The following is a 103,473-nucleotide window of genomic DNA, read 5'->3' as shown; positions in this document are numbered from 1 at the left end:
GCTCTAATAAATGCTGAATCAAATCTTCATTGTAGTAGGACAGAGATAAGCAACCTACAACAACGCCTAAGAAGAAACCCAGGCCCTTACATTCACTTACTTATTCCACAGAGATCTGTTGAGCTCCTTGTTTGTTTTTAACATGCATTATTAGTTCACTTATAGAACAACTTTGAGACACAGTTATTATAATTTTCTTGACGATGTGAGAAACAGTTATACAATAACTTGCCAAGCCATACACTTAGAAAGTGACAAAAGTAGGCTTTAAACCGGGTCTCAAAGCCAAGTCCTGGGTCTGCCAGGTCTTTAATTCCTGAGCAGAAAGGGTTGGGGAATAGGATGAATGTCCGCTAAGGAAACCCAACAGTTATGTTGAAAAGACCGATCCTTTATCTGTTTAGTCCTGTCATTTTAGATTGCACTAGAATTGGCGTGTTCGTTTTCCTTTGGGCTATCGCCTTAGATTTCTCCTCACCGACACACAACGAATGTGTTTCTGGCTACTGACACAGTGTTTCTGTACTTTGACCCCTTCTCTCCGTAAATTCTTCAGAAGCTAGGACAGTTCAGTACAATCAAAATATTGTCTTCACCAGTACAGCTCTGAAATTTAAAAATTTGTTTTAAACACACACTCACAAAACCCGGCCCCGCCACTGGCCTGTAGCACCTGACCTCTCTCCACGGCCTTCAGTTCATTTGTGTCCCTGGAAAAGGTATTCAAGTATTATTATGGTCTGGAAAAAAAATCATTATATATATATACACACACACACACACACACACACAGACACACACACACATATATACATATGTACATACATATATATGTGTGTGTAATAAACTTGTTCTTTTTCTTGCATTGAGCACTTCCAAACAATGTGATTTTCCTTTTTAAGTCTTTCACGCTTGAGGAAAATGAAAATGTTACGGTCACCCATGCTGTGATTAGTATTGGAAAGGGTCTGACTCATAGATTTACACAGACTGCCTCAGTTCAAAGTCGTGGTTTTGTCACTCGCCGCAGCAAGTCACTTCAACTCTCTGCTTTCATTTCATCCCCTGCCAGCTCAGGTTGCTACAGCACTTACCTCAGGGGGCAGTTATGAGGATGGAGTGAGTGAGGGCACACGCAGACTGAGATAACTATCGCCCTTACAGGCATGAGGTAAAGGGGCTGGCTGGCCCTAGAAATAAAACGGCGTCTGGTCAGAGATCACTGGAGCAACTTAACACGTCTTGAAAAATGCTGTCTCTCCATTACCGGTTAGTTCCACGCACATGACCTGAGCGACACACTGGAACTTGGTCCGTTATTTCCGAGCGGGGCGGGTACAATGCAGCTCCAGGCCTTCCTCTGTTGGCCCCAAGGTCGGCCATGATGGGCGTCTCCAGCTCTGCTCTTGCCGATGCCCCACCCCAGGATCTGCTCTCTGTACTGGAGAAGCCGGAGCAGTTACTTAAAGCGGACGTGCCAGGCGATGGGCAATAGCGTTTGGCCCTGTTAGCCCTTGCTGGAGCAGCCGTGGAGAAGTACGGGGGTGACAGACGCCAGTACATGTTCGTTCAACCCAAACATCTGAGGAATAGTCTCAGATTGCCCCCATACTGTTTACAAGACACGACTCCTTATACACCTTCTGTTTAATATACGAAGAAAAAGAAACATAAAAAATGGAGACAAAGACTGCAAGGTCTGAATGATTAAGAAGGCTATGTTATGAATACTGGAATCTTCGATGCTAAATACATATACATATTTTAACGATGTATAAAATATATACAAATCCTGTAAATAGCCTGTTTATTTTTTTATAGAAAGCCACAACAGAAGATGATTAGTATGTAACTATGTAAGAACATTTACATCCGATAATCAACAAGTTCTTCAAATTTGTATTTTAAAAATAGTTTGAGTGTTAATTGTAGGAGGGCCTTGATGGCAGCATTCTGTGAACAGTTCACGTTTAAAACAAGCTCAAGACACGGCTAGCGGGCAGTGCTCTTTTTAGACGTAAGCGTTTTTATCAAACTGTTTTGAAGGGTTCGTGGTTTTAAAATCTTCTCCACCGTGATACTTTGTCCGAGAAGACATGATAGATGTGGCCCCATTGTAGGTGTATCCCATTCTGCAAGGCAAAACACAGTTTGGTAGATTGTCTTTTACACGTAGGTCAAACAAAAATGGGAAGAAACCATTTTGCCCCTACTTCCATCAGCTAAGTTTGTCTCCCTGATGACTTTTAGCTTTCTTCCCTTCTCTCTCTCCCCAAGAAATATTTCAATGTCATTTCTGAACAGCTGGTGTGACCAAGAGAATCTGCAGAAGAAACTCACGGCTTCTTAATTTGTTCAGTGACTCTCCTTCAAAACTTATTTAAGGACTTCCCTGGTGGCGCTAGTGGTTAAGAATCCGCCTGCCAATGCAGGGGACGCGGGTTGAAGCCCTGGTCTGGGAAGATCCCACATGCCGCGGAGCAACTGAGCCCGTGCGCCACAGCTACTGAGCCTGCGCTCTAGAGCCCGCGAGCCACAACTACTGAGCCCATGTGCCACAACTACTGAAGCCCACGTGCCTACAGCCCATGCTCCACAACAAGAGAAGCCGCCGCAAAGAGAAGCCCGCGCACCGCAACGAAGAGTAGCCCCCGCTCGCCGCAACTAGAGAAAGCCCACGCGCAGCAACGAAAACCCAACGCAGCCAAATAATAAATAAATTTATAAAAAAAGAAAAATACTTATTTAAAACTCATCTTCCTGGAAACTAGGAGACTGTGGTGACCTTAATCAGCAATTTCTGCCTATGTGAAAATTCTGATGAGGCCAAAGTGAAGAATATACCCCCAGAGTTAGACCCAGATTTCTACTTACATCAATAGCTTTGGAATGTAAGAATGTCAAGCTCTGGGTTTTTTTTAATGAACTATAATTATATTTATTCTATTCAATATAATATTTACTATATTAAATGTCATATTTAGTATATATTCCTAACCTTTCCCAATTCTGGGGGGTTTTGTTTTTGTTGTTGTTGTCGTTGTTTTGCGGTACGCGGGCCTCTCACTGTTGTGGCCTTTCCCGTTGCGGAGCACAGGCTCTGGACACGCAGGCTCAGCAGCCATGGCTCATGGGCCCAGCCGCTCCGCGGCACGTGGGATCTTCCCAGACCGGGGCACGAACCCGTGTCCCCTGCATCGGCAGGCGGACTCTCAACCACTGCGCCACCAGGGAAGCCCCAATTCTGGGTTCTTGAAGTTTCTAAGAATCATATGAACTATCTATAATTTGTCCCACGTGTAACAATTTAGAATAGTACTGTACTTTTTAACAGGTCATTTTTGTCTCTTTTTCATACCTGGGTGCTTTGTTGTTGTCAGATATTGAAAAGCAAAATATGACACCACCAATTATGCAGAGTGAGGCTCCTGCCCATCCAATAAACAGAGCAGCTCCTAATTCATACCTGTGAAGAAGTATCACACAAGTATAAAAGCTTACTTATTTGGGGAGTAAACAGCGTTTAACACTACTAGCCAACACTTATTAAATGCTCATAATACATTTTTGCTATTGGAGCTTGTACAGGAAGTAATGACATCTGTATAATGCTTTAAACTTTTCGCAAAGCGTTTTTATAGCCATCACTTGACTATATCTTCCCAACATCCCGAAAGGAAGATGAAAGCATCGCTGTGGGCAAAGCAGGAGCAGTCAACTCAAGCTGGGGCCTCCTGGCCAATCAGCATCTTTCCTCGGGGCTCTGCCTGAAGCTCACAGAGGTTTCCATCTCTTTATTCTGTCACGCGGGCTAAACCATTAAGGCAGACTCCAGTTAGAAAAGGGAAAGTTGCCTGCCTTTGCTTTCATTTTAGTACAACTCAGTGTTTATCAAGCACCCGCTGTGTGCAGTCATGTGCAAGGTACTGAAGGGTGGCCGAACATGCCACCCCAAATGTGCCACTTTGGCAACAAGGATTATTTTGAGCTGAAAGCAACTGAGAAGAAACAGATACGGGGAAAGCTCTCTGCCTTCCCCCCATTTGCCTAAAAGCAGGACATAAATTTGTAAAGCTCTTCCCTATCCCCTCTCTGCCAGGAAGGACAGAAGTTAATTCCCAGAGACACTGTACATGTTGCTCAGCCCACAAATGGCACCAGAGCGATCTATGTGACAAACTTCACTCGCTCTCATCTTCCATTAGTTCCCTCATCACGTGCCTTCCCATCATTCGTGCCTCTAGAAGCTCAAAGTCCTTTTCCTCTGTCTTGTCGCTTCTCTACAAATGTATTGTTCTTTTGTTAAGATGCTACATAAGCTCAAGTTCTAGCCACCCCTTTGAGTTACGCATCGCTGGGTACTCCCATGTGTATGTGTGACGCACATGTTAATGAACTCTGGTTTTCTCTTATTAATCTACCTTTTTTTCAGTCTAATTTACAGCGTCCCAGCAGAGAATCTAGGAGAGTAGAGGAAAAAATAGTTTTTCTTCTTCTACAGTGTCAGTGAAAGGTCAGTGCTAGGTACAGCCTCATCTTGCCTATCACTACAATCTAGTGAGAGATGAATAAAAAATAACTATAAGTTAGTGACAGATGGCTGTGAAGCATCTCCTAGACGGCAGGCCATGTACTCTGCTCATGACTAGAACAGATGGGAAGATAAGCAAGACAGCCCCTGACTTGGAAAGGTCACCACACAAATGTACAAATATCGCTACTGAGAACAACAAAGGAAATCACAGCTGAGTGCTGGAGGAAATCCTTTTAGGGGAGGAGTATATATACATTTTATATATATATATATATATATATATATATATATATGTTTCAGAGAAACAAATAAGGAATGAGGAAAGTATACCAAATCTCGGGCTTTTTTACTTTTTTTCTTTTTTTTAAATAAAGAAGTGATTCTCAAACTCTTTGAGCCCACAGACCGCCATCACAAGGCAAAAACTGATGGACGACATTCCCTACCTAATGGTGCTTTTCAGTGTCAAATGAAGTCAGAGTGGGAAGGGTCTGTTTGGATCATACAGAATCCACAGAGGGGCTGAGAACGGAAAGGAAGAGGTGAGAGTAAGAGGGAAAAGTCAGGGCCAAGGTCAGCTTGTCCCCCTGAACCAAGTGCAGGGCCAGGGCCAGGCTTAGGTGGCCAGCAGCTGGCGTGAGTGACCTGTGCCCGTCCTGAGCTTTGCCTCATCCTTTTCTACATGCTGTGGTGCTACGTCTGAACTCCCATCTGGGCAGGCGCAGGCAGCAGTGGTGGTGTGACAGTGTGGCCCTGGCCCCCAGCCAGCAGGAGCAGGAAGCAACATTTACACAAGATGAGGGCCGTGTGGTCCACGTGCCCATTTCCAGATCCGGCTTCTGAGGTACTTCACAGCCTCCATTTGCAACTGGGAATGGGTGACGTACACAGTACACGCTGCCTTGTGGTCCCTTCTTTTCTCACTCTTGTGGTGCCTTCCCTGGGAAATCAAATTGAGAGCTAAAGGAAGGAACAGCTGTAAGCACCTCACCCTGCCCTGGAGAACTGATTAAGCTCTGGCAACCGAGAAACTTCTTGAACTGTTCCAATCAGACACAGTAGCAGAAACAGAAGGTTGACGTAAGTGGGGAAAAACCCCTTCGGTCTGCACAAAAACCAGCTCAAAAGAGGACTGAAGAGTGAAGGGCACAGGTGAAAGCAAAAGAGCTGGCCAGATCAAGTGTTAAACTGGTAGTTTTATAAAAGATACCTTCATTAAATATCATGTTACACATCTAAAAAGGATATCCTGGATGTCCACAACCAGCCCTTCTTGTGTGATGTTTGGATGAGATTACACAAATAAAACGAGCAGAGGGGCTGCCAAGGTGTAGGTGCCTGTCACCGGACCTCTTTAAACATCTGCAATTCCCTCAGCAAGCTGGCATCAAGTCCGTCTGCTGTCATCCTTTTACTGCAGAGACAACTAAAGGATGAGCGTAGTGAAAATTTCTACTTGGAGGACATGAATATAGGATTACAATTTAATGATACTTTCTATTTTTCTTTATTTTTCCCCCTAGAGCTTAGGCTGTTTTCTCTCCTGAAACTATGCATTAGTATTTAACTCTCAGTATAAATACTCCTGGAAGAAACAGTCTGAGACTTTTTCCAAAATATTTAGCTTTCTAAAATAGGATGCCAGTGCCAGGCATCATGGTTAAAAGTCAGTCTCTAATTATTAATAATAGTCCATTACGGGTTAGGGTGGTAGAAATCAAACCACAGCTCGGCACTATCAATTCATTTAAAAAGAGCAGGGACTTCCCTGGTGGTCCAGTGGTTGAGAATCCAGGCTCCCAATGCAGGGGGCCCGGGTTTGATCCCTGGTTAGGGAACTAGATCCCGCATGCCACAGCCAAGGTCCTGCACACGGCAACAAAGATCCAGCAGGCCACAACTACGACCCGGAGCAGCCAAATAATAAATAAATATTAAAAAAATAAAAATAAAATAAAAAGAGCAGAGGCTTCCCTGGTGGCGCAGCGGTTGGAAGTCCGCCTGCCGATGCAGGGGACGCGGGTTCGAGCCCCGGTCCAGGAGGATCCCACATGCCACGGAGCGGCTGGGCCCGTGAGCCATGGCCGCTGAGCCTGCGCGTCCGGAGCCTGTGCTCCGCCCGCAGCGGGAGAGGCCGCAGCAGTGAGAGGCCCGCGCACCGCAAAAAAAATAAATAAAATTAAAAAATAAAAAAAATAAAAAGAACATACAAATGTGTAGAAATCAGAGAATAAATTACCCAAGCAGTTCAAATGTTGGAAACTCTGTCTTTATATTCATTTAAGCATCTTGAAACTTTCTGAGGGGACTTAAGAATCATGAGTTTGGCTTGTATCAAAAACTGGTTCACTTATTCCTGTTTTTAAATATATTTTTAGATTTTCTTGAGGTCACTAAACATAGACTCTATTCCAAGGAGAATATCATTTCCTTTTGAACTTCTTATGAGTTCTGTCAGAGACAAACATCTAATAAACAGAACCATTTCAGAGCTGAAGTCTTTAAGAGATTCCACGTCTATACCAATAATTTTTAACAATTTGGATGTGAGGGCTTTTGTGACTTGGTTCTTTCTCTTACAGAGACTTTTTCTTCTTCATTCTGTTGAAAGACACGTATAGCAGACTTATTCAACAGTGACTTGAATTCACACCCATCAGTGTACGTGATCTGGCAAAAATGGCCTTGTATTATTGAAAGACAGGATTGTAGGTAACATCCACTCGTTTGTTCTGGGCAACGTCTCCTTTAACATTTATCAGGAAACTCTCGTCTCTGCCTGGAAATCTTTCTTCACTTTTGGTAACAGGAAGAAGCAGACTTCAACACGTCAGATGATTAGCCAAATTTCAGATGATCTGTTGCAGGTCTGTCTTTTGTTAACAATATCCTCCTGGCCCTAGACCAGCTTTCCCACTAGGAGAGCGGCCTCTTTATTGAGCTGTTAAAATCACCAAAGTTTCTTCATTATTCTGAAAGGCTATCAATTTGCTTAGCACCAGACAGATCCAGGACCGTCAGGCTAGGGACATAACTTCGTTTTACAGATCAGAACACTGCTTTTGGAATATCTCTCAGACATTCTGCTCAATGGATAGGACTCATCAAAGCTGCCTTATTACCTTAATTCATGTATATAATTGAATGTGAATCTAGTAAACAATAGGGAAAACTTTCTCTTCTATACAGAGAAAGTAAAACACAGATTGATCACTTATTATTTTCCCAAAAAAGAACCATAAAGTTCTAAGGCATTAAAATGTACCCTGAATTACTAGATGAAGTTAATTCTTATTCACCTGGCTGTACCTGGGGCTCCCAGCTACTGGTCACATCTTCATTTCCTGTTGAGAGAGCCTGAGCTAGAACCACACCTGGCCTACATTCTGATGCATTTCATACTTCGCCTCCTATTTCAGCCTTGTAACCTGCACAGTAGTCCTGAGTGAACGGATTGAGGGACACCTCTTATTTTCAGCTACTCCCTCTGTCTTTCTTGCACCCAATCCCCTGTTGTGACTTGATTTGCCATCCACGGGGAGCTGGTGTAGCCTACCCTGGTCACCAGCACAGAAATGACAGGCCAGGCATTGTGCAAACCATGTGTTTCAGGACGGATGAGAGAACACAGCTATGGTCTCAAGGATCTTACAGTCTAGTGGGGATGGTCAGACATTAAGCAAATAATTATAGTAAGCTGTGATGAAACTTAACAAGAGAAGCAGAAGAGCATGTTTTTGTAAAGTGAACATCACCTGTTCTCCCAAATCTGTATAGATGTGATTCAAGTAACAGTCCACCACAACAATAGCTACTATTTCTATCAGCTCACTGTACTAGGATTTTGTTTTGTGTGCTAAGTTGTTTTGGCATGCATTATCATATTTGATCTTCATTACAATCCTGAGAGAGAGGTCTTCCTACGGTCATTCTACAAATGAAAAAACTGGAAGCTGAGGGAGATCAAATTACTTTCCTCCCCATACCTCAGCTAAGCGAATAGTAGAACCAGGATTTAAAACCCATAACTATGATCCCAGGCCCTGAGCTCTTAACCAACACTCTTTCTCCCTTTTGTGTACACCTTAGCTAAGTAAAAGACGGGATCAATGTGAAAAAACACCATCAGTACAATGTGTTTTCAGTTGTCATTTCAGAAAGATGTGTTTTCGCTCTCTCCGGCTCACTGCGTTCTCAGTGGCTCTAGGGTATGGAATTTTTTCAGAATTCCCTCAGGCTGTCTTTTCACCCAGCACAAAAAGAGGCGAGCGTAATAATTAAAATCAGGGCTTGTTGGACTTGAAAAAAGAAAATGCAGCTCCTCCAAACACAAAACAAAAACTGTTTCACAGATGAAAAACTCCTCATCCTTTTAAGATCCCCAGAGAAAAGTCAGCTTGCTGAAGGTCACAGAGTTAGGTGCCAAGTCTTTTGACATCAAGGATAGTCTTTTTTCAAACACACTGTCTTACTCCTCATTTTAATCAAGGGTGGTAGCAGCCAGAACATTCCAGTTACCTTAAAACAACTAAATATGTTAAAAAAAAAAAAAGTTTAAAGTTTAGGAAGCACACCCATATATTATCAATGTTAACATTTTAAAATTGAATTCCATTGGGATACCAATCTTTTAAAGATTACCAGCAAAAAGAAACTTTCCTCAACTCATAGGCTTATATAATCCAAGGTCTATATAACCGCATGGATGGGTTTTACGTAAACAAGCGTTCTACAGGCATTATCTACAAACATACATTTCCCCCAAATACTCCACATTCTTTTGGGGTCCCAGGCACCGGAAGCAGGCTGTTCAGTGCCCACCGACCCGTGTATCTCCCCAGGCTGCTGCAGTCTCTCCTCTCCTTATGCAATTCACATCAGTTAACAGTTCGCTCAACGGTCTGGAAGATGCCACAAGATTTCCTACCCAAAGCTTCCTACAGGACTATGAACTAACGGCAGGTGCCTCGCAAATGGTGGCTAGAGTAGAATGGGATCATTTAAATAATAAGCACCTACTTGTATATGGAACCTTCACAGAGAATTCTCAAATTTAGGAAATGCAAAATAAAGACTGATTTGTGTGTGTGTGTCAATTCTAAATTGCTTTTCAATGTTCGTAACAGGCACGCATTCTTTTCTCTGGTTTATAGGTTACAACAGACATGCGTGCATTACCTTTCCGAGTGTTATGAGTTATCATTAGGGTAGTTCAGAATTCTATAGACTGTATGTTAAGAACAGGTAATCACCTACCATATGCCACTGTCGGGGGTGCTGTCTATATGTTACTTTCTTTAATCCCCCTAACATTCAGAAGCAGCAGGTGCTATCCCCATTACCTAGAGGAAGCAACTGCATCTTCCCTAAGATCACAGAGGAGCCAGGGCCAGGGCCAGGAGCTGAGCAGAGAGTGAACTCGAAACCCCGCCTCTTAACCCCTCTGCCTCCTTCCCTCTCTAACCGTGTGTAAAGTGCACAGTGAGTGTCCTTACAGGAGTTCTGATTCTTGCCGATTACTCATGGAAATTTTATAAACCATCCACAGTATAACTTAATATAATATTAGTCAAAGTAAATTATAATTTAAAAGGACCACCTCCTGTTCCCAAAATTACACAGTTCAGTTCAAAAACAAATCTGTTACTGAGCAACGTCCATGCCATTGATCTCCATTCGTGTGGATAACTGGGGGTTTACTGGGCCTTGATTTTAAGTGGGAAACGATGTGCTGAGTCACAACACTCAAAGTAGGCACAGTAACATGTTCTCACGCAAACTTTGAAGTCTGAATAAACTGACACTGCAGAGGGGGGCTGTGCTCCAAGATGGGAAATTCCTAAAACAACCAGGGCTGTCCTGTGACACCTGGGGCCATGACCAGCAAGAGTCTGTGGGTGTGAAGGTGGGTTTGCACAACGGTTTGTGTTGAAGGAAGTAAATACAGATGGATTTGCAGCAAAAAAGCGTGGGTCAATTAAAAGCATACCCTAGGGCTTCCCTGGTGGCGCAGTGGTTGAGAGTCTGCCTGCCGATGCAGGGGACACGGGTTCGTGCCCCGGTCCGGGAAGATCCCACATGCCACGGAGTGGCTGGGCCCGTGGGCCATGGCCGCTGAGCCTGTGCGTCCGGAGCCTGTGCTCCACAACGGGAGAGGCCACAACAGTGAGAGGCCCGCATACAGCAAAAAAAAAAAAAAAGCCTACCCTACATGATCTTCTGAATCCTCAGCAGACTGCCTGAAAACAGTTTAGAATCGAACCTGGAGTTGGGAAATGAACATAGGATGAGTTCTCATGAGAAGGGTCTCGGGAGTGTCTATCCATTTGACAGTTTCAAATTGCTGTGTATCTCTAACTCAAAGCTGTGACGGAGATGATCAGAAATAAAGAGAAGGAATTACACAAGCCTTGTTTTTTTAAATGGGTTCATGCTAGGTCCCTTACCTGCCTTCCACTTGAGAGTCAAGTGTCTTACAACAATTTTCCTTTCCACTAGGCCTCCAACATTTCAATATACATTTCTCTGTGGCCACCCTTAATACAGCATATAAGATAATGACCTGCTACCTTAATATCCTCTGCTTAAGGGTAAGTACCATTAAAATTAATTTACTAGCATTTACTGAGTGCTTACTATATGCTAGGCACATTCTAAATAGCTGAAATGTACCATCTCCTTTCATCCTCACAATAACCTCATAGTTATTGAGGACACAGGACACAAAAAGGAAAGTAATTTCTTCAAGGTTACACTACTAATAAATGGCGGAGCTGGGGTTCCCTCCCAGGCAGTCCTGATCCAAAGTCCTCATTTTTTTTTTTTTTTTTTTTTTGCGGTACGCGGGCCTCTCACTGTTGCGGCCTCTCCCGCTGCAGAGCACAGGCTCCGGACGCGCAGGCTCAGCGGCCATGGCTCATGGGCCCAGCCGCTCCACGGCACGTGGGATCCTCCCGGACCGGGGCACGAACCCGTGTCCCCTGCATCGGCAGGTGGACTCTCAACCACTGCGCCACCAGGAAAGCCCCAAGGTCCTCATTTTTAACCAGTGTGTAGGCTGCCTTCCTTCCCCATTCCTTTAACCAAATCTCCCCAAGCATACAGTCTTTCCACTCTAGAAGAGGTGCAGACAGACAGTTGTACACCACTGCTGACTGACCATCCCTGCTGGAAATGTCACGGAGCAGGGACTAGCTACAAGAGATGCCCAAATCAGCAAGACGTGGTCTTCACTTCGAGCTGCTCCTGACCTGGTTTGGAAGATGGACCGATAAGCAAGTGTCACTGCCCAGTAGGATTATAACCGGAGGACAAAAGGCAAAGGGAGCACGGAGGTGGGCACGTTACGCAGAATGCAAGTCCTGCAGGATATGCAGTGGTTAGCTGGGATGTGAACAAAGGGAAGGAACGGGGTGGTGGTGCTAAAAGCTGAGTCACCAGAAAGGCTGGCAAACTGGAAGGAGTCGTGACTTCATATACTGGTCAGTGAAAACAAAACACAGTTGCCAAACACTTGATTTCCAAGTATATTTTTAAGTCCTGCCAGCGTTAACAAAAGCATCAGAGCAATTCTGATGATCTGAAGTGGCCAGTGCTACCACAGAACAAAGTGAAATCACAGAGTAACACCTTCTTAATATTTAACAGTCAAATTCTGTTTTGCTCCTAACACTTGGCACTTCTATGGAATCCCTTATCTGAGAATCTATGAGCCTTTTACCCACAATAATTCATTCTCCAAATAACCTCATGATTGCAATAAGCTTAAGTACACAGACATCTATAATTCATTAAATTATAATAAGGACAGAAGAGAGAAGTTAAATATCTAGGCAAGGTCACCTAGTGAGATCGATATTCCTTTCAGTTTCACCCAGGAAAATGTGTGTAACCTAGAAACGTCCTTCTTGAATTGTCTCTTGTGCATTGAACTTGACAGATAACAAGAATGAGGGAATCTATCGGGAAGTAGACAGCTGTTTACTTCTCTAACTACTAAGTAACCACAATGATGAAAAGATTTTACCAAAGTAAAACTTAGATTCTAAAGTAGAAACTAACTGAATGCAGAGTGCTAGAGACAAATAACTCCATGGTTTTAAAAGCTCTCAAAATACAAAGGCTGGAGTATGCTAAGACCCAAATATGAATATCTGAGCCAAAACGTTCATGATCAATCTCATTGACTAAAAGCGAATAAATCTAAGATCACGACGTCCTGTTTCCTCAATTAAGGAAATTGGTTCAGTGCCCCAACTTTGCATGACTTGAAAAGAAGTTTCTTTATGCAGAACAACTCTTTAAGCCAATCAACTCTTCAGAACAGTCTATTTAAGAAAAAACAAAGCAAGACACTCAGAAGTTAGTGGTTTGGACAACAAAGCCATGGGGGGAATATGTAATTATATGTCAACACAATGATATGGTGAATCACGCTAAGGAGTGCTTGTGACCGTAAGCTTGCAAGAGGATAGATTTTTTTATGTAGTAGGTTTTGCTTTAATAAAAAGGAGGAAGTTGGTTGAAACAGCCCAAAGGGAAGAGTTGAGAAATAGTTTTAAAGGCTTTGCAGGAGCCCATCCTGGAGCCATAAAACATAATCACAACTTGAATGGACGCAAGGAAGTAAAACAAAAGGAAAAAATGGAGAAATGGCAGAAACAACCACAGTCAGGTGAAGCTCTTTAAAGATTGCAGTTCTGTCAAATGATTGTAGGCAGGAAGAAAAATCTTCCCATATGAGCTGTGGGAAAGGAAGGGTTTCAGAAATAATTAGCCACTGAACACAAAGCCTACTACTGTTTGCAGCGCTACTGCCACAATCTTTATGCCAACGATACACCAGAAGCCACTCATTCTGTTCCCTCGTCAATAAAGCACCTACAGAGTTCCCTGCACATAGTAGGAATGTGGTGGGAGCTCTGTGGATGAGCTTAGTTGTGTGTTTGTAACTTAGGCAACCGAGGTGAGTCTTATATAGGGATGTCCTTGAAATCCACAAAGAAGATTCAATTTACATGTTAGAGAATGCTTAAGAAAAACAGCTACAAAACTAGGTTCTGAGGCCTGAACTGTTTTGCAGTGCATTTTGGGACAAGTATCTGCTCACCAGAAATTTAAACTAGACCCTGTGGCAAGCAGGTGTGCCTCATCGCCCTTCCTAAGGGCCAAACACACACATGCGTATGCCACAGCCAGGCCATCGAGGACCGGAGGGAGCCACGCTGCTGGAGAAAGATGAATGCATGATAAGGGTGCGAAGAGGAGGGTAAGCCTGCCTCCTAGCTCCATCCTCTCTGAGGCTTCCTCAGTCTGCTGAGATAACAGAAGGCTTTTCTGCTAATCCTGAAAGGACTAGTTCTACAGATCAGGATTTCACATACCGGGCACCATGCTAGGCAAGTAAGAGATGAAATAGATGTTTTCTGACCTCAAGGAACTTACCCTCATGCAGATCCATGAAGACACCAAAGAAATAGTCAGAACCCCCTAGTGCGGTGCCCTTATCCCAACTCTTCCAGGGCTGGCCCTGCCTTTGGCAGTGATTCTCCAACATATTCCTCTGTGTGTTCACGCACAAACTACATCAGAGGTACCACTTACTAAGTTCTAGCAAATGCCAGCTAGGAAGCCCTATCCCCTAGCATATGCCAAAATCAAAATCTCACTTTAAAAATTATGATATTTTGTAATACCTAAGGAGGGACTTCCCTGGTGGTGCAGTGGGTAAGACTCTGTGCTGCCAATGTAGGGAACACGGGTTCGATCCCTGGTCAGGGAACTAGATTCCACATGCTGCAACTAAGAGTTCGCATGCCACAGCTAAGGAGCCCTGGAGCCACAGCTAAGGAGCCTGCCTGCCATAACTAAGACCCGGTGCAACCAAATAAATAAATAAATATTTTAAAAAAACCAAAAACCTATGGAATCAGTCTACTTTGTGTTGATACCCAATTTGCAGCTTATTAATCTTCCTAATTTCCATCTCCTTCTCCTCCACTAGAGGTGCTGATAAAAGGAAAACAGATGACAGCAAGTTAGTCAACTGGTTGGTTTTTATAGAAGTTTTATTTAAATAAAGTTTGTGAATTCCTGTAGGTGTCACATGTCATCTTCATGCCTCTTTTCTACCATTGTGGGTAATTAGCATCTGATCATATTTAACAATTCTCAACAGGTGTTGATAATTCCTTGTACATAAGTCATGGCCTTTCTTTGTGCCAGGCATTGCTGGGATAGAAATGTGAGTGAGCTCTGATCTCAAGGAGCTAAACATGTTCTCAATATGCAGGTTTTCTTTTTTTTTTTTTAATAAAGTCTGTATTTTTTGGTGTGAAGGACCTGTTATTTGCACATATTACCAATTTGTAAGCCATGGTGTTTTTCATAATCCCTCACTCTTGTGTTTTTAATGACCTAAGGTAAATTGGCAAATTGTAGGTGTTATATTTTTAAGTCATTGCAGAAAAGAGCTAATAAAGACATCCATAAAGACAAGGTACATCTTAACTACTACACACAATTAAAAAGCAACCTTAATAATAGCTGACACAATACAGCTATTAATACAAGGCTTTTGCTCTTTTCTAATCAGTTCTGAGGGTACATATACACACTCTCTTAACTCTCACAGCAACTCTATGATTATCCTGATTTTCCACATGAGAAAACAGAGAGAGAGAGAGTAGGCATAGACAGAAAGAGGGATGCTGGGAAGCTCACAGTGGGAATGGAATAGTTCAAAGTAGCACCAAGAATGTAGAAAAGAGGAAAACCTCTCACAGTCCATAATTACCGAACTGAGTTTAACGAAAATCTGAAAGAATAAGAAATTCCAGTGGTACTAAACTGAGTGAGGTGACTGAGCATATAGCAAGCACAGAACACAAAGGAAAGGTTTAAGTTACTGTGCATACAGATACAGATATTAGCCTCGGCCTTGTGAGAAAAGATGAAAATGATTTTTAAGAGTCTGACAAAGACATCATTAATGATTGTCAGGAAGACAGAACAGTGATGTACGAAAGGTAATCCAGAAAAGTCAGCAATGTCTTTAATAAAATAAACTGTGAGAAATATGATTTTGTGGTATATTTATGATATCAAACCCTGAAATAAAAATATCATTTAAGTATAATATTTAAATGAAAACTGATATTTCATTTAAATATCATTAAAATGGTTCTAATCTTCAGGAGAACCGTCTTAGTTTTCACCCCAATGTTTGGTGCCATGCACATCGGTGCAAATCTCATTATCAAAAATCAGGAGAAAGTTTACAAATCAGAACACATTTTCTAACATAGGTAGGGGAGTGAACATCATACTGGGGTCTGAAGCAGTCATTTTTGTTTTCCATTTAATAAAATTTCACAATAAACACTACTGCACAAAAGAAACTTCTTTGATGAAAAATATATGTGGCATACTGTCACAAAAATTACAAAATAGTAGAATATTATATATCATGCATTTTAGAGTTAAGTGTGCTGGAGTTTGGTTGCCTGGTTTGAATCATAGTTCAATCAGCCTATTAGCTTAGTCCAAGTTCCCCTGCACATATTCCTTGAATTCTTTCCCCAATTTTAAAAAAGGGGGTACAGAGAGAACCTACTTCATAAGGATGTTGTAAGACCAAAATAATAAAATAATATTTGCAATGCTCTGCTTGGTACATGGTAGGGGCTCAACATGTGTTAGCTATTATTTTCATTAGACATACATTTACTATTTATGCATAAACTAAAGACAGTACTAGAAAAATCATTTCCTAAAGATTCCTAAATCCACCAGAAAAAAGTAATGGACCCTGATCAGCCATTTTAGTAATTACTCTTTTAAAATTCCATAACATTTGATCTATTATTATTTCTAATTTGGTATTCCTTGGGTTTTCCCAATGCAAAGAAATAAGCCTAGAGAAACTATAAAAAGCAACAGCCCATAATTAAAAACCAACAAACAAACTGGTCTGTAAGTGCCAAACCATTCATCCGCAGCTGAGACCGGTCGCATCTGGGTGTCTGTGCCACTCTTACACCATTTTTTAAAGACCCTGAGTCATGTGCGATTCCTTTACAAAGGTTTATTAGGTGGCACGTGTTAAGGCCGTGGTCAACAGAACAAATGTAAAAGGCTAACTAAAAACGAAAAATAGTATTTCATTCAATATCACTTAAACGTTTCTCATCTTCAGGATCACAGTCTCCGTTTTCATCTCAATGCCTGAGATTGAAGCTGGCCCAGAACATCTGGCAAATATCATCTTGGATGGACAACAATCGAGGCGAGCTCTTAGTTTTCTGCCGTCATGCTTTATCCTTCTTTCCTCCCCACCTTCCACCTCCCTTGCACTTTTCCTCTACGTGACTTCGTACAGTAGATGACATTTAGCATTCTAAGTCCTATGCCTTGAGCTATTTAGAGACAAGACACTACGTAACCCTAATGCAGTGGTTCGATGCATCTTCTGCCAATGTAGCGTATAAAACGTTTGCTCCTGCATGATGTCATCAAACATCATTTATCAGTATGTCTCACTTTCATGAGCCATGGAGGAAATTTATGTAGCTTAATTTAGAAGATGATTTTATAGCCATTTCCTGTGGGCCACAAGCATACAGACTTAAGAAGAGTACTTACTTTTGCTCCACGAAGAGGGGATCAAAGAACTCTGTTGTGATTTTGTTTGCATACAGGGAACACCCGGTCATGGAGCACAGCCCTGAAGAGCATCAGAAGGAAAGGGCTGTGATTACTGGTGTTTCAATAACATCCTGAAGCACCTTGTTTGGAAGAAAGTTACTATTTACCTGACAGTATGAATACAATCCCGGCCAAACAAGCAATTTTAGCTTTGGCTTTATCTGAGCCTCCGACTTTGGTACATTTCATTCCAAACAGGGCAAATATGGAACCAAAAAAGCCCAGGCTGACGGCGGCAATCATAAGTCCTCTACATGCCTGGATATAACCTGCAATTAGAGTAGGTCATTTACATTAACATAAAACACGTGGTTGCCCAGGAAGAAACTCATTTTACACTGTCCTCGTGAATGAGTGTTCTGCTTTCCAAAAAAATAACCATAATGGTTAAAACATACGTTAAGCAAGAAAGAAAAGCAAGTGAATCTGTATGGAGTGCCTGTTCTACGTCACACACTTTTCAGTTTGGCACATGCATGATCCTCAGGATATATCTCTGAGTGTTATTATTCCCATATTCACAGATGAAGAAACTGAGGCGCACAACAGTTACATAATGTGCCAGAGACGAGTTAGTAAGGGGCTGAAATGAATTCCATCCAGCTCTGACTACAAAACCCATGCAATACTGCCTTTCACCCTGAGAAACCTCATCTGCCACTATCTCAACCCTGTTACTCCTCTGCACGTCAGACCTTTAAAACAGATGTTTTAATGGTTTTGACGTTGTAATCTTTATAATCGAGCAGAGCTCCCACAGAGTCACATCTTCTAATATTAGTGAAAGATTATAAATGAGACTGACTGGAATGTCATCATGAACCATGAGAAGTCTAAATCAAGATGTATTTTCATGACCTTTTGAAAATTTTCAGGGCACACATAATAACATTGGGTTTAAATAAGCACTGGTTGGTTCCTAGAAGAATATTTTATAATTATGAAATTAACTGTTTGCATATAAATGGATGCTTTCAAAGTATCCTGAAAGCTTGTTCTGTTGGTTTGTTTGATCATTCCTCCTACACCATTCATTTTCTTAGTCACGTATTTTTATTTGCACAGCCAGGGTGATGGTAAACTTCAGCCTGGCTTTTGTCCAGACACTAACAAGTTTTAAGTTAACAGGATTTAAACTAATACATTTTTACCACATGCCGTCATTTTCATTTCAGACTGAAACAGTGCCGTATTTCAATCTGAAATAATGACGGCACATACTGGTGTGTTCATTTGTTAAGTCAATGAACGTACATATCTCTCAGGTTTACATTTGGCATTAAACTTTTTAATATGAAAAAACTCATAAGTGCCAAGATACACCAAGTCATTTATAATCGTGTTCAGGCAAAGTCAATGATAAATAATAATTCTAAGGTGACGATAATCATATATTCAGGGAATAATGGGGGAAGGTGGCCTCCAGTCTATGTTTCTCAGGGAAAGAATAAAATTTTAAGTTTCAGTCCTACCCCTAGGATCCGTTGTGAAGAGTACCCAGAAGATGCTCTAATTAACTGAACAGATTTAGGTCCCTACAAATGCAGAATGCAGTGACAGTGATCTTCTATTTTATAGGGTGAACTACTTCCAGACAGAAAATAATTTCCCTGATGGTAAGGCTGTCAAAAACAGCAAAAGAAACTTATTTTTAGCAAAACAGGATAATGGAGGCTTATTTTGGTAGCTACAGTAGTGCTGCAGGGCTATCTGTGTCTCTGCTGCTGAACAGTGACCCAGCTCTATTTTAAACTTCAACCCTCAAGTCCCCCAACCAGAACCCAGGGAGCAATAGAAGCATAAGGGGAGGAAGCCTGTTAGTTCCTTGCAAGATTAAAGACAGTCCTCCAGGACAACCACAACTGACTCATCATTTACCACCAGAGCTACTGGGACAGTGTGGTTTCATTATTTTTTGAGATTTGTTTTAACCTGTGGTTTTGAGGTGTTTTAGCTAACTCTTACTGCAATCCTAAACAGACAACAAAGTGTGTGTGTGATATAACTTCTATCCTATATTTAAAAAACTATTCTAGAAAACCTTATCATGCACCATAATTTGCATTATTTTAGGAATCTTACAGGCTTTATGTACAGAAAACACACGAGTCTTGCAAAAGGTTAAGTCTATGGTCTGATCACTAAGAACATAAAACACATTTTCCCAAATGGTACACAGTGGTCAGAATCCCAGGCTGATGAATTCAATCCTTAATGTGACTGGAAAAATAACAGTAGGCTTTAAACTTTAACCACTACTCATACCATTTTTTCCCCCGAGTGTCTCACTCAGTTCTCCGGTCTCAGCCCTGGTACCTACAGCAGGATCAACTCTGCCCTCTCAGCACAAGAGGAGAGATAGAGAGCAGGTTCTGATGAGGTCAGGTCTTTCCTCAGAACCAACCAGAACCCTGATTTGGTGGGGAAGGTAACTCTCTCTGATGTGGGAACAGTAGCGATAAATTGCTAACTCATCGCATGCATAAAAGAAGGGTTTGGAGTTCCTGGGGATAAACTCCACTGTCAGCCATAGATGGAATCGAGTTGTTGGTAAGCCTGAGGTCTGTAAATTAGGGGCTACCAGTCCTTAAAACACCCACAGACTCAAGCCTTGGGTGACTTCCCACAAACTCTCTCAGAGTTTATCTTTTGCAAGGCAGACCTCTACAACCTTGCTTTTTTAACAGTTCCGGAGGTCAAACCTTATAAGTAACACCCTCAAGTGAAGTGGTGGTAAAAACCTAGTCAAGAAGGCCATTATTTTTGGCAGGTCTAATTTACTGACACCGTTAATAGCTAATTACCACATTAAAGTGCTGGGGCATGAACATATTTGCTCAGAAGTTCTCTGAAGTATAATTTATAGTTAACTCCTTTGGAAGAAATGGCAAACATTCCCACTAACAAAAATAGATGGCATATACTAAAAAAAAAAAAAAACCTGGCTCAAAATGTTCAGCTGCAGTTCAAGGGGTGCTTTGAAAGGAATATGGGTTAGCAATAAACAGAAATCACCAGCTCATTCAACGGTGAGTTTTTCAATTAGTAAATTACTGTGACTTTAAATTAATGAATTCTGTTGGAGGAAAACTTCAAGGTGTCCCTTAAAAGTTAAAATGGTTTTCCAAATGTACCTTATTTTCCATTTCCAACTAGCAAAAATGAAAATATCCACTTGGTGGAGACAATTCCCTAGCAGTACGCCTGGTAGCTTCTGATTGAAGGAAGAAAAAAAGGACGTGCTTTCTCATGCTAGTACCTTTGCGTACTTTTTGCAAATCCTTGGAGAGAAGGGTGGTATGAGGGGCAGACACGAACTCTGAATTTCACCTCTGGTTCTTCTATTTACCTGCTGTGTATCCTCGACTGTATTACCTAATCTCTCCAAGCCTGTTTTCTCATCTGTAAGACCCAAGGATAACAGCACTTCCTTCACAGGAGGAATATGAACCAAGCGTCCAGTGAATGGTAAGAAACACATCAAAGCTTCCCTTCCATAACACTAAGATTGATTCTAAGCAGAAATTAGTTGGAATCTTAACATGGCCTAACATTAAACTGCACATTTAGCTTTTTCCTTGTAGGGAGAACTGGGGTAACAATGATACCCCCGGATGATGAGCAATCAGAGCTTTGACCTCACATAGGATTTTCAGAATAATGACTCCATCATCTGTGTCCAAGAGGCATGTTCTTCCACTTAAGACTAGACGGGAGAGCTGTGAGCCTTCTCTCTCCCTTCTTGGATTTTTCTGCTTGGTTTAAGGAGAGGACTGGCCTACTCAAGCCTGTGGTCACCACAGCCCCTGGCAACGTGGCTTTCTCCCTCCACTTCTAGTGCAATAACCGGGAAATCCACATGCAGCGTGCTGTAGGCAGGGCCTGCCTTAGGCCCAGCAACCAGCAGATGCGGCTGCCCAGAAAATACACGGCAGAGCGCGAACAAGCAGAGGGGCCTCCTCTTTGGGGGAACTGACTTACCTCCACGTGAAAATGTAGCTGTGTGGTTGAACTCCCCCCAAATATTATTCTGAGAGATGATGAAAAGTAAGTTTATAACTTTGTGATAGGCAATGCTTTCTTAAGCCACAAAAGGCCAAGCCAGCAGGAAGAGACTGATAAATGCGATTATAATACACATTTCAATGTTCTGTATGAGAAAAGACATCACACGTTTAAAAGACAAGCCATGGGCCGAGACTGCAACATATATAATAAATCAAGGACTGATTTCCAGAATTTAAAAAAACAAATCATTTAAACCAAGAGGAAGCAAAAGAACCATGGGCATAAGATATGGACAGGCAAGTCACACACACACAAAAAGGGTCAATAAATACATGCTAAGGTGGTCAAAATCACAGTGATCAGGGAATAAAATAATAACATGATAGGATGTCACCCATTAAACTGGATGAAAAACTTGGTGGTGAGAATGTGGAGAAACAGGTATTCTCATACACTGTTGGTGGAATGTAATTGGACGATTTAAACTGAATAATAAAATGAATATTCTACTGCTCTGACAATACTACTCCTCAGTATCTACACTACAGATACACACATACGCACAAAGAGGCAAATAGAAAGGTTTTCAGTAAAGTGCTAAGAACAGTGAAAATCTAGGAAGGGTCCAATGTCCAACAATGGGTAAGTCGTTAAATAAACCAGTTTGTCCAGAGTAATGAATACCATGCAGTTGTTAAAAAACAGTTACTTCTATATGTACTGACTCGTAAAGCTATGTTATTAATTTTAAAACAATGCAGAACAAGAGGTGAAGTCATTTACGTCTCTTAAAGTCATTTTCTAGACACACGAGCACACGCGGAAGGCCATTTTGCAAGCTGGGTTGTATACAAACGTCACGCCTCCTCTCTAGGGCTGGATGGTTGAAGGCTACGCTCTCCTTCCTCCTCATTACCCCACCTGTCCCCAAATATTGAGACCATGACGTCCATTCTCAGCTCAGACACATAAGGTGCACACTATTCTGCACCCAATAACCTTCATGGAGTATTCATCTCTCCATCCCCTCCCTTGTCCCCCAGCTGTCCTGTAGAAGGAAGCGTACCTATCTGGCAGGCTATCTCGGTGACAGTACAGTTACAACAGAAGAATGTGTTTAGGACAGTAACTGTCAATCCCATATTCCTGAATGTAAATCACAGAAACAAGAGCCTGCCTGTTCAAACATCTACCTGGATGTGTGCTCTGCAGCGCACAGGAAATTCAACCGTAATTCTAGGGAATCAAGAGCGTACCAGCTACTTATCGTACACACACCAGGACACAGACCCAGGTGTCACTCATCTAAAACCAGACACGTATTCCCTTATACGGAGTTTCCACCAAATACCTCCATCGAGCAGCAGTTTGCTTTTCGTGGCAAGCACCATCTTAGGGGGATTAAATCTTGTCCTTTATTTACTCAGTTATGCAAATAAAACCTTGCAGAGCAGTAATAAAAGAAAAAGAAAACACCTCAAATCGAGAACTAACGTAAATGACTCTCAAGTTTCTGTCGGGATCCACCTAGTCACGTGCTGTAAAATCCTGGAAGAAAGGAGCCTAGGACTTGAGCAATCAGTGTGACCGGGTTGACATCCACTGTCAACTAAAAAGAGCCCGTCTGAAACTAAAAAGAGCCAGTTTTCTTCGTGAACACCTGTTGAGACTAAAAAGAGCCAGTTTTCTTTGTGAACACCTGTTGTTCTAATACAATACAGTATAGAGCGTTGCTAACAAGAACTACGTAGAAAACAATTTACTAAAGAACAACGCTGAGGGAGACGCTGAGAATGGGCTTGGGAGGCGCGACACAGAACTTGTCAGTCTCCCGCACAAGATTCCTGCTGGCCAGAGTTCTCTACTTTCTGCGGCACAGGCTAGGGCTACTTACGTTCCTAACGTTTAGAGGCAGAGTTAAAGCCCAGCAGACTCATTTGTAGATGCGGGCCGGGGGGGTTTGGAGCGGGTGCTCCTGCAACGTTTCCTTTCCCCCCACACACACTTTTAAAAGAACTAACGAAATGGCTAAAGGGAGTTCAGAGCAAGCAGATTTCGCTCTGACAAGTCCATTTTAATCAGAATCCAGCCCTTCTGGGTAGTGCTGGCTGGAGAAGACAAGCCCCCTCTCGTGACTCCGTGTCCTAACAGTCCCCAAGAGAGGGGGGTGCCACTGCCCTGTCCTCAACTCTCGAGACAACATAGTTGCTTCCCTCCATCCCCGTCGCCTGAGAGTCACCTACCCCACCCAGGCCTGTCTGCGTGCCCCTCTCTCCCGCCCCGGGGTTCCGGGCTCGGTCAGGCGCCCCCCGCGGGACAGACGTCCGGGGAAGGCGGGCCACGGGCACCGGGGACTCTCCCCGGCTCCTTCAGGCACTGAGGGGGACAGCGGGGCCGGGTTTTGGAGGAGTCCGGCCCGGGGGTCCCGCCGGGGGTCGTTGGGTCAGCGGGAGCCCCGCCGGCAGGCCGTGGAGGAGCGAGGGGCAGGGGCGGGGGGCGACGGGATGCAGACCGTCTAGAGCCAGCATGGAGGGGAAGTCCTTGCAGTTGGAGACGCCCGTGGAGTCGGTAACGCACATCTTCCAAAGGTTGGCCCAATAGGTGGCGGTGGTGATGACCGTGCCGTCGATGGTGGACACCTTCCAGTAGTCGGTGGGCAGCGTGGAGGACACCAGCACCCAGCCGGAGATGGAAACCATGAAGGCAATGATCTCCGACGCCGTGCTCGCCATGCCGCCCGCTGTAGCAGCGCTCGCTCTCGCGCACCTGCTCGGCGCCGCGACCCCCGCAAGCCCAGCCGCGCGGCTCCGCCCCCTCCGCCCCCGCCCACCCCGTCCCGCCCCGCCCCCTGCAGGCCCGGCGCTAGGGGGCGCGCGCGCGGACCCCAGGACGCGCCCTCTGGGGCAGAGAAGGCTCGCGGGGAGCTTTTACGGTCGCCACCTGGGTTCTCTCGAGCCAGCTGGCCCGGCGCCCGCGGTCTGGAGGAACGCACGCCTGCGCGTCCCTGTGGCCCCCCTCCCCCCCGCGCCCCCATCCCCGGGGCCGAGGCACAGCCGAGATCGGCTCTCCTGTTGGACAGACTGGCAGCCGGACGTGGACAACTTGCTGGGTTCGGGCCCTCTCCCCTCCCCTCCCCTCCCCTCCCCTCCCCTCCCCAGCCCTACCCATTGGCAATAGCTTGGCTTCTAGGATACCTTGTAAAAGCAGAGCAGAAAAAGCCTTTTGTGTGCCCGGAAAGGACGCCAACTGCTAACGCAGCCCTTGGCCCGCTGAACTCTAACGGTGTAGTGCCACGCTCTTTTGAGTGACCCAGTTCGGCTTGTCAAGGAGGGATCACTACGGTCCTGGGCTCGAAGTCGGCCTTGAGCTAAAATTCTGCAGTTCCTTTTGACCCGGCGGTATGCGGAAGGTCACTGTCAAGAGGTGCGTGGCACAAAGCTACATTCAGAACAGCAGCCCATGGAGAGCACAGGCTGCGTCGGGGCCTTCTTTACAGTCCTGGTCGTGACTGTTCCAGCCACAGTGCTGGCCTGCTGATACCAACGTACTACACGTAGGACGTGCATTTAAGACGTTTCTCCTGTGGGTCCCTTCCAGCTGCCAGTTCTGAGTCTCTTCTATGAGCCGATGGGCTGTCACAGCTGCTCTGTATCTTGTTTAACTTTTTTTTTAACCACCTCCACGTTTTGCACCTAATTGAGGGATAAGCTCATTCCTTCATTGCTGTTTCAAAGCAAACTTAAAGATCAGGGTGTACTTTTGGCTCCAGAGTTCACACAGTTGAGCATAAATGAGAGAAAAAAGACTCTGACTTTATTATGGGTTTATTATTTGTCCGTTTAAAGGTCTTGCAGTTCGTGGTATGAACTTTCAGGATTTACTTCTTCCCCAAAGTAACCAAGGTCTAAAACCTCTAAATCAGATCTGCTATAATAACGCTAGTTGCTAACCCCCAAATTGCAGGGACACTTTGGTTCATTGTGAAGAGTTTCTCAATTCCCCTTTGTCACTTAAAAAAACAAAACAAAATTGGTACAGAATAAAATTAGAGGTGATTCAACATCTGTGAAGAAGAAAGGAGGTTGAATTACAGAAACACCAAAATAGATTTGGGAGGACCATTGGAGATTGTATGGTTATACTCCACACTCAACAAATCATTCTATTTCTTTTTGAACTTCTGAATTTTATTTTATTTTTTATACAGCAGGTTCTTATTAGTTATCTATTTTATACATATTAGTGTATACATGTCAATCCCAACCTTCCAATTCAACCCACCACCACCACCCGCCCCCCACCCCCCACCACTTTCCCCCCTTGGTGTCCATACGTTTGTTCTCTACATCTGTGTCTCTATTTCTGCCCTGCAAACCAGTTCATCTGTACCATTTTTCTAAGTTCCACATATATGCATTAATATATGATATTTGTTTTTCTATTTCTGACTTACTTCACTCTGTATGACCGTCTCTAGATCCATCCATGTCTCTACAAATGACCCAATTTCGTTCCTTTTTATGGCAGAGTAATAGTCCATTGTATATATGTACCACATCTTCTTTATCCATTTGTCTGTTGAAGGGCATTTAGGTTGCTTCCATGACCTGGCTATTATAAATAGTGCTGCAATGAACATTGGGGTGAATGTGCCTTTTTGAATTATGGTAGTGGGATTGCTGGGTCATATGGTAATTCTATTTTTAGTTTTTTAAGGAACCTCCATGCTGTTCTCTATAGTGGCTGTATCAATTGACATTCCCACCAACAGTGCAAGAGGGTTCCCTTTTCTCCACACCCTCTCCAGCATTTGTTGTTGGTAGATTTTCTGATGATGTCCATTCTAACTGGTGTGAGGTGATACTTCATTGTAGTTTTGATTTGCATTTCTCTAATAATTGGTGACGTTGAGCAGCTTTTCATGTGCTTCTTGACCATCTGTGTGTCTTCTTTGGAGAAATGTCTATTTAGGTCTTCAACCCACTTTTTGATTGGGTTGTTTGTTTTTTTAATATTGAGCTGCATGAGCTGTTTATATATTTTGGAGATTAATCCTTTGTCCATTGATTCATTTGCAAATATTTCTTCCCATTCTGAGGGTTGTCTTTTCGTCTTGTTTGTAGTTTCCTTTGCTTTGCAAAAGCTTTTAAGTTTCATTAGGTCCCATTTGTTTATTTTTATTTCCATTACTCTAGGAGGTCAATCATCCTATTTCTAGAGATAATATTCAGTTCATGCTCTCACCTTCTGGACTTAAGATTCAGTGCATGGCAAGGTGTGTGTTCTGGTTCTGTTTTGTACTGACAGCCTTTTAGCAAGTTTTTGTTTCTATTCAGCCCAAATCTGGCTGTCTTTAACATCCATCCACTGCCATGATTTACACTGAGACGACACAGGGTAAGTCCTACTTGGGGCCATGCAGCAGCTCTTGGGAAGTGTGTTTGTGTGTGCATGGCCATCTCACGGCTTGTGTGAATGGGAATACGGGTGAAGACCCGTTTGCTTAGTGGGATGCAGACGTAGTTCCACTACTGTGATCCTCTTGGTCCCAGTTTGTCCTGTTGTGTCATGTTGGGTTCATGGTGGGGGGGGGGGTCAAGCTTAACACTAGTTTGGGAAGCACCTACCTAACCTCATCCTTCTCATCTTCCCTTCTATTCAAGTCAGTCACCTTTGAGTATTGACAACAAGTGTCCTCTATTCTTTTGTATGATTTGCCTTTTTAAAGTGCTTTTATTGTCTTGGTTTCTTGTCCTCCAGCATATTTCCACTATTATTTCTGTGCCATATTTCTTTCTGAACGATATGCTTATTTCTAATCCAATTTATTATTTAGACAACACAAGAAGTCGTGAACCAGGACAGTCCTATGGAGTTTCCTAAAGTTAAAATTTGCACAAATGTTGGTTTTATACTTTATTTCCTGGTCTTGTTTAAGTGTCTTTGTTTGCTTGTGTCTTCCTCATGGTAGTTTCTCACTAAAATTGTTGATTCATTTTTTTGCAAGACAAAACCCTGACTTACTTTTGACACAAAAAAGTCTAGTGTTGTGACCTTGAAGACTCACACAGCTCCTAATTTATCAACAGATTGGTTGTAAATTCCATTGTTTGGAACCAAAGGTACATTGTTTTACAAAAAAAACTGTGAAGACTGATTCGGTGTTTCAGACCATTCCCCCCAAATTTAACAGATAATGTAGTTTTACCTATTGTATTTAAAATATACACAAACCCACCGTTGCAACATAGCTTCCAGAGAAAACAAATTCTGAATTCTAACTTGAACCTCCAAGAAAGACCCTCTCTCTGCTGCATCACCAGACCGTTTAAGCCAGGATCTCTGGAGGTGGCTCTGGTAGTGATTTTTCCAAAGCTTCTAAGGTACAGCCAGGTTGGAAACCACAGCACTGATCAGTTGAGACGCATGTATATGTGTATAAACAGTCAATTAAGCAAACCAGATGGTGTGTGTCATAGAGAAAAAGAATATTCATCTGTTGGTTGAAAACTTTGAGAAAAGAAATATTCTTTTACTGTAGAGATGGTAACACACAGCTTCAACTTAAAAGGGTTGAAAATACCACAAACAACCCATAAATTATGACCTGGGTGGCAGCACTATTAGTTCTTTTGCCAGCTGAAACAGACTAGGGTCGTCATGCCTGTGGACTTGATTAATTTTCTTTTATTCTCTGTCTGTTCCGTGAGGTTTGACAGCCCCAAACTTCTCTTCCCTGGCATGTACTGCATATTAACTGCAGAGAGTTACATTTAGAGCCCACAAGTGCCTGAGCAAAGGATGAAAAATGTTAACTTTCTTTAATACCTAAAGAATATTATGTAAGGAATCAAGCATTTACTTTAGAATGTCTTACATCTTAAGCTTTTCAAAACTAGTTTAGTCAGAAGAAACTACATAATCCAACATAAGAATGTCCAGAAAAGGAAAATAGACCGAATAGATTTTTTAAAAAGAAGTAATGTATAAATGACCTGTTTCACTTTAAGATTCTAGAGTCCCAAGTAACCTTTGCAGTTGATCTGCAAACCCATTTACAGAGTACCTTTCAACTGATAAATACTTCTTTATTTTCTTTAGGATTCAGTTCACTGACATTTTTATTTAACTATTCATAAAAAAACATTCTTAATTTAAATATAAAAGTGAATACCGTTAGAAAGTTACTTCTCCAAATTATTCAAAGTAACCTCTTAATTAACAATGACTTGGCCTTTACAAAAAACTGTAGTTTTTTTCCAATATGAAAAGTACTAATTTATCTATAATAAATTTGACATGAAGACATTTACTGTCCTGAAATATATTCTGAGCCTTTGCACTTTTGAGACCTAAAGCACTGAGATTTAGCATTGGAAGTTATTTCTTTGGGAGTAAAACCAGTTTAGCCGACTAAACCAGAGATTTGCACAAATTCTTTGAGATTCAACTCACCTGCCAAAACACACAGGTGTGCCTTTCAACAGCTCAAGGATTTTCTAAGCATCAAATTTGGTTTCAGTATACATTAGCTCCTTCCTAGATTCCAGTGAGGTGGCATGCTGACGATGAGGTGGGAAGAAACTAAAGTCCTGATAAACACGGTATTAACTAAAAAAACAACTTCTCAGGAGCCAAATATCGTTAAAGAAGACATTAACACCGATACTAAGATAGGAAAATAGCATATCTGTATTCTTTTTCCTTCGTTTTCTCTAACACTCTTCGTTTATCTTAATGCTCTACACTAATTCTATGATACTTGTAACTACTTAGCATGAAAGCTGCAGCGTAGGAGGAGTAGTTACGGGAATGGATCATCGATCCATTGCATCATCGATCATATATGTGAGTATATATTTATAAATTTTTTTTGCAAATTATAAGGAAATAAACTGTCTTATTTTGACATCTGGTACCCTTTGAGGCTGTACTGCATCAGAAGATGCCATATATATCTTATGAACCTGTCTTTCATACATTCATTTGAAACACACTCATTCCCAATTCTTGTGACCGAGCAGGACCCCCTCCCCCAGAGCCTCTGCTGTCGCTCCTCTCTGAAGTACCCAGATAATAGTATCTCATGCATCTTTCCTGAGTTTTTCGGATCCTAAAAACCACCACCAAATGGAATAAATTAACTACTTGATGATCATGAGCCCGCAGACCTACTGGTGCCTAAGGATTGATAAAGTTAGCCACTCTCTTACCTCACCATCAACCAATCAGAGAATTGTGCACGAGATGATCACGTACCCTGTGACTCCACCCCCAACCTGGCCTTTAACAATGCTTTGCTGAAACCCTTCCGAAGGTTTGGGGGTTTTTTTTGGGTGTAAGCCCTCAGTCTCTTTGCGTGGCCCTGCAATAAAACTTTCTCTGCTTCAAACTCCGACTTTTCCACGTTGTTCGGCCTCACTGTGCATTGGGCACATGAACTTGCACTTGGTGACATTCTGAGGTGTGTTAGGACTGTCTAGTTTTCTCTTGAGCACCTGGAGAGGTAAGTTTGGGGCCCCAGCAGCTCACAGCTGTCTTGGTGAATACTCCTCCAGCCTGGAAAGACTCTCACTCTGGGATGCTGGAACTTTCTAGGGCTTGCAGATGGGTTGGTTGTATTTTGCTGGTCAATAAGCATCTTATGAGTATTAATTCAACCTACCCACCCAGGTTGGGCAGCAAGTAAACCTATGTGGTTTAGGCAAGCCATTTATTGCTCTGAGTTGCACCTTCCTCGTTTGAAAAATGAAGGAGTTTGTTTTTTGTTCGTTTTTGCGGTACGCGGGCCTCTCACTGCTGGGTCCTCTCCAGTTGCGGAGCACACGCTCCGGACGCGCAGGCTCAGCGGCCATGGCTCATGGGCCCAGCCGCTCCGCGGCATGTGGGATCTTCCCGGACCGGGGTACAAACCTGTGTCCCCTGCCTCGGCAGGCGGACTCTCAACCACTGCACCACTAGGGAAGCCCTGTCTTTATTTTTTAGGAGAATGGCTTTTATAATCAGAAACATTTGAACAGGGTACCTAATGTCCTCATTTAATTTCATTTTGTGACTATATCTTGTAATAGGTGAATTGAAGTTCATTAATATGCTATTTAACAATGTCCTGAGCAACGCTAATTCATTATATCACAGTTTGTATCTAGAATATTTTTCTTAAACTGTATATATGTGTGTGCATATGTATGTATATAGATATGTGGGTATAAATATGTGTGTAGGCACACGCACACGCAAAACAAACAGGTCATTAGAGTACTCCTGTCTTCTCATGCTTTAGGTCCTGTACTGGGCTCTCAGCCAGTCGGAGCTAACACAGCTGACTCCCATATGAATGCTTTAATGAGCCCCCATCCTTCTACCTTGCTAGCCTGAATTGGGGGAGTTCTGTGGTGTGTGTTGTTTACTGTGCATGACCTACACTTCTTACGTTTGTTTTCTGATTGAAGTTTTGACCCATATTAGCCTACAAAAGGTGCGCCACAATTCAGATGTTAAAATGCAAGTTTGTCTTTCCCCACTAGGTATTGCCGTGTTGTTTCTGGGATGGCTGTACCCCATGGCATGCTCACAGCAGTGCAGGATGGTTCTAGTTTTCTCATATTCTCCCCAAACTTATTTTCTCTAACTACATAATTGATACATTACTGTAAAACCCACGTTTATCTCCAAAGTTCATGTTCTTCTATTTAAATGATAAGTCATCCAAGTTTTGAAGACATTCGAAGACATGTTTTTAAAGATTAAACATAGAAACACTATAAATTTGCAGACATTACTGTAACCAAAGTTAAAAGATAAGTCATTATCTGAATATTTTTTGGTCCATTACTATTTATTGCTCTCCTCAGCCTCCTCTTACCTGATTATAAGAGAAAAATAGGGGTGTGGTAAGAGAGAAATTGGCGTATTGCACTGAGGTGTCAGAGAAGCAGGTGTGTATGTGTGTACATGTGTTTGTGAGTGTGTGTGTAGCACATACACAAAGGGCTAAAGGAATAGAGGCTAAGAGATGAAGGTAGAAGGGAGACAAGAGGGACACGTAATAACAAAGGAAGATGTTTTCTCTGTAAAACATTGATTGGAAGTGAAGGTGATAAGGGTAGATGGCAAAGGGATTTTTAATATAAGCTTGTATGTCTGTGTGGAATGAGTGGGGAGGCAGGACCACTGACCAGCTCCTGCTTCATCGGGTCACTTTAGCCATCTCCATATATAGACATATATATCTGAGCATTGGAGATTTAATTCATCTAAAGAGTAATATTAGTGCTGTTCTTGTGTGTTTGGGTTGATGAGGAAAAGGTAGAACACAATGACTGAATTAGGCATTTGGGTCATGTCAGCATGACCAACTTCTTTGCTTTTATCGTTTTGAGTTAAATTGTCCAGGTGTTGGGAAAGAAACTGGTAACCACAATCTCTTCATCACCAAATAGTGTGTTTTAATTGCTAGGTGTGCCAAAAATGCAAGTTTTCTTGCCCACTGATTCTTGCCTTCCATTTCCTCTACCATATCCTTGAAGGCAACCCCAGCTGCCAGGGAACTTGCTGGAGGTGACTTTAAGGAAATGACTGAGAAAACAGAGGTGATCAGAGACGTTGAACATCACTGAAGCCTGGGATGAATGACCAGTTATGGGAATAGTGGCCTAAAAAAGCGATAGCCAGGAAGTTGTTTTGGCTTCTAGGGGTTGGAAGAGATTGGAGGAGCCAGTGTAAGAGGTTGGGATTCACTGCCGTGAGAAGATTAAACAGCCCGTAGAGTTCACCCAGGTTTTGCTCCTGTCTCGAAAACAGCATTATTCACTCGTTGAAACAAGTCATAATGCATTTATTGAGTGCCTGTTATGCTCCAGGCATCATCCCACACAATGTAGACACGGTGAGCAAAACACACAAAATCTCTGCCCTAACACGTCTGACATTCTACTGGAGGAAATAAATACAAGGTACAAAAAAGATTCAGTATAGCAGATGCTATATGCTAAAGAGAAAACATAAGCCCGCAGGGAAGGGGGATGTTATGCAAAGGGTGTGGCATGGGTAGGTGGGTTACATTTTGGTTAGGTGGCCAGAGAAGCCCTCCTTGAGAAGACGACTTTTGGGTAAAGACAGGACAGAAATGAGGGAGTGAGCCGTGTGTATAGTTTCAGGCAGAGCATTTCTGGATAGCGAGCGCATCTGACCTGACCAACACTGGGGAGGCTGGAGTGGCTGCAGCAGAGGGAATGAAGGGGAGGGTAGTGGGAGATGAGGACAGAGGTAACAGGGTGTCTGCGTGTGTCCACGTGTGTGTGTCCATGTGACTGTGCGTGTCTGAGTGTGTGTGTCTGCTTGTGTGGGGGGGCAGGGGTGCATGTAGATCTGGGCAGCTCGTGGACAGCCCTGTAAGTCCTCATCACAACTCTGGCTTTTACACTGAGTGTGACGGGATGACATTGGCAGGTTTTGTGAAGAGAGGGGATATCAGACTTGGGTTTTAGGATCTCGCTGAGAAGAGCCTGGAGGCAAGTCAGTGCAGAAGCAAGGACACCTGTTGGGAGGTGAGTTTAATAGTCCAGCTGAGTGATGATGGCGGCTTTGACCAGACTGGACATGGGGTGGTAGGAAACGTCAACTTTTGTCTTTTGGATCTATTTGGAGGGTAGAGTTGACAAGATTTTGCTGATGACCGGCTGAGATGTATGAATGAAAAGAAGTCAAGGAAGACACCAGGGGTTTGACCTCAGCCATTGGAAGGCTAGAGCAGTTTCCTGAGATGGGGAAAGCTCTAGGTGAGCAGGTTTGAGGTGAATATCAAGAGTTCATTCAGTTCTAGACACGTTGAGTTTGGGGTGCCCAGTAGACATCCAGGAGGAGAAGCCAAGAAGACAAATGAATCTACAAGTTCAGGGCAAAGGTTCAATCTTAAAATGTACACTTTGGAGTCTCCTGTGGTTAGGTGGTATTTAAACCATGGAACTAGCCAGATCCTCTCTGGCAGGAGTGTAGACAGAAAAGAAAGAGTCTAGGAGGCAGGGAAGAACCAACAAAGACTGAGATGGTACAGCCACCTAGGTCAGAGAGAAAACAGGAGAGACGGTTCTGGAAGGCATGTGAAGAAGCTGTTTAAAGAGGAAGAAACGGAGTGATGTCAGGCAATGCTGAGGATGAAGCCACGGAAGACTGAAGAAGAAAGACCACGGCGGTCCCGGAGGTCCTTGATCGGAGCTGATTTGTGGAGAATGTGGGGCAAAAACCAGATGGGAGTAGGATCAGTGGACGATGGGAGGGAGAAATGCAGCCGGGAAGAGGAAGCGGCTCTTTAAAGAGAGGAGAGAAATGGCGCAGGGACTGGAAGGAAAGTGGGATCATGAAAGGCTGTTCTCTTTTTAAATTTTGTATTTTTTAAGATGAGAGAAATAACCACATTTTAGAGCTTCCTGTTGGCCTGTAAGGTGCCTTTGTGTGAATTCAAACATGTTCCCTTTCCCCTGTGTGGCTGCAATCCCACACCAGGGCACGCAGCTGGGAGAGCAGAGTGTGGGCCTCGAGTCCCACACCATAAGCAGCCACTGTGCTCTCATGTGGTTAAACTCTATATGAAATAGAATTCTATAAAAATAGTTCACATGGAGCTTTTCCATCTACATTTATGTCTGTTTGGCTTTGTAGTAAAATACAAATTGGTTCCAGGACCGCAGATTCCAAATCTGCAATCGCTCAAGTCTAGTAGTCTGCCCTCCATATTCGTGGATGTGCAACCCACGGATCCCGAGGGCCAACTGTCTAAGTCTTAGTTTGATGTCATTTAAAAACAATATGGTACACATATTTTACAGTTCTAGAAAATGGGAGTTAGAAAGTACTTTGAAAATTATTTAATTCAACATCTTACAGATGAGGAGACTGGAGTCCGTAAATGACTTCTTAATGTATATTAAACTGTAGAATGTATATTGGAATATTGTATCAATTGGAATAATATGTTGTGTGTGTTCTTCAAACGTGTGAATTCAAAAAATGATCCAAGTTGAAGAAAAATCTGAATTATAATCAAGGTTTGAATACTTGAAAGTTGAAAACTATTGTATTTCATACAGGTTCTCCTCAGTGATATATTAGTGCCCATAAAATATTTAACAAGTATGTTACTAGGAGGGTTTTTCGTTTGTTTTAGGTTAATGCAGAGTCATCTCTACAAATGGCTTTTGAATAGTAACATGAAAAAAAGGGAAATAACAATGGAATTGTATGCTGATAATAAGGTAGACAGATAATAGACACACCTCTTTCTGTGGTTCAAAGCAATAGCTGTTTCTATGTTTGATTTGGCTTTGTGAAGAGTTAGTAAAAAGATGTAAAGAACAAAGTTGATGTCATGTTTTGCCTACAATTATTATAACTGCCACGCCTCTAGGATTTCGGACATAAATCTTTCTGACAAACAAATGTGCCCTAAGATGACTACTTCCCCACATATAATTCACCCATATATGTAATCCTATAGAATTAAGCAATGTTTTGTTTTCCCATCAAAAACACTACATGAGGGTTTCCCTGGTGGCGCAGTGGTTGAGAGTCCACCTGCCGATGCAGGGGACGCGGGTTCATGCCCCAGTCCAGGAAGATCCCACATGCCGTGGAGCGGCTGGGCCCGTGAGCCAGGGCCGCTGAGCCTGCGCGTCCGGAGCCTGTGCTCTGCAACGGGAGAGGCCACAACAGTGAGAGGCCCGCGTACTGCAAAAAAAAAAAAAAAAAAAAAGAAAAGAAAAAAAAAGAAACACTACATGAAAGATTATATTGTGATTTTTTGACATGGTAAATAAAGCATCCAGTGTAATTTGTTTAAGCAAACTGAATGATAATTGTGTTAGTTTCTAGAGTTTATATGCTATAGAGGAGAAAAGCAGGTAATAAAATTCCATTATTTTATACTAATTTTCAGATGCAGTTGAAAGGATCAAATAAATTAAAGCATGGATGTTATAAAACTGGATGTATTATGGGTATTTGATAAATAGTTGTTGAATTTAATTAGTCAAAAAGGATAAATGGCTTAAAATATTGGATGGAATGTTAAGCATAAACTCTGAAAAATTGTCAATGTTTAATTTTTATTTGCTCTTTCAAGTAAGTTATGTTTTTATTTTATTTTTTTGCAGTACGCGGGCCTCTCACTGTTGTGGTCTCTCCCATTGCGGAGCACAGGCTCCGGACGCACAGGCTCAGCATCCATGGCTCACGGGCCCAGCCGCTCCGCGGCACGCAGGATCTTCCCGGACCGGGGCACGAACCCGTGTCCCCTGCATCAGCAAGCGGACTCTCAACCACTGTGCCACCAGGGAAGCCCAAGTAAGTTATGTTTTTAAATGATGAAAAATCATGTCCTTTCAAATTACAATCTTGCAACAAAAATAGGGCTTTATTTTATACTTCAAATGATCAAATTAATCATCGGATAATTGTTTTTTTTTTTAAAAACCTATTATATATACATATATATATAAATAATATACTTATCACTGAAGAATTTTTCTACAGATCGTTAGGAATCACACCATATGGAAACGCAGTGTGTTTTTTTCATTGGTTTGTTTTGCTCTGTTTGTAAGCAGAGTTGATTACCTGTCATCTGCCAGGAATAGATACGTGGTAACTTAACTCACAGATTAGGATCTTAAGTTTCTTTTATCCTTTTTCCTAACAGCAAATTAATTTTGACGTTCAAGATGCTTGTTTTCACTGGTTTAGGGAAAAGCCCAGCTTGGCTCTAAGTAGTGTGCATCTCCACAGTCTTACCTATTTAAAAATGATACTGTTCTTCTTTCCTCACCGCATGGAAAGCTCTAGCAGACTCAGTCTCAGGGCACAAGACTTCTCAAAAGGGTGGATTTTAGACCCCCATATAGCCTAGTGTTTGCTTTACTTAATCACTGGACAAACGTGGGTCTTTACTGATTACGACTTTTTTTTATGATGGTTATGACCATGACTCTGACTTTACTATAACTTTTTTGATCATTTACTGAATGTAGCATACATATTTCTAGGGAAAGATTATTTCTGGCTAGAAGGGCCAAAGATGAACCACATTTGTGACCACAATTCAGAATCACATTACCTTTTGAAGTATATACATTCATATTCTAAATCAAATAATCCTTACATACATGAAACAGGGGAGTTTAAATGGCATCAAATCTTCCTCCTGCCCCTAATTCCTATGGTTTTAAAGTAATGAACATAGAATACCATTTTTACATATGAAAACCAGAAGGTCAAAGCAGTATTGGAAGTTTTGGGGGTTTGGGTTTTTTTAGTCATTACCCTTGGGTGCAGTTTACGGAAATAGAACTGGACTGGCATTTAAAGGACCTGGCAAGTGGGCTTCCCTGGTGGCGCAGTGGTTGAGAGTCCGCCTGCCGATGCAGGGGACGCAGGTTCGTGCCCCGGTCCGGGAGGACCCCACGTGCCGCGGAGTGGCTGGGCCCGTGAGCCATGGCCGCTGAGCTGCGCGTCCGGAGCCTGTGCTCCTCAGCGGGAGAGGCCACAACAGTGAGAGGCCCATGTACCGCAAAGAAGGAATGGGAGAGACAGAGAACGAGAGAAATAGGGTTGAAAAGAAGGTTCAAATACGAAGCAATAATGGCTACTGTGATGGCGTCATTGTACACATATGGAACCAGCAGCAGAGTTAGAATCACCGAGAAATCTTTCTCACCACCCCAGAGATTTACCCTTCAGTTCTCAAGTTTTGCTCAAGTTTTGTTCATCTTTACCCCCAACTGCCCCACTTCCTCCTAGTTATGTTCACTTGCTTCTGTTTGCCTCTTTTAACTGGAAGCAAAGAACAGTAACCTACAGCCTGGTCACTCCCTGTCCCCAGTAGCGTTAGAAGGAAAGGCAGGGTGGATTTCGGTTTTATGTGCACACGGTCTGATTCCCTTGGGTCTATTCTAGGGCATTGGTGCCTATGTTTATTTTCATGGCTGGAATTAAGCAATTTGTAGAAGGTCCCACAGAAGGTTAATGACGGAGGACCCAGGGTTAGCATGCACAGCTGCTGATTTCTCAGCGTGGGCCCTGGGCCTCCGGGCCCTGTGGCTGCCCTGCACGGCGTTCCAACTCACACACTTGTCAGCTGCAGGGGACTTCCTCTGCCCATTGTTGTGAACACGTCCAAGAGAGCCTACATACCAACACCTCGAAACTTTAAAAACACTACATATCTCTTTCAGTTCTAAACAAGAACGTGTCATGGGGTCAGTAGACGTATTGTCTGTGTCGGTGGGGAGACGCAAGCTTCCAACAAACATGAAACGTCTCTCAAGCTCTTAAGTTAGAGATGTGATATTTTACAGGTAACAAAGGGAGCCAACTCTAAAAATCAATATCATTTCTTGCAGCCACTAACCAGCATCTAATCTTTGTTTAGATTTTTTTCCCCCAAAAGGCTTCATGTATGCCACGTGTTTCTTATCTTATTTAGACTAGGAGTTAAAAGTAATCTTTTATAATTTAATATACATCCTGCTAGATTTCAGTGGTAAACCGTTCTTAATGGTAAATGTTTTTCAAAGGATCAAGAATATCCTTCGGAAGCTGGATAAGAACCAAAGGACTCATAGTCATTTGAGTTCAAAATAATGAGCATCTTCTTAGTTCCACAGTTTTTCTCAAAAAAAAAAAAAAAAAGAATATGTAAATCTTGTCATGACAATATTCTGGAAAGGTAGAAAATGTAACTTCCATAAGAAATAGAACTATCTTGTAATTAGCTTTTATTCCCCATTTACCTTTATGTATAATTAACGCTCTTAAATAATGCGACAGCTTTCTTTCAGCTGCGCATTTCTAATTGAATATTTTTTAAACTTTTATAAAGTCAGATTCATTTTATAAACAGTTTGATTTCGCTCTGTGAGCTTTACACCAGTGAATGTGGCAGACCTTTTAAAGTCAGGTACCAACTAGAAAATGATCATTTCAGAGAAGATGTATTGAAAAATGTGTATTCCCAAATGTCTCAATAGAAATACTGAATGTGAAAACAGATTGGAAATCCAGTCCTGTCACCAGGCTCCTCAGCCTTCCTTCTGTTATTGCTGTAAGATGTACACGTGTCTTCGATGCCTTTGTACCCTCCATTTTCACATAATTGTCCCCAAACATTTTTGGTGGTTGATTGATCTGGTTTTCATTGTTGAAGAGCGATACAAAGTTTCAGAAACGTAACAAAGTTTGGCATGATTAAATGAGTATTTAAAAATCGCCTTCTTGGTCGTCTATAGAAATGAAATATAAGGGGGTTTGGGTGTTGCCATAAGGGGTAAAGCAGAACAAGGGTGTTGGCTGTATCAGGGGCAGAGGAAAAGGAGGAGTCATGGGCCCCCAAAATCCAGAAAAGAGAATGTTGGTAAAGCTGTGCCCTAGAGAAGATGAGATTGAATCTTACGGTCAGAAAAGGCGGAAGCTGGACAAGATACAGCATGGGAATCTCAAGGTGAACACACACACGGACCTTGCAGTCAGATGGGGTGCATGATGAGGGGAAGTTTGGCCGGTCACAAGCAGAAATCAGCATGATGACTCAAATTGTAGCACTCTATGATCATAAGGAGGGTAGGTATGAGCACGTATGAATTCTTAGAAATAATTGGCAATGGGTCGGAGATTTGTAATTAAATGAAAACTGGAAATAATGCTTGGTTATTGTTGCCACGTTGGTTCCCTATCAAAAATGTATGCAGGTCTTGGCAATGTCCTTTTAGACTGGTGCGTAAAGAGGGACTGTGAATTCCGTTCCTGCTCTCACTTAGCTATTTGTATGTTGCTACTAGGGGATAGAGTTGTGTCCTAAGTAATAAAACCTCCAGTGACTAATCAATTAGCAAACAAAGTTTCAGTGATTCTCTACTGTCGTTGGTTTTCATTTTCAGGGGCTAGGAATCAATTAAAATGGTGGTGTTTTCCCTGGATAAGTGTTCATTGTAACCATGCACCAGCACATTATCTGGTCTGGTAGTCAGGGGATCATAGAGATAGAAGCTGGAGTTTGGACTCCAAGCCAGTTACAGAAGCAAGAATAAGCTGCTATATGCATAGGACCTTCAAGTTTGGAAGTGCACAGTTGAAGTTGTACCTTAATTTATACATTTTAAGTACAGAATCTGGTTAAACGGATTTCTGTTAAATAAGGGATGCCTATAGTACATTACCACCATTGCATTTTTCTTCTCTTTCTCTCCTTTTTTGGGGGGCCACACCATGCATCATATGGGATCTTAGTTCCCTGACCAGGGATCAAACCCACATCCCCTGCATTGGAAGAGTGGAGTCTTAACTGCTGGACCGCCAGGGAAGTACCTTGTATTTCCATAACCTGAATTTATGAAGCCCACCAGTACTTCAGCACGTTTGGCACATCATTCCCCTGAGAAAGTGTTTACAAACCACAGACCCAACCTGAGGGACTCGCTGAGATCGGAAATCACATTATCCCCTGTTCACAGTCAGACTGCTTCTTGCATGTAAGAAGAGCTGTATATACCAAGTGTTCAAAATATGAACAATTCCAGCTATGGCCAAAAAACCCAAAACAACAACAAAGAAACCCCATGATTACCTAAGAACCACCCACACACAGGGTCTGAACTATATTGCTTCACAGTCATTCTTTTTTTAAATTTTTTATTTATTTTTTTGGCCGCACTTCACAGCATGTGGGATCTTAGTTCCCTGACCAGGGATCAAACCCGTGCCCTTTGCAGTGGAAACATAGTCTCAACCACTGGACCACCAGGGAAGCCCTTCCCTGGTCATCCTTGAAGCCAGTGGCAGAATGGAAACACACCCTAAAATGAGAAGATTGCGAACAAACGTTTTTTAGTCCCATTTAATGTTGAATTTGAAAATGTCAGTTTAATTTGACTTGGCTGCCCAAAATAGAAAAGCGTTAGCTTCAACTTATTTCTTTACTTCAGCAATAGTCTGGCTCTACTCTGAAGAAGCAAAAGGCTCTTAATTAGCACTCACACAATAGGACTCAATTCATATGCACATGCCACCGGAATAACCTTTCTGCATTAAATTACAGCAGGTGTGAAATTTAATTTTAATTTTGCTACTGGGAGCAAACAAATTTTGTGAACTACGGTACGATAGTTCATGAAAAATGTGCGCCCTCTTTTGGATAAAGAGCGTTAAGACATTTCAATGTGAACTTTAAGTCAATGGCTTAAAAATAAACATAGTTTTGTTTTAAAGACTGTGGGAAAAGAGAAGAAAGAACAGATGACAGACACTGCAGTGACAGCACTAATGGGGCGGCAAGGCAAAGATTTTGCGACCGTAAAGCAAAAATGGTCATCTGGAGGACCCAGAATTAGAGGTTTTCTGATAATACTGCTACTATGATAATAGTAGTTATAATTATTATTATAATATTTTTATAATTATTATAGTTATTATATTATAGTTATTATAATTATAATAATAATAATAATTATAGTTATTACTGTGAATCCAAGATCGTACAAAATGCTTTATATAATGATCACCTTCTGAAGAATTGAGAATTGATTTGGTTTCAAATCTTCAATAGTTTGACGTAAATAGTTCTTTTAAAAAAAAATTTACTGAAGACGTTCATAAGATTGGCAGGAATATAATGAAACATGGGTGGACCGATTGACCTACAATGTCCCTTCCAGCCTAAGATTCTACGATCCTGTAAACATCTTCTTTCTTTTGACTTTAAAAAACATTTTCTTGAATTTAATAACAAGCTATCTTGGCAGTAGATTCATATTGTTATAACAGTGTGTGGGTTTTTTCCTCTCCTATTGAGAGGAAAAAAACAAACCCAACATTTTCTGTGTGTTTTCCTGTGTAACCTTCTATGTAACAGATGCTGCTAATTGCTGGGGATATGACTGGAATTAAAAAGGGAAATACAGTTTATTTGTCATGGAGTTTAAAATCTAGTAGAGGAAACACACAGTACTCAAAGGATCCCTCCAGTGACTGTAGAATTATGAACTGAATCAGTGCTCTGGGTCAGGGAGAAAGTTCCTGAGGAAACAGGCTGGAGCTAGGGCTTGATGAATGAGGTGGAAGGCTCCTGTGTGGTGTACAAGGACAGCCCTGCAGACGGAGCCAACAGTCTGTGTAGGGACCCATGGTGGGAGGAAATCAGAGCAAGACCAGTGTGGAGGGACCAGTCCAGCTGGGCTAGCTGCCAGCACTGCTAGGCCTTGAAGACTGTGCTGGGCATTTTGTGTATTTACCCTTCACCTGCATCGCCTCTAGGCCTGAACTTTGCTCCATTCTTCAGGGCTGCCCAATGAGAGTAAGGCCCCTGCAGGTAAGACCTAGGTCTTCCATATCTTCTCATCCCACAGGGTGTGCAGGTAGTGAATGCTTAATTTATCTGACCTAAGGGTTTTCCCTTCCACCTTCTTATACCTCTACAATTACTGGAAGGCACTCAAAAATGTCAACCTGAATTATCTTTTAATGGATTGAACAAATTCATCACTTATTTATTTTTATAAATTTAGTTTATTTTTGGCTGCCTTGGGTCTTGCTGCACGCGGGCTTTCTCTAGTTGCGGAGAGCGGGGGCTACTCTTCGTTGCGGTGCATGGGCTTCTCATTGCGGTGGCTTCTCTTATTGTGGAGCACGGGCCCTAGGCACGCGGGCTTCAGTAGTTGTGGCACATGGTCTCAGTAGTTGTGGCTCGCGGGCTCTAGAACACAGGTTCAGTAGTTGTGGTGCACGGGCTTATTTGCTCCGCAACATGTGGGATCTTCCCGGACCAGGGCTCGAACCCGTGTCCCCTGCATTGGCAGGTGGATTCTTAACCACTGCACCACCAGGGAAGTCCCCATCACTTATTTATTGTCAAATAGTCTCAGCAGAAAGCAATTCTGCAAAATAGTATTAGGAAGGTGGTATATCTAAAGACCACTGGAAGACCAAATCTTTTAAAAATCTACCTTCTTTTTTCTCAACATTTTCTTATGAAAATACATAAATATATAGCAACATTGAAAGAATTTTGCAGTGAACACCCACTGCTGTGGATTGAATTGTTTCCCCCTCCCTCAAATTTGTACGTTAAAGCCCTAACCTGCATTTGGATTTGGAGGAAGGGCTTCTCGGTGGTAATTAAAGTTAAATGAGGTCGTAATGGTGAGCCCTAATCCGATAGAATTAGTGGCCTTATCAGAAGAGGAAGCACAATCTCTCTGCCATGCGAGGACACACTGAGAAGGCATCTGCAACCCAAGGGGAGAGTCCTTGATAGACACCTACCAACTGTGCTGTCACTTGACCTTGGACTTCCAGTCTCCAGGACTGTGAGACAATAACGTTTGGTTGTTTAAGCCACCCAGTCTCTGGCATTTTGTTAAGGCAGCCTAAGCTGACTAATATACCTATATACTGTACCTACTACCTGGATGCTACCATTAATATTTTACTTGCTTTTCTCCCTCTTTTTTCTCTCTCTCTCTTCCCACCCTTCAGTCCCTCTCTCCCTCTATCCATCCTTCAATCCATATTTTTTTTTTGGAGCAGTTAGAGTAAATTGTAGCTATCAGTACAATATCTTCTAAATACTTCGACATGCATATCATTAGCTAGAGATTAAAAGGTGTTTTTCTTTTGCTGTAAAATTTAAATACAATGAAATGCATACATCTTAAGTGTACATTTACTGGCTTTTGACACTGCACACATCTTTGCAAGCAAAACAAGCCCCTACTGAGATATAGAATTCTACCTTCTCTCAGGAAAGTTCCCTCACACCTCTTCCCAGTCAATCCCCACCCCACCATTTTTCTTATTTTTTTCCACAGTAGATTAGTTTTGTCTGTTCTAGAACTTTATCTAAATTGAGTCAAATAGTATGCGTTCTTTTGTACAAGGCTTCTTTCATTCAGTATATTTTTAAGATTCATTTGTGTTGTTGTAAGTTTAAGCCCTCCCTCCCTCCCTCCCTCCCTCCCTTCCTCTCTTTCTCGCTTTCTTTCTCTGAACAGTATTTCATTATCTGGAGGTATCACAGTTTCTTTACACATTTTTTTCACAGATGAGCATTTGAGCTGTTTCCAGTTTTGAGTTATTACAAATAATGTGCTATGAATATTCTTGCACGTGTCTTTTTGTGAACATATGTTATCATGGGTAAATAGGCAGAATTACTGGCTTATCGAGTAGGTGTGAGTTTACTTTTGTAAGAAATTACCTGACTTTTTTTCCAAAACGTTGTACTATTTCACATTCCCATCAACAATGTATGGGAATTCCAGCTGCTCTACCTCTTTGCCGACGTTTGATGTTATCAGTATACAGTGATAGGTCATTGTGGTTTTAATTTTCATTTCCCTGATGACTAATGATGTTGATCACACCTTTGTGTGCTTATTACCCTTCAAACATTTCTTTTGTGAAGTCTCTGTGAAAATCTTTTGACCGTTCTTTATTGGGTTATTTCTCTACTGTTGGAGTTCTTTATGTAGTCTCCGTACCAGCCCTTTGACAGATATATGTTTAGTGAATGCTCACTCTCAGTGTGTGGCTTATTAAAGTCATCTTGGATGAGCAGAAGTTTTAAATTTTGATGAAGTCTAGTACATGATATAATATATAATATAATGTATATTACTTTTATATATATTGCTTTTTGTGTGCTGTTTGAGACACCTTTGCCTCACCCCAAGTCATGAAGATGTGCTCCTATATTTTCCTCTAAAACTTTATGGTTTTAGCTTTTCTGTTTAAGCCTATGATCTACCTCTAATTAATATTTGTGTGTTTGGTGTGAGTTCGGGGCAAGGTTTATTTTTCATATGACTCTCCATTTACTTCAGCACCATTTGTTTAAATTCCTATTGCTTGGGTGCCTTTGTTGAAAATCAAATGCTTGGGTAAATGTAGGTCTATTTACTATCTTTTAAAAAATATAAATACTGAGCAATCAACATCCAGAGGTTTCTTTCTTAAAGATGATCTCTTTCCTTAACCTGTACATACCATAATCTGAATAAGAATTTCATAAGGAGGATATAATGACTTCTAACAGAGTATTAGAAAAACGGAGACCCTGTAACTTTAAAGCATGAATCAGCTTCTCTCTCTTTCAGGAATTTCACATTCATACTGATCATCAAATATATTGGAATCCTTATTTGAAAATAAAGAAGGCCTTACAATGCAATATAAAGAACTAGGTTACTGCTATTATATCCTAATTTAAAGTTCACTATATTTTATTATTTAATCAAGATGATCCATTTTCTCTTATTAGAGTCTGATGCAGTTGAATGGCAAGGGACGTTTCTAAGAAATTAGTATATGAACTTAGGTAAGTGATTTCCTTTATTTTCTATTTTTAAAGAAAGGTATGAAAGAAAATAAAACTGTATGGGGTTGGATGTTAACTAGATGTACTGTGGTGATCATTTCACAATATACACAAATATTGAATCATTATGTTGTATATCTGAAATTATTACACCTCAAGAAAGAAAAAAGAAAGTAATTCTCAGTTCCTATTGCACTGGGACACTAAAGATAAGGGAGTTCAGGGAAATACTGTAGTGAAACATATGGATAGAATAGTCAAAAATATATAGTATGAGATAGTTGAGAAACAGAAGGTGTTTTCATCGTACAACCGTGTAGCAGGTATTCCCCCTTACAAGTAAAAGCTTGTTACCAGCGTATTAGCACCCTCCTTTATGTGAGAAGATAGGGACACACTGCTCTTTGAGACTGGAAGGAACAAGGCTGTCAGTCTTTCTTAGCAGCCTCTGCTCAGCTTGCCAACCCAGGTGGATTTGCCTGCTCTCGACTCCAGTAATTCAATAGCCTCTTTCCTTCCTGGAAGGATTGCCTGACCACTTACGCCCTGCTGTGAGTCTTTGTCTCATGCCACTCATAAATGCCACGGTTTAAGCACAAAGAATTTTAACATCCTTCACATCCCAAAATAAACAGCAGCTCTGGAAATGTCATAAGGCTTTCATTGTACAGGAAGTGGGTTGAAATAACTCACAGGGCACTGGAAACTTTCTGATTCTTCCCCCACCCTCCAGTTTTCAAGAACAGACCAATGTAAGTGATTGGAAATAACATACTCTTTCTAGTTGGGTGTTGATGGACATTAAACATCATGATATGAATGTGTCCTAATGTTTTAGTATATGAAATGTTTGCACTCCTACTATCTTTTTTTAAGTATAACAAACTCAGGGTTTTAAATAATGCAAGTGATCTTCCATAGCAATTACAGTGGATTTGACTCGAGGATAATGTACAACGTTTTCCTCACCATAATTATCAAAAACAGTCAGTACCAAATGATCAGATCTAATAAGCTAGTTTTAAGGGAGAGCTATTTCTTGCTAAACCAAGAAATAACAATGTTAAACCCAAAACTATTTGAAACGAATAACAGCGCAATCAGAATCCTAATTGTATGTATTACTTGTATACGAGCCCTGGATATGACCAGGGATTTTCGCACGCTTCGTGCAGAGAAGTGGGGAAAGAAAAAAGATTATCAGTGTCCTACAAAAGACTTTTGAGGAATGGAGAAGGACCACTTGCGCATGAATGTTGCCCTCATGAAGCCAAAAATAATAAAAGTTACAGGAAAGTCAGGTGACTAAATTATTCCAGCCTGGAGGCAGGCTCACCTAGAAGCTAAGAATTCTACTGTGAAATACTAGAGTTCTCAGTGCCCTTGACAGTACCAAAAAATAACGTATTAATGAGGCTAATGGTTCTTAACAATCCCTTTCAAGTCCTGTTTTCTGTGTAACGTGGTACATTCTTTTGAAAGAAGCGTGTTTATTCACTTCAATTAGTTGGAAATCTCACTCACCATGGAAGAAAAATTTCACGAGATCTGATGGAAACATTCCCAAACATGGAAAAAGGAAGCACCCCCTAACTTACTGGGTGAAGAAATAAATCTATAAGGAAAGCAAGAAGAGATTTTAATAGTTGGAGTTTCCTTCTCCTGATTATTTTGAGGACTTTGTTTTTCAATTTAGAAGTTTATAGGTATAGCATGTGTCCACAGAATCACATTCACACAAAAAGGAAAAAACTAGGTGTGGGCAGTAATATCTCACTGAATCAAGCAGTTCTACATTAAAAAACCTTTGTTTCAAAAAGAAACGAAATGTCCCAAAATGGCCACCAGTCATATCTGTTGGCACTTTTTAAAATTTTCTGTAGACACCAGTTCATGCTATATTCTAGCTCTGGAGATCAGTTTGTGTGTTGTCTGAAGGCCCTAGCTAATTCCTCTCTTTAACTTAACAATAAGTGTTACCAACTTATTGAATGAACTTTTTTTCCTTGCCAACTATCCATTTAATAAAATGGCCCGTTAATGCAGTCAAATCTCACTCACTAGTGTTGCTGTGGTGTCTGTTCTTGTTTCAATTGGCATGAGCTCCATACTTGACTGGTGGGGACATGTTCCCTTTGTTCAGAGTCCCCTTCACTCAACTGTGCTGTCCTTTGGGAGAAGAAAATCATCACATTCATTTCTCTTTGATTCTACTTGTTACCGATATCTTCTTTGAATTCAATCTTTAGCAGATGGTTTATTCACCCAGCTCCTGGCTTCCTTTAGCTGATATCCTTCTTTGCTATACTGTATGTGAAAACCAAGAAGTGTTTGACACCAAAATGTATGATTCATTTGCATATGTTGCACTATAGAGATAGTCACACCATGGAAGGAAAAAGATTTTGAACAAAGTATGCAAAGAAGTACTTCATGTAGCCCCCAAATACTTTCAGATCATAGTACCCATCATAGAATCAGAAAGTCTCGGGCCTCCCTGGTGGCACAGTGGTTAAGAATCCGCCTGCCTATGCAGGGGACACGGGTTCGAGCCCTGGTCCGGGAAAATCCCACATGCCGCAGAGCAACTAAGCCCATGTGCCACAGCTACCAAGCCTGTGCTCTAGAGCCCACGAGCCACAACTACTGAACCCGCGTGCCACAACTACTGAAGCCCGCGTGCCTAGAGCCCGTGCTCTGCAACAAGAGAAGTCACCGCAATGAGAAGCCTGTGCACCACAAGTAAGAGTAGCCCCAGCTCGCTGCAACTAGAGAAAGCCTGCACACAGCAACGAAGACTCAACACAGCCAAAAATAAATAAATAAATTTATTTAAAAAAAGTCTCCAAGTTGCCACTAATCTTAGAGGGAAGTAGTTCAGCATACCTCCAATTCAACTACAGCAGCTGATCAGCAAAAAAACTTTACAGATGCCACATTCCTCTTAGAATGAATGGCTGTAGCCAATACTGGATGAATGTGTGCTTTGCCTTTGGATACACAGAATTCCACGTGGCCATAGCGTGATATACATTGACCACAGACTTGTTTTTAGATCAGAACTTTGAAGAGAGAAGATAAACTTCTGGGTGAAGATGGTAGATGTACATATTTACGTTTGTTTCCTCCTGAAACTCCACCCAAAAGACAGTAAACAGATGTTTAAAAAATTATTGCATGAAACCATCAAGGTCAAAGAGGAGATAGAGGAAACGAGAGTATAAAATTTTGGAATCTGGAAATAAGATTCACAAATGGTAAGCTGCTTAACAGAACAGAAGGGTTGGCAGTGAGGAAAGCCAGTAAACTACCCAAATTACATTGTAGAACTGCCACAATTAGACAGTCCCAGGTATCTTCGGAGGAAGGAAACGAAAGTGGGGCCAAAGACGGGAAGTGGTTGAAAGTCTATTTAGAGATCTGACGCTCATATTCCCTACTCAGCCCTGCTCAGTGGGGCAAATGCAAATGGGGTGTGAGATAGTGTGAGTGCACAAAGCTAGATGCAAGTTGTTTAGCCAATTGTTATTAAGTTATTCTGCAGTCAGCGATTACCCAAGAGTTTCAGTGGCTTTCAACAATAAAGGTTAATTTCTCGCTCACATTACATGTCACTTTGGACCAGCAGACGACCCACAGAATTGAAGAAAATATTTGTAAATCTGATAAGTGTCTAGTATCCAGAATATATAGAGAGCTCTTACAACTCAATAATAAAAAGACAAACAACCCAGTATAGAAATGTGCAAAGGATTGAGACATTTCTCCAAAGATATATCAATGGCCAAGAAACACATGAAGTGATGCTCAACACTGTTAGTCATAAGAAAAGTGCAAATCAAAACCACAGTAAAATACCATTTCACACCCACTAAAGATGTCTTTAATTAAAAAAAAAACTGGAAAATAACAAATGTTGGTGAAGATGTAGAGAAATTATAACCCTCACACACTTCTGGTCAGAATATAAAATGATAGAGCCACTGTGAAGAACAGTCTGGCAGTTCCTCAAAAAGTTAAACATAGAATTACTATGGGACCCATCAGGCTCCTCTCTTAGGTATATACGCAAGGGAACTGAAACGATGTTCACACAAAAACTTACATACAAATGCTCTTAGCAGCATTGTTCATAATAACCATATGGTGAAAATAAACCAAATTTCCATCAACTGATGAATGGATAAACAAAATGTGAAACTGGGAAATTAGGAAGAAATGAAATTGTTGTGATTCACAGACTACATATGATAGTCTGTACAGAAAATCAAAGATAATCTACAGATAAGTTATTAGTATTACTAGAAGAGGTTAACAAGTTTGTGGAATCCAAAGTCAACATTTTAAAAACTGAATTTCTATGTAAATGTAGCCAACAGTTAAAAAAATGGCATTTCTCCATTGAAAAATAAAAACATCAAACAACTAGATATAAAGTTTAAGATAAATTTCAAGATCTTTATGCAGAGAGCCTTAAAATACTACTAAATCGAATTAAAGATGAAAATAAAAGCATCTGTCATCAGTCCTGCTCTGACTTCTCGTGGGACCTGGGGCAAGAATACCATGGAGGGCTGCATATCATATGTCTAAATATTTTAAAGTTATGAATGTAGCCAACAAATGGTTAAATAAAATATATTTCCCTGCATTGACAAATGTATGTTTACAACTACCTGGAAAGCCAGATAGTTTGGACTCTTCAGAATTCTTTGCTGGAACGTAGCCCCTCATTCACAGCCTACATGCTTTCCCCAGTCCCCCTTTCTCCTTCTACCCTGGCTCCATCTTATACCAAACCAGGAAGGAGTTGCATGCGCATGTGTGGACACAGCAACCCGCACATCCAAGTTCCATCAACAGCACCTGCATCCCTTGACCACTACTTGACCATCCCTTAATCAATTCTTAGGTCTAAGGGGGTAATTGGTGCATTTCTCTGCCTTTGGGAGGACAGCCCCAGAGAAGAGGCCTGTGCATATCCTGGAAGTGGGTTTGAGGCCCTTGGAACAGGAAAATCCAAGATCTTGATACCCAGATTATAGTCTAGAAGGAGGGAGTGATGGCTCCGAGGGACACGTCCCATTGAGCCACTGGACTCTTGACTCCATGGGAAGGGGGCACAATCCACAGAGCGCCTGAAATTGGAGTCCAGGGTAGAGGCCCCATTTCTTTGAATCTGAGGATTATATTTATTTATATGTTGTGTTCATTAATGGGAAGAATCCATATTATAAAAATGGCAATTCTTTTCGATTGTTCAATAAATGCAATGCTACCCCCAATAAAAATTCTAACAGGTGGTTGGAATCGACTGACAAGTTGATTCTAAAATTTACACGGTAATGCAGAAGTCCAAAATAGCCAAGATACTCTTAAAGAAGAACAAGTTGGACTCCTTACTTTACTAGCTATCAAGACTTACTACATGTAAAGCAATTATACCCCAATAAAGATGTTTAAAAAAATAATAATAATCATCCAACCTTAAGCACAAAATAAATAAGGCTAAAAAATGGAAAGATGAAAACAAACTTATGGTTACCTAAGGGGAAATGCACGGGGGAAGGATAAATCAAAAAAACCTATTGTATAGCACAGGGAACTCTACTCAATATTCTGTAATAACCTATATGGGTAAAGAATCTGAAAAAGAGTGGATATATGTGTATGTATAACTGAATCACTTTGCCGTACACCTGAAGCTAACACAACATTGTAAATCAACTATATGACAATATAAAATAAAAAATTAAATTTAAAAAAAAAGACTACAAATCTACAGGAATTAAGATGGGGTGATATTAGTCTAATGGAAAAGAATACAGAGCCCAGAAACAGTCCTGCAAATACATAGATAGATAGATAGACATGATTTTGATTAGCAAGTCTTGCAATAAATGCTATTGGGGCAACTGGGTATCCATATGGAAAAAATAATTAAATAGCTCTCTACATCACGTGACACACAAAACAAATTCCAGGTGGATTGAATATTTTAAGTGAAGGGCAAAACAATCCAGAATGTGGGATGTTCTACAAGACAAATGGCCGGGTCTTTTCAACAAATAAATGCCATTAAAAAGCAGAGGAAACTATTACAAATTCAAAAAACTTTAAGGGAAATAGCAACCAAATGCAATTTGTGGACTTGTTTGGCATCATGGTAAATATAAAAATTAACTTTTAGGGAATTCCCTGGCGGTCCAGTGGTTAGGACTCCCCGCTTCCACTGCAGGGGGCATGGGTTCGATCCCCGGTCTGGGAACTAATATCCTGCCTGGGATACTAATATCCTGCATGCTGTGTGGTGTGGCCAAAAATAAGTAAATAAAAACCCAAAAACAACTTTTGAAAAAGCTAAAATACAATGGTAGCACCATTCTGTTGTATTGAATCTTAATTGTATTGAATCTTAATTGTATTGAATCAAGCCAAAACTAGGTCAAAATTAATTCCAGAAGACCTTCCCCCCAGCTTGTCCAACTCTTCAGAGGCCTGAGGCCAACCTGTGGCACCCAGCTCCTTCTTTCACAGAAGAAGGTATCTTACAAAATAAGATGAATTCTGTTGCTGATAGTTCTTGAGGAATTAGTCTTTCATGTTTGAACTAAATGCTTCTGTAGTTCAGGAAACTTAAAGGTATGAATGAGACAGGCTGGGACCCGAAACCTGGGACCTGGGACCCTTTGCTGCAGTGCTTCCACCTGGACAAACATCTCCTCTCCTCGAGCTACAAAATACAAAGAAACTATAAGGGACTAAAAATAACTGTCTGCATGCAGCAGTTGGGGCATATTATGAACAGTAAGTTAGAAAAAAAGACCAAAAACGCAACTGCAACTTCTGAGGAGTCAGGAACAAAAGGAGGGTACCGCGCATGGTGTCTGCGCACAGCACTACCGAGGGGGTGGGCAGACCACCTAAGTCACCCCTCCAGCAAGACCCCTGAACCTGCCCCCTCCCCTCACCCTATATAAGGGAGCAGCTCACCCCCACCCCCTCCAGAGAGCTAGCAAGGGCAACTGTTACTTGTTTTTGCTCCCCCGTGCTGACAATAGGAGTGATTCTAGGTTTCTTATCTTATAAAAATGGACAGTGGAGTTTAAATGTTAAGGCCACTGTTGTAGCATTAAAATTAGTGTATTTTGAAACTTAGAGAAGTACTGTTGCACTTTAATTTTATAAAATATGACCATGAAATTATTTCTAAGCCTAGCCATACGATTAAGTAAGAAGCTATACCTTTTGGAATTTTAACCTTATTAAAAAATTTAGTGCTTTAAAATAAAAATCCTAATGCCAGTATTTGAGAACTTTTTGCCAATTCAATAAAGATAAGAAAAATTAAAATCCATTTACTGAAATAGGGAAATTTACTAATGTTGGATATTCTCTGTATGCCAGGCACTGTGCTAAGAACTTTATAAAAATTATTAAATCCAATTCTCAGAACAACTCTGTGAGGCAAATATCCCCATTTTACAGATGAGAAAACTGAGAGGAAACGAAAAATGGAACCATGACTTCGATCCAGGCAGCTCTCTTTTTTTTTTTTTTTTTCCAGGCAGCTCTCTTTGGTTACAATGTCCACCATTCTTTCTATTATGCTAGTTGTTTTTGTCAGTGAAGAAATGCTTTCATTAAACTTTACTTTCTGGTATGATTAATTTTTACGATAATTTCTAACTATGATAGTCCCCTTTTTTTTACCCCTATTTTAATATACACAAAAATGAGTTCTGTTGCTATGGGGTCATTTCATATAAAATATTTATTTAAATATTAAAAGTTGCTTAAATCATATCAAATGTAATGTACATGTAATATGCCATATGGAAAATCTATTATAGAATATTTTGCATAAAATCGATCTACACGGGCTGGAAGTTTTTATTAATCTAGAAAACTTAATCTGGTGTTATTTGTGATTTTATTAACATGGTTGTGTCTATTATCAGGCAGGCGGATGCACTCGAGCACACGGATGCACGTCCATCTATACACACGTGCGCACACACACATACACACGCACACCATTCGTCAAACTGTATTTTGAAGGAAAATAGAGTCATAATTATAAGAACAACTCTTTCTTTGCACTAGATTTTCATCTGCTTTTCCTATCTGATTTTCACAGATGATTTCCATAGACGATTTTCATACATGATTCTTATTTACTTCCGTCTTCATCTTTAAGTTCTGCCCTTTCCTCTCCTCTTCACCTAGACCCTGAGATGCTTAGAGTATCTTACAGCACATTATCTTAATTTACATTTAATGATACTGTCTTCCACTAGCCCCTTTACTGTCTTAAGACTCATCCACGTGCCTATGACAAAGAATTGTCCCTTGTGGCAGTATGGTATGCTGGAAAGAGTTACAAAGAGCTAGGAGAATGGTAGCCTGAGTCAGAAGCCTATCTCTGCCACTCACTACTGTATGGCCTTGGTAAATTTCTTCACCTCTCTAGTCTCAGTCTCCACATCTGTAAAATGGAGATAATACCTCCTGTGCCTACCTCCATGGCTAATAGGAAGGTTTGGTGTGATGAATTGCTAGATAATTAACAGCAACCTGCAGCAAAGACTGCCATATCAATTCTCCCTCTTTTGAAAAAACTAGCAGACCTCAGACTTTGATGTTCCTGCTTAAAGCTTGAAGCATAGATGCAATGGCTGTAGCAGGCATCTTGTGACCAGATGTGAGAGGAAGTCCCAGAGAGTCACAGAGACCTGGCTTCTGCCTTCTCAAGCCTCTGGACCAGCCCTGAGCCACCAACCTTCAGATTTCTTATTTGGTGAGAGAAAAACAAACCCCAGATGTTGAAGCCACCATTACCTGCGCCTTCTGTTATGTGTAAGTAAACTCAATCCCTACCTGACACACTGACCTTGGATGAGCTTATATTGGGTCCTGGGCACTGTGCTAAGCACCTGGCATGTGTTATGCTCTTTGATCTCCAGGATAGCTTCTCCCACAGGAGACTGAGAGGTAGAGAGGTTAAGCAAAGCACCCAATGTCACATGGCTTTGCTAACGGCTGTCACGTACTCACAGAGGCCTCAACAATTGATTCAGTTATTTAATTATTGTCAGAAATATGATACAAGATCACACCCTAAACCAAAACAGTTTTTTCTGGCCAACATCTCCCAACAATTCTATAGTTCTGGTCATATCAACCTGATTGTGTTACCTGGGGTCGATTTCCTGGCTACTCTGTCTCACAGAAGTGTCATCAGGAAGTTGCACTCTGAAAATCACACATTCCATATATGGCATTTTTTCCCTTCATAGTTGCAATTGGTAAGTCTAGGTTTTGCAGATGTTTCCATGTAAATAACTAGGGACATGATCTATGACAGAACTTTGGGAACTAGCTCGTCAATTTTTCGGGGCGTTAGAGTGGACCCAAAACTAACTGAGTAAAATCTTGGCCCTGTCCTCAAAGATTCTCTGTGAGGATGTGATAATGATAAAAATAATGATTCATTGGGCTTCCCTGGTGGCGCAGTGATTGGGAGTCCGCCTGCCGATGCAGGGGACACGGGTTCGTGCCCCGGTCTGGGAAGATCCCACGTGCCGTGGAGCGGCTGGGCCCGTGAGCCATGGCCGCTGAGCCTGCGCGTCCGGAACCTGTGCTGCACAACAGGAGAGGCCAAAACAGTGAGAGGCCCGCGTACCGCAATAATAATAATAATAATAATGGTTTCTAAACATTTTTTTGAGTGCTAAGTATGTGCTAGGCATGATTCAAACCACTTTACAACCACATTACATACTCATTCTGTCCTCACAACACCTCTGTGGCAGGTAATACAATAATCTCTATTTTTCAGGTGAGGAAACCAAGACCAGGAAATGTTGTTACTTGTCCCACATTTCCAAAGTGGGACAGAGTGACGCTAATAAGTGACAGAAAAGGAATTTGAACCCTGGAAGGCTGACTCTAGGAATACAGTTGTCCCCATATCTGAGGGGAATCTGTTCTACGACCCACACAGATACCCAAATCCAAGGATGCTCAAGGTTCGTATAAAATGGTGCAGTATTTGCATGTAACCTACGCACATCCTCCAGTGTACTTCAAATCATCTCTAGATCACTTATAATACCTAATGCAGTGTAAATACCATGTAAATAGTTGTAAATACAATGTAAATGCTATGTAAATAGTTGTGGGTACCCAGCAAATTCGAGTTTTGCTTTTTAGAACTTTCTGGAATTGTTTTTTAATATTCTCGATCTGAGATTGGTAGAATCCGCAGGTGTAGAATCCACGAATATGGAGGGCCAACTGTATGTCCTGTCTAATAAGAGACTATTCTTTGATTATCAAAGTATACACTTTATGTCTTAATTGGTAACACGGAATAGCTACAGTTCAGAGGCCCATCAGAAAACTCTCACTGCATGTTATAATTGTGGTACCAAGATAGAGTATTCATTGAGAATTTTCTGAAGAATATGAAGTGTATCTATATTCTTGGCTCACGTCAGCATCATCATCTGGGACGATGTTGCTTTGGTTCCCTTTAGGGCTGACTTTACTGTGCTTTGGTATTTTGCAGTTGACTTGTGTTGAGGGCTGGTACGAGAACGTTTTACAAAGCTTTTGTGGTTACTGTCATGATCTTTTCGGAAGTGTTTTCTGCTCCATCACATAATGTCATTATGTGAGTGAAGGACAAACAATCCAACACAAACTGGCTAAAGCAAAATTGGAAATTATTGGCTAATGGAATTGACAAGCCTAAATGTGCTTCATGGACAGCTTGATCCATACTCAAAGGATGTCGGTTCTCTCATCCCATCTCTCTTTATCTTGACCCCATTCTCGGACAAGCTGTGCTCTTGAGATCTCTCAATAGTGGCAGCAGCAGCTCAATGCTTTCTCACGTGCAAGTTCAGAATCTCTGTCCCAGAAGTCCAGGTGATCTGATTAGCTCTGATTGGGTCATGTGCTTATCTCTGCACCAATCCCTGTAGCCAGGGGCGTGCATGCAGTGCATTCAATGGTTTTGTCTGAGTCACGTATTCAACCTCTGGTCGAGGGGGAAGTTGGAGTCAAATCCAGAAGATGCATGTAGATCATGGGTGAGAAGAGGATGGCCCCCCAGAGGAAAATTGTGTTTAGTTATCAGAGTAAGAGTGGATGGGCGCTAGGCAGCAAAACCAGCACACTCCGTTATAGACCTCTTTACATATTTGTGGGAGAAATTCTGGCTTGATTTTATTTTATGGACACCATAACCATTGTACCTGATAGTGTTCATCGTATGCTAAGAAGGAGACTTGACACTCTCTTTCCTGACCTCCTCCACTAACTGTAAAAGACCCATGGCATGCATGCTGTAAGCTTTATTTCATATTCCTAATATTTTCTCCTTATATTTCTTGCCTCGTCTATTCATGTTTTCTTTTCTATTATGTATTTTATAAGCTGCTTTGAAATTCTTTTGGAAAAAGACAGCATATAAAGACTTTAAAATGTTATTTTTCATATTGGATATGTTCATACTGTGTAAATGTCCAAGCTGAAGTTTCCCAATATCTTCCCAGGAAAGATTAGCACAGCTATTAATATGATTCCTATTTCTAATTCTACCAGAAAAAAATAGAATATATTTTAGTCTCTGCCTAGACCAATTATTCTCCACTTGTCTCGCTGATAATTTTCTCTATATAATCTCTTAAGATTCAATGTAACTATCAACTTTCTCCCCTTGGTTGCATCCTCTCCCATGGCCAGATCCCCAAGGCCAGCAGGTGTTCATGCTGCTATCATTTGTTTGTCTGTGGAAAGAGCTCCCGGAGGGCAAGGGCTGCCTCATTCATGTCTGTATCTCCAAATTCTAGCATAGCACAGGAGTTAAGTACTCAGTAAAAGTCCATGAAAGAAAAGAAGAGAAGAAGGAAGGGAGGAAGGAAGCAAGAAAGGAAGGGAGAAAATTATCTTTTTTTTTTTAACATCTTTATTGGAGTATAATTGCTTCACGATACTGTGTTAGTTTCTGTTGTACAACAAAGTAAATCAGCCATGTGCATACATATATCCCCATATCCTCTCCCTCTTGCGTCTCCTTCCCACTCTCCTTATCCCACCCCTCTAGGTGATCGCAAAGCACCGAGCTGAGCTCCCTGTGCTACGCAGCTGCTTCCCACTAGCTATCTATTTTACATTTGGTAGTGTATATATGTCAATGCCACTCTCTCACTTCGTCCCAGCTTACCCTTCCCCCTCCCTGTGTCCTCAAGTCGATCCTCTACGTCTGTGTCTTTATTCCGGTCCTGCCCCTAGGTTCATCAGAACCATTTTTTTTTTAGATTCCATATATATGTGTTAGCATATGGTATTTGTTTTTCTCTTTCTGACTTACTTCACTCTGTATGACAGACTCTAGGTCCATCCCCCTCACTACAAATAACTCAATTTCATTTCTTTTTATGGCTGAGTAATATTCCATTGTATATATGTGCCACATCTGCTTTATCCATTCATCTGTCGATGGACACTTAGGTTGCTTCCAAGTCCTGGCTATTGTAAACAGTGCTGCAATGAACATTATGGTACATGACTCTTTTTGAATTATGGTTTACTCAGGGTATATGCCCACTAGTGGGATTGCTGGGTCATATGGTAGTTCTATTTTTAGTAGAAAATTATCTTTTAACTTAGAGAATGGCTTCATTACAAATGACTCTATGGGTGAATACTGCCTACGGTTAGTCAATGTGGTTAGTCATTTATCTGGCAGAAAGAGATCTCCCCTAACCCCATCATAAATTCTGATTAATTTCTTAATTTATATAGTAAAGGATTCATAACACAAGTATGAAGACCATAAGAAGATAGGCTTCCCCTTGGCGCCCTTCTATGCCCACACAGAGATCCAAAGTTATTTTCCTAGCTGCCTGACAGGTTTTGTTGCCACCCCCAAACAAGTCCTTGAGAATGGCAGAGGGACGAGAATCTCCGTATAGCATTTGTTTGCCTAATAATAGAGGCTTTAAGGGGGTTTTAGAAATTGGTTTTCTTTCGGAATCACTTAAGTTTCCCATTTCCTGGTAAATATTTTTGGTAAAGACATTATCCTCTTGGATTTCAGAGGAAGTTAAAAAAAAAAAAAGAGAGAGAGCTTGAAAGCATTCACAAAGTAATGGGCTCCCCTAACACAGCCATTCATTTGAAGGTATGTCTCTCTAGTCTAAATCCAAATCCTCCAGTCAACACAAGCTTGAAGTCTACTGTTCCTTCTCTGTGAATCCTTTCTGCCCCAAGGTATGATCTTCAAAGTTCTCAGAGGGTTGGGCTTGCATGTTGTTTCTTATATTTTTATAATACTGTTTAATCTATCTGAAGATTTAGAATGTAATGATACTGTACAGACATCATGACGATGGGCCAACTGATACAGATGAGAAATATTCTATTATCATGAAGTTCTAGTTCTTTCCCACTGTTTATTCAACGTACATTTATAGCAGTTATTTATTTGGATATCTTAGCACATATTATCTTTTTTTTTTTTTTTCTGGTACGCGGGCCTCTCATCGTTGTGGCCTCTGCCGTTGCGGAGCACAGGCCCTGGACACGCAGCCTCAGCGGCCATGGCTCACGGGCCCAGCCGCTCTGCGGCATGTGGGATCTTCCCGGACCGGGGCACGAACCCGTGTCCCTTGCATCGGCAGGCGGACTCTCAACCACTGTGCCACCAGGGAAGCCCAGCACATATTATCTTGAAGTTATAAAATAGATCTTCATTTTAAAAAACTAAAAAACAAGCCAGCTTGGGATTCTATTTTCCCCAGCTAATAGGTATTAGGAATGGGCTTATCTGACAGGTCAGTTCCTATTATTCCTGAAAGGAAAAGCTTTATATAAACACTGGTACAAAATCTTCCCCTAAATAGCCTGCCAACCCCTCCTTACCCAATACAGACGAACAACAAAAACAACAAACTCCAGGGACTTCCCTGGTGGTCCAGTGGTTAAGAATCCGCCTTCCAATGCAGGGAACACAGGTTCGATTCATGGTCGGGGAACTAATATCCCACATGCCGCCAGGCAACTAAGCCTGCACGCCACAACTACTGAGCCTGTGCACTCTGGAGCCTGCGGGCCACAGCTAGAGAGCCCGTGTGCCACAACGAACAGCCCATGTGCCGCAACTAAGACCCAACGCAGCCAAAAATAAAATAACAAAAAACAAACAAACAAAACAAAAAACCCCCACCAAACTGCAGACCCTCCTTTACGTATTTTTCTTCCAGTGAGTTGAATATTTGAAAAATGTGTCAAATAGCAATATTGGACCCATTGTCTGCGTTGTGGCCACCAAGGACCACAATAACTAGAACAAGGAACACAACATCATTTTCATAAGTAAGTTTCCTTATGTGAGAACTGAGTTCTCTCAGAAAAGTGGTACATACTAGACGTAGACTTTCAAGTCAATTTAGAGCCAAAGAAGTACAAGATCGGTAGAGGATTGGAAACTCTGTTCTCAAGCCAGTCAAGGTCCAGGGTTTCAGCAGGTGGCGCTTGTCCCTGTGGACCAGTGTGTTCCTCCAGCCGCCATCAAAGGAACCAAGCTGGAACTACCACTTCCCCAGTGTGTGGAAGCAAAAGGAGAAGTCTGGGTGATGGGACAAAGAGAAGGCAAGCTCTGAGGTTAACCCAAGGTGTCTCAATTACCCCAGCCACTCTTCCTTAGGGAGGCTGACTCATAGCCTCACTTTATGCAGCAGGAAGACTCACATTCATGCCACAAAAAGTAGTTATTCTGTCCTTGTGTGTGACATTTTTCTTTCTGAAAGAATACTAGTAATGATTGCAAGTTGCAGCCAAGTCTCTTGCCAGCTCTTCCTCCATGGTATCTCTCAAATCTGTCTACTCTTTTCCACCTTCCGTGCCACCTCCACATGAGTCCATGTGACATCACCTCACACCCGAGGTACTGCCTTGCCTGCACTCTTGCCCCATCCATCACCTTAAAATTCATTCCCCAAACAACTATACTCCAATAAAAATTAATTTAAAAAAATTCATTCCCCACACCATAGCCCAAGTGAGGCTCTTAACATAAACATCAAAACAGGTCACATACAAAAACAAAAAAACAGGTCACATACACCTCCTTACCTGCTTAAAACCCTTCAATGGCTTTCCGTTTCTCTTCAAGTAACACTAGATGCTTTGCCTTATTTACAAAGCCCCATATTATCTGATCTGTAGCTCATCTTGGCCTATATCCCCCTCACTGCTCTCTAACCGCCCTCACCTACTCATAATTCCTACAAGACCCTTCAGGTCGGTCACCTGTGTTACTTACTGCCTTGCCCTTCTTGAACCTTCTGTCTGAAACACTTAACGGGACTCTCAACAGGTATCCATTTAAATGTTATCTCCTTAGACAGGGCACCTTCCATTTAAAAAGTAGCCCAATTCCTCTACCCTGTTATCAGTGCTGTGCTGGTAAATGTTTAACAATCGGCTCTCAGGGGAATAGGAGGAATCCCTGACTGCTGGGGTTTGCTTATTTCTGTGGTGTAAATACTGCTACCATAGCCGCTTTCAGGCTACCAATGTGAAGTCCTTGGGCCTGGTAAAACTTTTTTTTTTTTGCGGTACGCAGCCCTCTCACTGCTGTGGCCTCTCCCGTTGCAGAGCACAGGCTCCAGACGCGCAGGCTCAGCGGCCACGGCTCACAGGCCCAGTCGCTCTGCGGCATGTGGGATCTTCCCGGACCGGGGCACGAACGCATGTCCCCTGCATCGGCAGGCGGACTCCCAACCACTGCGCCACCAGGGAAGCCCCCTGGTAGAACTTTTGAAATGTAACAGTCGGCTCTTGCGAGCTGGTGAGAGCTGGATCCAGCCCACCCCTGCATTATTCTCCCTCACGCATGTCTGCTTACTTCCTTAATGGCACCCATGGAAACCCGTAACACTGTGTATTTGTACGTTTGTTTTTGGTTTGTCTCTAAAGCTTATAGACAGAGATTAGAATGTATGGTCTAAGAAGGAGGGTCTATTTCAGCCCTAGCCCAATTCTTATCAATTATAAGTTTTCAAAAAATATTTATGAATTAATGTTAAGTGCTCATTCCACACACAAGGGTTTCTGGGTTTTTTTAAAGCCTTTTCCTTTTCTTAGTTTTCTTAAATTAAAACAATTTTCTTATTTCAGAAAAAAAAAATGTTATTTTACTGCTTTTAAAATTCAGAAGGCCAGGGACTTCCCTGGTGGTCCAGTGGTTAAGACTTTGCCTTCCATTTCAGGGGGTGTGGGTTTGATCCCTGGTCAGTGAGCTAAGATCCCACATGTTTTGTGGTCAAAAAACCGAAAGAAAAAAAAAACACAAGAAACATAAAACAGAAGCAATATTGAAACAAATTCAATAAAGACTTTAAAAATGGTCCACATCAAAAAAAAATAATCTAAAATTCAAAAGGCCAAGAAGGAGCTAGGGTGTCGGGCAAGGAGGGCATGGAGGGAGGAAGGGCTGAGTGTAACAGGAGGTACAGGGTGTCGTATGGAATTAGTTTGTGGTTTGAAATTCTCAAGTGAAATGATTTTTAGTCTTTACGTTAGTTAGAAAACAAGCCTATCTTCAGTGTAGAGCACGTCTGCCTTTTGTTACGTAAGATGTAAGTTTCTCCTTCGCACTGTTAGTCCATGCCCAGCACGGTGCCTGGCAGAGAGTGGGTACTCACATATTTATTGAGCAATGAATAATGTGAAAGCTCTTGATTTTGAACTGTAAGGGCCATTCTACAATGGTAGGAAAGTTCCCAATCAAGTTAATAAAACTCTTATTGAGTGTGCATCAGATATCGTCAAAATATTTTAGGCACTTTCTATGTTCAGAAAGCTAGAGTTTCTACGTTCTGGTTCAGCCCATTCTCCCAAGTAAGCCTGTAGGCGCACAAAGCCCAGACACAGAAGCACCTGCTTCCAGCTCACCTGAAAGCACAGGTGGTGGAGATGGCAGAGAGAAGATAGCACCTGGTGTCTAGGGGTGGATGGGCCCCTGGGGAATTCCCAGGACAGCATCCCCTGTGGCAGAAACTAAGCTATCCAATGAAATCACCTACCTCAAAGGGAGTTAAAACATTCACCACTGCTGCATTTGCCCATGTCTCGCCTCCAAGCTTTGTCCTGGGTTGGCCAAACACGCTGCTCCCATTTACATCAAAAATAGAAAGAGGAAGGGAGGGAGGGAGAGAGAGGAAAGGGTGGGAGGGAGAGAAAGAGAGAGAGAGAGAAAGGAAGGAAGAGTGAATCTTTACATTAAACAGCTTTTTCTAAGTCTACTGTTGGCCTGGGTCTGAAACACCAAGAGGACTCCTCAGCTGTTTCACCTTTGCCTACTGCAGAAAACTCTAGCACGAAGGAACACTCTTCTGTGAAACCAGTTCCCTTCACATCAGCCAAGTTTCTCAACGCTTGTTTTTGTTAATAAAGAGACGTAGGTTTGAAAGGCCTCCTTGTTTCAGGCATCTTTTTTTCTCTTGCCTTTTTGTTCTCTGACATTCTGTCATCAATTTTGCTTTTTTCCACCTAAAGAAAATCCCACAATGGCTTGGACAAATGATACTAATCTGTATTTATAGTATCTCACTTCACTTAATGCTGCTGGGGGTTCTTACAGTTGACTGACTGTTGGATGTATGAAAAGATTGGACCAGGTTCTTGTAAAACTGGTTGTCAAATCCTAAATTTTGTAGCTCTTCCAAGAATCACTGAGTTTTAAAAACGATCCCTGCAGTGTAAAATGTTTTATTGTCTATAAAATTCTTATGTTTGACAAATATATCATAGAGTACTTTAACACTAGAGTTCAACTACTATACATTTTTTAGCTGACATAACCTTTCCAGCACCCTGAAAGTTTTCTTATTACCCCCCTTTTTTTTACCTGCAGGGCTGAGGCCTGAATAACTTGCCCCAGGTAGCAGGCCAGTCAGTAATGGAGGGAAGTCTCCAATGAACCAGAATATCTTATCACTTTTATTTCTCTGCAACATAATTTATGAATTTACCAACACTGAATGATTTCTTTACTGTGCAGACATCTTACATGATTATAAAAATAGTTAAATTTTCATTGTATATAAAAGACTTTTACATGTGGCTTAATATTAAGCTATGAAAATAATTTTTAAAATCCAGGGCCTAGTAAAGATTAGGATAAGGCAAAGCAGGGAAGGGCTTAACAGATAAGCAGTCAATCAAATGCTCAAGAATCAATCATGGGGCTTCCCTGGTGGTGCAGTGGTTGAGAGTCCGCCTGCCAATGCGGGGTACACGGGTTCGTGCCCCGGTCCGGGAAGATCCCACATGCTGCGGAGCGGCTGGGCCCGTGAGCCATGGCCGCTGAGCCTGCGCGTCTAGAACCTGTGCTCTGCAACGGGAGAGGCCACAACAGTGAGAGGCCCACATACCGCAAAAAAAAAAAAAAAAGGATCAATCGTGTAGAGATAAGATCCTTACTCTTAAGAAGTTTACGATCAATCTGAGAAAACAGAGAATAAACATTCTCTAACTGATGCTAGCACAAAGAACTAGTGTCTGTGCAAAATACAAGGGTCTGCAAAATAAGGATAAAATAAATATCCTTAAATATTTATTTTTAATTATTTAAATAATTCTTATTTATAAAATAAATAAGAATTTATAAACATTAAAGTGTGCTGAGAAGGGTCAGAAAAATCACAAAGCTTTTCCAAAAAGATCGTGGTGAATATGCGCATTGATGGGGAAGGAGGAGATTGGTCAAGGCAAAACTCAAAGGTAGAAAATTTCAAATTTCAGGGGCTTCCCTGGCAGTCCAGTGGTTAAGACTCCGCGCTTCCACTGCAGGGGGCATGGGTTCATCCCTGGCGGGGGAACTAAGATCCCCGTATGCCGCGTGATGTGGCCAAAAAATAAAGAGAAAAGAAAATTTCGAATTTCGTCCCCTGAGAACATCGTCACTTGTAAGCTATCCATTTCACTTCAGCTTCTCCCCCAGGAAGGGAAGGGGCACTACCGCGTTCAACGTGACTCTTCTTCATTTCAGCAGCAGGGGGCGCGCTGGAACCCCTGCAGAGGGTTAGGAGCGCTTGCCCGTTGTTAACATTTTAGGAATTTTGCGAGGCCATTGACAACATGTCATCAGAAGTTTGCAATCTGCCAGGGTGGGAGTGTTTACACCACAGAAATTGGCAAATGCTACAAATCAGCCCCTCATGCCCACTCCACCCACCAGTTGTTAGACATGTACCGGCCCACCTTGAAGATTGGCATTTTACAGTCAGCGAGCTCTTAGTGTAGTCGTGTGAGGAGGAAAAAGGAGATCCATGGGAGGGAGCAGGAAAAATGAGTGAGGATTCAGAGTCGGGAGTAAAAAAGAAAAAGGTGGAGGAAACCGCGTTCAGGAAGAGTGAGGGAGCGAGCTGGGCATCAACAGGACAGAGACATGTCCAGAGGCGTGTGGAATCACCTACGTTATACCTTTAGGTGACCGTAGGGTGGCTTAGTGCTTTGTATTATGTGAGTGCTGAATTAAGGTTTTTTTTAAAACATCTGGTTATATTGTGCCCCACTCCTAGCATTTTTATGAAGCTAGAAGTATTGTGGCTTTGCTGGGCGGCCTGACCATTTGTTTCTCTGCTCATTGCAGCAGGTCCAGAACAATTCTTTTTTTTTTTTTTTTTTTGCGGTACGCGGGTCTCTCACTGTTGTGGCCTCTCCCGTTGCGGAGCACAGGCTCCAGACGCACAGCCTCAGCGGCCATGGCTCACGGGCCCAGCCGCTCCGCGGCATGAGGGATCTTCCCGGACCGGGGCATGAACCCATGTCCCCTGCATCGGCAGGCGGACTCTCAACCACTGCGCCACCAGGGAAGCCCCAGAACAATTCTTAAAGAATTGGGGCGCTGCCTGCAAACACTCCCGCTCTTCACTGCATCAAGGTAGCAATGATTCATCACGCTCAGTTTTCTCGGGAGGACGTCAGCTCTGTCCCCAGATTCCCTGTGAGGCATAGAGGTCCACAGTTGACCGGCCACATAGTGTTCTGACCCTCACACACTTGCCGTATCTGTACAGACCTAGCACGTTCAACACCACATTCATGGCCTCTCCACACCTGCCTCTTCTCCTGCAACCCAAGGCTTGTGCATTGTTATCTAAGCAGTTACCCCAAATAAAAAGTTGGGCATCATCTCAGGTTTCTCTTTCTCCCTTGTCACCCATGTCTGATCCAGCTGACAATACCTTTAGAATCTGTTTCCAATTGCCACTGAGACTGCCTTACGTCAAGTCCTCATTGCTTGTTCCCTAGAGTCCCACAAAACCTTCCTAATTATCTGGGGTCTGTGCCCTTAGCCTCCCCATCCTTCAATCTATGCTCCATATTAGAGACATGTTTAGAAAGCACAAATCTGATCATGTCATTTCCCTGTTCCTCCACAAGTGTTCTAGAATTTTCATGATAAAGTTCTAACTCCTCACATTAGCCCACAAGGCCTCATGAAACAAGACTTATCTCCTGCTCTGGTCTCATTCCTATGACTCCTCCAAAACCACCCTTCAGTCCAGCTCCTCAGACCTCTTTAGATATGCCCTGCTGTTCCTACCTCAGGGCATCTGCACATTCTATGCCTTCACACTGGAACTCCCATACGACTCCCACAATCCCTCCACCTATTTGTTATTTAACGAACTCCTACCAATCCTTCAGAATACAGCTCAAAAGCACCTCTAAAAGGAAATCTTTTATGACACCCAGATTGATTCCCAGGTCTCTCTCCTGTGCTCTCTGGTCCTATGGAACCTGAGTACATTTCAATGACTCTTCCTGTCACACAGTTGGGAACCTATCTGCTTCCCTTACTACATGGCAGGAATCACGTCCTCTTTGGCCTTGAGTCCCCTTTGCCCAGAACTTAGCTGATGCTTGACACAGGATTGCATAATTGTTAGTTGTGGACCTGATTTTCCTTGTAGCTGAGGCAGGTAGCTTGAGAATGCAGGGGTTAGATATGATGCAGGCAGTAACACGATATGGGGAGTAATATGTATTTGGCTCCAAAGTGTTGGAAAAAGGTTGGAAAGACAAATGTTTCATGGTGGATTGCCTTATCAACAGTACTGATGCAGAGAAGAGATTTAGAGTGAAGGAAAAGCTGGATTTGGCCACAAGGACATTAATGGAGGCCTTAGGTCAGGTCGCTACAGAGGAACAACATGAATGGGACAGAGGGATGGGAATTGGAGCAGAAACCTAACGAGCATTTGTTAGTTCTGGGTGTTCGAGACGCTTTACATGCATCATTTCACATCATCCTCACAACCACTCTATGAAATAGATTTATCCCTGAAAAACTAAAAGTAAAAAATAAAAAGAATTACCAATAAGGAAGCTAAAACTCAAGGTGACGGATGCAATTACCAATAAGGAAGCTAAAACTCAAGGTTCAAATGACAGATGCCACCTTTTCAATGGTTGAGCTAGATTTAAACTGATTTACTCCCTCATAAAACCACGCACTTCCCCCTGCCCCATACTCCTTACTGAAGTAGAAAAGGATGTAGGAATAAAGGTGGCAGAATTTAACTTCAACCTCATTCTTCCCTCAACTCAAAAACGTTTATCCATGGAAGGTGGCAGGAAATTAGGATAATAGCTAAAATTCACAACTGGATCAATGGAATATTTTTTTTCCAACAGAGAAACTTAGGTTATTTAAAAGGCAAACACGTCTTTCTATACTTCTGTTTAATTTCTATGAAAAGTTGTGTTCATTGGGATAATTCTAACACTGCGTTGAAGCTTTGCAAGTACACGTGACAGAATAGCATCAGGGTCCAAGGGCCAAGGTGAGAAAATAAAGAGCTACGTCCCACTGTTCTCTGTTCAGACCTGCCCCCATGCCTCACGGCCCACTGAAAAACCCGTTCCAAGAGCTCTGCTGCCCTCAGACACCTCACTCTTCACATCAGTGTGAGAGGAGGACAGGGAGAGAGAAGGGACATCGCCTTCTGGGGGCATGCTGAGTTTGTAGATTGGAACCCTCCCTTTCCCCTCGCCTCCCTTTTGGGGAGAGAGGGGCTTTAACCTGGTACTTCCTGCAATCTTTTTACAAGGTTGGCGGAACCTAGAACATGTGTCTCATCAAGATGGGACTGATGATTGTCTCTTATCAGAAACTGGCTGAGCTGGATGGTCTGAGTGCAGAACGCTGATGGGATATGAAAGAAGATGGGGACCCTGGAGAGAGTGTGACCGTGGGGCTGCCTCAATGCCTGCTGTCTGGTGTGACAAGGGAAGGTGAGTTCCCATGGGCCAAGTGATAAGAAAGCAATGTTTCTTTGCCTCAAAAAAAAAAACAAGTTCACTTTAGCAAGGTGTTCTTATTTCTGGATAAAACAGTGAAGAAATCAGCTGTGCTGCTAAAGAGGCTGAGCTAGACTTGGCCCACTGCCCCTGTCCTCACCAACAGGACCAGGCCCACCTTCCCCTTTACTGAGCACAGAAGGGCCACCATGAGTGAGGATGCGCGTATGTGGCCTTCCGTATCTCAACAAAATGAACTGCACTCTATTCCCCTCTTCAATAACACCCCAGCAGGTTAGGCTCTGGTTAACTAGTTTCCCCTGAGGGTGGACCTTGTTAAGAAGAACGGAGTGTGCTGGCATGTTTCAGAATGGTTCCTTTGCCCCTCTCCCTGCTGGAAGCACAAGAGGATTTTTCCCCAGTGTGTGCTGTGGGAAGCTGGTCGACTTCTTGGAGGTAAATCTCAAAATATTGCAGGGCTGGGAATTCCCTGGCGGGCCAGTTGTTAAGGCTCCGCGCTTTCACTACCATAGGCTCAGGTTGATCCCTGGTCGGGGAACTAAGATCCCACAATCCATGCTACACAACCAAAAAAATAATTTATATATATATATATGTATATATATATATATATATATATATATATATATATATATATATATATATATATATATATACACACACATATATATATAGTGAGGCCCTGTTATTACTGGGCCCCCCTGGAGTGTTTTTTTTTTAATTTTAGCGAAGTGTGGTCGATCTACAATGTTTTGTTAATTTCTGCTGTATAGCAAAGTGACTCAGTTATATGTTCATTATGGTTTATCACAGGATATTGAATATAGTTCCCTGTGCTATACAGTAGGACCTTGTTGTTTATCCATCCTATATATATTAGTTTGCATTTGCTAATCCCAAATGCCCAGTCCTTCCCTCCCTGACCCCTTCTCCCCCTTGGCAACCACAAGTCTGTTTTCTATGTCTGTGAGTCTTTTTCTGTTTCGTAGATATGTTTATTTGTGTCGTATTTTAGATTCCATATATAAGTGGTATCATATGTATTTGTCTTTCTCTTTCTGACTTACTTCATTTAGTATGATAATCTCTAGGTCCATCCATGTTGCTGCAAATGGCATTATATTTCATTCTTTTTTATGGCTGAGTAATATTCCATTATATATATATATATATATATATATATACACACACACACACACACACACACACCACATCTTCTTTAACCATTCATCTGTTGATGGACATTTAGGTTGCTTCCATGTCTTGCCTATTGTAAATAGCGCTGCTATGAACATACCCCCTGGACTGCACTGAGCATGCCTGCACTGAGCCCCCAGCAATTGTCAGGGACAGTTCTGGATCTCCTCCCTGAGCACACGTTCTACTCTGCTTCTACTTGGGGAGTATCTAATGAGGATCTGAGTTTGGCATTGTGGGTCCTGTGAGAATTCAATTAAATAATAATGGGGCAGGGGCAGGGGGATGCTATGATGCTAGGCGATGAGAGCTGCATTGTGAGTTTGAAAGAAGTACTTGCCTCAGACCATGACTTTGTGCTTTTAGATCATTTCTCAGGAAGAGCCTGACTCTGTAACTCTGAGTGCCCTAAAGATCTCTAACAAAGAATCTCCGCTTTTGTTTGATTACATCCAGAAGTTAATAGATTGTAAAATTTTCTCTTGGTTGGTTTTTTAAAATCAGCTTATTCTGTTTCTCTCTTTGTGTGGTTTTTGAATATGGTCAAGTTCAATATCATCTCAATTTAAGTTCATCATCATTTTGAGACATTCCTTTCCTTCTCTTCTTCAATTTCTTTCAAGAATTCCCTTGTCTAGAATTCATTCAGTGGCCTGCTTTCTTTTGAGAGAGGAATGTTTAGCAACTATTCTTTGGCTGCAGAAATGCTGAGCAAGTTTTTTTTTTTGTTTTAATAAATTTATTTATTTAGGGCTGCATTGGGTCTTCATTGCTGTGCGCGGGCTTTCTCCAGTTGCGGAGAGTGGGGGTTACCCTTCTTTGCGGTGCACGGGCTTCTCACTGTGGTGGCTTCTCTTGTTCGGAGCACAGGCTCTAGGCGCGTGGGCTTCAGTAGTTGTGGCACTCGGGCTCAGTAGCTGTGGCTTGCGGGCTCTAGAGCGCAGGCTCAGTAGCTGTGGCGCACGGGTTTAGTTGCTCCGCAGCACGTGGGATCTTCCCAGACCAGGGCTCGAACCTGTGTTCCCTGCATTGGCAGGTGGATTCTTAGCCACTGCGCCACCAAGGAAGTCCCTGAACAAGTTTTAAACACTTGGATTTCCCGGCTGGCACTGATCCCTTGCCTTGTTACATAAAGGGACCCCCCCTACATCCTTGAAATTCCAGGGGAATATTTGTGTTGAAGTTTCACTGTTCTAGGATTATTGGGTAAGGTAGATATGGATGAGTAATTGCTATGCAGTTCAAAGATGATGCAAACAGCAGTATTATTTACAGCAAGCAGGAATATGTCTGCTGAGAGCAGAGGGTGATGGGCAGGCCTGCCGCCCTCATTGGATGGCTGGTCTGTCCTTTGCAGGATCACAGCTTGCTTCCTGCCAGGGCTATGGTGGTTGGCACGGAGCTTTGGCACCAAGGCCAGAGACCCCTTCTCTCTTAAATCCGGCCACATCACTTCAGATTCCTGGCACATGTTTTGGAGGACTCCTCTTGCTGTTTGTCTCAGGGCTACTTTGCCCTAGGAGTCTGCAGTTTAAAATAGAAGCTTGACCTAAAAAAGAACAAAATGTTGCCATTTGCAGCAACGTAGATGGACCTGGAGGGCATTATGGTAAGTGAGATAACTCAGACAGAGAAAGAAAAATACTGTAGAATATCACTCATATGTGTAATATAAGAAATACAACAAACTAGTGAATATAACAAAGAAGAAGCAGACTCACAGATTTAGAGACCAAACCAGTGGTTACCAGTGGGGAGGGGGAGGGGGAGGGGCATTATAGGGGTACAGGATTGAGAGGTACAAACTATTAGGTATAAAATAAGCTATAAGGATATATTGTACAACACAGGGAATATAGCCAATATTTTATAATAACTACAAATGGAGTATAACCTCTAAAAATTGTGAATCACTATATTGTTTACCTGTAACTCATATAATACTGTACATCAACTATATACACGTCAATAAAAAAATAAAATAAAATTAAGAGGCTTGACCCTGCCCCGGTGGTAAAATGCAATATTCAACCTAAACAGAAATTAAATGTTGCCACCTAATGTGTTAGTAATTATTAATATGCTCAGTAATAATTCATATGATAAATTGGTTAATTATACAATTCATTGTCAATGATAACACTTCCCAATTAACTTGTTTCAGGTGCTTACTCTGTGTTGCGCTTTATTGGTTTGTATAGACTCATTTAATCCTCACAACAACCCTGTGAGATGGGAACCATTGTTAACCCTGTTTTTTCAGGTGAGGAGACTCGAGCAAGAAGATTTCAAGAAACTTGTACAGAGTCCCAGAGTCAGGAAGCAGGGGAACTAGGATGGAATTTGAGTGGTCGTTTTTCTGACTCAGGCAGGCTGACTCCAGAGCCTGCCCCTGAGTATGTGTCCCAAGGTTTATCCCATAAAACACACTACAGACGATGCAATGAGAAAAATGAAAGGGGGTGTTGTTATGGACAGAATGTTTGTGTCCCCTGTCAGCTACAAACTGGCATTTTCCATTGCCACTTGCCACCTACCTCTACAAGGATTAAATCATGTGTTGCTGCAGCCGCTGACCTTCAACACCCACTGAAAGGAGTTCAGGTGGAGAACAGAAATGAGGAACTCTGTGCGCTGGGAAAAACTGGCAGAACAGGTCTTCAGATAGATATTTTCAGAAGCCAATTTTATGAGCCCAATTCTTATTTCTCCTCTTATCTAGAAAAGCACTAAAATCCTTCATGGTGAAGTCTGCTCCTCGTAACCTTCATGAGACTAGCAGAAACCTTTTACAAAAAACATGTGCTTGATGGCATGTATTCCCCGTTCACCAAAATCACATATATACTGGCCTTCCCCCCGCCTCTTTGGAGCAGTTTCTCTGAGCTATCTGAAATGCTGTCTCCTGGGCTGCAGTCCTCATTTTGCCCCAAGTAAAACTTGACTCACAACTCTCACGATGTGCGTTTTTTTAAGTCGACAGTTATTACGCTCAAATTCATATGTTGAAGCCCTAACCCTCAGTGTGATGGTGTTTGGAGAGGGGTCTTTGGGAGGTAATTAGGTTTAGATGAGGCTTGTCTCTTCTCTCTCTGCCCTGTGAGAACACAGCAAGAAGGTGGTCATCTACAAACTGTGAAGAGGGCCCTCACCAGGAACCCAAGTTGCCAGCACCTTGATTTTGAACTTCCCAACCTCCAGAATTGGGGGAAATAAATGTCTGTTGTTTAAGCCATCCGTCTATGGTTTTTTTTTTTTTTTTTTTTTTTTTTTTTTTTTTTGCGGTATGCGGGCCTCTCACTGTTGTGGCCTCTCCCGTGTGGAGCACAGGCTCCGGACACGCAGGCTCAGCGTCCATGTCTCACGGGCCCAGCCGCTCAGCGGCATGTGGGATCTTCCCAGACCGGGGCACGAACCCACGTCCCCTGCATCGGCAGGCGGAATCTCAACCACTGCGCCACCAGGGAAGCCCCGTCTATGGTTTTTTTGGTTTTTTTTTATAGCAGCTCAAGCTAATACAGGAGGATGCTCTTTAAGCAAATCTATTTAGAAAATGCTCTGTACTTACTCCGTATCTTAGAGGACTCACAATGTCTATTAGGAAATCAAAGGCTGTGAAAAGTCCTGCAGTAAAGAAAGCTATTTAAATTTGTTTAACCAATTGCTTCTCAAACTTTTTTTGACTATGGAACACCCCCACACACACTTATGAATCCTTCACAAAATACACTTGAAAGGGGCTACAGGTGAGACTGCATGCTTGTTTCCAGGTGGAAGTCAGAAGCTTGTGTAAGGGAGGCTCGGTAGGCAAGCCCAAGAGAAGTGAAGCAATGCAGGCAGAGCAGAGGGCTGCTTCCAAGAGGATGGTGAGAGGCACTGCAGGGAGAAGAATAACCCGGATAGTGTAGAACATGGGGAAGATCTATGATGAGGAAGGTGGTCTTTGCGTTAATCTGGTGAGAGCTAACTGTCAAGGGGAAAGTTTAGGGCCTGCCCTGCACAGAGGACTTGATTTTCAGAAGAGAAAGGATATTCCAGCATTGTGTTAATTTGAATATAGGAGGAGAAGATAACAAATGACACTCAGAATGTGTCATCCGCTGGAAAGAGCTGTCCCTTAGAAATATAATGCAGGCTGACTTCCTAAAGTTGTCTTAACTTCTTTCTAGGAAATTACAACATGTGAACTCAAATGGAAGACCCAGCTGAGCAAGAAAGCAAGATCTTGTTTGTCCATAGCAGGACCCAATAAATCTTTGCTGAATATATTTAAAGGACAAAAGGGGAGGATTAATTGCACAATTTGGATTTTGTGCAAATAAAATATCTACACTAAATATTTCATTAAATATTGGCATATGTTTCATAAATATAAAATATTTGCATTAAAATGAAATGTTTCATTATTATTGAATAGTTAGATATTTTTAATAGTTTACACTTATTGCAGGGTAGGGGTGGAGGGGAGAAGGGGAGATCGCTGGCAGAAAGATGGCAAATTGCACAGAAAACCATCACTTTGCTGTGTGATTTCATACTGAGATTTCAGTCTGCTGTTGGGCTCGACTAGATGGCCTTAAAATTCCATCCAAATCTCACATCCTGCTTCCTTGTTCTTCAGAACAGGCTAGAGCAAGTTTGGAAAAGAAACTGTTTTATTTAGAGGTAGGAACCCTTAATACAATTCAGATAGTATATCTGTAATGGGTATTTAACACATAGATCAATTGTGCAAATAGAATCGATTTGCGTTTTTCTTAAGCAGAAGAATATAAAGACATACGGACCTCCATTATTTAGCATTTAAAATGTTGATATAGTACACGTAAGCCTCCGTACACAGGCTTCCCATGTTCTCTTAAAATTTGAAGTTTGTTTAACATAAATATTTTTTTCTGGAAATTGGAATGTATTGAGCTTTATCACATGTTACACAGAGGAAACAGGCTATTTTCAATTTTCGTGTTCATATATTCACGTGTAATCGCAAATTGCATACAGCTGATGTTTTCTCTTGTGTAAATGCTATGTGGGGTTAGCAAATGTCATGATTATAGTGCCATCTATTGGTGAAATGTATTACAACATCCATGGGGTGCAAGACAACTGAGCTGCTTGGGGACAGGAAAAGGATAAAAGGACAGATTAGACACTGATTATATAGTTAGGAATGGGGTTGAATCTACCATGAGACAATTAGAAATTCAAACACTGAAAAGGTATTTGACGATATTAAAGAATTATTGCTAATTATTTTTAGGTGTGATGTTTGTATTGTGGTTATGTTAAAGCATCCTTAACTTTTAAGAGATTTGGGCCCATGTCTGGTCCACTATCTGTTTCTTATGGCCCGTGAGCTAAGAACAGTTTTTACATTTTTAAAAGGTTGAAAGAATCCAAAGAAGAACATTTTGTGTCACAGGAGAATTATATGAAATTCGAGCTTCATTGTCCAGAAATAAGGTCTCACTGGAGCATAAGGTCTCACTCACCACGCTCATTGGCTGACATTTGTCTAAGGCCACATTTGTGCTACACCAGCAGAGCTGAGGAGCTGCAGAGACCACAGGTCGGCAAAGCCTGGAAATGTACTGCCTGGCCCTTTGCAGAAAAACTCCGCCCAACCTGCCCTACAGCTTGCCTACTCTAAGCGTGGCCTGTGGACCAGCAGCCTCCGCTTTGCCTGGGAGGCTGTTAGGAACGGGAATCTTGGTCTCTACCCCAGACCTACTGACTCAGAATCTTCAGATCCCAGGTGAGTCCTACTCACATTAAAGTTTGAGAAGCTCTGGTTTAGAGGGCCCTGCTCGGGTCATCCTCTGGTTGCACCCTCCCCAAGGTGCAGGCAGCTAGAGAGGACAAGGGGGTACATCCACCTGGAGACCCCCCCCGCCAGGCCATGCTCTGAGCACCTAAACCCTAGAATCCCTGCTCCAAGCACCAATGCAGGCCTTCTTCCTTCCTGGGGCCCATCTCCTAGCCCCACAGGTGGTCAAGATACAGCTGTTTATGGGGTGGGAGGAGGGTGGCCTGAGCTTGGACGTGAAGGCTGCTTGAGCAGCAGATTCCTCACGGCACAAAGCGGGTCAGAGGGCGGCAAGAGCAGGGGGAGGGCTGGGGGCTGGGGCAGTGCTCTCTCTGCTGTCCTACCTTCCGGCTTCGAGCTCCAGAGTCCAGGGATCCCAGCCTGCCGGGTAGTTACGAAGGTGCACTTGACAATTTGTTGGCTGGATTTGTAACTTTTCAACATATGGCCTTTCACTTATACTCTTGACCCGGGGCCCAGAGGGGTGAGTGGCAGGTCTGTTCTAAGTGTGTTCAGAGGACCCCTGCATCAGAATTCGCCGGGTTGTTTGTTAAAAATTCAAATTCCCAGGCCCCATTTGTGTGACCCCCTGGATCAGAATCCTTGGGGCCGGAGCCTGGGAATATGCATTCTAACCACTCCTCTGGTGATTCGGACCCACAGCAGAGTTACAGGAGCACTTGTAACGGGGGAGCGTGGAGAGGCGCCACCCCGAGAGGCAGCATGAGGGAGAAGAGAGGGAGGTCGCCAGGTCAGAGGAAGGTGCTGACCACGAGCTCACACTGCCTCCTGCTTCTCTCATGAGTTCTGCTCGTAACCTGGCCTGACCCCACCCCTGGGAGACGGCTGCAGGGAGAAGCTGCCAGAACAGGACAAGGGTGTCCTCCTGCCAATGTGGGGCTCTCGGGGGCTGCCCTGCAGAAGGAAGTATCCGAGTCAAGGCGCAATAGGGAGCAAAGGGGCTGCAGGCCCCTGGAGGGACCACACGGACTCCACCGGGGAGTCAAATCTCTGGGCAGGTGAGACCTCCTGGGCCCTGCAGGGGACATGGGAGGAGCTGGGACAGACTGTGTGGTCCCACCGGCCTGGGCTCAGAGGTTGCATCTGTCACTTACAAGTTGTGTGATCTTGAGCAATGTCATTAAGCTCTGTAGGTTTGTTTCCTTATCTATAAGATGGGGATCCTTTGGGCTTCCCTGGTGGCGCAGTGGTTGAGAGTCCGCCTGCCGATGCAGCGGACACGGGTTCGTGCCCCGGTCCGGGAGGATCCCACATGCCGTGGAGCGGCTGGGCCCGTGAGCCATGGCCGCTGAGCCTGCGCGTCTGGAGCCTGTGCTCCGCAACGGGAGAGACCGCAACAGTGAGAGGCCCGCGTACCGCAAAACAACAACAACAACAAAAAGGATGGGGATCCTAACAGCCTCTAGGCTTGTGTTAGAATTAAACATGATGATTAAGTAAAAACACACCCTGTGACACAGAGCAGAATAAGGGGCGGCGGCTGATTTGGGGGAAGCTTGTTACCTTACACCTCTGCACTTCCTGATGCTTGATATCATAGGCACTTGTCACTGGCCGTAAGACCAGTTTCTAAAACCCCAGGCACAGGAGCAGCCCTGTGACAGACCCGGGCTTGGCCAGTGGCCTAGAGCTCCCTGAGCTTCCCTGCCCCGGAGCAAGTCCTGAAGTGACTGCCGAGCTGCTCATCGCGTGCAGTTCCCGGGGTACCCCTCCCAGCAAACCACACCTTGGGACTCACGCTCAGGTTTGTGATGAACTAATGCTGGGCTTGTATGAAACCTCCAGGGACAGCTTGCCATACTGAAAACCACCGCCGGGGGGCAGCAGAATCCAGACGTCCAGGTGAGGAGCGTGGAAGGGCCGTGGACTGAGGCGCCCGAAGGACACACAGGGGGCGAGAGGGATGGAGGGCCTTAGCCTCGCCCTCCTCCCTCACCTCGCCCTCCGGACACAGAAGCGCACACTGCTGCTCCTGCAGAAGCTCCTGATCACTTTTACTGTCTCCTCGTCCAGGTACAGTCCTTTATATCTTCAATATGGCTGAGACCAGGGGTTTGCAAACTTGGCTGCAAATTCGAACCACCTGGGGAGCGCTGTAGACTCCCAGCGCTGAAGCCTTATCTCAATTCAATCAGAATCTCAGGGAATGGGAGGCAGGAATCGACACTTTAAAACACCACTGGTGATTCCATCCTGCAGCCAAGTTTGAGAACCACTGTTGGAGACAAAATATCTCATTTCTTCCCAAGTGGCACCTGCTTTCATTGCTAGACGCCTCCTCCAAGAAGCCTTCCTAACTAATCACCCTTCTCCTCCATCTGTCCACGGCTCTGTCTGCAGTTGGGGCCAGCACTTTCCATATTTGAATGCGCCTCCAGGTCACCTGGGGATATTGTTAATCTGCAGATTCGGACTCAGGAGGTCCAGGTGGGGCTGAGAGTCTGCATTGCTAGGAAGCTCCCAGGGGCTGCCCCCTGCTGGTGCAGGGCCCACACGTGGCGGGGTCTGTAGGACAGCAGCCTCTGTCTGCACAGGCGCCTTTGCGATTGTTCTTGGGCTGTCTCAGGCTGCTTTTCCGCCTTCCCTGCCACGAGGGGAGAGCAGCAGGTTTCCAGCTCTTTTCCATCCTGCCTGTCATCCCACTCGGGCCCATGGTGTGAACACAGACCTGCACACACACGGAAATCTCACCAATGACTGCTGAATGAATAAATGAGCGAACGTGGTGAGAACAGCTCTGAACTTGGAGTCTGAGACCTGCTCTGCCTCCTACAAACTATGAGAACTGATCAAGAGACGGCCTCTCGGAGACTCAGTGACTTCACCTGTTCAATTTCTGTAATTTCATTGTGGGGAGCAAATGAGATGCATGTGTGGAAGCTCCTTTTCATCCACACAGTAGCGTCCTCCTTTCCCTCCTTCTCTCTTGTCGCTCTTGTCTAGGGCTCCAGTCCCATGTCTGATCCCGTGTCTGTCCTGTCTGTTCCCCAGTCTCCATGTCTCCACCCCCGACTCAGACCTCCCTCCTGAGTTCCATACGTCTAACCATATACATGTGCGAGGCACGTTCTGTCTCAGAGATTGGCTGGAGGATCTGATGGGGCCACGGAGGTCATCTCCTCCCAACTTGTAGTAACTCAGCAGGGAGCTGGGGCAGCAGATTTAGTAGTGCCTGTTATGGGTTGAGTTGTGTCCCCTACCCCCAAATTCAGACACAGAATTCCTCATCCTCAGTCCTTCACAATGTGACCTTGAGGTGTTGCAGATGTAATTAAGGTGAGGTCACTAGGGCGGGTCCTAATCCAGCTGGTATGATTGGTGTCCTTATGAAAAGGGGACGTTTGGACACAGGGAGAACACCAGCGGAAGCTGCAGGCAGACATGGTGGTGCTGTGTCTCCAAGCCAAGGAACACCAGAGATTGCCAACACATCACCAGAAACGAGGAGAGAGGCAGGGAACAGACTGTCCTCACAGCCCCCAGAGACAGCCACCACTTCCCACACCTTGACTTTGGAGTTCTGGCCTCCAGAACTATGAGAGAATGAATTTCTGTTGTTTAAGCCGCCCAAGCTTAAACCTGCCGCGTGTGCTCCAGAGAACAGCCTCCAGACAGGTCTGTCCCACCCTTATGCTACCCCCATCTTTATCCCCTCGAACACCAGAACAATCCTCCCAAAAGGCAAATCCCATCAGGGTTCACCCACCTCAGGACGCTTTGCCAGTCTTTTTTTTTTTTTTTAATTTTTTTTTTTCTTTTCCTTTTTGTGGTACGCGGGCCTCTCACTGTTGTGGCCTCTCCCGTTGTGGAGCACAGGCTGCGGACGCGCAGGCTCAGCGGGCATGGCTCACGGGCCCAGCCGCTCTGCGGCATGTGGGATCTTCCTGGACTGGGGCACGAACCCGTGTCCCCTGCATCGGCAGGCGAACTCTCAACAACTGCGCCACCAGGGAAGCCCCGTTACTCCCTTTTTATTTCTCTTTCCTCCACTAGTGGGCGAGCCCCTGGAGGGCAGGAGTTTGTGTCCTCCAAAGCTTAGCAGCCTGGCACAGAGCAGCCCTTGAGCAGGTTTTGTGGAACAAGTTCATCAGTGATTCTCAGAGTGTGGTCCCTGGACCAACAGCAGCAGCATGACCTGCGAACTCGTCACAAGTGCAGACTTCCGGACACTCTCCAGACCTGCTGAGTCAGACTCCAGGGTGGGGCCCCTGGCTTCACAAACCCTCCAGGTGATCCTGATGCACCCTCAAGGTCAAGCTCCGCTGAGTTTTAAAAATGAGAACTTCAGGAAATAGGATGTCAGTGGAATGTGCTGTTACTATTCAGCCTAGACTTAGACATCACAGGGTGGTGCCTGGTTGAGAGAAGAGCTCTCCCCTGGTCCCTCGTCACTGGGAATCACTGGGCATTACAGCCGCCTGGGACGTCCGCTGCCCATCTCTTCCTCAGCCCTTGTTGTACTCTATCCCCTCCCCAGGGTGTTTTTAATATACGCGAAGGTCTCAGGAGTGTCCTGAGCAGAAACCCAATGGCCAGGGAGCCCTGGATGCTAAGCGCCATGGTCGGTGCAGTCAGGCCCCACGGTGTAGTCGTGGCACCGGGTTTCTCATCCTCACTCTTAAATTAAATACATTTTGTCAAAAATAAACAAAAACAAAACAAAACAAAATCCACATTGAAACAGAACTCAAAGCTACAAAGAATAGATTGCTTATTGAAGATGTGGGCAGGAAGGGGGAGGAACAAAGCGGGCGGATTGTGGGGAAAATGTCTTAAACTATATCGAAGTCATTATTGAACGGTAACCAAATAGTTTATGAAGTACATTTCTTCTTTTAGAGACCTTTGAGTTGATAAATGCAGAGGAATAATAGAATTGGAACATTGCTGTTTTGCAACCTCTAATGAAATGATGTATGAAGGCAAATGGTTTCAGTGCCTGCTAAATGATTAGCTGAAGCACTGATGGAAAGTTTACAATGAATGGACCAGGCTGTGATACCTGAACCCACCAATGATTCTTAATGCGGCTTCATGAGCCTCTTGGTGAGATGCAGTGAGAGCTCACGACACCAAAACAAGCAAAACAAAACCTGAATATGATGAAGTCAGCCTAGCTCTAACTGCCAGCTTATAGGAAATACGTCCCCATAGGGATATAGTCAACAACAACAAAAAAACAAGTATGGGACATTCTGCAGGCCCTTAGACACTATTGTTCTTCAACAAATAAATTGCATGGAAAAAAGAGAGAGAGAGAGGGACGGGGAACCTATAGATTAAAAGAGATTTAAGAGGCCTACCAGCCAAATTCAACATTGCAAATATAGGGGTCCTATATGGAGACTGATTTAAACAAACCAACTGTAAAAATTTTTAAATTATGAGAAAATGAAGGCTATTCGAAACGCTGCTTGGATATTTGATGGTGTTACGGAAATGTAAATTGGGAGAGGTGGCGATGATGTTTATGTGACTATGTTCTGGGGTTTTTTAAATTTATTTATTTATTTATTTATGGTTGTGTTGGGTCTTCGTTGCTGCATGCGGGCTTTCTCTAGTTGCGGAGAGTGGGCTCTACTCTTAGTTGCGGTGCATGGGCTTCTCATTGTGGTGGCTTCTCTTGTTGCAGAGCATGGGCTCTAGGCGCATGGGCTTCAGCAGTTGTGGCACACAGGCTCAGTAGCTGTGGCTTGCGGGCTCAGTAGTTGTGGCTTGTGGTCTCTAGAGCGCAGGCTCAGTAGCTGTGGAGCACAGGCTTAGTTGCTCCGCAGCATGTGGAATCTCCCCGGACCAGGGATCGAACCCATGTCCCCTGCACTGGCAGGCGGATTCTTAACCACTGTGCCACCAGGGAAGCCCGTGACTATGCTTTTTAAAGCCCACGTATTTTCAGATATAGACTGAAATATTTGTGGGTAAAATAATTTTGATATCTGACACTTGCTTCAAAATAACTCAGCAGGGGTAGGAATAGGGGTGAGGAGTAGAGTGGATATAGAAAAAACAAGAGTTGTCATGTGTTGATAATTGTTGAAGAATAGAAGATGAGAACATGGGGGTTGATTATACTATTTTCTCTACTTTTATATATTATTTCCATTACAAATTTTTTACAAGTACATGTTTTTTTTTTAAATGCTTACTTCTCCATTGACATATTTTTAAGGCACCAGTCAAAACCTATTCCTTGTTTGTCTGTTGCAAATATATTTTCATTTGCCTCCTAAACTATATGTTTTTTAATTCTCTTTATCTATCTTGAGGAGGGCTCTCATTTAAGTCATACTTACTTGTAGTGATTTTTAAAATTTTATTGAAATGCATGTTGTGTAGCATAAGTAAGCTTCAATATATCTTCATCACCTTGTGATAAAATACAGGTACCCCCTACTTTGACAAACAAGACCCACCATAATCAAACTCCATCCTACATGTCAGACAAACTCTTCCAAAGTATAGAAGAGAGGAAATACTTAAAAACCCATTTTATGAGGCCAATATTACCCTAATACCAAAACCAGACAAAACATCACAAAAAAAGAAAACTGCAGACCAATATTCATATTCAATGTATACAAAAATTCTTAACAAAATACAAGCAAGTCAAATCCAGCAACATATAAGAAGAATGATACACTTCAACATGGCAAATTTTATGTAATATATATTTTACCACAGTGAAAAAATAGTAAAATAATAAAAATAATTATACACCATGACTAAATGGGATTTATCTCAGGGATGCAAGGATGATTTAACATCAGAAAATCAACCAGTGTCATACATCACATCGCAAAAATCACATGATCATCGCAGTAGGTGCAGGGAAAGCATTTGACAAAATTCAAGTTCATGGACCTTCAGATTGAGAACACCCATTCTGGAAAGTCTCTAAACATAGCACATGACAAATAATAGTGAAGAAACACCCCAGGGCTAGAAGGTGGATTTAAGGGGCGCTACTGGGATAAAAATGTTCTTTTGAATCTACTGCAAAGAGTTTTCTTGAAACTGCCTTGATCATGAGCAATTAACAGTGTGAATGATTTATCTAAGATCTAAGAGGAGTACAGAGAGTAAACTCCTATAGGATAAGTGTGTGTATTCCTCCTATGCTACAGGCATAATTATTCCCCTCTAGGGGGGCATGAGTATCTTTGTGGTACCATAATTAAAGGGCCTTTGAGTGGCTTGGAGATTTAGGGCGAGTGGTTTAGACTTAGAATTAACACTAGCTGTGTGATCGTAGGTCAGTTATTTAAACTATAAGTCTCAGGATTTTTTTTTTAATTTATTTATTTTGGCTGTGACGGGTCTTAGTTGTGGAATGTGGGACCTTTTAGTTGTGGCATGCGGGCTCATAGTTTCGGCATGCTGACTTTTAGTTGCAATCATGCATGCGGGATCTAGTTCCCCAACCAGGGATCAAACCCGGACTCCCTACATTGGGAGTGCAGAGTCCTACCCACTGGGCTGCCAGGGAAGTCCCTCAGGATTCTTTTAATAGTTTTTATTCATATCTGAAGTTAGGATTCTAAGACCATAAGAGGAGAATTTAAAAAAATAATACCTATGAAGTATTTAGTGCCTGGGCCATGGAAGTATTCATCATGATAAACAACATCCAAGATGGTGTAAATCATGGGTCTGTGTTGAGACAATTATGTCTGCCTCTTAGATAGATAGATGTCAGGCTAGAGGACTTCATAACAGCAAGTTAAAAGGACTAATATTCTTGTTAAGGACTGGCCTTGCTGCTCAAATAACCTTGAAAACTGAAGAAAAGATTGGCCAGAGAATGAAATTTAATTTGGACAAGTTCAGCAGTTGTGCATTTAAAGTAAACACGTAAATGGCACAAAGAAAAGACAGCACTGGCCAGATGTTGCCAAAAAAGGGGGTTTTTCAGGGCAAGGCCTCAGCCTGCATTTTGGGTCCTTGACAAAGGGTGATTTTGTTCACATAGGGGCAGAGCTTAAACTTACTTCAGCTCTGGCTAAATGCTAGAAATAATGTCACACCACTGAATCTGTGTAAATGGTTTCAAAAACTGCTTAAAGATATAACTATTAGTCAAGGGTGCAAACTCAAATGTTTCCACGGGTAACATAACTGAAGGAGGCCCCATGGGCTGTTGCAGAGAGAAGGGGGCCTGTCATCGGAGGGCATGCCCTGTCTGAAAGTATTTATATTCAAAATGTTTCAGAAGCATCAACCAGCCAGACAAACAGGTTGTGGAGGCCTCAGTCCCGCGCAAGCAGCTTATAATCTCTGATCAGTGGAACAAGCATAAATTAAGTGTTTCTCTTTTGTATCCCTGAACCCATAGATGGTCTTTTCCCTTCCAATCAGATAAATACTTGGCAGGAACTGAACTGCTAAAAGCTCTGAATTGTAGCATCGCAGAATCCTTAGAGTTGCTTGTCTTTTCCCCATTTCTGGTTGCTTCCAGATCCCCTCACAAATTCTTCCCCCCCCCTTTTTTTTCTAGCTAACACTCAGCTGCTATTTAGAATAAGATGGTATTTGACCAACTTTTTTTTTTTTTGGGGGGTCTTCTTTTCTAAGCACTTAATGCCTCAAACACTTCAATGTGTTCTGGCCCAAGAGCGCCCTCCTCTGTCAAGCAGTCACCAGGCCCTGATTTCTTTTCCCTTCCTTCCATCTTCGGAGTGGCTCCCAACCACCTGTGCCAAAGGGGCGCATGTGACAGAACCATCTCCAGCCCTCGGTGCTATTGACTTCTCATCTGGAACTCTTGGTTTCCTTTGATAGCAAATTCTTTGCCTGTATGAAAGTTATTTACTTCTGAACAATATTCAGAGAATGGTCAAAGAAAATCAATTACAGTATTAATAAAATTTAAACACTTTTCTTTACAGGCTGATGAACAAAGTAAGCAGAAGTGATATAGGAACTGTAATCTAAAAGCAACTCAGCAATGTAGCATTAGAGGGTAATTTTTAAAAAGGTAAAGTCATGACACTCATGCAAATAATAAATGGTCATTATTAATTCATGACATATTTATTATTAACTATTATTAATTCATGATGGAATCAGTAAGATATTACAATTAGTTTTTATAGTCTCTCCCTGACAAATTCCTTTCTATCGCGATCGTTTGCACTGCTGTGAACAGGAATCGTTTGTATCACTATTAGTTTTCTACAAGTTAACTTCTACCTTAACAGAGTTGTAAAATAGCCTCGTGAAAGACAAAGGTGCTCAACTCTAGAGGATAAAACAACCCTGCAAAGATCATAATCCGGCATTCCACTGAAGAGATGTTCTGTGGCCTCTCTTGCCCTTCCAGCATCTTTCACAGCTTTTCCAGTCAGTGGTGATCATTTTATTAACATCTCTCCATCTCGTCTTCACCCCTATCCTGTGCTTCCTCCCCCAACCCACAAGGAATCCTAGGCTTGGATAAATGGTGTCTGTGTGTATTATAGACTGTGTGAAAATGTTGGGAAGCTTGTAAACATTTTACAAGGATGTGGAGAGGAAAAAAAAAGGCTGACCTAGTAATAGAGGTTTAGGGAGATGAGGCTGATAAACATTCGTCCAGAAAGGATGGTTATTATATAAATGGCATTTGAGGGCTGTTCCCCAAGCCCCCGTGTCTTAGTCAGCTTGGGCTGCTATAAAAAAGTACCACAGACTGGGAGACTTAGAAACAACAGAAATGTATTTCTCACAGTTCTGAAGGCTGGATGTCTGAGGTAGGGGTACCAGCATGGTCGGATTCTGGTGAGGACCCTCTTCATGGTAACGGACTGTCAACTCCGCACTGTGTCCCAACATGGTGGAGACAGAGGGGGAGAGCTCTCTGGGGTCCCTTTTATAAAGGCACTAATCACCTCCCAAAGGCCCCATCTCCTAACACCATCACATTGGGGGTTAGAATTTCAACATATGAATTTGGGTAGGGAGGGGACACAAACATTCAGTCCATTGTACCCCCCATTTCCTCCTCTTCCCACTCGAACATAAGCTCCATGAGAGCAAGGACTTTTTTTGGCCTCATTTTCTTTTTTTTTTAAATTGAAGTACAGTTAATATACAATATTATGTAAGTTACAGGTGTACAATATAGTGATTCACAATTTTAAAGGTTATACTCCATTTATAGTTATTATAAAATATTGCCTATATTCCCTGTGTTGTGCAATATATCCTTGTAGCTTCTTTTATACATAATAGTTTGTACCTCTTAACCTCCTACCTCTATATCACCCCTCCCCCCTTCTCTCTCCCCACTGGTAACCACTAGTTTGTTCTCTCTATTCATGAGTCTGTTTCTTTTTTGTTATATTCAATAGTTTGTTGTATTTTTAGATTCCACATATAAATGATATATAATATTTGTTTTTCTCAGTCCGACTTTTTCACTTAGCATAATGCCCTCCAAGTCCATCCATGTTGTTGCAAATGACAAAATTTCCTTCTTTTTTATGGCTGAGTAGTATTCCATTGCGTGTATATATGTACCACATTTCCTTATCCATTCATCTGTTGATAGACACTTAGGTTGCTTTTATATCTTGGCAATTGTAAATAATGCTGCTATGAACATTGGAGTGTGTGTGTGTGTTTGTTTCTTTCGGATGTATGCTCAGGACTAGACTTGCTGGGTCATGTGGTAGTTCTAGTTTTAGTTTTTTGAGGACTCTCCATACTATTTTCCATAATGTCTGCACCAAGTTACATTCCTGCCAACAGTGTAGAGGGTTCCCTTTTTTCCACATCCTCACAAACATTTATTTTGTTCTTTTTCATGATCACCATTCTGACAGGTGTGAGGTGAGATCTCATTGTCAGTTTGATTTGCATTTCCCTGATGATTAGTGATGTTGAGCATCTTTTCATGTGCCTGTTGGCTGTCTGAATGTAGTCTTTGAAAAAATGTCTGTTCAGTTCTTCTGCCCCTTTTTTAATCTGGCTGTTTGTTTCTTTGTTTTTTTTTTTGATGTTGAGTTGTATGAGCCGTTTATGTATTTTAGATAATAACCTCTTATCAGTCATATCATTTGCAATTATTTTCTCCCATTCAGTAGGTTGTCTTTTTGTTTTGTCCATGATATTCTTTGTTGTGCAAAAGCTTTTGAGTTTAATTAGGTCCCATTTGTTTATTTTTGCTTCTATTTCCTTGCTTTAGGAGACAGATCCAAAAAAATATTGCTATGATTTATGTCAAAGAGTGCTCTGCCTATGTTTTCCTCTAGGAGTTTTATGGTTTCCGGTCTTACATTTAGGTCTTTAATCCATTTTGAGCTTATTTTTACATATGGTGTTAGTGAATCTTTGCCTTGTTTTCTATTGTGTCTCCAGTGCCTAAACAAGGAATAGTACATGAAGGGGCTCCATTAGTATCTGTAGAGTGAATGAATGAGGAAATGAATGTTTCTCCTTCTCTGGATAAAAGAAATGTTGGCTCCAGTGCTAAAGACCAAAGAAAGAGAACTTCCTTGTTTCATCAGTGACTCTTGCAATCCCTGGCTTTCCTCTAATGTACTTCATTCATCCATCCAGCTAGTGTCTTTTACTGAATCTGCCTTGTTTTCCTAGTACTCTGCTACTTGTTGGTATTATAAAGATGAAAAGGATAAGATATGAGCTCTCAAAGACCATGCAATCTCAGTTCCAAGAGGAGATTGGGAGCAAAGGTAAGAGAAAGGAATCGATGCATATCAAATGTGAAAAGTAGAACTAGCAGGGTTTCTGAATAGGGAGGAATTAGAACAATAGTAAGTGAGGTGAATTATGACTGGACAAAGGTAAACTGTCCATCATAGGAAAGATCAAGGAATGGGGAGGTCTAATTATATGCCCTCACTCCCAAGAGTCCAGGACCATGGGTAAGTCTGAGTTCCCAGCTATAAGAAGCTAATATGTAATAGGAAAAATGAAATAAATGTACGGGTTATAGTAAGAAACAAAGTAGTGAGAGGGAAAGTCTAATAACCTATGAGGTGGATCCAAAGGAGGAAACGTTTTCTCTCTGTCTCCCACATCTTCGTGTCATATCTGATACGTATAAGCTGCTGCTGTGAAAAAAAAGGCAACTGGATATTGGAGCCTGTCCTTCTAGATCTGTGGTCGAGCAAGGGAGATAGAGCCCATCCATCCATCACCAGTGCTGTGCCGCGGCTGACTTACTCTGGCTCCTATCAGGTCTCAAGAGCCAATTGCTAAGCCAGTTTTTAAACACAGCCATTTTAAAAAGGTTAAATTTACAATTAAATAAATCATATTGAAAACAAAGGTAATAAATCCTCAAAACATATCACATCCTAAATTATCTGTGCTCTTGTGGATCTTAGGTTGACTATGTCTGTATAATTGTGGGCTAGTCTGCATATTTTCCCAACTCCTCATTCAGTGACATAACATTAGTAGCTTGAAATTGCCGTAGTGGAAGGTTTTACACCATTGACACCACAGAAATTGGCAAATGCTACAAATTGGGACTTTGCTCATCCTTTTGTTTTCTAGATTTAAGAAAATGATGTAGAAAATGTTTAAAATGTAGATTAAACTGAAAAGGATGTCATGTCTAAGCCATTACATTGTGAATAGCACAAAAAATTTGAGGAAATATTCTTCCAATATTCAAAACTATTATCCAAAGAAGTTACTTGTGTCGTTGACTATCAGGTGATATACCAACATGCTTCTTAGTTGTTTTGCTTTTACATGACTTGTTATGTATCAGGCAATGATCATGTAGGAATTACACTTGTTCATCAGTTGCAACAATTAGCTGGCCATGAATACAAAAATTCAGCTAAAAGCATTCTTTGAGAATCAACTGGCTACATGTAATTTATGATAATGAATACTGTGCATCTTATTACTATTTGTAAATTGTGTGCTATGTATTCTTTATATCAGTAAAAATCTATCATAAACATACATATGTATTTACATGTGCATGCATGTGCATATGTGTATATGCATCTATATCATTATATCTCTATTTATACTCATATTTTTTTGGAGCACTGGTTGTTAACATTTACCAACACACCACTGTCCAAAACCAAAAAACAGAGTGGACAGTAACAAATGCCATAAGGGAGTTGCAAGAGGCTGTGGAAGCAGATTCCCTGGGAAACGGGGAAGCTATCATGGGCTTCATGAAGGGGATGAGAGCCAATGGAGTCTGGAGGCAGAAGAACTCAAGGGAACCATTTCCTCGGAGGCCCTTGGCTTTGCTGGTCCGTGAGGGGAGAAGAGAAGTGCCTTTCTAGTAACAAGGGGGCCACTGCCTGCCTGAGGTTGTCACTGTTGTCTGTTTTCTGGAAACCAGAATGAGACACAGGCTCTGAGGACCACAAAAGGTTGTATAAGAAGACAGGATGAGCTCAGGAATCATCAAAGCCTCTAGAAATAGGAATGTTCATCTCCTTCTGCGGCTCCAGGGACTGGTCAGTACAGAGCAAACTGTAGAGAGAATGGCCTAGTCCCACTAGCAGAAAAAGTCCACTAGCCATTGGTTTCTGTAAAGGGGCATTTTTCTTTAACTGGACTTGGAGGCTTGGAATTCAAACTTTATTGCAAAGTAGGGGGTAGAATTAGGCCCCCAAATGTCCTTTTGCATTACATGTAATTATTACATATCCTATGGAGTTGGACAGCATCTTTGCCCTCAATATCTATTCATATTCGCAAATTTTCATGGGAGTCAAGTTTTCTGAAAGGCACTAGGACACTAACATCATCCCCCAGATCCCACTTCCATTTTTCCATCCTCACACACCACCTGCTGTACTACCGTCTCCACTGAACCTCTAAGATGAGGCCAGAGTGTAGAAAGGACAGCACTTCCCTTCCCACCCTGCCATCAACCCCATAAAAGGGAGGAGAGAGAAGAAGGGGAGCCTGAGCAGCGATATGGTCTCAGCATCAATTTTCTTCAAATTGTTGGAGGGGACAAGGTCTTGGTCCAATGTGGCACCAACATCAAAAGGTAGCCTGACTTGGCCATCCTGACTGTGGGTGTATTTTGTGGGAAACACCTACCCATAGGTGAATTGAAATTGTCTCCGTCTTGGGACCCTTGGGACAAGTGTATCTGCAGGTGACACAGGGAGGGAGGGAAGAGGAGACAGGGTGGACGCAGAGGCCAGCAGTGGTGGAATATGACCTTGAGGAGAAATGAGGGCACTGGATTTCTAGGTGGGAGGAGCTTGTGCACAGTGGTGTTGTTGGGAGAGGTATGCCTGGGAGTCTTTTCTAGAAGCTATGTTTGCATAGAATGCATAGCTTTTACTCTCCTTGTGTGTTTACTTAGAGGAAAGGCTGATGGAGTTTGAGGTGGAGCCGTGGTGGTGCTGGTGGTGGTGGGACTTGCACCCTATTGAGAAGAAACTGAGTTCTCCCCTGAGACAATAACAAGCACGAAATGAGATCATTACAAGCACTGCCAGGAAGCTCGGAGATATTCAGGGCAGTGGCCCGCGGAAAAGTCTGGAGTTTCTGCCTGGATTCCATTTGAACTGGGGCAGAAATGTAAAGATATAGCATTTGTTCCCATAGACTGATGTAGTGTAGAGTGTAACTTTTACGCATAGAAAAATATAAAATAAAAGTATAAGATATAAGACAGGATTGGATTCTATCTTATACTCAAAATGTATTAAAGACCTAAATGTAAGACCGGAAACCATAAAACTCCTAGAGGAAAACATAGGCAGAACACTCTTTGCAGATATTGAAAAATCCTTGCATCCCTGGGATAAATCCCACTTGATCATAGTTTATGATCCTTTTAATGTAATGTTGGATTCAGATTGCTAGTATTTTGTTAAGGATTTTTGTGTCTATGTTCATCAGTGATATTGGCCTGTCATTTTCTCTTTTTTTGTGGTATTTTTGTCTGCTTTTGGTATCAGGGTGATGCCATTTGCAGCAACATGGATGGACCTAGAGATTGTCATACTGAGTGAAGTAAGTCAGACAGAGAAAGACAGAATCGTAGGATATGGCTTATATTTGAAATCTGAAAACAAAACAAAACAAAACAAATGAACTTATTTAGAAAACAGAAACTGACTCACAGACTTAGAGAACGAACTTATGGTTACCAAAGGGGAAGGGTGTGGAGGAGGGAGGGACTGCGGGTTTGAATTGACATGTACACACTGCTGTATTTATAATGGACAGCCAACAAGGACCTACTGTGCCACACGCGGAACTCTACTCAATGTTATGTGACAGCCTAAATGGGAAAATAATTTGAAAAAGAATACATGTATAACTGAATCATTTTGCTGTACACCTGAAACTAAAACAACATTGTTAACCAACTGTATTCCAATATAAAATAAAAAGATAAGAAAAAAAACTAAAAAAAAAGGATTACAGGCTGATTAAGGGAAGAATCCAGATTTAGGATTCTTAGGAAGAGAAGGTCTGTCAATTAAGTTAATAATGGAAGATAATTACAAATATTTTAAGAAGCTAGTGAAGCACAGTTGAGCAGTCGGGTGTGTGTGGTCAGGGAACAGGGAACGAAGAGAAAATCCTGACAGGAAAAAAATTCAGGAAGGAAATAACTAACTGTTGGAAAATGATTTCCACTCCACATTTCAACTATTTGAGTTAAAAGAAAGTAAGACCCGTGAAAGACAACTACTTCCAAAGCAGTCATCCTCGGACATGCTTTGTATCGCAGATAACCCGGGTGGTACCAGGTTATCTTGAGAAGGTTCTGGCGTGTGATCTGGTCTGTTTGCAGTGAGTGGTGCTTTGTGCTCACCCTGCCCTTTTTACCCAGCTGCTTATAACGTGCAGAAAGTAAACCCTCAGAGAAACGGCCCCGCCGCCCAGCCCCTCTGCAGAGTCTATCGGATGAAGAGATGCAGAGCTCTGTTTTCTGCTGGCTGTGGTCACGCATGGCTGGAGGATTCATGGACAAGACCAACTGCTCCATCTGTATCTCAGAGTCACTGATTACCAAGAGAAGGACTCAGCCCAGAACCACGCAGAGGATAGAAAGTCCTCAGAGAGTGAGTCTGTTAGAGTAATCCGAACAATCAGAGCCATTCTTATCACATTCTGATTTCTCCGTTGCCCCTTTCAAATACAAGCCGTTTCCTAAGGTCCAAAGGGAACACTGTGAATGGTGCCTAAGATTTTTCATAATGTTAACATCTGAATGAAAGGACCAGATGTGACCTTAGAATGAAGGCAATGACCAGGGAGAAGGGCAGGGGTCAAGGGAAGGCCCCAAATTTCAAAAGGGTACATTTCAGAAATTGCCATTGGTATGCTTGGTAGCAAACTCCAGATAAATTCTAGAATGGATAATTAAAGGGATGGTTTTAGAGCTCTTAGTAAAGCAAGAAGCTCCCAGTAGGAAGCAGTATGATTCCCTTAGAGCAAGAAACATCATATTAGACAATTTCTCTTTTGACGAGTTTACTAGGATGCTTCAAAACTTCTATCGTGCTGTGCTGCTGGACAAGAAGGAGAGACACGGGGCTGGTCACCATGCAGACAGACTCAGTGATGGTACCAAGGATGGTGAACCACGCCCTATGGGCCCGTCCTCGCTCCCGTTCACTCACCTCAATAAAAAAACTCACTAATTCGACATACACCTTATAGAGCATGGACTTCATGGAGTTTATCTTCTGGGAAAGAGAGAGGAAGAAATTGTTCAATCCCTGTCCTCATGGGGCTTATAACGTAGAGGTGGGAAAGGACAAGGACACAAGTAACCACAATCCAAGCCAGAAAAACAAAATTACAGAAAGAAAAGTACAAAGCGCTATGGGGGGGATCAATGGAGACAAAGGTCCTATCTGGTTGGAAGGTTGAAAAGGCTTTGCATGGGAGATGGCACTGGAGGTGGAGTTGGAAGGAGGAGAGAGATGCGGGTGATGAAGAAAGGCATTGGCCCCACACGGTGTGAGCAGAGGCACAGACTAGGGAAAAGGTTAAGCACAAAGTCCAGGTTGATGGAAGCAGGGGGACGAGAAAGGCAAGTCAGGACTGCTGTGACGCATTCCTCTCGCTGGGAAGCGGCCGCGGGGAGTCCTTCCATCAGGTGTTTGGATTCAGGAGTCACACCGTCTGGCATGAATCTTGCCATGGCCACCACCTTCACCAAGAAATTAAGTTACGAAACTTCTCCAGGCGCTGGTTACTCCACCTGTAGACCAGGCCTGGTTACAGCAACGCCCCACGCTGAGGGTCACTGGGGAGTAGGCGAGATTCTGTGTCAATTCTGTGCCTGGCGCGGAGGGAGCGCTCTCTAAATGGGCTGAATGAAGCCCAGAATTAAACTGGAGGAAGCTCTGTTTTGCAAGTGTGATCTGAGAGCAAGTTCAAAGAGCGGAAAACGTCTTCCTGCTATTTGATCCCAATCTATGGAAAGCCATAGGCTGAGCCACAGAAAAGGCAGACCTCCCCGCAGGGAGAATGGGAGGGTGGGCAGGCAGATTCTGCGGAATTTGGCAACTGAGAAGGTGTGGGATCAGCAGTTTGGGAAAAGCAAGGAGGAGAAACGTGTGCAGCATCCTCTTGGATTTGGAGATCTGGGGACAAGTGTGGGACTGGGTGGAAGATGTCTTTACCTCTATGGGAGGAATTCCACAGAGATCACAGGGAGTGTGCTGAAGGCTTTTGGGTGACGCTAAACTGGGAGGTTGGTGAATACAAAGATGACCAAATCAGGATTCGAAACTGTCTTGAAGGCTAGAATTTGCGTTGGAGAAAACAACCGCAATAATAGCAAACTCATTTATTAGCTTATTTAATTTTTTTCATAAGGGAGATATTATTATCATGCTCATTTTACAGGTAGGGAAACTGTTGAAAGTCAGGTTTCAAGGTCTGTGCTCTAGAGGGAAGAAAGAAGGAAACTGATCTTTATGGATCAGTGTGCCAGACACGAAGTTTCACCCAAGGGAATACTTAGGAAGCTGGAAGACCTGCAAGGAGCTCAGATGATTTAAAGTAGGACCTGGGAGATGAAGATGACAGTGTGATGAAACGTTATTTCTAGGCGCTCCATAGGCCTGTGAGAGGCATTTGAGCACGAGGCAGAGAGCTGAATTTTCTGTGCTGATCCCCGATCCATGTGAATTATTTCCTACTATGGCGTGAGGAGCAGGGATCTTCAACTGTTTCTGTTCAGTGGGTCCACATTCCTGTCTGCGATAATCTTGGTCTCTAAGTCTGTCTTTTGACTCTGATGACTATGGTGTGGGATATGTGGGAGATGTCTACATGGTGAAGTTGCGTGTGTGAGTGTGACGTGTAGAGGCGTCTGCAGGGTGAGAGTTTGTATAGACGTGTAGTTAGCTGTAGAACCAGCTGCGTCTGTGTACATGCGTGTGCCCACGCGGTGTGAACACTCTGGTGTGAATCTGTTTTATGATTCTAGTGTAATTGGAGCACAAGCTGCATGGCTCACCACCTTGGTTAAAGGCACACCCCACCCTCACCCCCAGCACTCCCAGGAGGGATTAACGAAGGAGCAGGAGGCAGAAGCAGAAAGAACCCTGCAGAGCAGAGGCTGGGGTACTACTCACTAAGAACCTGCTGACCCCACTATAGGAAGAGCGTAAGAGCTGCAGCTGGAACAGGAATTTCCCTGCGGAGGGCGCTAATGTCTCTCAGACTCCAAACCCTCCCAGTACTGACTTGAATCTGGGATAGAGGGAGTCAGTAGGATAACGTGGGTATTTTCCCAGATGATATAAATGGATTCCAGATAATTCTCTCATAGCGCCTGCGGGCTCCTCTTTGTGGCTCCATCACCTACCAAGACCACCGCCAACTGCATTCTCTTTATCAATTGGGCTGTGGATGTGATTCCTGCTTCGCTCCTTCCCTCGCCCTCTCCCGTCCCCCCCAGTTCTCACAGCTTGCAGAACAGTCCTTCCCGAGGCACAGGGTGGGAGAAGACCATGTTCTGGTGAGGAAGCAGAACTCAGAGCAGAGGAAATGGGTGAGCCAGAGGGCAGACCAGCCAGGTCTGGAGCTCAGAGTTGAGAGCAGGCATTGGGTCAGGACTGAATGGCCAAGCAAGCTGCAATTAGCGGGTAGGACAGTCATAAGACAGTTGTACTGCCTGGAACCCAGACATCAGCCAGCAGAACAAAGTGAGAGTCTGAGGTCCAGGTTTCAGCAGGAGAGTGGGCATCAGCTGATCTCCAGGAGCTGGGAGGCTGAGCAAAGCAGGAAGAGCACAGAGCCAGGGCACAGGGCCAAGGAAGGGTCCTGACCCCTGCAATAGAGAATCAGCTTCGTGGAGAGTCCTACAGAGCAGGCTGAAATCCCCAAACACGACTGGCTGGAGGTTTGCAGGTTGGGCGTAAATGAGAGCATCTGCTGTAGTCAGACAGGGAGAAAATAGCCTTCTGTTTCCTCTGCCCACCTTGCCACATTTTGTGTTGTCACATTTTGTGCTCTGGAGAAAATCTGTCTCCCAGTAGGGTGACTGGTCTGCTTATTATACATGGACTATATTTGGTTTGTATAAATGAAAAATATTGATCCAAAGATATCCAGTTAAAGGCAGGATTTGTCCTCTCGTATTCCCCCCAGCCCAGCAGCACTTAGCTCTACGCCTGGATTTAGAAGCAGTCATTCCTTCCCTGGGAAGGGTTAGGGGGCACATCCCTTGGGTTTGCTTAGGACCTTTAAAAATATCAGTTCAAGATAGAGAATTGCATATTTACTACATTGATTCTAACATACATTAATATATTGATTTAAATATAATAACATTAATATAACATATGTATTATGACTTTTACTACTTTAACTTCTAGGCTATGAACATCTCCAGGGCAGAGACAGGTCTTTTTATTGCCTTGTTCCCAAGCAACCAGCACGGAGCCCATGAGTTGTCCAAAAATATTTAAGTCAATATGCAAGTCAGGAATACTGATGTTTAACTATTTCTTCTTCTTTTTATATAGTCACAGAATCTCAGATCTCAAACTGGATATGACTTTAGAGATTACCCAGTGTGTCTTCCCAACCAATGCAGGAATTATTTCTACCACCTTTTTAGTAGAGGAGCATCAGCCTCCTCTAGATACTTCTAGTCAGTTCTTTGTGGGACAGACCATTCCGTTGTTGGGCAACTCTGATAGAAATTGCTTCTTCAGAGAGCCCCTAACTCTGATTCCCTCGTAACAGCTACCCAGGGGTCCTACTCATCTTCTTCCCATTCCTCCATCCCTCTCACACCCTTACCCACCATATTCTTTTCCTTTTTTCCAGATGAAACAATTGCCCGTGTGAATTTATTTCAAGACCTCCCGCCTTCCTAGTTACCCTCCTCTCACATCAATGAATGTGGTTTGTATTCACATTCCTTAAGATATGGTGCCCAAGACCAGCACTGTGCAATTTGACTATGGAATATGCGGGAGTGAGGGGCTATTACCCTTCCAATGTGGACATTCTTATGCTATTATAGGCACTTCGGATTGCATTAATCTTCATGGCTGCTACCTTTTCCTGTTGTTTTTTACTAAACGTCTAAGAAGCACAGCTTTTTTTTTTTTTAATTAAATTCAGTCTAACTATTCTCTCTCATTCTATCCAATCGATTTTTAAAGCCAAACATTAAGTTGAGAATCTGACTGCTTGAGATCTTTGTATGTATTGGAAAATACTGTCCTGGGAGAAGGGATGGAACTTAGGGTGGGACCTGCTCTGCAGCCAGCTTCCCCTTCCACTGCCCCCAAGTCTCTGGGCAGGAACCTCGGAGCACCCGTGACCCCTTCATCCCTCATGAGTCACCAAGTTACTCGGTCTTATCAGTTCTACCTCTAAGTACCTTCCTTGTCTGTTCCCACTGTTGCCCTCACATGAGGTTCAGGTTCTCACATGAAATACTGCAGGATCTTTCTGAAATGCAAGTCCCGTCAGGGATTCTCTGCTCAAAATGTTTCAATGGCTTTCCGGCTCCTCTAGGACAAAGTCGAAATCCCCTCATAGAGCTTACAGGTTCCTTTGCAAGTCCCCCTCCATGTGCACCTGCACCCCATCTTGACGTCCTCCCTCACATCCACGTGGAGTCTTTCCAATGTGCTCGCTGGTCCCTGAGGCGCTCGGCTCCTTTCTGCTTGGAGGTCTTTGCTCGTACGTGCCAGGCCCTGCTCTGAACGCTCTACACAAATTAACTCACTTCATCCTCACCACCACCCTCTGAAGTAGATAATATTACTCCCATTTTACAGACGGGGGAGCTCATATGTTAAGCATTTTGCCTGGTGTCACGCAGTTAATAAGTTGTAGAGCAGGATGAGTCCCGTGACCCGAAATGCCCCCCCTTTCTTCCTCCTGGGTGAACTTCTACCCATCTTTCAAGACAGTTCAAGCACTGGCTTTTCTGGGAAGTCTGCCTATGCCCTGAACTTAACCACAGATAGCACTTATCGTTCTGGGATAATCGTTTGCTAAATGATCATCGCCCTCTAAGCAGCACATCCACGGAGATAGGCCCCTGTGCTTTCCTCACTGAGCCCCCAGAACCTATATTCTGTGCTGGGAATCTAACGAATGCTTTGATGAAAGGAACTCATTAATGAATAAGTGACTTAACTACTTACAGGGTTCCTTCTGTAGTTGTAATATGGCATCATAGCCATTTTTACCAAATTGTTAATTTTGGGTCATCAGTTTTTCCTATAATGTGTACAAAAATCTACGCAAAGCTTAATTGTAGATCAATTCTTAATTTTCTTAAGAAACAATTAAAAAATTCTTAATTTTCCCCTGAAATTCAGATCAGTTATCCTGGCTTTGTCTAAGAGCAATACTGTTTTCTGAAGTGCTCTGGAATTACTTAAAAACGCACAGCGGCAGTATGTTTTAAAACTACCAACCCCAGTTTGCTCTTTGCTCAGGTGTCCTTTGAGTTCATCCCCTTGAGATTGCGAGTTAGTCTGTAAGGGAATCGAGCAGAGGAGACTCAGGAGCGCCAGCTTGCCGCACGTGCGGTCGGACGGGCAATGAGCGAGAGAGGAGCAGTGGGCCCGGAGAGAAATACGCCTGAGGCTTTTCTACACATCATCATCATCTTATAGATAAGAAAGGGAAACAAAGTGAATTTAAGTGACTTATCCAAGGGCACACAAGAAATTAACGGCAGAGCTAGGACTTAAACGCAGGTTTGGGGCTGGTACAGAATGCTGAACATTTCCCCAAAAGCTCTATAGACGACCATACAAAGTTATAAATACATTCTCCTGTTGAGTCTCAGATATTTTGTCTGTAAAATGGGGATTATACCATCTTTTGGATAAATATGATAATATATGTGAAAGCACTTTGTAAAATGCAAATATGATTCAAATCAATATATTAAACTGTCTGTCACAAAATTTTTCCCAGTTCTTAGGGCCAGGAATATTTGAGTAAACTTTGTCCATTTTTTGACTGCCCAGCATACAAACGCACCTTAGTTCTGGTGAAGCTCTATCTCCCACCATGGAGCCCGAAATGGGCCTTTTCTCCTCATCTCCAGCAGATGCAACATATGATTGACAAAATGAAGAGGCCCACGTCTGTGGTGAGAACCTGACTTCTGGATGCAGTGTGGTCTTGCCTTATAAGGTACAGTAAATCCTAACCAGTAGGATAAGCATAAACTGTAGTCTAATGAGCGCAACAGCCTTTGCTTTGTTATAAATATGACATAAGACATGCAACAAGGCGTCAGAGTCATCCTTCTATTAGGTTCTGGATTCCAGGAAGCAGCTACTGCAGTCCTGGCTGGAAACAAATAGATGGAGTGGAAGTAACGGTCACCTTCCTGCCACTGAGATGTGAGCTCTCCAGGCACTGAAATCTGTATTCATAAGAATGATTGCTACCCTTTATGGTGTGCATCTCGCCTGTGTTATCTCGTTTCATCGCCATTTAACAAGTAAGAAAACTGAAGCACAGGGAGATTAAGACCCTTAGTTAGTAAATGGTGAGTCCATCACACTCAAAGTCTAGACTCAAAGATTCAGACTCTAAGCAGAATTTCTCACCCTTTTATGTGCTTGGGGGACACCTGGAGATGTTGTTAAAGTGCAGATTCTGATTCTATGGGTCTGTGGTGGGGCCTGAGAGTCTGCATGTCTAGCAAGCTCCCAAGTGACATAGATGCTGCTGGTCTGAGGACCACACTTCTAGAAGCAAGGTTCTAAATCGTTCTTGAAAAGTGCACTTGAAGCACTTTGAAAAGTGCTTCTTGAATCTCACCATAAAAAACACTCATGGCTCTTCAACTATGCACTTCCCTAGGGCTTCTCCTTTTGCCAGAGCTTGGTGACATGAGAGGAGAGTCCCTATGCATCTATTAAATGCTGATTTCTTCTTCCATTTGTTCAATCCACAAATTTTATCGAGAGCCTGCCTGGAGCCAGCCATAATGGTGGGTGCTGAGGATACCAGGATAAGTAAGATAAGGTCCTGGCCTCTAAGAGAGGAGCTACTGATGGACACAGGCTGTCCTGAAAACCTCTGAACACCCTGCAGCAGACTGACTTAGGACCAGGTCCACTTGTGGGCTGCCTGGGCTCTGGTACCATCCTCACCGCCACAAGGTGTGGGCATGTTTCAGCACGTGGGTCCAATCCTCTTGGCATAGAGACAACTTTCTGGCAGCTCCTCCTGTCCAGAGTCTACTGGGAAAATACAATTCACCTACCTTGGGTCATTGATTGTGTCAGTAAACATAAAACTATGCCATTTTTTTTGTTGGGATAAGAACGCACTAAATGTTTCTTACACTTCTTTTGGGGTGAGAACTGCCAAAGACAGAACTTGAGCTTTTCTACATGCTTTTAGATAACTTTACATGCATTTGGATCACAACAAGAAAATCACTCTGAATGAAAATTAACCTTAGGTTTATTTAACAAAATTAAGTCTCAGAAAGCAATCAGAATTTTAGCAAATGGACACCTATCTTGAGATTAAAGGTAAATGCCTTCTAAGGCTGCAGAGATCTATCAAATGTGTTATTTTGAAAATATTTTTGAAACATCTTAATTATGCAAGTCAATTTTCCGTCACTGAGGCTGTAATTAGTTTTCATTTATTATTACTGTTGTTTGAAATTTAAATGTACTACTGTTATTTAGTCATAGACTAAGGCACACATTTCAACCAGGAAGAAATCTAAAGTTATGACATCAGATGATTCCCACCTGTTCCCTATGTGAGAATAAACATCCAGAGAAACCTCTTTTCTTTAGCAAATGCCATTCCTTTCCCCTATCTTTATGGCCTGGCTGTTAAGGGGATGGGGAGAGAGGTGAAGGATAGGCAGGTGAGGAGAGGTCCACCTTTACTAAGTGTCATATGGTCGTTTGAGATCATTCAGACCTATCTCCACTCAGATGCAGATGAGATTCTATACTGTCAGGATCCAGGAAGCCAGCAAGATAATAGATAAGTGGAGAAAAAGAGGGACAATTCTCAGGAGGAATAATGTTAGAGGACCCTATTACAGTCATCATTCTTCAGTGAACTTCTATGGCGAAGTGGTGAAGGATTGTAAAGCTCTTGAGTGAACTTCAAGTTGAAACGGGCTTTAAGGGACTCCTGGCATCCAGCTCTTTCAATATAAGGGGGAAGAAAGTTATGAATGAGGCACAGAGTTTCATTACCAAAGTCAAGGTCTTAAGACTAGTTAATAAAAAAGTCAGAACTTGAAGCTCCATCTGCTGAATTACCATCCAGTCATCTTCCTTTTTGTTGCAGGAATACAATCTTGCCCTCATCACAAACTATCTGTCTCCTCATTATTTTGTTCATTCAGTCATTTTGCAAATATGTATCCAGAGCCCATTGTGTGCTTGGAGCACAAGGAGAACATCACAGACCAGGTCCCTGCCCTCGAGGCGACCATGACTCAGCTTTACTCTCTCCTTGGAGCAATGCTTTCTGGATCCAGCCTTCCCCGTCAGAAATTACTGCTGCTCTCCCTGTGAGAGATGCTTTGCTTTCACAGTTAAAACTCTACTAACATCGAGAGGAGAGAAAAACACAACACAACAAAACAAGAGACACAGCCTAGAGTGGCTATTGCATCTAAAGATAGTGAATTGCTTTTGAAATTGAGTCAAGAAGTTTTCAGTCCACAATGAGGATTGAATTACAAGTGTCCCTATGGTGTTGTCCTGAAATGGATTCCACAGAACTATAGTTGAAGGGGGCCTGTGTTTTTCACAACTGGAAATGCCCCTTGTCCAGCGAAATGCTGGCTTACATCAAATCTTTTAAGGTTGTAGTCACTACTAATGTAAATGGGTTCCTAAAAAACTGTAGCTATACTGGGTCATCTAAGAGGGTTAGTTAGCAACAAGAAGGTATGACTTTGACAGTGAAGTTATGTAACCAGCAAGGAAAAAAAAAAATCTAGCAGTTTAAAAAGATTTTCTGTTGTTCTTTCTTAGAGGAGGCTTAATGTGGCCTAAGTCTAAAAAGATTTGTCTCAAATTGACAATGTAGGTTTAAATCAATTTATTATTTTAAAACACACTATAACCATTTTCATTCCCCTTTGGCTTCTGAGTTTTTTTCTTAATTTGGAATTATTATGATGATTGAGAGCCTACTGGCATAGAAAGCTTCCCAACACCCCACTGTTGTGTTTTCAAATAAGAATAAAGGAAAAGCAACCGGCCTCATCAGCAATGACTCCATGTGAATGAGGACATCTAAATTGGTGAGTGTCCATTTTCTTGGAAATATGAATCAGTGTTCCTGATGTTGAATATAGATTTCTGTAGTAACCTGTATCTTTGCTAAAGATTTTGATTCAGGATGAAGGAAGTAGAAAGATGATGTTAAATGAATTTTACAAATTCTAATTGAAGCATTGTCAGTGGACAAGGTTTTCCAAATTACCTCTCGTGTGCAGGGTACAGAGCAGACATAGAATACATTATTTTTACTACTGAGAAACAAAATCAAGAGGATAAAGTTTTAAGGTGGAAGGTTATTTGGACCACTGTCAACACTGTTCATTAATTAGCCCACTTTGGAGCTAAGGTTGAACACCTATTTTTCACAATAACTCGGTTTCATTAAGGAATAGAGAATGAAGGGTAATAACACCATACATATATATAAATATATATATAAATATATATATATAAATATAAATATATATATATAAATATATATATATATATAGAATGAACCCAGTAGAGAACAAAAAAATACACTTAGCCGCATGACATAACTTCTACCTGCTGCCTCAAGGTGGGAATGGGCCAAGAGGTCTGTGGAATGACAACAGTGTCCCCATAATACTCTTCTCTTTTTACAATTTTCCCTGCACCTAGGGAAACCTTCCGTAGTAGAAGGAGAATTTTGAAATATCCTAAATAAGTTTAGAAGCTGGGACTGAAGAGAGAGTAGCACTGATTCCTCTAATGGGTGCTCAGGAAAGTCCATGTTACTTGGAGGCCTAACTGAGGTGTCCAAGCTTGAACACTTCCCTTTATTGTCATTAGACTCTCCTGGATTTAACTAAATATCCTCTCTTCATCCTTTGGCACGCACTGTGGACTAATGACGTGAATACTTGACACAGAATCCCATAAAATATGATGCTTTAGTAACTTCCTAGTTAAAATTTGATTTCATTTCCTTTATTGGGGCCAGGGTACAGTGTTGCCATTTTATTGTGAAAAGTCTATATATTATAAAACACCAGGGGCAATTTTTAATGTAATAAACCCACCACCTGCGGCTGATTTGTAAACATAATCAAATAGGCAGAAAGCAGGGGCAGGTAGCGATTCTTATAATGACATACAAGCAAATAGCAAATAATTGTTGCCCTGGAGGTATCCTGTTGTGTGAAAATGGCTTTTTTTGAAGTCTAGTTGATTTAAATATTATATTGGTTTCAGGTGTACAATATAATGATTTGATATTCTTATAGATTATACTGAAAATGCCCTTACAATTTTTCCCTCTTTAAAATACACAGTTTCTAATAGTTTCTAGTATGCCTAACATTGAAAGCTTGTCTACATACTTTTTTTTTTTTTTTTTTTTTTTTGCGGTACGCGGGCCTCTCACTGCTGTGACCTCTCCCGCTGTGGAGCACAGGCTCCGGACACGCAGGCTCAGCAGCCATGGCTCAGGGGCCCAGCCGCTCCGCGGCACGTGCGATCTTCCCGGACCGGGGCACAAACCCGTGTCCCCTGCATCGGCAGGCGGACTCTCAACCACTGCGCCACCAGGGAAGCCCTCTTAACTACTTTTTAAAATTTTCTTGCTCTGCTGTATTATCACTAAACACGATTTTTTAAAAAAATATGGAAACCCCTTTAAAAACCCCTACATCTCTCAACACTGTCCATCTTCTCATATGTTTCTATCACTGTGAATATAGACACGTATGTGTATGGATTTCATGCTAGAATGGCCTGAGGAAGTACAGGGACTTAGGATAACATATGATCAGGACTTCCCTGGCGGTCCAGTGGTTAAGACTCTGTGCTTCCACTGCAGGGGCATGGGTTCCATCCCTGGTCAGGAAACTAAGATCCCGCATGCCGCGCGGTGAGGCCACAAAAACAAAACAGTACAACGTATGATCTACTGACGGCGTGTGTTTACCATATGTATATATATGGTGTCCTCCATGACACAAGGCAAATCAAAACCTGTTTTAAAACAAGCCAGTCACTTCTGCCCTTTCCTTTGGAGTTGATTATTCGCATTAGGTATTTCTAAAAGATCCATGCAGTTATTTGCCATATGAAAGACATGATTTAATTCTTTCAGTCAGCATTCATACACCCCGTCCCTCCTAGGCAAATCTTGGCACTTGGATTAAGTACTCAGAGTTAACAGCCAACTGTATACGGACTCTTCAGCACAGTGAGGGGAAAAGTGACATTTTACCTCCACCCCAAACAAAGCTATTATATTTACCTTCTACTTTGAAGATAGTAAAGTGCGGTCGACAATGGAAAGAACCCAACGCGTTACCTGCGCAGTTCATCCACAGACCCTGGTAAACCCAAGTGGCCGTTATCACCGAGGATGCTCGGGTAGTTACTTTCCACTCATTGGATGCGGTGGCAGCGACGAGAGCACCAAAGCCCCCGACGCCAAACACCAGAGCCGAGATCTGTGCCCTGGACATGTCGCTCAGGCGTCTCCAGGGACACTGTCCGGACAGATCGCTGCAGTGGTCTAGGCATGCAGCGGACACAACCCGCTTGGACCAGTGTTGCAGCAAGTTAATGCGGGCAGGTGACAGTACTTCATGCTCGGGTGGCCTGAGGAAGGACCAGAACTTAGGATAAAGTCTGATTTACTGATGGCATTTTAAAGGTAGCCTAAGACGATCTTTCTAACTTCCTACATGGATATTTACTAAAAGTTTGTAGATGGATTCTGAAGGTTTTGAGTTCGCAGATTTTTTTCCTGCCACATAGTTAATATTTAATTTTCTGTTAGCCTGAAGCTTAATGAACCATGCAGGGACGAGATATTACAAAGTACAAATTATACAGTAACAGTTAAGGCTTCTTTGACCCATTGCTTTAGTCTTGCGTGCTTCTGAATCTTATATAAATGGAATCATAGCGCGGCTTTCTTCTGTAACCAATTTTTTCACACATTATGTTTGTGAAATTCATCTATGTTCAGCAATGTAGCTATGGCTCATTAATTAGTACAGCAGAATACAGTATTTCATTAAATGAATTTTGCTGGGTTACACATTCATTTTGACTCAGTACTTTGAAGATATAATTCTGTTTTCATTTGGCTTCCATTGTTGTTTTTGAGAAATCGAGCGTCTGATTTGTCATTTCTTTGGAGGTTAACCTGTATTTTCTCTTTGGTTTTAAGATTGTCTTTGTCTTTGGTTTTGGCAGTTTCACTAATTTTCTAAGTGTGGATTTAAAAAAAATCGTATTTGGGATTTACTGAGCTTTTTGAAACTGATGATTCATTGCTTTCATCAATTCTGGACAACCATTAGTCCCTTCCTTCTCCAGATATCACGTCTGTCCCTATCCTTTCTTTATCTCCTTCTGTGACTCTGACAAGCTCTATTTTTTTAGTTGGTCCTATGTCTCAAAATCTCTTTAACATTATTTACTTCTTTATTGCTCCATGATGAATTCTGGGAATTTTTTCAGACATATGTTCTAATTTTTAAATTTTTTCTTCAACTATATATAATCTGCTGTTAACACATCCAGAGTTTCTAATTTCTATTACTCTCCTTTTTAAAATAATTCTGGAAGTTCCATTTTATTCTTTTTCAAATCTTCCTGTTTCTTTTTCTAATCTCTTGTTCTTTAGTCATAATTCAAAGGCCATATTTTATTTTTTTAATTTTTTATTTTACTTATTTATTTTAACATCTTTATTGGAGTATAATTGCTCTACAATGGTGTGTTAGTTTCTGCTTTATAACAAAGTGAATCAGCCATACATATACATATATCCCCATATCTCCTCCCTCTTGCGTCTCCC

General features: G+C 42.4%; 1 protein-coding gene across 3 annotated transcripts; it reads right to left on the bottom strand.

The window, feature by feature from the left end:
- Positions 1-1,878: 1,878 nt before the first annotated feature.
- CLDN10 (claudin 10) lies at positions 1,879-102,127 on the bottom strand. 3 transcript variants are annotated; one of them, XM_059996252.1, is made up of 5 exons: positions 101,914-102,127; positions 17,347-17,508; positions 17,177-17,258; positions 3,359-3,466; positions 1,879-2,132 (listed from the first exon to the last, which is right to left on the bottom strand). In XM_059996252.1, the coding sequence occupies exons 1-5, from the start codon at positions 102,125-102,127 to the stop codon at positions 2,012-2,014; spliced, it is 687 nt and encodes a 228-aa protein (XP_059852235.1). In that variant the 3' UTR covers positions 1,879-2,011. The 3 variants fall into 3 exon arrangements, with proteins under 3 accessions (XP_059852235.1, XP_059852236.1, XP_069396132.1); XM_059996253.1 differs by having other exon boundaries at positions 101,971-102,127; XM_069540031.1 differs by lacking the exon at positions 101,914-102,127 and adding an exon at positions 23,760-23,982.
- Between the last annotated feature and the right edge of the window lie 1,346 nt (positions 102,128-103,473).

The sequence above is a fragment of the Delphinus delphis genome, chromosome 18 (genome assembly GCF_949987515.2).
Source record: "Delphinus delphis chromosome 18, mDelDel1.2, whole genome shotgun sequence".
In the NCBI taxonomy this organism is placed as follows: Eukaryota; Metazoa; Chordata; class Mammalia; order Artiodactyla; family Delphinidae; genus Delphinus; species Delphinus delphis.
This window is presented reverse-complemented; position numbering and strand designations above follow the sequence as displayed.

Bases quoted from the DNA above. Each gene is read 5' to 3' on its own strand.
- CLDN10 (XM_069540031.1), bottom strand. From the start codon at position 23,979: ATGGCGAGCACGGCGTCGGAGATCATTGCCTTCATGGTTTCCATCTCC. The intron at 17,259-17,346 runs GTAAATAGTAAC...GATGCTCTTCAG, and splicing joins GATTGTATTCATACTGTCAG to GGCTGTGCTCCATGACCGGG. The intron at 3,467-17,176 runs GTAAGTACTCTT...ACTTCTTCACAG, and splicing joins CCCCTCTTCGTGGAGCAAAA to GTATGAATTAGGAGCTGCTC.